This window comes from Pelmatolapia mariae, linkage group LG1 (assembly GCF_036321145.2).
Source record: "Pelmatolapia mariae isolate MD_Pm_ZW linkage group LG1, Pm_UMD_F_2, whole genome shotgun sequence".
NCBI lineage: Eukaryota > Metazoa > Chordata > Actinopteri > Cichliformes > Cichlidae > Pelmatolapia > Pelmatolapia mariae.
In genome coordinates this window covers 4014598-4158776 of record NC_086227.1, presented here as the reverse complement: position 1 = coordinate 4158776, position 144179 = coordinate 4014598, and the positions used below count along the sequence as shown (strand labels likewise).

The following is a 144179-nucleotide window of genomic DNA, read 5'->3' as shown; positions in this document are numbered from 1 at the left end:
TTATGTTATCCATATGCTAAAAAATATATAATTATACTGCCAATAATCAGGAAAACAGTCAGTATATATAAAAAGTCTCAGAGGTAAAAAAATAAAAATAAAAATGACAATGACAAAAAATGACTGCTACATAACCAGATATTTCAAAACATCAATAATTACTCAAATACAAACAAAGATGAAAAAGCATATTTACAAAAAGTTGAAATCATAATTGGATCACCCTTATGTTATGGTCTGGCCACGCCTAGACGGGCCATAACAGAGGAGAAAACCACGGGGATAAACCCTGCAGGCCTGACAACAGGAGGTGTATCACTCCTCTGGTTTTCCACCTGGAGACAGTGTTTACATTGCAATCTGCCTTTGTGACATTCATCAGTGCCCTCACTCACTCACAAAACACAACAACGACTGCACAACGCACTAGAGAGATGGTGGGGGTCTGCTAAGGAGGACATTCACACAGGAAGCCTGGCACCACAGGTAGTGGAGCCTTTTGTCTTTTCTCCACTGTAAGAGATAGCAAGGGAGTGTGAACTTTTCTTTGGGGGAAGACCAAAGGTGTGAAAACAGCTGCGTACTGCCTTTTGTTTCTGTAAAAGGTCTTTAAACCCAGGACTGTGCTGGGTTCAGGAAGAGACTCTGCCGGTCGTCTTGTCCCGCGATGATGGCTTCTCTCACCAAGCTCGACTTTTTGTTCTTTACTGCCTGGTCGCTTGGATCTCCAACTACCTCACTGACAGACCACAGTACGTCAGGCCGAAGGACATCACGTCTGACACTGTGGTCAGCAGCACAGGAGCACCACAGGGAACTGTACTGTCCCCTCTTCTCTTCACCCTGTACACCTTTGACTTCTGCTATAACTCTGAATCACGCCATATTCAGAAGTTTGCAGAAGACACGGCCATCATGGGGTGCATCTGGGATGATCGGAAAGAGGAGTACAGCAGTGTGGTGAGGAACTTTGTCACATGGAGTCACACAAACCACCTGCAACTCAACACCTCAAAGACCAAGGAACTGGTTGTGGACTTCGGGAGGTCCAGATCAGGTCCACTGCCAGTTCAGATAGACGGAGAGGAGGTGGAGGTGGTCACCACGTACAAGTACCTTGGGCTGTGGTTGGACAACCTTGGGCACCTTGGTGACAGTGGCAGAGAAAAGGACATTAAAGAAACTGCTGGACATTATGGACAATGCTGGGCATCCTCTGCACACGGTGGTAAATAATCAGAGGAGCCTGTTCAGCGACAGGTTGCTTCTCTCAAAGTCAAGAACCAACAGGCTTAAAAACTCCTTTGTCCCACACGCCATCAGACTGTTTAACTCCTCGTTGGAGGGGAGAGGGAGGGGAAACAGGAGGACAAAGGAGGGCGGAAACAACTGAGCTGTAGTGCTTTTTTTTCACTGTGCAATATTTGCAATATTTTTTTATATTCGACCTTTTTTGTGGGGCAAATAATATTGACACCAGTCATTTTGTGTTTTTCTGAAATTATTCTGGTATTGTGTACAAAATATTAAAAAGCAAATAAGCTATAGGGAAATCCTCTGGTTGAAAATCCTGTTTAAAAAAAGCACTTGGGACAATTGTGTTGGTGACAGCTTTTGTTATAATATCAATAATATTTATATGAATATGGGATACTGTTACATGTTTGCATAGACTTTTGTGGAATATGGAGACACTCCTGGCATTATATGAGCAAAGTCAGACTCATTTTTTAGGGTCGTGGAGATGAGTGTGAAGATCCAAACAATCCCTGTCAGTGATGGAGAAGCTTTGATGAAAAAAATTGGAACAAAGTTCACCAGCATGAAGGAAATGAAGTTCTCAAACTTTCCTTAGGAGGACCCCAGCACGCCTGCTTAAAGAAAAGTAAGTGTGCTGATGTGGATGCTTGCAGCGACTGCTGTATAGAGGCCATCCTGCTACACATGAAACACATCAGAGTCATAATTGTTATTTTAGTCACATGTTTGTTTATTATCCTTATTGTTTTATCTGGGACTGTTTGCAAACATCTCAGAGAGAGGAGACACCAGCATCTGAACAGAGACTCAAACCAGCAACCTGCAGGTCCCTGCTTGGCTGCTCCAGTTTTCTCCTCACTCATGTTGCCCACCAGTGATTTCTAGCTGCCCACCCACACAGCAGGCTAGAATATGCACTGAGCCTCAGCACCCAATACTTGGACATGTTTTCTTTATTAAATAATGAACCAGACCCCAAAAAGTAAACAGCTGTTATTGCTAGGCAACGGGAGCAGCATTTGGTGATGCAGCACCTGACATTCCTGACCATGTGGGCGGAGCATGCATGAAATGGAATGTTTAGTAGAACTGTGCAACACAAGCACTTAGTTCCAGCATTTTTCATTGTATCCAGACACAGCTAGAGACACATCTACAGCAGCATCTCTGTGCAGGACAAACAACAGTTGAGGAAAAAACCATCAAAAACTTCACTTCACTTCTCTACAATACATTGGTTCCTTTGTTTAAAAGGCCAAAATGAATCAAGGGAGATCGAGAAGAGGATCAGCGAGTGCTTCACCATACAGTACAGTACAGCTGATTAACCTGCAAGAAGAATGTCAAATGATACAGGCTGAAAATGTCAAATTAAAAGAAGAGGCAGAAAAATCAAGAGGAGAAGCTAAAAATTCAAAGTTTGAAACTGAAGTAGTATTGCAGGAATTACTGCATGTAGGTCTAAAACTTAAAGGAGAGAAAATGGGAAAACAACAGGCAGAAAATGAGAATGAAAACATCAAGAAAGAACTGTTGGAAGCTCAAAAAGCTTTGGAGGAAGAGAAAACCACAGCACAAGAAGCCAAAAATAAATATCAAACTGCAAAGAAGGAGGCCGAAAATGTGATGCAGGAATTACAGGAGGTGCAGGAAGCTTTTGAAGAGGAAAAAAGGAAAATGCAGTTGGCAACACAAGAAGCTGCAAATGTAATGGCTGAAGCTGAAATACTAAGGAAGGAATTACTGCACGTAAAGCAACAACTTGAAGAAGAGAAAAAACGTAAACATGAGGCAGAAAATGAGATTGAAAATATGAAGAAAGAATTGTTGGAAGCTCGAAAAGTGTTGGAGGAAGAGAAAATTAAAATACAGGAAGCAAAGAAAGAAATGGAAGATACAAAGAGTTACACCCAAAACATGAAGAAGGAACTGATGAAAGTGCAAGAAGAACTTGCAGCAGAGAAAATTGAGGTGCAGGTCTTCAAGAAAGAAATGACCGGCTCTGCGGTGACCAAGAAAGACTGCAAAGACGCACTTAAAGAAATACAAAAGCACAAAAAGGAAGCCAAAGAGCTCCTCAAACAGAAAGCGAAGCTGGCCAAACAGCAGCTGAAAGGAAAATTTAAAGACGCCGAGGAGCAGCTAAAGAAAACCTTAAAAGAACTGAAGGCAAAAGAAAAAGAAAAGAAAGCCGAGGACAGGAGGGGATTCTGGAGCAGACTGCTGAGAAAGAACTGACCCAGCAGCATCAAGTTTGAGGAGATCAATAGTTTCTTCCTCCTTCCCCCTCTCTCCACCTTTCTTTCACCCCATCCTTCTTCTTGGGACGTTTGTTTGTTTTTTAAAAACTCTAATCTAAATACATGTACTGAAATACACAAATAAAATTACCATAACTTGACCTCATGTTGCCTGCTTCTTTTCTTGTGTGTCTGTGGATGTAAAACAGTAACACACTTTCTGCTCTGTGTGTCTTGAATTGTAAATAAATGCCATATATCTTCATTTTAAAATGCAGTGCAAAAAACTTCTGCTCTAAATCTATTTTTAGTAAAATGCTTTTTTTGCCCCTTCCTGATTTCTTATGTTTTAACATGTTTGTTACACTTACATGTTTCCGATTTCAAATGTTAACACAGATGGTCAGAGTAAATACAGATTGTAGTTTTTTAAATGATGATTTCATTTAGTTTGGGGAAACAGCTCTCCAACTTTACCTCATGTGAAAAAGTAATTTCCTTCTAAACCTAATAAGTGGTTTTGTCATCTAGCAAGAACTGCAATCAAGCATTTGCAATAACTGGTGATGAGTGTTTTACAGCGCTGTGGAGGAAATTTGGTCCACTCTTCTTTGCAGAATTGTTTTCATTCGGCCACTTTGGAGGGTTTTCCAGCATAGGCTGAGTTTTTAAGGTCATGCTAAACCATCTCAATCTGATTCCAGTCTGCACTTTGACCAGGTCAAAACATCCATGTTGTTTTTTGAGCCATTCAGTTTCAGTTTTATTTGTCATATGCAAGTTAGCACAGGGTCAACATTGCAATGAAATGTGTTTGACGAGTAGAAGACAGTCACTCAACAGCATGGTACAGTAGAAGAAAAAACAAAATAAAATAAAATAAAAATAAATCCAAAAATAGTAAGAGCAAAATATTAGAGAGACGTAGTAAAAGACAAAAGATGACTAAATATATATGTATATATACATATATGTACACTAGTGATTAAATAAAGGAAATCTTGAGAAGGAATATGGGATATTGCACAGGAATGAGCAGCAGTACAAACTGACAGTACAAAGTTTTTTAGTGGTAGTAAATTATTACAGTATTGCACTTTTTAAATATAAATATCAATAAAGTGGAGTAACCAGTGCAGATTAAACAGAGTACTTGTGAAGCTGCAGGTAGCTTCTGAGTGCGTCCTGTGGACTGTGTTGTGTGTGTTTAAGTGTTGTGGTTGAGGTGTCGTATGGCTTGATGGTAAAAACTGTTTTTAAGTCTTGTAGTCCGAGCAGACAGACTCCTGTAACGTCTGCCAGATGGTAACAAGGAGAACAGCTGATGTGCTGGGTGGCTGTGGTCCTTGATGATGCTGTGTGCTTTACGGAGGCATCGCTGAAGATAAATGTCCTGAATGGCAGGAAGCCTCATGCCAGTGATGTGCTCTGCTGCCTTCACCACCCTCTGTAGTGATTTACGGCTGCTGGCAGAGCAGCTTCCGTACCAAACTGTAATGCAGCTCGTCAGCAAGCTCTCGATTGCACACCTGTAGAAGTTTGAGGTGATGTTGGCGTTCATGCCAAACTTTCTCAGCCTCCTCAGGAAATAAAGCCACTGGCGAGCTTTCCTGATAGCAGTGTCTGTGTGAAGGGTCCAGGAGAAGTCCTCGGTGATGTTGACTCCAAGGAATTTGAAGCTGCTGACCCTTTCGACCTTGACACCGTTGACGTTGATGGGCTGGTGTTCACTGACTGGTCGCTTCCGGTAGTCCACTATCATTTCTCTAGTTTTGCTGATGTTGAGAGTCAGGTTATTTTCCAGACACCACTCATACAGTGCCATCACCTCCTCTCTGTAGGCCGTCTCATCGTTGTCTGTGATGAGGCCTATGATGGTTGTGTCATCCGCAAACTTGATGATGATGTTGGACTCGTGTTTAGCAACACAGTCGTGTGTGAACAGGGAATAAAGGAGGGGGCTAAGCACACAACCCTGTGGCGTACCTGTGTTTAGGATGAGTGATGAGGAGGTGTGCTTACCAACTCTCACCACCTGGGGCCTGTTTGTGAGGAAGTTTAGAATCCATCTGCAGATTGGTGTTCCCAGCCCAAGGTCGAGGAGCTTCGTGGCAAGTTTTGAGGGGATGATGGTGTTAAATGCCGAGCTGTAGTCGATGAAGAGCATTCTTGCATATGTATTCCCTTTCTCCAGGTGAGTGAGGGTGGTGTGCGTTGCCAGGGCGATGGCATCCTCTGTGGCTCTGTTTGTCCGATAGGCAAACTGAAGAGGGTCCAGTGTGTCAGGGAGGGAGGAGCAGATGTGACCTTTGACCAGCCGCTCCAGGCACTTCATGATGACGGATGTCAGTGCAACAGGACAGTAGTCATTCAGACAGGAGACCACTGATTTTTTGGGAACAGGAATGATGGTGGATGCTTTGAGGGACGTGGGGACCACTGACTGCCTCAGGGAGAGGTTGAAGATGTTGGTGAACACCTCTGCCAGCTCGTCTGCACACACTCTGAGTAGCCGGCCTGGGATGCCGTCCGGTCCTGGAGCTTTGTGAGGATTGACCTTTTTGAAAGTCCAGAAGTCCAGAAGATTCAGAGATGATCTTGCTGCTGTGTTTTGCATTATTGACCTGGTGCACTTGAGCTTCAGGGCACATTAAATGAGACAAGTGAGGCCTTCAGGTTTTCCACATTTTCTGGATAATGGCCCTCATCGTGGTTCGATTCCCAAAGCGCTTGAAATGCCTTTGTAACCCTTTCCAGACTGATAGAGTTCAGTGTTTCTTAGCTGTTTCTTTAGATGTCCATGATGTTGCTTTCTGAGATCTGTTAGTCAACTTCACTTTGTCAGACACGTTCTAGTTAAGTGACTTCTTGACTAAAATATTCTGGCCATATTCCAGCCTGGGTGTTGCTCATGAAGTCATCTCTATAAAAACAATGTGATTAATCACTGTTGATTGTTGGTTTAACACATTGGTGTCATTACTTTTTACATAGAGACAGAGGTTTGGACAGCTCTTTCCCTTTATTTGTATTTTTTTTTGTATTTATTCAGGTTATCTTTGAAATATCTCAGTGTGACACTGATACTGTACATGAGTGTGGTAGGTTTTGAAAACAGCATCAGCACAGTACACAGCAAAGGGGAAAGGAACAATTGTTCCTTTTCAAATTTTATACAAAACATCCAATCAGCTCGTAGGTTTCACTCTGTACTCACCACACCGAGGACAGCATACAAGGTGAAGACGTTGGCTATGGTGGGATTGCTGAGGTTCACGGCTGGCCTGAAGGCGTGTAGGTCAAAGACAGCCTGCAAGGACTCGTGTGTCGGACCACTGTGGCCATTTTTAAAAGACAGTATACTGTAACATACAGACACTGACCACAGAGAAAATGTATTTAACATAAACAACAAAACACAAAAAGAAGAAAAACAAACTTTGCTTTTGAGTTTTTGCTTTTATGCGTTTTACAATAGCTGGACTGGCCAACGAGCATACCGGGCATATGCTGGTGGGACGATGGTGAATTTTTGTTTTTGCAGATGTTTTTTTTTTTCTTTCTTTCTTTTTTCTTTTCTTTGTAACGTATAAACAATGAAAGGCGGGGCGACTGGTCAATGTGTCATTATCAACTCTGGGCTGGACCAATTACAGCCGAGGAGGTCAGACTACGTTTGATTTTACATTTGTATTTAACCTTCAAATTGTTTTATTATTATTATTTATCTTTTTTTCTTTTTCTTTTTTTTTTTTTTACCTTGCCTTGCTTGGTATCATTCTTTTCAGCACAAGCTCACGTGTCTGAATTTACAGTTAATTTTTCATTGACATGAACACAACTGATCTGAAATCTATAGAAGCCCGTTCCCGCCACCAAAAAAAAAAAGGATCCATAACTCGAAATTTCGAGTTATTTTCTCAAAATTTTCACTTATTAACTTGAAATTTTGAGAAAAATAACTCGAAATTTCGAGTTAGCGCTGCCAATAAGAAATCTGCGTGACTGACGTCATTTCCTTGTTACCCGGAAGGATATGGCGCAAAGGGGTACGCACTCAAAACTGGATCATGTCGTGAACTACCGTATATAACAACAAATTGGTGCCAGGTTCTTCAGCTTTGAATGCCTTCCTACAAATGATAAGTGGATAAAAGGTATACAACAACGGTGTGACAGCGATTGTTACATACAAAGTTGAATAGAATGCAACGTGAGGGTTAACCAAAGGTACCTATAAGGTTTCTGTTACACGCTAATGACACCTGTTACGTCTGATGAAACTTATTTAAGACGACGTTTTGCTGAAAGCATGCGTAAATAATAAGTGTACAGCACTGTATAAAACAAAATCACAAATCACACAAAACAGGGAATATGACTGAAAACTACATAAATAAGGAACAAAACCAATAAAAATGTAACCAGACAACTGAGAAAATGTGGGATTGACTGTATTGTGATGCAGATTGTAGTTACAGTGAAAATGGACACTTAACAATGCAATTCCCACTTCTCCACCATAGTCAGAGCTCAAAATGTAGGCATAGATACTTTGATGATAATATGGTGGCTTTAATTTACATCCTTCCTTACAGCATGGGAGACTTGATTGAATTCTTGAAACAAAGAGAAATCTCTGAGGAAATTATACAGACCTTGGAGAATGAGAAGGTACTTAATTCCAACAATATTTTCACGGACCCGGCTCTGGAGGACTCGGGGGTGCGTGAGCAGTGTGGACTGTTGTTGTTGTTGTTATTATTATTATTATTATTTGGTGTCTGTGTCGTCTGCACTGCTACTGTTCTCTGTCCACATTTGTATGTAGGCCGGTACGCCGCTGCTGCCGGACCTGTGGCAGGCCGCCGGAGCTGCAGCGCTTCCACCAATGGACTAGAGGTTGGCCACCTGAACTGTTTTCTGCCTCTGCCTACCCACAGCAGGTCTCGCCTGTTTTGCCGTCCACCGGGTCGGCCGCTAGAACTATGTTTGCTGCCACTAGGGCGGGGGTTGGACTATTGAACTGAGTTTTTCCTTTTTGTTGTTTAGTGGTGTTGTCGGAGAGGTTTTGGGCTCGCGGCGACAGTCGACGTGGGATTATTACTCCTAACTGGTATTGTCTGTGCGAGAAGTGTGATCTTGGTAGTCGGCTAGCGAGTGGCTAATTGTGGATTTTCCTTCTTCCTCCAGGAGAGTCGAGCGGAGAAGCGAGTTGGGGAGCACACACACTAACGGAGTTACAGCACGGAACGCACTGGGAGCAAGGGACGAGCACTATTGGCAAATTGCACTTTTGAGTGAATTGTTGGACTTACCTGTCGGTTTCACTGTAAATAAAGTGCACTGTTTGCATCGCAGAGTCCTGCGTTTTGGGTCCTATTTTCTGCATCCCCACGGTCGGCCACGCGACCGTGACAAAAATACTGGTTGAAATGCAACTTTTCCTCATTGTTTTTAAGTTAAAAATAGGATTGTATTTTCAAGGCTGGTTGTTTTAATAAATGAAATTATTTTTCCATCTTTAGATTGATGCCAGTGTCATAAGTCTAATGACAGATGAGGAGCCCATGACGATGGGGGAGTTGTGAGGGATTGTCTTTCAGAATTCTGGAAAGAATTCTATGACCAGTGCACCACTGGAAATGTTTACAAAGTGCCCTTCTTAAGGCATGATTTTGGGCAACAGGAGTGGGAGAGTGTGGGCAGAGTCATTGCATTTGGATGGGAGAGAAAGAGAGAAATATCTGCCTGTGAAAATTGCACCTGCCATTCTGGAACAAGCTTCCATTGGATATGTGAGGAGTGATATTGTGGAGAATTTCCTTAAGTTCATGCCTGAATCTGAGCGTACAGTGTTAGATCAGACTTTAGCACCATGGACCAAGAAGAACTTATAGACATTCTTGATAAGCACAGCTGTAGAAAGATACCAACAGCCTACAATGCCACTGAAGTCCTATTGGAGCTTGCATACAAAACATTTGTCCAAGAGCCTGCCTGTTATTGAACATTTGGCAAGAACACTCAGCACTGCATGGGAAAGCCTTTGTGATCTATCTTCAGTTTATGAAACCCTCCAACCAAATGTGAGAAAAGTTCTCAAGTGTCTCACTTTCCCTGAAACAATGGCGGCTCACCAGAAGCTGATTCAGAAATATCTAACTACATATGTGAAGAATGCTGAGAAGGAACATTTGTGTTTGCTCCTCAGGTTTTGGTTCAGATTTACATCTTGGAAAGAACATCATCATCGGGTTTAACAAACTTAAAGGTTTCCGGAGACGACCTGTGGCACACACATGTGGATGTGTACTGGAGCTGTCGATAAATTATGACAGCTATCCTGACTTCAGATCGGAGATGAACAGTGTGTTGGAATCAAATATGTGGGTCATGGACATTATCTAAAGGTTTGATTCACAGACAATAGCTTAAAAGCCACGGGTGTTTTACAACAGATTATATTTGAGTTGTGAACTAAAACTAAAGTGTTCCCATGTGAATGTCACATCAAAGGTTTCAGGTGTTTAAAAACTGAGTTCCAAGAAAAAGTCTTTGGTGAAATACCACTGTAATCCAATTTGAGGTACTTCTTTGTGTTTGTGTGTTTTCTTATTACAACTGAGGCAATATTTTTCTAAACACTTGTGAAATGCATTTCTGCAGAGGTCTCAAAGTGGCAGTCTGGAGACCATTTATAAGCATTCCCATTTCCTCAGTCAGCATGTGTGCTGAGTCAAAGCAGTTTTCCCACCTTTTATTCAATTTTTCTATTATTTGAATCCAAAATCAACTTAAAAACTGCATTAGGTTAATTTTAATTTAATTTAGTTTTATTAATGTAATGTGACAAGATTTTATGTATTCTAGTGGCTCACCAGAAAATTAGAGATTGAGACCCCTGCAATATGTAGTATGTAGTACATGTAGGTGTCATGGGCCTGGGTCTGTGACCCGGGGATCATGTGTTATTTCTGGAGTTTAATGAATATTATGAGTTTTAATGGTCCTCCTTAATCAGTTATGGTTGTGGTGTGATCTGCTCCTCGTTCCTCGTTTCCCTGTGTGTTGTTGTGTCAGTTTTGCTGCCCCACCAGGTCTGGAGAGTCCCTGCCTTGGAGCCAGCCACACCTGTGATAATAACTCACCTGTTGCTGATCTGCCTAATCAAGGGGCTCTACTTAAGAGAGCAGTGGAACAGCAGTCGGCGCGGGATCGTTAAACTAGAAATACAGTTAGTGCGGCGCTCGTGTTTTCAATACTCTCTTGTTGGAATGGTTAACGTGTTTAGTCAGCCAGTGTATGGGACAGTACTCATTGTGGCATCTCTTGTTTCCAGGGTGATTACGGAGACGTGTGGAGGGAGCAGTACACAGTTGAACACAGGCACCAAGGAGGACGAAGCACAACCACGCATCACGGAGAGGAATCACGGCACGGGGAATTGGGAAAGCACACACTGTGGACTGTTGGCACTCTTTGTTTGTGTAAATAAACACACTTTCTCCATTCTAAAAGTCCAGCATTTGGGTTCTCCTTCAGCCAACCTTGACAGTAGGAGATATATGCAATAACTCCTACATGTTTTATCATTGTGCACACATTTTACAGTTTACAACTCAGGTTTTATTATATCATAGTATTTTAATAAAGTTATGGTCGTACAGTTCTGTTTAGTGTGAGATTATTATATTATCTTATGCCATGTTATACCCCTAATTAAAGAATGTGAAATTATTATGTAGTGTTAGTTCGCATTATTTTCCTGAAGAGGTGATAACTATTAGATTTATTAGACTGATTTGTATTACATTAGACTGCTGGTTTACTGTGAATGAATGATATTGTTTTATGATGCATGATACTGCTGAGTTATAAGAAATACTGTTTTCAGAGAATCATGGCCTTATTTTTCTGATTACAAAGAGAACAGAACATACCGTAGAGGTTTTCTGCCTCATCTCATCAGGAGGAGATAAAACAGGAAGCCAAGGCCGTCACTTAGGCGCCGTAAGAGAGAAAGAAAGTGAATGCTTAGTTTGGAGGGGGGCTGAAGCTATAAGAATGTGAGAAATGGTCAGACACGTTGAGATCAGGCGGGCACCCTCCCGCGCTCATCTCCCCTCTGGATGGTTAATGCTCAAAAGTATTTGTATGGAATAATAAGAACTGTATGAATTAAAGGGATTGTTGATTGAGCATTTATACACCGAGTGTTCCTTCAGCCCAAAGATCAAAGAATTAACTATATTTAACATTAGCCATCTGGGTTATGGTGACTTTTACTAAATTGAATGGCCATAAGGCACACCTATATGTTTTTGTTTTGGATTTCTGTGAAATCAGCGATTGCTCAGCTGATGGTTGATTTTTGGTTGCCTTTTCCTGATTTTTGTAATGGAAAAACATCTTGTCTATCATAGCCCCCTTATTTTAAACTGCATAGCAGATGGGGTAGTTATTTAAAATTTTCCCATTTTTCTGTTTTCTTTTTTTTTTTTATTACTTAGTTTTTAATAAAGGTTTTACATATTTTTTACAACAGAAAAGGAAAACAACAAACAACCAAAAACAACAATAACAAAACAAGCAGTCGACTGAAAAGCACAGCGTTTTCCCACAAAGCAATTCTGGCAGTGAGAACATGACTTTATATTCATGAATTGACAGCACATCTACAGATGTAAGAGCAGCCTAGGAGAGGCATACAGAAGTTTATATAGATGTGAGTAGGGACAAACAGGAGAAAGAAAAAATAAATAAATTAAAAAAAAAACAAAAAAAAACCCCATTCTAATTTCAGATATATTTCAACCACTTGTCCCATCTTGTGGTATAAATATTAGCTTGCAACCTTAACAAAAAGGTAAGTTTTTCCATTTTATGAATCTCCTCAACAACGCTCAACCAGTCGTCCAGAACAGGGGGGTCAGTACAGAGCCACTTACGAGTAATTGCTTTTTTTGCTGCAGCAGTAAGAATCTTCAGGAGATATTTGTCATTGCTTGTTAATTCTTCGGGTAGGTCTCCTAAATAAAATGTTATGACAGGCCGTTGTTTTGATTTAAAGCCTATAGTCTGTTCTATCTTTGATATAACATCTTCCCAAAATTTAGAAAGTTTTCAACACGACCAGAATATGTGGGTATGGTTTGCAACAGTTTCCCCACAGCTCCTCCAGCATGAAGAATTTCACCGTGTTTGTTGTTTCGGTGTTATGAAAAATCGTACCAAGTTTTTCCAACTAAATTCTCGCCAGTATGCAGAGGATGAGGTTGAAGTAGTTATAACTGAGGACAACTCTCTCTCCCATCTTTCCTTTATATAATCTGTTGAAGTTCCCCTACTTTTCAGTATGCCCTGGTAGAGTTTAGAGATAACTGACTTACATCCCTTAAAGTATGTTTGTGAAATCAGATTAATTATTTCATTGGGTTGTGTATTAATTTCTTTAGTCATTTCTGAGGACAAATATTGACGTAATTGTAGGCATCTGAAAAAATCACTTTTTCCTAGCTCATATTTTTCTTGTAATGTTTGAAAACTTTGCAGGCCGTTCTTATCCAGTATTTTACAGTATACATTAATGCCTTTATGTGACCAGTTCCTAAATTGTAAATCCAGTTGGTTTGGTTTAAACTCAGAATCATAAGCCACCCACTTAAGTATTTGAATGTGGTTCCTTAGATTTAGTTCATTCACTAACTCAAACCAGATAAGCAATGTAAAAGATGCAAAAGGGTTCAGTTCTTTCTGGTAGGCTGTTGCCAGCTTCTGATCTCCTATCAAGGCTTGTATTGGAATGACCCCACACATATTCTCAATGTCTTTCCATCGGGCCCCATAAGTGTCATCACACCATTGTATAATTATTTTGAGTTGGGCAGCAAGGTAGTAATCTCGGAGACTTGGGAGGGAGAAGCCGCCTTTTTCTTTATGGATTAATAATGTGCTATATTTAATTCTAGGTTTCCGCCCCCTCCAAATAAATCGAGATATTTGTTTGTCCCAGTCATGGAACTGAGATTTGGGGATTTTGATAGGTAGAGACATAAACAGATACAGTAGTCTGGGTAGGACTGACATTTTAAAGATCTCCATTCTCGCACTAAAATCAAAAACAAGTGTTGACCATTGAGTGAGGTCCTCTTTAATCTTTTGGTTCACGGGCTCAAAGTTTTTTTTATACAAGTCATCTAACGATTTAGTCAGCCATACTCCTAAATATCCAATTGCTTTCAGAGACCAATCAACAGAAATTTTATTTTTAACCTCACTCAACGGGCTATAGTTAAAACTTAAAATTTGTGTTTTTCCCATGTTGAGTTTGTAACCAGAATACATCCCAAACCTTCCCAGCAAATCTAAAAGGGTCCGGATGGACTGGTCTGGATGGACTGGTCTGGATTCGGCAAGTACAAAAGGACATCATCAGCATATAATGCTATTTTGTGTTCTCTTGAATTAACTACGACCCCATGAATACTATTATTTTCTCTTATTGCCTGTGCTAAAGGTTCAATGTAAAGAGCAAAAAGAGTCGGAGACAAGGGACAACCTTGACGAGTACATCTTTCCAACTTTATATGGTCCGTGACTCGTCCATTTATCTTGACTCTCGCGGTAGGCATTGAATATAATGTCTTAATACTGTTAATGGAGTTTTCAGCAAAACCAAATCTTTCTAGGACCAAAAACAAATACGTCCAGCTGACGCAATCAAAGGCCTTTTTGGCATCCAGACTAATTAGTACCGCTTTATCATTATTTTCTCTTATATTATTGATTATGTGGAGAGAGTGTCTTATGTTGTCTTGGGTTTGCCGGCCCCCAACAAATCCAGTTTGATCTTCATCAATCAAATCTGGGATGAACGAGTTTGGCCTATTAGATATAATTGAGGCGTAAAGCTTATAATCTTGGTTTAGGACTGATATCGGCCTATATGAGCTGCACAGCATTTTGTTCTTACCGTCTTTAGGTATAATTGTTATGATTGCCTCAGACCATGATGGGGGGGGGGGGGGGGGGGGGGGGGTGGACATATTCTCTAATGTCCAGTTCAATGACCTTAGCAAAACTGGAAGCACCTCCACCTCAAATGCCTTATACCACTCAGCCGGCAGGCCGTCTGAATGCCTTATACCACTCAGCCGGCAGGCCGTCTGTACCTGGTGTTTTGTTATTTTTTAGTTTCTTTAAGGCCATTTCCAATTCTTCTTTCTGAATCTGTTTGGTTAGGCATTCATTTTGATACTCACCAATTGATGGCAAATCTAATGAGTTAAGAAACATTTTTATATCTTCTGTATTGGCTTGTGCAGGTTGTGTGTATAATATTTTGTAATAGGTTTGGAATGCCAAGTCAATTCCCTCCAGGTCACTTTGTAATTTCCCAGTTTGGGGATCAAGGAATGAGCATATAGAATGCGTTATTTGCTTTTTACGAAGTTTTCTAGCAAGTAATTTTGTTGCCCTGTTGAGCTAGTTAATAGGTATGCCCTCATTGTCATCTGTTGTGATTTTATTTTGAAAGGATGCTTCCTGCTGCGGAGTAAACGGGAGAGTTCAATAAACAAAGTCACCTTTTGGTGTGAATGTTCCGGTAAAAGCCGATGCCCCACGTGTGATTATTCCTCCGTCTAGATATTAAGTATCTTCAATATTCATGCAGATTCTGCTAGAAGACCCGTCTCTGCTAACAGGTTATGGGCCCAGCAAAATATTGAAGCTACGCCAGGGGAAAGTTTACCACCAGAAAAGTTGCAAAGTACAGCGTGTTCGGTGAGGACTAGCATGCTAAGTTAGCACCATGAGTAAGCGTGCTGGCGAACCCAGTGGCCGATGGGCAAGGTTGGTTTTTGACGGAGATGAGAAGAATTATGAACTGTGGGAGACAAAATTTTTGGGACATCTTAGATTACAAGGTCTAAAAGACACAATATTGAAAAGTGATGACGAAGATGAGGACGACGAAGATAAGAATGCCCAGGCCTATGCAGAGTTAATACAGTTCCTGGATGATAAGAGTTTATCGCTCGTGATGAGCGAAGTTGCCGATGATGGACTCTAAGCACTGAAAATATTAAGAGACTATTATGCGGGAAAAGGTAAACCAAGAATTATCAGCCTGTAAAAACTGTGACTAGAGGTTACTTAAAAAAGTTATGGCAACAAAGTGACACTTAAAATAATTAAGAAGATTTTAATTTCAAAAGATTTATGTAAAATGTAGAGAAAATGTTAATTAAATTCAAATAGAAAACAAAAGTAGATATTAATTGAATTAAACTGTAAATATGTGTTGGATTTAGGGACAAAATCTCAAACTGAAGGTTAAAATTGCCCAACTTTAACAAAAAAAAATAATTGATATGAAATAAATCTCTGAGAAAAATTACTTTGAATTTACTAACTATCTGGCAAAGGTTTAGTAAAAGCTTCCTAAAATATCCATTACAAAGAAATGAACATTTTTGTTTTTTCAGTAAAACTCAAATTGGATTCAATAATTTTCCAAATAAACCTTATAAATAATGACTGAATAATAAGAGAAAATCAAAAGAATTTAACTTATTTTGTGAGTAAAATGAATCAATTTCACAAAGAAAACATCAAAGCAGTAATTTGTTTTATTGTGGAAAATAAAACACGGTAATTTATAATACAACATTTTTCTGCTTCTATACACTGAATTCTTATCAACAATCTCCTGATCTCCTAAATACATTCCCCTGCTGTAAATTTGTTTTAGTGTGATAAACAGTTTATCACACAGCTCTGTGTACAGAGCAACAGCAACATAAAGAAACTACATGAATGTTAACCAGTTTTGTAAAAAAGAAATGAATCGTTAGATTAGACTGTAATGTCAACATGAATCTGAAATATGAATATTCTTTACTCTGTTTCCTTTATCTCTGTTACTTATTTATGATTGACTAACAAAAACTTAAAAAAAAATTGAATCACTTAATATAACTGTAGAACAAAGGTTTATCACTCATGTACATGGTATATCAATAATGAAAATCAACCTTTTATCCCAATTTGGATGTTTAACCTGAGAAATTCTAAGACACATGTAAGAGGAAGTAGCATTTCTACAGTTACAGGACTGCAATTCTGTTAAATTTTAAAGTTGTTTTAAACTAATGTTTTATAGTAACATACACTATAAACAAAGAAAAGCTTCACTAGTGATTCCTCCAATTTGTTGCCTTTTAAACAGAACATTCCTAAGAAACTTGTAGTTAATAAAAAAACAAACATTAAAATAAAGAGCACAAATACAGCCTGACACATTGCAGGTCTGAAAAGATAGCTGCATCTAACAAAGACAAACCAAAAGTCTTCGGTGAGCTTACTTCCCTTTCATTCTTTCAGAGTCCTCGTTTAAGCCAATAACTTATTCTTGAGGCTGTTCACTTTTGGTGAGAGCCTAGCACAATCCAGTTCAAGGAAAAGTTTCTGGAATACTTCCAAGGTGTATTTTAGCTCTTTGGGATAGGCAAGATCGACTGCATATGTCAATCCAACCAGCATTGGAGCAATGTCATCCTCCTCAGATCCAACAGCCTTGATTTTGTAGATTTTCATACTCTGTTCAGAAAGATCTTGTGACACACCATCCTCATCAGCATCCTGAAACAACAAAAACATGGGTTTTTCTGACTGTAATTGCACACATGAAATATTTCCTGGACACATCCTGTAGCTGAATGACTAATAAAACATGATAATGCCTCAAATTATTTGAAACTTGACAAACACATATGAATAACGAAAACAGAATAATGTTTCTATTTCAACACTTACACTGTACTCTTTGATCAGTTGATCAATGGACTCCCCAAGGTACACCATCAAGCACTGAATAACCAGATTTCTGGTTATGTTATTGCTAGGATTGCTTGGTGACTGAAAATGAGCAAGAATTCCAAAAATTACCATCAGATAAGTGACCATTTATTAAGACAACCTGTGAGACTGTAGGACAAAACAAAAACCCAGCAATACCTGTACTTTTTTTGTTTTTGTTTTTTTTTTACTAAGAACAGACATGTATTTATAATACAATTAAAACATGAAACCCATAATTGTGTTGTTAATTATATCAGTGACGTCCTGATGTCCTCTTGCACTGACAAAAACATGCAAACAAGTTAGTGGAGCTATGCACCATGCAAATGACTCTTGAAATTTGACAAAAAAAAAATCTTTAAATAAAATTCCAAGCTGAAATGTCTGTGGAAAATACCTTGGCTATGATAGCCTGCAACTTCAATCCCATGGCTCCCCCCTTGGAATGGAAAAGGGCCAACAGTTTGGGAGTGTACTCATCCAGCATGGACATGAATTTGGGTTCAAGGTGTACCAGGGTGATCCTGTAGAACTCATCCTGCAGCTGAATGACAAATAAAACATGATAAAGCCTCAAATTATTTGAAACTTGAAAGATTACATTAAAAACAACACAAAAGCCTACCCAAAATGAATTTGGAACTCACATGAGATGCCTCAAACAAAGCTGGCCATCTGGCTTTGATGTCCTCAATGCTGGGGGACAGGTTGACAATTTCATGTCGTCTATGTGCAAATGTTTTAGCCATTTTTTCTTTTATCACTTTGTTGTTGTCTCTTTTCTTGACTTCAGTAAGCAACTGAATTCGCTCTTCTTCTTGACTGTCCTCATCTTCACCTGCTGGATATGGCGGAAGGTAATTTACCTCTGCTATCCGAGGCTTTTTCACTTTATTTGCAGACTTCTGGTCACCTGGACTCTTGTGTTTCATGGCATTGCATGTCAACTCAGGAACACCAAACCCTCTAAGTTTTGTACGATAATTGGCCATCTTGTATTTGATGCTTTGTTGCCAACCATAATAACCTGAGAAAGAGCCAGGTTCCTTGAGACAAGGGTATTTTGTCACAAGTGCCTCAGCAACATAACTAACCTGTGCACTTGAAGGATAGGCTGTAAATGTAAATATAGTTTCAGCCAACTTCTCAAGAATGTCAGTCTTTACTTTGGAGGTGGGCAGAAGATTTCCATTCTTTTTATACTCCTCAGTGGCTCTTTCCAGGTACATCTCAGTTTCATATGCAAACTGTGGAATGGGAAACTGCTTCGGCCAGGGCTCACAATGTTCTGTGGTCTTCTGCCTTTTGAGAATAACGGTGTCCTGAGAAGAAGTGGTTGCAGCAGAGTCTGCACTGGATACAACTGACTCAGCATATGAGGAGTCATAGTCAGACAGTTGGCCAGAGGGGCTGCGAAAACTGTCATCAACCGGAGTCAAGCTTAGGATGACCGGGGTGATGCCAACAACCTTCACAGTGTCTTTGTCTTTTATCTGGTCAGCTCTGTGAAGAGTGAAGTAGTCCTGAATACTGAAGACTGAAGTTGTTTGAAATCTCAAAGGTATCCTTCACAACACGCTGCAGCTCCTCCACTGTTGGTGGGATCCCTGATGGAAGAACCAACTTCTCAATTTGGTCATCAATAATTACAAGAAGCTTTGCCTCCATCTCGTTCAACCTAGAATAAAATGTAAATGGGCAGAGTTAAATTTCCCTTCAGTTAAATAAAATGAGTTATTACTTTTCATTTATACAATAGTTGAGATATAAAACTATAAAACAAAAAGCACACTTTAACACACCAAATGTTGCAAAAAACAAATACTTGAGAGATGTACATGTTATTGAGTTTTTGTTGTTGTCGTTTTGTTTTTTGTTTTTTTTACCTATTATTCACAGCAGATGTAACGTTTCAGGGTTACCAAGCGTTTTCTTCCCACATTGTATGAAGCCAAGGGCCACATGTCACCAAGTTTCTGCTGCTCCAAAAGACTGATCTTGCCAGTGTCCTCCAGTTGAAAAGATCTCAGATGTTCTACATACCATGCAGCAAGTAACTTCACAATGAAATATACACAATTGTCCAAAACGACTATCTGTATTATCACAGCAAAGTCTGGTAGTCCACATGTTGAACCATTAGACAGGATCATCCCAGCAGTGTATCTTGTTCCACTGTAGGTGACAGTGGTGGCAAGCTGCACACAAGTCAGAGATGGTGATCTTGCTCTTACATCTGCCTGTATGTCTGGATGCAGCACATCTACAGGCATTCTGGATATTTTTGTGACAAGCAGGGCAGGTTTCACCTCTTTTGATTGCATGTGGTATGCCATCATCATTTGATGTCTTGTAGAAAGGGTCAGCAACACATTTTTGAAATTGTTAGTGTGTCTCACAACTTGCTTAAAAAATCTGTGTTTCGCCTCAAAGCGCATTGTCCATACTCCAACCAATGGCCCATATTTTTCTATTAACGCAGGGTAGTGCTCCAAAAAATTATGTTTTGGTGTCAGCCTTTGATCAGGAAAAACTTCCAAATATCTGACACGATGTTCAGATATTTTAAATTCAAGGTAGGCAATACTTTGTGTTGTGTGAACAGGGGCAACCACTAACTCAACAATGTCCTTCAAAGTCAGAAGAAGTTGCCAAACAGGATCACCTTCAGGTACACATAAACCAACAAGGAGAGGCAACAAACGTATTAGGGCCCAGTTTTCATGAGCATTTCCTCCTATAGTTTTGCGACCAGCAAAATTTGGAGGGATTGTTTGTGGACTGTTCAATTTGTCTGAGCCCTTATATGGAAAACATGTGATTATATTATTCAGTTCAGTCAAACTGAAGTAGTGCTTCTTCAAAACTTGAAAACACAATGCTAACTCTCTTGGCACTATTCCCTCAAAAAGGTCATGAAGGACATCTGGTGGGTATCCAGACACAAAGTGAAAATGATTAAGCTGATCAGTAAATGGACATGACCCCTTTAAGCCAAAATGAGGCACTAAATTTGGATTTTCTTTGACAGCTTGTACGTGTAAAACATAGTCATCCCTTTTTTGAAGTGGGAAGACCCCAGACCGTACTTCATATGTCTGGTATTCTGAAGAATGTCCAAGGCAGAATCTACAAACATATGGCCCATTAAAACTTTCAACAAGTCCACTAATTGCATGAGCACCAAGGTTATCAGCTACAACACAGTGTAGGGTGCCTTTAATATTTCTCCCTAAACATAAAATAAAAAACCCCTCCTGTTCAATAGTAACAAGATCTTTCAAAAGTGGATCCAATACTACTTTGTATTCAAACTGTTTCACATCAACAGATTTGCAAAGTAAAGCTAGTTGTATTGATGTTAAGGCAGACTGTAATCTCAATGGCAAATTGGCCAAAACCCAATAAACTGCAGTTATTTTATGTTTTTTCCGAGAGGTTCCTAATGGGTTACACACCTCAAATTCATCAACATAAATTATTATAGAGAGTCTTGTTTCTTCTACAGCATAAAAGTCATTGTCCTTAAAACACGTACCATCAAAAATGGACTTAAAATGCCCAGTGCTACTTGAGCACCTCAAAAAGGCTTCCACTGCAATATCTTTGTTCTTTAGTACTACTTGCAAAGTCTTTAGAACTGGTACATATTGAAAGCTCTTTTTTTGTTCAGCATCAAGAATATATTCAATAGGATCCACAAACTGGAAATGCTCCTTAAAATACTTATTTCTCTTAAAAGCTGAACCAAGTGCACTGTAAAATCTAATTAGTTCCCAGAACTCAAAAAAATTGAGGAAACTCGTTGCCTCAAAAAAATTGAGTAAAGCTTAGCTAAAAATGACTAAGTTAGGACAACTTATTTATTTTGAGTACTCTGTACAAGCTCATTTGTTCCCAGAACTCAAAAAAATTGGATCAAGTTTACGTAAGATGACCAAGTTAGGGCAACTTACTCAACACAGCCGTGTTGAGTTTTTTGTTCCTCAAAAAAATTGAGGAAACTCGTTGCCTCAAAAAAACTAAGTAAAGCTTACTTAAGATGACTGTTAGGACACCTTATACATTGCAAGTCTGCAGTATTAAGGATAACATGATATTTCTGACTGTACAATACAAATTTTTTACCTACTGACAAACATTTCAAGTTCAACTAAATGAAAAAACAATTTGTGGTAACCTGATTATGATTAAAAATAATTAACAACACTTTTTGTAATGATGTTAAAATGAGCCCAACTTTTATTTTCAAACACAACAAAGTATAACAGCCAACATACTGGACACTGTTCTGCTGAACAACAAACAATTATATTGCCATCACTGTTATAATCTTACAATGAAACAAAGTCTCAGATGTAATTATTCTGAAAATAAGTTTAGGCCTACCACAAGTTTGTTTTGTACTTACATTACTTATATAATCAAAATAAAATATTTGTTGTTCTTTCACAAGTGCAGTCTCTGATTTAAACAACACATTTGTTTTTCATTCCAACACAGGAGCTGGAATGTTGTAATATTTTAAGGATGCTTGTTTCCAGTCCAGGCATTACTGCCTGAATGACTATCACGGATCGAGGTGATCCAAATGTAGGTGCAGAAGAAAGTCTTTAACTTCCCTTAAGTACAGTGGCAGTGGATGTGGGTTGGAGATGCAATGAGCTTGAACCTGCAGGCGACCATCTTCACTGATCACACCATCTGTGACGGAGGACTCATCTCTCCTGGTGTCCTGCAAGCAAACAATCATATTTTTGGAACATGAACTTAATTGCTTTCTTAAAACATTTTTTTCTGCTTTTGGTATAAAACAGACTCCAATTTAGACAATCTCAGGCTCCCTCCCCACCGGAGAGGTGACATTCAATGTCCCAATTGTCAGTCTGGATAGCCGTGACCACCACGCAACACACAATAATGTCATGAAAGCATCATTTTAAAAAGGGCTATGCAAACATGGCCAATAACTTTCATTCTAATGATGTGCAAAATGATTTGGGCACAAAACAAATTTTGCTGTTAGAAAACCTGCAGACTTCACTATATACAGTGTAGACCCTCTAAACTAAGTTTGGGGGATGTGATCTTTCAAGAAATGCAGACCAAACTGTTGTTGTTTGTTTACTTACACAGCATGTCTTGTAGAATTAACTGGAGTCACCAGCAACAGCATAGTGCAGTCATATCTCAAGTCTAATAACAGAAGACAGGAAAAGATCAGTAAAGAAACAACTTCTCCAAACCAAAGCACAAATAAAACAATAAGTAAAACAGGCTGATCTAAAGTATGATTAAAGTTCAGCCTGATTAATATAAATGTCACTGACAGTTGCTAATATATTGTCCAACAACAGGAGTGCTGGTCCCGAGCCTCAAAGACAGTAAGAAGCAAGCAGAGGGAGAAAAAACAGAACATTTTTCAGAAACTGATTTGATCCTTAATGGCTGTGCAATCATTGTAACATAGAGTTTGCTTATGTTGTTAAATAAAGGCTAGATTTGACATTAATAGATGCCACAGATGTTCTAAAGCTGCCACAAAGCATGAACAGCAAATGGACGTCTCCGAAAACGTCGGAGCATTTTTGCAAATATGTGATGTCTTGATAAACCGAGCAGATATTTGAACTTTACACAGCTACATTCTCACCTGAAAATATCTTAAAAGTTTATTTTGTGACCCAGAAAAAGTAATAAGTTTTTTAGCCGCGCTCCTCCGCCATTGCCGCGCTTACAAGTACGGACAGGCTCCGACAACCGTGGCCGACAAATGCGATCCTCCTTTTCCCCAGACTACCCTTTCTGGGTCACAAAATAACCTTTTAAGATATTTTCAGGCGAGAATGTAGCTGTGTAATGCTCAAATAGCTACTTAATTTATCAAAATATCACATATTTGCAGAAGTGCTTCCACGTTTTCGGAGAGCTCTGTTATCCACCAGCGCGATAGCTGACCGGGAGGTCAAGGCTTGATAGAGTCCGCGAGCACAGCTAACTCCTGGCATATTGTTTTCAACCCCCCTGCGGTCTTTTACTACTCAGGTTAAACATGATATATATAGTTAGTTAGTTAGTTATGGCTATGGATTGAAAATATCCCCCACACCCCACCCCACCCCTAACGGCTGCACCTCCAGAAGAATTTTGTCTGGGCTCTTATCTCACTTTTTTATTTCAAACAATCAACAGAAAATTTCACAGACATATTTTTATATAAGGTTTTTAAGGCTGTGGTGTTAATTTTTAAGTAACATGAGCCCAGCGGCAGCAGCAATGCTAGGCTAACACTAACTAGCTAGCAAGATTAGAAACCTGGTGCTAAACTAAGAGAAGCCACAAAATCAGTTTGAATAAGAGTAAACATTTACTCACCAAGTCAGTAAAGATCCACAGCAATGACAACAATAATATCTCCAGGTTTGCTCAACATATTCTATAACAAATGCTGGCGCCATGAACATGCGGACTGATCCGGGAGGGAGGAGGACGGTAGTCACGTGGCATTTTCAAAACACATCTTTCATCCTTCCGCACTGAGAAGCAAAACTTCCAGCTTACTTAGTTTTTCTAAGTTAAGACAACTCAAATAAATTGAGTTTATCAGCGTTTTTGCATAAAAAGTACTGGTAACGTATTTAAATCGAGTTCTGATAACAAATTGATAAAAATTGAGTTCAGCCTATTTAATATTTTTAATTAAACACAATATTACATTTTACAGTGTGGCCCGCCTGCTTCAAGAGCTCTGCTAATGGGATGAGAGCTGCACAACTGTTCAGCCAAGTCCTTTATGATAGTGTGGTCAACTGTGCATTTGTTAGATTTCAGTGCTGAATCAATTATATTTTTAACCGCCTCCACAGATGCTGAAGAAGAAATATAGAAAAGATCTTCAACCAAAGCATCAATGCACCTCACTGAAACATTATAAGTGCTTTCTAACTTGAGTAGAAGTAAGCCAAGTCCTTGAAGAACAGTACAAGTTCACTTTCTGGATCAACATCACTAGAGCATTCATCATTGTTGAGTTCAGGGACATCAGAATGGTCAGTGTTCTGACTAGGATGACTTTCCAAGACTTCTTTCTTAAAATCAGTTAAGGAACAAGATGTATGTCTCCTGCCTTTGTGCTTTAGAAATGTATTGTATATATTTGTGCGAAAGTCACATCCATTAAAAACACAAAATACAGTATCGTGTCTCTTCAACTGATTTCCTATATGCTGAAAATAGTCCTTCTGAGTAGAGCAAAAAGCAGTGCAAGCCAAACACTTAAATGCAGTGATCACTCCAGGCCTTGGACTCTCTTCAGCGGCATGGTATCTGGACAAATGTGTGCGAAGGGCTCCTTGCGTTTTAAATGTGCAAGGACAACTGCCATACAGACATGGCACGACCAAATGTTGCGTGTTGTAATCTGTAATGACGTAGTAGATTCCCCTTTGTAGTAGAAAAAGATTTGCATATCTTACACTGCCATCCCATTTACCAGGTCCTAAAGTGATGGGAAAATATATATCTAAGAACCTAAATAGTTTTTCATGACAAATGTAAGAGCATGGGTATCTATACACATTTGATGTTGAGATTATAGAGAAGAAGAAAAGAATCCTACAAATAATAAGCAATTATTTTCTACTTATTATTTTTACAAAAACAAATACGTTAGATTAAGTGGGGTCAACTTGGTAATTTTCTGCTGCTTCAATTTCAAAACCATTAGTTTAATTTAATACAACATGGTATCACAGCTTACTTTATAATGCACAGTCTACATACCGATCAGCTGAATTTAAGTTGAGGGATCTTCCAATACCTGAAAGGAAAGCAACATTATCATTAATAGCAGTCTCCAAAATAAAAAATTTACACAAACACACACAGATTGTTAAAGACATATTTAAATTAATGCTAAAATTTTAAAGGTGAGGTTCATATATAACACAAGGAAACTCTTTGTTAGATTAAAAAGGGGATAGGCCCTGGTTTCTGTAGCAATTTGATGACAGATCACATCATGAAATAACTCCCCCCCCCCATATATATATAAGTCTAGATATCACAGATTTGTTAAACAGTATTAGGTAAAGTAATAAAATCTCTGACTAAAGATGTTTAAAATAATTCTTCCACCTTTTTTCAAAATTGCAAATGTGAGCACTTGATATGCAGTCATTCCAATAGATTAACACATTTCAAAACATATAAGGATGTTTACTGTTATTTTCTAATAATGATTCTACAAATTTTCTGCTGAGATATTTACTCTTAACAGTAAATATAAACTCACTGACACTAGCTTAACGCCTCTAAACGAACACAAAACGTTCAGAGCACTTTTGCAAATATGTGATGTCTTGATAAATCGAGTAGATATTTGAAGTTGACACAGCACCATTCTCGCATGAAAATATCTTAAAAGTTTATTTTGTGACCCAGAAAGAGTAATATTTCAAACTCCGCCATTCTGTGTTCCTCCGCCACTGCCTCGTTTGAGTTTTGGACGAAATGGATTCTTGGATATTGCATTTCGTCATTTCGAGCTGATTGGAGACCAAAACAGTCAATCAGATTTTTTTGCATCCAAGTCTCTGATTGGCTGGTTTTGTGGCACAAATATAACGGTGTACAGAAAGAGTTGAGCGCGCACGGGCAGAAATGTTGAGAGCGCGAGCAACACATTGCGAGCAAGCGCAAATGCAAAAACTGAGCGAGAGGGGCTGCTATTGTGTGTGTGTATGGATAATAGCAAACACTGAAATACATTTTTTTGCATGCAGCAATGAATTTTGTTCACTCAAATTTAGCTTTTCTTCGCTCAAAATAAATTTCTCCTCAAAATGCAACACTTGCACCTGCATTTTTTTTTTTTACGTGCGTTCAGAATAGTGGCACAAAAATAACACCATAAAGTCACAGGGCTCCGACAGCATGATGCAAAAAAACAGTTATGTCGCTGGACTGAACCACTTTAGCTTCATTAACCACAACTGAAAACCACTGCGTCGAGACAAAAGCTTCGCAAAACTGACTGTGGCTGACAAAATCCGGCACAAATGATTTTAACTAAATCACTCACCACTGAGCGCAAAACTTTTTCATGAACTTTTAAAAGCTGATGAAAAACGTTAAAACTCATCGGAATATATCGTTGATATATTTTTTAATACAGTAAAACGTGGTTAGTTAAAGCTGTTCAGTAACACAGTCATGAAGGCTTGGAAAGTGACCTTGCGCTAGCAGTCCACTAACTGCCATTTGTGTAAAAATACGATACTATCATTACAGTGATCATTATTAATCTAATTTTGACGTATCATACTGTTTAAAACCTTTACTCAAAACCGATATACGTTATTGTTTAAACCGTGTCCTATATTCGAACAAATTAAGAAGTCTTACCTCTGACAAAATGGAGATCGTCCACTCATGAAGCGTGTATGTCCTGCACGTGGCACAAAGGATCATGGGCGGAAGTGTACAGTGATTAAAAGGAAAATGCTTTCATCAGTTAAATCTATTAGATTTCTTAATTTTTTCTAGGTACTCATACATTTTTTTTTAAAATCTACTCAACAAACCATTGCTTAATTTACCCCAAGCGAGAGTGTGTAAATTTAAATAACTGAACATCTCAAAAATGTTGAATTTTGCTTAGATTTAATTAAACGACACATACACATTTTTACTGGGTAATAATTACTATTACTTTCCTATTAAATACTAATTAACCCCAATCACAGTTTTTACAGTGCACACAGTTAAGCATTGTAGAGTAGTATTAGAAGTAGATTGCTATACTCAGATACTAACAGACATAAACAGAGAGGAGCCCCCCCTTTTCTAGGTTATGTTTCATCTATGTCTCCTTGGTTATGTGTCTTTTCTGTTCTCTGTGTAGTCTGTCTTGTCCTCTATTTTTTTACTGTTAGTTATGTCAATGCCCTCGTTCCCCTTATCCGTTTCCTTGAGTCTCTCCTTGTGTTCTGTGTCTCCCATGTATTTCATGTCTTCGTGCTCCATGTTCTGTTTCTCAAGCCCCTGTTGTCTTGTCTATGTCCATTTCTTGTTACTGTTTTATTGTGAAGAGTCTGTTGTTCCATGTTCAGTGTGTTTAGTTTTGCTTCCCCTGTGGCATCAGGTTCATTCGTGTCAGCTGTGTTTCCCCAGGTGTTTCTGCTTCCCTTATTACCCTTCTGTGTATTTGAGTCCTCCGTCTTCCTCTGTTCAGTGTTGGGTCGTCCGTTTGTCTTGTATCATGTCACTTCAGGTTTCAAATTGTGTTTTTTACACTATAGCTCCGCATACACCTTTTCAGATTCATGTTCATGCACTCCTGTCACAGTTTTCATAGATAATCCTAGTTTATCTATGTTTAGGTTTTAGTTTTGTTTTTTTTTCCCCAGCTCGCTTTGCCTTGTTTTATTTTCATGTTTTTTCAGCCAAATAAATGGCTCACCTTTTTGTTATACTGAGTTTACTGCTTTTGGGTCTGCTCCTCAAACACACCGGCCATCCCGGCCGTGACATGTAGGGTATTCCAAAGATAAAGCAGTAACAGTCCAGATAAGCGGTAACGTGCTTGAGATCTTGTCAGCAGTCAGGATGTTAAAATTCATTGGAACAAATATATTTTCTGGCTTTCAAGGTACCACTGTAACAATAGCTAATGTTATCTGCCAAAATTAGCCCCAGATGTCTAACCACCCACAGTCTAACCATGCAGCAATTATAAGCCAGTCACCAATAATAACTTTAATGTCAACTACACTGAAACGCAAATTTAAATACACACCAGGCATGCTCAGACCCAAGCAGCTACTCTTTGGCAGGTTAGCGCACTGCTTCTTCCTACTGGTGAAATAATGTCATTGTTTCCCTGTGCTATTGGTTTGTTTTGGAGTGATGTTAAAGCAGTGAGTATGCTGCCATTGCTTTTAACATGCAGTTAACGTTAACTAGTAAAAACTATACCTTATTTCTAGGGGTGCAACGATACACAAAATTCACGGTTCGGTTCGATACTTTGGTGTCACGGTTCGATATTTTTTCGATACAAAAAATGTTCATGCTTTTTTAATTTGTCATTTATTAAAATTATAAATATATATTTTAACTCAAAAGTACAGTTTTTAAATTTAATGTTGCTGAAACGACAAAGTAATAAAAACATAAATATCTCATGGAGAAATCCCTCATCTTTGGAAAAAAGAGTTTATTACAGAGAAATGGCTCTTTCCAAAATAAAAGCTATACTATACGCTTCTTCTGGGGTATATTCTCAGCAGCATATTAAACATATCAGGTCCCCATAAGGAGAATCATGTGCTAACGGCTGTCTAAATGACTCGGGTAAAGTTTGTAGCATGCGTGCTTGTTGTTTTTGTCTGCTTCCACTTGTCTTTGCACTAGGATGATGTCGGAGTAAATGTGCAGTCATATTCATTGTGTTCCCACTAGTGCTGTCAGCGTTAATCTGAAATGACATTAATGCCACAACACGGCAAATCTCCGTTAACGAGCTACCGCGGATCGCCCCGTGCGTGGGGCTGGACAGCGTCAACACGTTAACGAGCAAACTGCGCTAAGCACTAGTTCCCACCCATGTAATTGAGCATTGCGTGGCACATCCGACATACTGTTTTACTTTTGTCCATGATGCGCTTACCTTCAGGGTCATACGTCACATGAAAACCAAAATAGTTCCAAAGCCCAGATCTGAATGAGGGTGGGGGAGGTTCAATTTGCCATGTTGCAACGAGCTAAGCTTCTGTCTTGCTAGCTTGGATCTGCGCTCAGTGGATCTGCGCTCGACAGTGCAGCCTAGGCGGAGTAGTCGAACGCAGATCCACTGAGCTCTCAACACAGACAGCATCGTCAGAAGAAAAGTTGATAAAATAAATTAAAAATTTTGTATTGTTCGATACATATGCGTACCGAACCGAAAGCACTGTATCGAACGGTTCAATATCGATACGAGTATCGTTGCACCCCTACTTATTTCCAAGTTAAGTTAACTAATAATGTAAGTTAGTAAAGTTATTAAAATTTACAGCAAGGCATATCATCTCCACAATCTAATTTAAAATATCATTTTACCTTTCTGACTCCTTTTTAAAATTGTATTTATTTATTTATTTTTATTTAAAACCTTTTTTAAAACGGAGAATCTGGATCAGGTTGTGGTTGAGGTGGTAGTGGTAGTTATCAGAAGGTTTATGAATTGGCCCAGACTCCTCCAGTCAATGTATTAAAGCATCCTTGGGTAAGATGTGTGCGTGCGTGTCTGTGTGTGTGTGTGTGAGTAAGAGAGAGAAAGAGACTTGTAGTAGGAAGTGTTCTGAGTGCTGTGCAGAAAGGGGCTACACAAGTGCCAGTCCAAACAGACTGGTACTTGTGTAGCAGCTTTACAGTCTGTTGAGGAGCTGAGGAATGACCCATCAACCATTCAGTTAGTAGATGGCTCTGCATTCTGAGCCACAGCTGCTCACTAACAGTTAAGGACTTGTCTCCATGATGAGAATGTCTGTCACTTGCAGTTTTATGCTGTGTGTTTATATCTAAGGCCAAGCAACTGGAACTTTGTAGTCCACATAAAACAGGGTTTGGCCTGTGATGCTGGCAAGAGAAAGAGACCACAACTCGCTATGGTGCCTCTCAGGTACCCTCTAGTGGACAAACCACAATTGCGCATTTCTGGGTGTAGCAAAGTGTGTAAAAGGATAACCACATTGGCACAACACTGCTAGGTGCTCTATAAAGAAGCAGGTTTTTAAATAACAGCAGCAACAGGCTTAATGAGTTTACCTGAGGTGACCAAAATAAAGGAAAGTGGGAAAAGAGAGGAGCAGTAACTGATCGGTCAATCACTCACACACAGAAATAATATTACATCCTTCCACAGATGTCACAGACGTATCCTCAAGTAGAGTAACTGTATAAAGCGATTTTGAAAGCGTACTTTTGTTGAAGATGTATTCTCAGACTGATTCTTCATGTTGACACAGCTCAGACCAATTCAAGTCAGTTTTATTTATATAGTGCCAAATCAACACAGCCATCCAACCACTACCTCCTGGATTACTATCTTCATCAGGGGTGTCAAACCTTGACACAGTTATATCCGGCCCGCAAGATAATTTTATATGTCAGTTATTAATGGTGCATCTGTATGTGGGAGTCGAATCTTCAGCACTGCTGAGAATCCATCCAGGCAGAGGTGAGACATTATTTCGATCGGCACACCATGTGGTAAATCGCATGCAAGTAGACTTGGATCATACCATTACCATACCAGTAAAACAAGGAAGGGGGGCAGACGTTTGGAAGACAGCCAGTATAGCGGTACAGGTCAGGTACACTCTCTTTTTCTCCCACTTAATTAACCCTTTCATGCATAGTGGTTTCTACAGTGGACAGCTATTCAAAGGCTGTTTTCTTGTATTTGTGTCAGTGTTGATGGTACACTTGCACATAAACCACTATATTGGGCACTGATGTGTCACTCCATACCTGCCACCCATTAAAAACATGTTGTACACCCAAGTGGACATGCAAAAAACTCTTTGAAAAGTACATGTTTAAAAAAATGAAGTTCAAAAATCTTTTTTCATGCATAAATATGAATATTGAAAAAAAATCCTGATTGAGGTTGTCATAATTTATGCATGAAAGGGTTAAGAACAGCAAAAATGTTTATGTTTATAAATTAGCCAGATGCAAGTAGCATCTGTTTATGAAAAGATGATCATTTTAGAGGAATTTTGTTAATTTTGTAACTGCAGAGGAAAAGAAAATCAAGGCCGTCTACCTATAAAAATACATAACGTGGAATAAAATTCCACAAATATCCAGTTAATTTTGAAAGTATAATTTATTGTGGTAACATCAAGAAAATGTGGTCCAAAAATTTCATCATCAGTCATCATTCATCAAGATTGATTGTTTCAGAAAATGAGTCCAGGTCTTCCATACAAAATCTAGCAGAGCTTTAGCTGTAGTTTTACATATATGAGAGATTATGCGATGGATGCTAGTCTTAAGATTGCTTCAGCCTTTGATAGCAAAATCCTTCCTTTTAATTTCAAATCTCATAGAAGTCATGAGTTTAATCTTTGTTAGTTTTTTCTAATACGGGATTGAAGTTATTGAAACATTGCTGTGATTCATGATGTTCGATATTAATAGCTAGATAAGTAAGTGAGTTTTTCACAGGGATATTTGAGACAGAATCAGCATTACACTCTTTAACTGCTTATAATTCACGCTTTTTAAGATTAAGGCAAAGACCAGAAGCTTTAGAGAAGGATTCTAACAGATGAATTGCAGAAGAAATCTGTGAGTTATCTTTTAAAAACGATGTTGTGTCATCAGCAAGGTGACTAATAAGAATTGTCCTGTTAGTGATAGAAATGCTGCTTTATTTTACATGGGAGCAAAGCAGCTGAGCAACAAGAAGAAAAAGATGTGGTGCAATTGGACACCGTTCTCTGATGCCTCGTTGCACATCAAATCTGGCTGAATAGAGCAGTTGGCATTCTAACAGCACTGCAAAAAAAATCTCCCCAAAGTAATGTCTTTTAAGTAAATGGTGTAAAAACAAAGATAAGTGCCGAAATGGAATCATTGTTAAACAAACAAATGGGATGCCAGTTGTCAATTAAGAGCAAATCTATTTTAGGTTTGAGAATTAATTGTCAGTAATCAATCCTCGAGTCATACTCCAGGGTAATGCGCTAACTGATATGCATTCATTAAACAGTTGTAATAAAACAGGAGCTAAGTGAGGAGCTAATAATTTAAAGACTTCAGATGAGAAGCCATCTGTCCCTATTGATTTTTTTTATTTTTCAGCTGTTCTTTAGGGTAATAATGAAACATCACATAGATCCTCATCCTCATCTCAAGTTTGGGAGTGTTTTGTAAAGAGTTTAGAAAAGCCAGATGAGTAATTGTATTCAATTTTGTATAATACTTTTCTAACTTATCAAAGTAAGAGGAATTCTGCTCTGAATTGAACTCAGGGTTGCTCTAGTGAGACCAATATGGTCAGGACATACAGCAATATGAACAGACTGATGATCACTTAGGGCAAGGAAAATTTTTTTTTAACAGTATAATATATTTTAGAAAGCAAGTAATAGTCTAGTCTAGAAAGTCTTGTATTGTCCTTATTACTCCATATTTCTATTAAGTCAAATCTATCACTGTAAAGTAGTGCTGTCAGTTTTAATCTCATTAAAATGACTACTGAAAAGTTTAAGAATCTGAATCAGAATACTTTATTAATCCCCAAGGAAATTATTAGGCAAAGAAATAGAAAGAAAGCACTCCAATACAGTTGAAGCATGTTCAATCTCTACTTGGAACCTTGTTAAGATCCAACAATGCAAAATATGATTTTATTGCTCAAATAGCTCTATTATAAATTTCCAGAATATTACAGAAATGAAATATATATGATCGACATTTTACTCTAAACTGTAAAACTTGTTCTTTGTTATGTTCACTGTAGAACGTGTGCAAAAGGGTGTAACTGTTGCACTGTGTACTGTGCATTAGATGGCGGAGTTGTACAAGGAGCCACAGGCAGAAGTGATTTCCTGTGCTGCTCAGGGGTGCATTTGGGTAATCTCAGTCTCTCACTGTACGTGCTCCTGTGACTGGCCAGAATGTGATGGAGTGGGTGGGAGGTATTGTCCTAGCATTGTCCTTACCTTGGACAACATCTGCCTCTCCAACACCCAGTGTTAGGAAGGTTACTTTTAAAATGTATTCCATTACAGAATACTGAATACATGCCCCAAAATGTATTCTGTAACGTATTCCGTTACGTTACTCAATGAGAGTAACGTATTCTGAATACTTTGGATTACTTAATATATTATCATGTTGTTTACAACTACGTGAATGTACTATTGCTGTGATTTATTACTGTTACTGAAGGTCCGCGGCTCCGAACCGTAGTAAAGGGACCTCTGGCTAATACGGTGGGTTCCGTGTCGGGCTCGTAGCCGAAAAATAGCTTTCCTTTGTTGTCTGGGTCAACTTTGCTAGCGAGAGACAGAGAGAGGCGTTGAAAGGCTGCTCCAACGGAACTTATTTTTTCCGGAGGAAAACACGAACACAGTGTACAGTCGAGTCTTAATAGCTTACTTACAACTGGGCTCGTCAGGCACTCTTCTTGGCTGCAGTGGTTATTATTATATTTACATGCTTCCAGCTCCCGTTTCTGCTCCGTGACAGCTCGGACTTTTCCTTTCTCTCCCTCCCTCGCTCACAGACACATAACGTGTATGGTAGTCCATTCTCCCTGCAGCACGGACTACACTGCCCATGAGGCAACATTCTTTAGGGCTATGCCTGTAGCATTCTGCCTTTTAGCTTAGCACAACAACAACAAAAAAGTGCTCTCTCACCCAGGAAACACGCAGCGAGAGAGCTCGTCACCCTGTAACCATGGCAACCGTAACGCTGCCGCCTGGAACAACAAAACGTAGCTGTCAAACAAACCCAAACAGTCCTGACCCGCGACAATATGAAACAGGAAAGTACCGCCGTGTAATCCATTTATTTCAACAAAGTAACTGTATTCTGAATACCACCTTTTTAAACGGTAACTGTAACGGAATACAGTTACTCATATTTTGTATTCTAAATACGTAACGGCGGTACATGTATTCCGTTACTCCCCAACACTGCCAACACCACCTTCAGGGAGTCCAGCTCAATCCCCACAGTATTACGGGCCTTGCAGATCAGTTTGTTGAGTCTGTTGGTACCCTCAACATGCGGCCCTAGCATGCAATAGCACGGCACTGGCCACAACAGACTGAGTGTTGTCCAACAGATGTTAAAAGACCTCAGCCGCCTCAGAAAATCGAGACAACTCTGGCCCTTCCTGTGGAGTGCACTGGTGTTTTTGACCCAGTCCAGTTTGTTGTCTGTGTGTACTCTGAGGTATTTAAAGTCCTCCACAATGTCCACACTGACCCCCTGGATTGAAACAGGGGACACAGGTTTCCTGGTCCTCCTAAAGCCCACAGTCTTTTAGGTCTTTGTCAAGCTGAGCTGCAGATCCTGCTCACACCATGTGCCAAAGAATCAACCACAGCCCAGTACTCCCTCTCATCACCCTCACATGCATCCAACAACCATGGCAGCAGAGTTATCAGAAAACCTCTGAAGGTGGCAGGTCTCTGTGCAGTGGCTGAAGTCTGTGGTGTAGAGGGTGGAGAGGGAGGGGGAGAGGACAGTCCTTTGTGGTGCCCCTGTGTTGCTGATCACCTGTCAGGCAACTAGTGTTGAAGATGCACATATTGTGGTTTTTCTGTAAAGTAATCAACAATTCAGGACACAAGAAAGGCATCCACCTGCTTTGTTGTCAGCTTATCACCCAGGAGTGTCAGCGAGATGGTACTGAGTGCACTGGAAAAGTCGAAAAACATGACCCTCACAATGCTCACCAGCTGGTCCAGATGGGCGGAGAAAAGGAATGTGTTTCTACTATTGCAGATAGGTGGCAATCTATCCATCATAGCATTGAGGGTGATATTAAAGTCTCCTGGAACTATGACTTGAGGTTATCTCCAGTAAAGTTTGGGTAAAGCGCTATACAAATACAGGCCATTTACCATTTTACCAAGTTTATCAGCAAATAGCTGAACAATCATAAATGACCTTTAGGATTTGGATATGTGAGCAAAATGCCACCATTAAAAGCATTTTTTAACATTAAAACACCTGCTGAATGCTCTGAACCATGAGAATACCACAGATCATTACCCTAGTGAGTTCTCCAAAAGTTGGCATAGAATAAGATTCTTCACAAAAACAAGAATTGGTATTTAGCTGCTTTGAAACATAATTAAAGCTTTATGTTTACGTATGATATATATGATGTATTTGAATATTTCTTAAACCGCTGGCATTAAATGAAACAACAGACACATTAATAAATGGAACCTTTTCCAGCAAATTACAACAAATAACAAGAATATATTTTAAATAGGAAACTTAAATGTATAAGACAGTATGCTTTTACAGACATTTGAATCTGGGTCACCTGATTTAGCAGGTGAGTTCCTGTCCAGTGTAATATGCAGCCTCACCTTCAACCCATGCCTTCATGACCGCTGGCCACAGCTGCATCTGGGACTTTATCACCTGCTGTGACAGATCGTGAGCAAAGCGGAGTTTTTTTCTGCTTACAGTTGGATGGTTTCTTACAGCCTTCTTGTACGTCATGGTATCATGACAACACTTGGTTTAGAAGTTTGATTTTTTTCACCTGGTGGTGCAAATCTACTTTCAGTTCATCATCTTCACAGGGTCTTGTAATCTTTGTCTCATTTGGTTTCCCAAACCAAAACGGTTTGGGAAACCAAAACGGCATCCAGAGCTCAAACTCTAAAACATGTCTTTGAGTGGTTCTGTTTTTGCACTTCTGTTACTTGTCTGTACAGTTCAGGTTGTGTATGTGGATCAGGCAGCTGAACTGTGATGTATTTGTTTATAAAATCTAAAACAGTCTGATCATCATCCAAAAGAACACCTTAAGAGAAAGTGCATGTATATGAAATGATCTTGTGGGCTGGATATAATTGAATGTGACCCGCAAGATATGTTTGACAGCTCAGATTTTAAGGCTTTTGCAGCATTTAACAGCTGTGTTAAATTATGCTGGAATTAAATTGTGTTTTTATCGTATTCAAATTTGAATAATCTCTTGTATTGCTGTATTACTAATATTCCTACACTTACCAGCCAAAGCACCAAAGGGATCAGATTTCTGGGGAGATGGGGTTTCTGGGGAGATGACAAACCCATTACACCATTTTATAATTCAATCAAACTGACTGAGGAGGCTCCAGCAATGTTTAACTCTGAAATGGTATTTATGTCAGGTTGTGCAGCAGAAATCAGGACCCAATCACAGGACTTGCTGAATGGTAACAGTGAGTTTATTTACAGTGCAAAAAACAACAAGGTGGAAACAGTTCCAATAAATCTTGAATCCCTCTGTGATGACAATCCCAGCTCCAGGTGCAAACAATCCATCTCTCACACAGATTCTCCTTCATTCTCACAGAAATATTTACAATGTGCTCACAGCTCTCTCCGACACTCTCCACAGTTTCCTGGATACAACAAAGAACAACAATGAGTTTCCTCCAACTTGGCGAGATAGCAAACTGACTATTGCCACTTAATGATCCAGTGTTGACTGAAGCTCAGCCACTAATTTAAATAGTGCTCTTGTGATGGGTTCAACAACAAGGTGTGGCTTTAGCGCAGGATCCTTTTGGCACCTGACGCTACACAAAGAAGAGGATACAGGCACACACACACACAGATAGGGGAGGGAGACACAGTGAGCTCCAGGATGGAGGAAAAGAAAAACAGAAATGGCAGGTTCAGCCAGCGAGGACAGCGGAACCATTGACCATTGTCACAACCATTATTATTGCATAGCACTGCTAGGGGGTGTCCTCCCATTACAGTAGTAGTTGGAGAGTGTCCTAGAATGAGTGCGCCAGTAGCCATTACAATCAAGCATGCTGCTTTCTACACACGTGTTTTAGAGAGATCTTACCATTGTAACAGGCTGGTGCTACCTGGTAACTACCTGTACATGTATGTACAGATAGTGTAGAGCCATACAGACCTGGTTGTATGGTCTTGTTCTGCTATTGCCAAATAAAGGTCTGTTGTTCTATCTAACTGACTGGCCTACGAGTCGTCTGGCTAACCTCCACGCCGCATGCTTGCTGGACCTGCTAGCTGCTCCAGACTGCTGTTACACCATGACAGTTTATCCATCTATCAGAACATCCTGTTCATCAGTTAGTAATTATAATTATATTTAAAATATATACAGGTCAAAAATGAATATATGTAGTAATACATTTTTCTGTTACCACTGTAACTGCGTCAGCATGACTACAGTCGTGCCAGACTGGCGATGGTTGAAGTAAATGGTGAGAGCTCACTGAAGTCATTTTTATCAAGTTTCCCCACTGATGCATTCAAGTGATATGATTATTATCATTATGAGATTCCTAATAAATTTAATTGCCTTACTTGGCCTTCAAGCTGGCTGTAGTTAAACCTTTACTTAAAAAGCCATCTTCAGACCCAGCAGTCTTAGCTAATTATAGGCCAATCTCCAACCTTCCTTTCATATCATATCATCCTTGAAAGAGTAGTTGTCAAACAGCTAACAGATCATCTGCAGAGGAATGGCTTATTTGAAGAGTTTCAGTCAGGTTTCAGAGCTCATCACAGCACAGAAACAGCTTTAGTGAAGGTTACAAATGATCTTCTTATGGCCTCTGACAGTGGACTCATCTCTGTGCTTGTCCTGCTAGACGTCAGTGCAGCGTCCGATACTGTCGACCATAATATCCTATTAGAGCGATTAGAGCACGCTGTAGGTATTACAGGTACTGCGCTGCAGTGGTTTATCATATCTATCTAATAGACTCTAATTTGTTCATGTAAATGGAGAGTCCTCTTCACACACTCAGGTTAATTATGGAGTTCCACAGGGTTCAGTGCTAGGACCAATTATGTTTACATTATACATGCTGCCCTTAGGCAGTATCATCAGAAAGCATAGCATACATTTTCACTGCTATGCAGATGACACCCAGCTCTATCTATCCATGAAGTCAGATAACACACACCAATTAGTTAAACTGCAGGAATGTCTTAAAGACATAAAGACCTGGATGGCTGCTAACTTTCTGCTTCTTAATTCAGATCAAACTGAGGTTATTTTACTTGGCCCTGAAAATCTTAGAAATATGGTATCTAACCAGATTCTTACTCTGGATGGCATTACCTTGGCCTCCAGTAACACTGTGAGGAACCTTGGAGTCATTTTTGACCAGGACATGTCCTTCAATGCACATATTAAACAAATATGTAAGACTGCTTTCTCCCATTTGTGCAACATCTCTAAAATTAGAAATATTCATGCATTTATTACTTCTAGGCTGGACTACTGTAATTCATTATTATCAGGATGTCCTAAAAACTCCCTGAAAAGCCTTCAGTTAATCCAAAATGCTGCAGAAAGAGTCCTGACAGGGACTAGAAAGAGAGAGCAGATTTCTCCTGTATTGGCTTCCTGTTAAATCCAGAATTTAAAATCCTGCTCCTCACATACAAGGTCTTAAATAATCCGGCCCCATCTTATCTTAATGACCTTGTAGTACCATATCACCCTATTAGAGCACTTCGCTCTTGCACTGCAGGCTTACTTGTTGTTCCTAGAGTATTTAAAAGTAGAATGGGAGGCAGAGCCTTCAGTTTTCAGGCCCCTCTTCTGTGGAACCAGCTTCCAGTTTGGATTCAGGAGACAGACACTATCTCTACTTTTAAGATTAGGCTTCAAACTTTCCTTTTTGCCAAAGCATATAGTTAGGGCTGGATCAGGTGACCCTGAATCCTCCCTTAGTTATGCTGCAATAGACGTAGGCTGCCGGGGATTCCCAAGATGCTTTGAGTTTTTCCTTTCCAGTCACCTTTCTCACTCACTATGTGTTAACAGACCTCTCTGCATTGAATCATATCTGTTATTAATCTCTGTCTCTCTTCCACAGCATGTCTTTATCCTGTCTTCCTTCTCTCACCCCAACCAGTCGCAGCAGATGGCCCCGCCCCTCCCTGAGCCTGGTTCTGCCGGAGGTTTCTTCCTGTTAAAAGGGAGTTTTTCCTTCCCACTGTCGCCAAAGTGCTTGCTCATAGGGGGTCATATGATTGTTGGGTTTTCTCTGAATCTATTATTGTACGATCTGCTGTACAATATGAAGCGCCTTGATGCGACTGTTGTTGTGATTTGGCGCTATATAAATAAAATTGAATTGAATTGAATTACTAGAGTCCCATATCCAACTCCACATATAACCAACACAGATGTGTCTGCATGTGCACAGTTGAGGCAAAACAGATCCATCACAATCATGATCAAATGAGAGGAAACAGAATTAGGATATTTCTTACTGCTAGGCTCATTTTTACGTTTTTATGTAACTGTTCATTTGCAGAGACGCATGTTTATCTGGACAACACTATAGAAGTGTGGGTCTAAGTCAAACACCAGTAAATGTGATGATTTAGCATTCTAGCTGCTCAGCTGATATTTAGCCACTTATGTTCACTCATTAACGTTGGCTTACGTAATAACTCACACTGTATGTCAATATGCAAACTTTTCTTCATGCTGAAAGAGAGAAAAACTCATTGTGCCTTTGTTGTGCTTGTTTGGGCCACACAGGGTATGTTACAGAGGGTGGGTAGCATTACCAGAATGGAAAGTTCCTCTGCAGTTATGCTCTAAAACACTTTACATATTACACAGTCAAATTCTGAGAATCAGCACTTCCAAATCTGAGGCCATGGTCCTCAGCTGGAAAAGGGTGGAGTGCCCACTCCGGGTCAGGGATGAGACCCTGCCCCAAGTGGAGGAGTTTAAGTATCTCGGGGTCTTGTTCACGAGTGATGGGAGAAGGGAGCGGGAGATCGACAGACGGATTGGTGCTGCGGCTGCAGTGATGCGGACGCTATACTGGTCTGTTGTGGTGAAGAGAGAGCTGAGTGTAAAAGTGAAGCTCTCAATTTACTGGTCGATCTACCTCCCTACCCTCACCTATGGTCACAAGCAGTGGGTAGTGACCGAAAGAACGAGATCGCGAATACAAGCGGCGGAAATGGGCTTCCTTTGAAGGGTGGCTGGCCTCTCCCTTAGAGATAGGGTGAGAAGTTCGGCCATTCGGGAGGGGCTCAGAGTAGAGCCGCTGCTCCTCCATATCGAAAGGAGCCAGTTGAGGTGGTTTGGGCATCTCACAAGGATGCCTCCTGGGCGCCTCCTGGGCGAGGTTTTCCGGGCATGTCCCACTGGGAGGAGGCCCTAGGGCAGACCCAGGCCAGCCGAGAGATATAATCTCTCCAGGGTGTCCTGGGTCTGCCCCAGGGCCTCCTCCCAGTGGTGTTCCCCCGGATAAGCTGGAGGAGGTGGCTGGGGAGAGGGAGGTCTGGGCTTCTCTGCTTGGGCTGCTGCCCCCGCAACCCGGACCCGGATAAGTGGAAGAAAATGGATGGATGGATGGACAGTCAAATTATGCTTTACTAGTCTCCATTTTACAGGTTTCTCCAAGTCTAACAGAGGACAGAAATGTTAGTCTGTGCACTGTGGTTGTTCATATGGGCAGAAACACGGCACACAATAAACAAACGAGAATAGGTGGTCTATTATTATGGCTGCATAAATAGTGGATCCGTGACATTTAAATCAAGCTTTAATTCAAGCTTACACCCACAGACAGTCTGCTCCTATTTTTATTTTCTATCTGTGTGTATAGATTCATGTGTGTTACACTTTTGTTTTCCATGTTAATCAGAATAAGAAGCATAAACAAACATCTGTTACACCTTATCCAATATATAAATTGAGTTAGCGAACTTCACCTTTTGAGGACACACTACATCACGGATTTATTTGTAAATTTATATCTGGTTTCTGTGGCCTGCAGGCATTTAATTTAAAATGTATAATATAAATATAGTCTTATCGTCAAACATCATGTCGCTGATGCAGCCTATGATCAGGACATTATTTGCACATTTAGGCTTTATATTTGAAATGCCATGCACCACCTGGTCGAGGTTATGGACGGGGATAAGTACTTTTCACTGAACACGTAAGGATGTATCTCAAAAGTGTGTGGAGGATTTTTATGGCTTAAAATATGTAAAAATAATAAAACAAACATAAGGTTTCTTCTTCAACGTAACCCCCGCTTTAATCGCGGGAAAAGTGTATTACTCATTACTCATATCAACTCTTGATTACACAAAGAATAATTCAGTTCAGTTCATTTTTATTTACATGGTACCAAATCACAACAGTCACCTCACGGTCCTTTATATTTTAGGTTAAAGACCCCACAATAATATAAAAAGACCCTACAATAATGCAAGTTACAGCAGGGTTGCTAAAACCTTTATTAGATAGAAAGATAGTGTGGAGTAGACAGGAAAGTAGGGAAAAACACATGGACTGGACTCGAACCTGCTGAACTTTAGCCTTGTGTCATGATTCTTGTGTCATGATTCAGCAAAACAAATGCAGAACCAGTGAAACCAACTGCTGCAAAGGGTGAAGTCAATCTGGCAGCGAAGGAAACATCAGTCACATGGTAGGCCAGTTCTATAATTAAGAGCAAGTGTTCTCAAAATGCTCTTACTCATTTTTCATGTGTGTCATGCTGGCCAAACACCCTGCACTTAAATAATCTGTTGATTACAAATATTTATAGTTGTGTCCTGAAACAAAGAACACTTTTGATAACTAAAAAACACATTATAAGCCAACCTGTTGCTTTAATTAGCGTTTGGTCTATTTCTATCAGTGTTCATTGATGGTCTGTTCATTAATGGGGGATCTACTACCTCTTGCTTCAAAATAATGACTGCCAGCTTTAAGAAGAAATTAGCTGCAGCGATACAAAAACATTAAAGTATTCAGAATAATCAGTGATGTGTAATTGAACTGACCAAAGATGAAGTCACTTACTTTACACATGATTAGATCAAACGAGGTTACATCTTCTTGATGTAGATGACACAAGGTGGCACATGACCAGCGTGACAATTTGGCACCTCGGTTTCTCAGGAAAGCCCTGTTTAATACAGAGCTTGTGGTTCTTTAAACATATCCATCTCCCTCCAACACACACAAAGACTGTGTCCAAATTCAGGGGCTGCATCTTTCAAAGGACCCAGCCTACGCAGTCTATGTAGCCTCGGTCCTTCATAGGCTGAGTTCCTCGTAGACCGTGAAGGCTGGAATTGAGAGTGAAATTGGATGCTCTAGCCTTCGATCTATTCCCACCCTTACCTGGGTTTATCTCATGTCGCCAAGCAACCGTTACAGTGTGAAGCACAGGCTTGTAAAAATGGAGCTCGAAATCTTGCTCTGTTTTTGTTAATCTTCATGGAGCTACAGCAGTTGCACTGTTGTCACCAGCATGTTTTGTATCTCAGCTACTAGATAATCCTATCCAGTTAAAATAACTTTGTTTAATCTACAAGCTTTTAGGAATTACATGTTAACTTTAGTTAGTTTCATGGATAATTTTCGGGACTGAATTTGTATACATTTACTACAGTATATAAACTAGTATGTAATATATATAAAATGGATCCCAGGATCCCAGGCCTGATTTTCAACTAAGCAGGGAGACTCTGGCAGTGTTGTCTCCTGAACCAAGATCGGAAACATGGTTGGGGTGCCACAAATTAGACCTGTTGGGATTTATTTTTATCTGTAAGACTAATATCTCATAATTAGCACAACATATTTGTGTTTTGTACTTTGTTGCACACAGTGTAGTTTTGGAAGCAGTTACTCTGATACAGCAGACACAAGACTAAGACCCTTTACAGGAATGTGGAATGCACTCTACAGGCCTGACAGAGCCATGAGGTGGCTGTCCTGGTGATGGGTGAAGTGGCGTCTCGACATAAGTGTCAGGGCTCTGTGTGCGGGCAGGTGGAGAGGAGGATCCAAGCACAGGACTCGAACACTGAATTGTAACTCAAAAACCTCAGCTTTATTGCTGGCATGAAAAAACAAAACATAAACTGAGCAATGGTACTGAACACTGAAACACACAGACATAATCTGAGGGTGAACAGACGTTAATGACGCGACACTGACACAAAGACACACTGGGCTTAAATACACTGAGGCAGTAATCAAGGGATGAGAGACAGGAGGGAAACACACCTGGGGGAAATCACAACTGACGAGGCAGGGGAAACGTAAACTGAACACACTCACATAAGACAAGGACCTTCAGAATAAAACAGGAAACATGAATCACTACTCAAAGACACGGACTCAACACACAGAGGCGGACAGAAAATAATACATGAAATTCAAACAATACATGAGACCACAATTCCAAAAACATGGATAAACAGAAACATGAAACTCTAATAATAAACATCATCATAATCATCATCACCAGCACAACAAGAGAACAAGAAAACAATCCAAGAAGCAGAATTAAACCAAAACATAATAAACTCAAAATACTGGGTCCAAAGGACCCAGAACCGTGACAATAAGGGGATGCCTAGGAAGCTGCAGAAGAAGAAACCTGAGCCGAAGTGGTGGATTTCACCCAAATAAGGAGAAATGGGGCTTTCCTCCAACTTTTGACCAATACCCTGTTTATCAAACATAAGAAAAAGCATTACCTGTTTTTTTTTCAGGAGTTACAAGTATTATACTATAGTAGTAATACTTTATTCACCATCTCCTGTTTGCATATTTCTGAATACATCTTAGTGGTGTGGCAGGCATCTATTGAGCCAGCCCTGCAAACCCTGTTAATGGACGATGCTGTAGACAGTTGCAGGAAGGTTCCTAAAGCACTCTTTGCAGACCGCCCTGTGTAATGCTCCACTCGTCAAACAGAAAAGATATGCAAAAGGTCTCAGTTGCAGCATCCCATCCATGGGTCTGATCTTGCTTCAGCAGATCCAGCAACACTGCCAGAGACTTGCTGTTTCTTCAAGTTATTTAAGTTATTATAAAAAAAGAAAAGGTCCAGGAACAGGTCACTCAGGTTAATCCTGCGTCTTATAAATGTCTTGATGTCTTATAAATATTCTTGTTCTATTGTTATCTATCTTTTCATTTTCTTGTCATTTATTAAATAACCATTTAAAAATGTTGCAATATAGCTTTTTGTTCATACGTGTTAAAAAATGTAAATAATAAAGGTGTGAATTAAATGAGTTAATGAAATTAGCGTTTGCTTTAATCAGTTAATTGATAAAACAAATTGTCATGTAGAGCACTGTGTCAGGCAGGAGTTGGACCCAAATGCAGGACTCAAGAAAAACAAAGGAGTGAACTCAGCAAGGCAGCTTCAATGCTGCAGCAAAACTCAAATAACACAAAAAGGGAAAAGGAAAACAAAACATAAAATACTAGAAAATAGGATACTGAAACCAGGCACTGACAAGACACAACATGGGAAACCAGGAGCACAAAGAAACACAATGTGGGACAACACAACAACAAGCAGAGGAAGACAAAGTACACAGAGGATAACGAGGGAATGAGACTTTTGCAAACAAAAGGAAATGACAATTTTGCTAAAGCTGAGTTTCAGCATTGTGTGATTTTTAAAAAATTATCTGTAACTTTATTATTTTCAATTGTCAATGAATTTTTTTCTGCTTACTCAGTATACGCATCTTCAGTATTATTCTGCTATTCTATAATTCTTTTAGTTTTTAGCCTCTATGTATGGAAGGTTTCTATCATTATTCTTATTCTTATCTGCCTTACCCTTAGTTACTTTTATTCACAACTTATGCATGTCTATATTTTAGGCTGCTTTCTGCTATACAGACATCCTCCTCCTCTGTATTGGACAGGAGTCTCACCGACAGGGTCAGACTCACCGACAAAGGTATCAGGCTGCTGGGAATGCGATTCGCAGCCGGTTACCATGCTGTCATTGGAAAACTGACGAAGACCCTGATGTGGTCCCCCAGTCACCAAGGTTTATCCCTAAAATAACTTTGGTGTATATTTTGGAAAGCCATCAGCAGGTGAAATATTTTCTCATTTTTTTGATGCTGACGTCCTTAAAATGTTGTGTGCAAACACAAACAAAAATGTTTACAGAGGAAAGACGTTTGAATGGAAGAACCTAACACCAGTAGAGATGCAAACATACCTTGGACTACTACTGTACATGGCTGTGATGCACTTCCAAAAGGCTTCAGACTTTTGGAGAACAAAAACAATTTTTCAAGTTCCATTTCCTGCCACTATCAAGAACCAGTTTTTTTGTCATTTCAGCCAATATTCACATGAGAGATTCAGCTGAAGATGTCACAAATACTTAAGGCAGCAGATTAGTACTTCTTGTCGCTGAATAGTTATACTGCTCTCATCAGTTTAGCCCCAGCTCATTCCTGTTTATCATGTTTTTCTCGTCTTTAACCGCTTCGTGGATACTAATCATGTTTGTCTCTGTACATAGACCTTCCTGGACCTATTCCGGTTCCCTCCCCTGGATCTCTGAGTGTGAGTGTAAAGGATCGTGAGTGTTTGGCTGAGTAGCATGTGTGACCGAGGAGGAGAGGGTTGTGTGTGACCAAAGAGGAGTGTGGTGTGACCCTTCCTTCCCCTGGAGCTCCCAGAGACCTTTTCCCTCACTTTGTAAATAGCACTTGGTGATGTGTAAATAAACTGTCTTGTACTTTAAGTGGTACAGAATCCTGCGTTTGAGTCTGTTCGTTCACTGTGACACATCCAAGGCAGAATATTTCTGTAGATGAGAGGATGGTTGCTACAAAGGACACATTTGCTTTGTGGACTTGGAGATGGCATTCTGCCTTGTCCCTCTGAGTGTTTTGTGGGAGGTGCTTTGGGAGTATGAGGTGTCTTGCTCATTGCTACGAACAATTCAGGCCTTATACAGCTGTTGCAAGAGTTTGGGCCACATAGCCGGCAATAAGTCAGACTTGTTCCCGGTGGGTGATGGACTCTATCAGGGCTGCCCTTTGTCATAGATTCTGTTCATAACTTTCATAACTTGGACAGAATTTCTAGGCATACCCAAGTGGTGGAAAGCTGAGCAGTCTCAGAATCACGTCTTGGGTTTTCACAGATGATGTGATTCTGTTCATGGAGTGCCTACTTCAGGTCAGGGACAAGTTACCGCCCAAAATGGACCCACATAGCAAAATTGATCTGGCCCACACAATGTGCTTCCACATGGCTCACATACCGCAAAGAATGACGGCCCTTTGGTGGTCCAGATCAGGTTTGCCAGAGGAGGCCCACACATGGGCCAGCACAAGGCCAGTTGCAGACACACTGCTGGCTCTGTGCTGGCCCCAGATGTCAGCCTAATTTGTACCTTAATCAAGCCATGTAATAAAAACGTGCTGGAACATAATAGTGCAAAAGTAACATGACAGAACTGTGTTCAGAAAGTGAACAGACTGATTCTTATATTATACTTTGTTACTCTTGCAGATTACTTAAAGTGCTCTATACAACATGCCACATTCACACACTCTCTGTAAACTGAGTGCTAACTAACTACATTCACACTCCATGCAGACTGGAGGAGTCAGGGATTGAACCACTAACCTGCTGATCAGTAGGTGACCTGCTCTACCACCTGAGCTACAGCCACCCGGTGGTAAATAAGAATAAACCCTCACTAGGTTTTGGATAAAGTGTACACTCACAAACCTGTCAAACCTGCATTTGAAACGCTGGCTATCATAGCACTATAGTGTTGCAACATGCCATTTGGTTTTTCTAACTAAAATAAAAAAATAGGAAAATAAATAGCACCATCATTGCCAGACCTGGCCCACATCTGGTTGACATACACCCTGCCATGACACCGGTCAGTCAAAAGTGCCAGCTTGATGCCGGATCCGGGCCAGACCTGTTTTCTATGGGCCTGGGCCACATAAACCAAACCACAATCGGGCCAGATATGGCATGCCATCACATAGACATTGCCATCATTGCCAGGCCTGGCCCATACCTGGATGACGTACCACTTACCATGCCAGAAGTCAGTCAGAAGTGCCAGCTTGACACCGGATCCGGGCCAGACCTGTCTGCTATGTGGGGAGAAGTTTAAGTATCTCGGGGTCTTGTTCATGAGGGAGGTGGAGATCAACAATTGTGCAATTGTGTCTGCGCCTATGTGTGAATGCGGGAACCGCGAGGAGTTTCGTGCTCTTGAGCCAGCCACACCTTCTGCTGATGGATCATTACCTGGGCACTATTTAACAGTGTAGCTTCAGTCGATGCTGGATCGTTGTGTGACAACAGTCAGTGAACCCCAGCTTGTGCTTTGGTGAACAGTGTTGGGAAGGTTACTTTTAAAATGTATTCCACTACAGATTACAGATTACATGCCCCAAAATGTATTTTGTAACATATTCCGTTACATTACTCAATGAGAGTAACGTATTCTGAATACTTTGGATTACTTAACATATTATCATGCTTTTTTAAAACTACATGAATGTACTATTGCTGTGTGATTTATTACTATTACTGAAGGTTACTTGCCATACCAACTAGATTTTTAGATCTTAATATAAAATGAGTAACAGTAGGTGGACATTAGGTAAAGCTGCACTTTTTGCAGCAATCTCGTATAGAAAACTATTCCGCGCGTATATAAAACGGGTCCGGGGCTCCGAACTGTAAATGTGTAAAACTGTAAAGGGACCTCTGGCTAATACGTCGGGCTCGTGTCGGGCTCGTAGCCGAAAACTAGCTTTACTTTGTTGTCTGGGTCAACTTTGCTAGCGAGAGACAGAGAGAGGCGTTGAAAGGCTGCTCCAACAGAACTTATTGTTTCGGAGGAAAACACGAACACGGTGTACAGTCGAGTCTTAATAGCTTACTTACAACTGGGCTCATCAGGCACTCTTTTTGGCTGCAGTGGTTATTATTATATTTACATGCTTCCAGCTCCCATTTCTGCTCGGTGACAGCTCGTACTTTTCCTTTTTCTCCCTCCCTCGCTCACAGACACATAACGGGTATGGCAGTCCATTCTCCCTGCAGCACGGACTACAGTGCCCATCAGGCTCCATTCTTTAGGACGATGCCTGTAACACTCTCTTATTGCCTTCATATTAAATCATTTTTTAAAACATTTCTTCACGTCATTATGATTTGAGCCTCTTGATGCGTGTTTTGCTTGGGTTTCCACCGGCATGGAATTACCAAAAATAGAGAGGGCATAGCCGAACATATCAAACAAGAAAAGACCGCCGTGTAATCCCTTTATTTCAACAAAGTAACTGTATTCTGAATACCACCTTTTTAAACAGTAACTGTAACGAAATACAGTTACTCATGTTTTGTATTTTAAATACGTAACGGCGGTACATGTACTCTGTTACTCCCCAACACTGTTGGTGAATCATCATTTCATCATGGTGAAAATAGCATTTTTGGCAAGTAGTGAAACTAATGACCGTGTCTTGTGTCCTATGTTCAGGAAACCGTGGGGACAGCATGTGAGGAGAGTCAAGTGGTGTTTTGTAAATATTGGTGTGGGAAATGAGGAATTTGGAATTCACTACACTGGGAGTCACTGGGTGTCACAAAGATCACGTTTTTGGAACTGTTTTTCACTGTGCATCGATTCACTATAAATAAATCCCATGTGCCTTAACAGTACCACTGTCACCATCGTGGTGAACCGAGAGCTGAGCATAAAAGTGAAGCTTTTGATTTACCGGTCGATCTACATCCCTACCCTCACCTATGGTCACGAGCTTTGGGTAGTGACCGAAAGAGCATAATCCCGGCTACAAGCAGCAAAAATGACCAGAAATGCTTCTCTGCTTAGGCTGCTGCCGCTGCGACCTGGCCCTGGATAAGTGGAAGAAAATGGATGGATGGATGGATGGATGGATGGATGGATGGATGGCGTGGATAGGTTATTGGACTTCATGGTAGGTCCATGTTTTGGCCGACTGCTTCTCCTCTGCTTGAGTCAGCTTGAGATGAGAGCGGGGGGAACACTCATTCACCAGTGTCACCATCGGTCTGCTCTTTGCTACTGCAACCCTGCACTGCCATGCCTGCTACCAACTCACCAGCCTCCACACGTGCCAGCTCTTCTCCATTGCTGCAGCCTACATCCCACGCCGCTCAGCTCTTGACTTTTGATATCCCCAGTGAACCCTTAGTTCCCTGTATTCCCAGCGAACCCAGAGCCTTCAGTGACTTCAGTGCCAACAAACCCAGAACATGTAAGGCCTCTTGTACTTGCAAGATCCAAAGCTCTGGGTTCCTCACTGTCTAAGGGGCAGAGCGAATAGGTCCCAGAGCCTGTGGGTCATACTCCAGCTGAACCTGAGCCAGAGTGGTCCTGCCACCTACAGCACCAGACTCCAGAGGGGTCCCTGTGTCACTGGCCTCCAGTGGCTCTCCAGTGCCATCCCTGTCAGCATTAGTAGGTCCCCGCTGGCACTGAGTGCCTCCTCAGTCACAGGAGGGTCTAACCTCCTTGCTGGTCCTCTAAAAAGCTTTGTTGCTGGCTTCCTCTCTTGTCTCCTGGGGAGTTCCATCTCCTCAGGGATCAACAGCATTCAGCAAAGCGATGGGAGCTTGTTTTTTCTGCCTCTGGCCTCCCGGGTCAGCACCCAGAGTTGCTCTGTCTCCACTGCTGGCCTCTCAGCTGGACTTGTGCTAAATTTGCTGTTAGTCTAAAAGCTAGCCCCCACAAGGCCCCCAATTAGGTTGGAAGCCTAATCTTAAAAGTAGAGAGGGTGTCTGTCTCCCAAATCCATTCTGGGTGCTAGTTCCACCAAAGCTGAAGCCTCTGCCTCCCATTCTACTTTTAAATATCATAGAAACCACAAGTAAACTATAAGTCTGAGAGCGAAGTGCTCTTTTGGAGTGATATTGTACTATGAGGTTAAGATAAGATTAGCCCTGATCATGAAACACCTTGTATGGGAGGAGAAGGGTTTTAAATTGGGAAGCCAGAAGAGAAATATGCTCTTTATTTCTAGTCCCTGTCGGTACTCTTTCTGCAGCATTTTGTATCAGCTAAAGGCTTTTCAGGGAGTTTTAGGACATCCTGATAATAATGAATTACAGCAGTTCAGCCTGGAAGTAATAAATACATTATCAAGTTTTTCAACTTCATTTTAAGACAGGATTTTTTTTGTAATTTTAGAGATGTTGTATAAATGGAAATAAGAAGTCCTACATATTTGTTTAATATGCACATTGAAGGACATATCCTGGTCAAAAACAAAACCAAGGTTCCTCACAGTGTTACTGGAGGCCGAGGTAATTCCATCCATTATAAGCATCTGGTTAGATACCATATTTCTAAACATTTTAGGGCTGAGCACAATAACCTCAGTTTTATCTAGATTTAGAAGCAGGACATTAGAGGTCATCCAGGTCTTTATGCCTTTGAGATTCCCTGCAGTTAACTAAATGGTGTGATTTCTGGCTTCATGGATAGATAAAGCTTGGTATCATCTGCATAACAGTGAAAATATATGCTATGCCTTCTAATAATACTGCCTAAGGGAAACATTTATAATGTAAACAGAATTAGTCTTAGCGTGAAACTCTGTGGGTTCTATAATTAAATTTAGTATGTAAAGTGGGCTCTCCACTTAAAAACATTTATGTGAACAAATTGGAGACTATTAGAAAGATATGATTTAATCTACTGCTGATCAATACCTTTAATACCTACAGCATGATCTAATCTCTGTAATAAAATATTATTGATCAAAATCAAATGCACACTGAGGTCTAGCAGGACAAGCACAGAGATGAGTCCACTGTCAGAGGCCATAAGAAGATCATTTGTAACCTTCACTAAAGCTGTTTCTGTGCTGTGATGAGTTCTGAAACCTTCAAGCTTAAATTGGGTGCTTTTTGTGTTTAAGAAGCAATTTGAATGATAAAAGCTGAGAGAGATACATTCATACAAAGCGTACAATGAGGTGAAAACCAGTTTCTTTTTTTTTCTTGTTGTTTTCTTGTTTTCTTGTTTTGCTATATTGGCCTTCTGCTTTGAGACATCCTTGTCTCATCGTTCATGTTTGTTTAGCAAACAGTGTCTAAGCTTAGTGCCCATATAAGGAAGTTGAAAACATGCATGCGAGATGAAACTGACAGATCACAATCGTTTCACTTCCACTCTAAGTTCCTACCCTGAAATGTATCAGCAGAAACGGCTGCCATCTTACTGTGCTGCCTTTTCTCAGTACGCTAAGCCTCTGTAAGTAATCATGTTTCTCTCAGTGCATTAATGATCCTACAGATGCAACAAGTGACCTACCATGTAACTCACTCCACTCCTCACGCCTCCTGCAGCTCTTTATCAGTATATAAAAACCCTGCAAACATTCTGGGATTACTCTTAAGAAATGTATGTAAAGAAATGTGACTTTCATTATTTTGCTACTGAAAGCATGCTGTGTGGTTTGGCTTTTAGAAATTTGAGGAAACCTAACCCTGTCATTTAACTTTATTACTGTGATTAATATCATTTGGCAGTAAAGTGCTTAATATCTACACTTTTACATCTGCTTTCTAATAAAGCAGCCTTTATTTGGTTTGTTAGTTGGAACTCATTGGATTATTAAGCGAATGGGGTGACTCTTGTTTAGAAGCTAGAGAAGGTCATCCACTAATGGTGGTTTGATCCGTGGCTGCTCCAGACTGTATGCCAAAGTATCCCTGGGCAAGATATCAAACCCTCAGTTCAGTTTATTGCCCACTCTGACAAACCTAGTGTGTTACTCAAGAGTGTGAAAGGTAAATATAATGGTTGTTGCTTTTCTACTCTACTTGAGTACTGTGCATAACAACTACAGTACAGTTATAGTTAAACAGCATTGTATTTTCCTTTTATTAATTCATTTAGTTTTTGTATTGATATCGCCATGTCTGTGCATACATATGTGTGTGAAGGTATTGATTCGAAAAGTCAAGTAACAGTTGCTCAGCTGAATGTCTGAACGGAAGTATGGTACGTTATTGCACCTCTCTGTGGTTGCTGCTAGAGAAGTTCTTGTGATACAATGCTTCCTGTTTGTGAAGCAGGAAGAAGAACGTGAACACTCGAAGACGAGCAAGGGTTTCGCTCATGCAGACATTGTGCTGTGCAGTGACAACAGTCGAGATACAGGACGGAGACAAGGTACTGTTACCTATTATTTATCCACATAAATGCAACTATAGAACAAGCTGACGATGCAATTGTTCCAAAAATGTTACAGCAAACTCAGCCTGGTACTGCGGTGATTAGCATTTAATCAGAAAGTAAAAGACTGTTCATTTCCTTTTCAAAACAGGATTTGTCTTTCTCTGTATAGTTTGTCATACAGGATAAATACATCACAAAACACACAAAACATCCACACACCCATAAGCACCAAACAAAAAGAAAAAGGTGTGACTTTATCCAGGGCAGCAGCAGTGCTCCTAATAACAGGTTCGAGCTGTACTAAAATTGTCAGTGATTGTCAGCTCCTTTCATTCTTCAAGGAAGAATATCAAATGAAAGGAAAAAGCTGAATCCTTGGACCCTGTAGTGAGGGGATCTGATGTTATGCTGTTATTATTATGGTCACAAGGTCATAATCATAAATTCTGTTATGTCTAGAAATAACATAAGGTGTGATTGCTGACACTAACCACTGCGTTGCCTGGCCAAGAAAAGGCCAGGCAACGCCTGCGTTGCCTGAAGATACTACACAACAGTTTATTTGCTTCAGAGCAGTGACAAAACATGCAAAAAATATGCAGCTTTTGTTATTCATTACTATTTAAAAAAAATTGTGTCTAGCAACAAAGATACAAGGAATACAAATTAGCTCACAATACTCACGAATGGACTCCAGTAAAATGTAACTCACGATAATAGATGATAACAACTTGTAAGACTCATGATACTATCCCACTGACACTACAGTCTGACAGTGAAGGTTTCAGCTGGAGATGCAAATAATGATCCTATTACAATGTATGTGATAGTTAACAAAAATAGATACTCTGTCTTTGATATTTCATTTTCAAAAAATGATGAAGACAAGCATTAGAATTTTAAGATTTTTTGACCAGTTTAAACATGTTGTCCTTTTCTGATAACTGCTTAGCTGTCAAAAACTATAATAATAACAAAGCAAAAGAGGAATGATGATACATGCGTATACAGCTTGGAAAAAATTAGTCTTGACAGCACCATACATACTTTCGTGATGACATCACACAATGTCAAAGATGTCAAGTAAGGATGGTTGTAAACACTTATGTACTCTATCAGTTCTGCCTGACACAAATCATGAGAATTTGTGAGAATCATTAGAATCACCTAATAATCACACAGCGATCATCATATTAGACAAAGCATTTCAGTAGAGCTGGGCAATATGGACAAAAATATTACCACAACATTGTTTTTCTGCATTGTATAAATTCATATTAGTATTCTAAGCTAGCATCTCTCTGGGTTGATACAAACTGAAAGAACATGTTAAGTTAACATAAACATTTTTAATAACTAATAAGATTTATTTTCAGCAACTGACACAAACCAAATACACAATTCTCTTAAATATTGTTATTTGTATACATGTTTTAAAAAATACACTCAAATTAACTGGCAATCAAACAATGTGCAGCACTGTTTAACAGTGCAAATTGTTTTGCATTGTTAAACAGTGCTGCACTGTACTGAGTACTGATTTGCATTGTTTTATCAAGTCAAGTCAGGTCAAGTGGCTTTATTGTCATTTCAACCATGTGCAGTGGTACAATACAGAGTGAATCGAGACAACCATGGTGATAAAATGTGTAGGACCAGCATTGTTTTGTGCTTGTGCAAGCATAAAACAACGCAAATCAAGAAATGGCTGATTACTAGCTGCAATTTCTTTTCTATCTCGTATATTTCCTCAAATAAAAATATGAGGCAGGGAGTTGTCCAATCTAACAAATACCTTTTCTCAATAATGACGCCTGTACGTCAAATGTGGAAAAACAAAAAACAGTGCAAAGTGTGCGTTACTAGCTGTGTTAATTATCTACCTTTAACTCCCCAAAATCTTCAAGCAAATGTAAATTTTAAATAAAAGTAAAAAAAAATCTGAAAGTTTCCTTTAAATTCAGGAAGTAGTTTTGAGAATGTTTGAGTATTTGTAGTACCAATAACAGGGAAATGTAGATATGTTTTGAAAAAAACAAAACAAAAAAACAGTGAAAATATGTCATAATATTAACAAAAATGTGTAATGATGTGTGCTTATTTTATCCCTGAGATAATGAAGAGAGAGAACGTGTTGCCTGGTCAGTTTGAGATGCCATATTTGTTTTCATTTATATGCTGAAATACAGAACTAAACTCTGCTGTCTTAGCTTATATAGTCTGTGTGTACCGTGTGTGTGTGTGTTTCTGTGAGTGTGAGTATATTTCACTGCGTGTGTGGATAGGTGGGTAAGAAAACCGCCTTAGTATTTTTGAAGGTGGTGAAAGTGGTTTGTCATGTTAGCGGACTTTATAAGGACCTGTCAGTGTAGATTTCCCTGCAAACTGGCTTTATCTGGTGGCTGTAGCTCAGTAGGTCAGTGGTTTGATCCCGGCTGCATGCCAAATAACCTTGGCCAAGATACTAACCCCAAGTTGCTCTCTGATACATCTTCTGGAGTATGTGTGTAAATGTTACATAGAAATCACCTACATAGAAAAAAGACTTTGTGAGAATGAGGTGAGTTGAATAAAGTGGGATTTATGATCCTGCAAATGTGTCCGTCCGTATATACTTTTTGATTGGACAGAGGGGGAGAGAGGTTTTCACCCACGCGAGACACATGGTGGGACTGAGGACAGAGTCCGTCTGATAGGGGCCACTGTATGGGGGGCCAGTTTTTTGGAAAAATATCTAAAGTGTCTTTAAAGTGTCTTTAACAGATAACCACACTCTCTAACTCTGAGTATAATGTGAAGCTAGGGAGCTTTTGTAATGTCTGTGAAAGTTCTCAGAGCAATTGGTGGACAGTCCCAGATTTTAAGACCTATTGAAGAAGCTTCCCGGATGAGAGGTGAAATGTTTTTAGATGCTTCCAAAGCATTTGACAGAGTTAATCAACTGAAGATGTTTGTTAAATTGCAAAGCAGAGGGGTCCCTGCATATCAAATGGATAAAGGATTTTACACTTTGGTATTTACATCAAACTATGCAAGTTAATTTGGGTACAGAGGTATCTGAACCTTTTTCTGTATCTACGGAAGTCAGACAAGGATTATTATTGTATTTGTATGTTGGTGATCTTGATGACCTTTCTGTCAAGTTAAATGACTGTAAGACTGATTGTATGGTGGGCAACCTTCTTATTAATCATGTACGTTGATGATCTGGTCATTTTGTCTTACTACAGTGCTGATTACTTAAGAGTTTGTGCTAGTTATGGTGCCCAGTATGATATTGTGTTTAACCCTAAAAAAAGAGTGTTATTGTGATTGCTACAACTAAGGAGCATCAGAAGCTACAGTGCAAAAGTATTCGACCCCCTTGAACTTTTCCACATTTTGTCACATTACAGCCACAAACATGAATCAATGTTATTGGAATTCCACGTGAAAGACCAATACAAAGTGGTGTACACGTGAGAAGTGGAACGAAAATCATACATGATTCCAAACATTTTTTACAAATAAATAACTGCAAAGTGGGGTGTGCGTAATTATTCAGCCGCCTGAGTCAATACTTTGTAGAACCACCTTTTGCTGCAATTCCAGCTGCCAGTCTTTTAGGGTATGTCTCTACCAGCTTTGCCCATTCTTCTTTGCAAAACAGCTCCAGCTCAGTCAGATTAGATGGACAGTGTTTGTGAACAGCAGTTTTCAGATCTTGCCACAGATTCTGGATTGGATTTAGATCTGGACTTTGACTGGGCCATTCTAACACATGGATATGTTTTGTTTTAAACCATTCCATTGTTGCCCTGGCTTTATGTTTAGGGTCGTTGTCCTGCTGGAAGGTGAACCTCCGCCCCAGTCTCAAGTCTTTTGCAGACTCCAAGAGGTTTTCTTCCAAGATTGCCCTGTATTTGGCTCCATCCATCTTCCCATCAACTCTGACCAGCTTCCCTGTCCCTGCTGAAGAGAAGCACCCCCAGAGCATGATGCTGCCACCACCATATTTGACAGTGGGGATGTTGTGTTCAGAGTGATGTGCAGTGTTAGTTTTCCGCCACACATAGCGTTTTGCATTTTGGACAAAAAGTTCCATTTTGGTCTCATCTGACCAGAGCACCTTCTTCCACATGTTTGCTGTGTCCCCCACATGGCTTGTGGCAAACTGCAAACGGGACCTCTTATGGTTTTCTGTTAACAATGGCTTTCTTCTTGCCACTCTTCCATAAAGGCCAACTTTGTGCAGTGCACGACTAATAGTTGTCCTATGGACAGATTCCCCCACCTGAGCTGTAGATCTCTGCAGCTCGTCCAGAGTCACCATGGGCCTCTTGGCTGCATTTCTGATCAGCGCTCTCCTTGTTCGGCCTGTGAGTTTAGGTGGACGGCCTTGTCTTGGTAGGTTTACAGTTGTGCCATACTCCTTCCATTTCTGAATGATGGCTTGAACAGTGCTCCGTGGGATGTTCAAGGCTTGGGAAATCTTTTTGTAGCCTAAGCCTGCTTTAAATTTCTCAATAACTTTATCCCTGACCTGTCTGGTGTGTTCTTTGGACTTCATGGTGTTGTTGCTCCCAATATTCTCTTAGACAACCTCTGAGGCCTTCTTCTTCTTCTTCTTCTTTGTGTTTAACGGCGGTTGGCAACCAACGTAAAGGAGCATTACCGCCTCCTACTGTTCCGGAGTATGGGTCAGACAGTGAGCTTACAATCTGGCCGTTTATCAATGCCCAAGTACGCGAGTACGTACTCGCGTTCTCGGTAATGGTAAATGGACTGGTTCTTATATAGCGCTTTTCTACTCTTTCTGAGCACTCAAAGCGCTTTACACAACTAATTCATTCACCCAATCACACCCATTCACACAGGCACTTCTAAGTTCTTAAGTGCTTAGTATCTAACATTCACACACATTCACACTCCGATGGATGCATCGGAGAGCAACATGGGGTTAGCATCTTGCCCAAGGATATTTGGCATGCAGCCTGGGATCGAACCACCGACCTTCTGGTTAGTGGCTGATCTGCTCTGCCACCTGAGCTACAGTGAGTATGTACCCGCCGAGAACGCACGGGAGTACGTACCTGCCGAGAACGCGAGCACGGACTCGTGGGCCGTTTCTCAATTCTCAAGTACGCGAGCACGGACTCGTGATTTGTACAGTCGGAACACCAGCGTACGTGATGATGTCACAGGTCCGGAGTTTTTACTGCCGTCCCCTCTTAATGTAACTGTGAGTAACATGTTATGAAGCTTAACTTTAATCACAGCCAAACCGGTTTACTCAGGAACAAATAAAACACTGAAATAAACCAAACATTAACATTTAGAAGTGATCTAAGTGACTTATATATCATTGTTAACCTCAGTAGTGAAACCTCTATTAATAAAAATAGTGTACATGTACATACGTGTACATACCTTAATAAAAACAAGCAGGTGAGATGTTAGAACGCTTTTATTTCTATTCTAGTGGACACTCAATACTATAGACAGCTGCTGGGGTTTCTTTAACCTGAGTAGTGAGACGTCCGCGAGCGGTTTGGGGGGGGGGGTTGGAAACGATGTGCCGGGAGTCTGCTGTTGAGTTTTGGACGAAATGCATTCTGGGATATTTAGCTGTCCCAAGTCTACACCGATGCATGCTCGATAAAACGGGCGGATCGAGAACACATCCGGGACTTTTTCGCGTTCTCGGCGTGATGCGTACTTCGAATTGGAACAGTACTTGGTCTCCGACTGATGACGTATCACGAGTACACGAGAACGCAAGTACGCACAAGTACGCATATTGATAAATGCCCTCTGTATCCAAATCAAACAAACAAAAACAAACAAAAAAACAACAACAACAACAACAACAACAAAAAACACCTTACACTCTTTCATAAACACCTATAGCCTTCAAAAACCCCACCAATTCCCTCACCTGTGCCCTACTACCCTCCAACACACTCTTCAGATTAAATTCCCCAATTCCCCGCTCCTTCAATCTATTCTGCAGAACTTTCCTCTCCACATCATAACCCTTGCACCGCAGTATTACATGCTCTACCGTCTCCTCCTCCTCCTGGCACACTCCACAAAGCCCCGTCTCATGTTCTCCTATCATCTGTAGTGTTTTATTCAATGCACAATGTCCCAGTCTAAGCCTGGTAATGACCACCTCTTCTCTCCTATTACCCCTATACAACCTACACCCTGCCACCTCCTTCTTAAAATGATACGAGTGCCTGCCCTTACTCCCTGAATCCCACCGCTTCTGCCACTCCTGAACAACCTGCCTCCAAACAATACCTTTTGCTTCAGATCCGCTGCTTTTAATTTCCATCTCAGTCCTATGTTTAGCCAACGCTCCTTTTGCCAACCTATCACCTTTTCATTTCCACTGATTCCTACATGAGCTGGCACCCAAAGAAAGTGAATATTGCCACCACAACACCTTATTCTGCTTATAGTTTCCAGAATAGTATACAGCATACCCTGCCTTGTCTTCGAACAAAATGATTGTAGACTTGAAAGAACAGCTGCTGAGTCAGAACATACTACCACCTGCCTGAGTTTTGAACACTCTATCCATTTCAATGCTACCAAAATTGCTACCATTTCAACCGTGTACACTGCCAGTCCATCCGAAGTGCGTCTGTTTATTTCAATATTTTTTGACGGAACTGCTATTCCAAACCCTGTAATTCCAGTATCTGGACTTTTAGCACCATCCGTGAACACATGAATACACCCAGGGTATTCATTCGAGCTGTGAAAATGAAATGCTGAAACAAGATCGACTCCTCCTTTCAATTTCCTCTTCAGATCCAGCAAGTACCAGTCCACAGGAGGGGTCTCCAAAACCTCTGAGGCCGTCACAGAGCAGCTGTATTTGTACTGACATTAGATTACACACAGGTGCACTCTATTTAGTCATTAGCACTCATCAGGCAATGTCTATGTGCAACTGACTGCACTCAGACCAAAGGGGGCTGAATAATTACGCACACCCCACTTTGCAGTTATTCATTTGTAAAAAATGTTTGGAATCATGTCTGATTTTCGTTCCACTTCTCACGTGTACACCACTTTGTATTGGTCTTTCACGTGGAATCCCAATAAAACTGATTCATGTTTGTGGCTGTAATGTGACAAAATGTGGGAAAGTTCAAGGGGGCCGAATACTTTTGCAAGCCACTGTAAATGTTCCATGATTTTATTCAGCAGACCAAGCATTGGATGTGGTGAGTGTAATAATGTGAATTGTTGTCTACAGGATGAGATGTGTTCCACAGTAGGTTGTGTTGCTACACGGACGTTTAACACAAGTAAGTGAGTGTTGGGCCAGAACGTTAGGCTGTATGTTGTTGTTGTACATGACAGAGAGTCAATCTGAGTCACATGACTTGTTAATAAATCTTACTACTCTGTTGGGCAGGAAATCGATATTCTGGAGTCTGTTGTGAATGAGACCAGAATATAACAGTGAGCAAAATGAAATACTTTTTTCATATCTTCAGAAGTGATCTTTCTGAGGATGATGTTGTGAAGTGACAGTGCTGGAAGTAGTACATGCAAGCTAATAGGTTGGCAGGTGAATTTTACATGTGCACAGATGATGTTAATTGTTGCCTATTGTACCTCTTTTTATACTATTTTTTTGTGGCGTAATTACAGTCGAGCCATAATGAAAAAACTACAGGTTTCTACAGAGATGGACATCCGCAAGTCAAATGTTTATCAACTTTTCATGCCTTACTGAAGAACTTTATGTACATACTTATGTGCCATTTTAATGAGTCAATTAATTCAGTGGGAAGAGCTTTGACAGTTAAAACATGTGGTGACACAAGGTATATGTCAAGCTTTCATAAACACTGGGCTAAGTGTCTGTATATTTTGAGATAGTTTTTTTTTTTTTTTATTTAAATGAAAAGGACCAGTCTTGTCTAAAATACAAGAAGGACTTTTGTGTCCTTCCTTCCTTATTATTTTACACAGGTGTACCAAATTTCATTCTTGTAGCTCATACCGTGTTTCCTTAGGACTTTCTAAATGCACAAGTTGCCATTTTGAAACTCTTATGTATGAAACCAATTAAATACGTAATATATGGCATATCTGTCCGGATTCTCATCATGTCTGTTAGAGTTTGCAGAATCTGTCACTGAGTTACAGCAGTCTCATGCTTCGTTTTAAGTGATCGAAATTTGGTGTGCTGCTATGACAATGTCCTTTCACAAAAACCTCAAAAGCTTTGCATTCCAGCCATTCCATTCACTGAAGATCATGTTGATCTGATGAAATCCCTACAATGAGTTTGTTAAAGTACGAGGCCCAGAAATGGCGAGATTTGTAGCCAAAATTAGTCAGTAGACTCAAAATGGCTGACTTCCTGTTGGGTTCTAAGACTCTAAGAGACTGTTTTGATTGTGTTGATAATCAATCAGTTGAGACTGTCAAATTTCAGATTTATAGATTAAACATAGCGCAGGGGCTGCTTTTTTTTTAATGTTGTAATTGTTTGTAATTTTGCAGTTACAAAACTGCAGGTTTTGTCACTTCCCAACCAAAATTCACTGAACCAGCAGCAAAAGAAGACCAAGACTGCACTTCATGTCTGATAAACATTGTTATGAATTCTCTCTTACTTTGCAGTTTTGCTTCCACCAGAATAAAATCCCATTTCCTGCACAGCTCTATCTCTCAGTGTACTTTGAGGCCAGTTTCCCATGCTTATTACGCACTGGTCTGCTGTTGTGTACAGTGTTGTCGGCTGCTGTTTTTGTTTTGTTTGTTTGTTTTTTCCCTAAAAACGACCTCTGACAAGAAAACCTAATTCCTGCTGTTCAATATGGGAGAAATTTGTACTTTCACAAATTATGCCAAACTGCAAATCCTTAGCTATGTCTCCAATAAAACCTCTGTAACTTTGTGAAAAACAGAAAAGTTTCTGTTTTTACTTTCTACTATGGAAATTTCATGTTTCTTACAACAGTTAAAAAACAGAAAAAGAAGAAGTTCAAAGATTCGTGCTGACAGATTTCTTTATTTACCACAGCAGCTTTTTCTTTATTATGTAGAAAAACAGTTAAATATGTAACTTCTTTAGATTGAGTTTCACTGGTCAGGCCCACTTGAGATCAAAGTGTGGTGTATGTAGCACATGTAAAATTAGTTTGACACCCCTGAACTAGATTCAAATTAAGTCTTATACAATTTGACATTACAGTGTCTACAGAAAAATTCCTTACAAAGAAGTTGACATACCCTAACTCTGATTCTAACCCAAGAGGTCTTTCTTAAGATGGTGGATTTTAAGATGCATCCACCTTTAAGTGAAAACTATTTAGATTTTGAGTTTGTGACATGAAATGTTTCAAATGCACAATAAATTATTTTGTTTTTGTCTGTGTCTTTTGTACAGGTAGTTCATCAGCTGTTCACTGCTCACAGCCAAAGAGAAAAACTCTAAAGAGACAGACCTGTGTTGACCACCCTATCCAAGAACAGCTTTGGGATCCCTGGGTTCGCGAGAAAAGCTGCCCGAGAATCACTACCCACACGTTACAGACAGTAGAGCTACTGTTAATGTACACAGCCTTTCTGCTACAATGAATGACGAAGAGAATGTCCTTGAGGTCAATGACACAGTCACAAATGTGACTTTACCTTCCACAATGACTCCTGAAAATAAATCTGAAACTCCTTCAGAACTTAAAAAGGCGCCTCCAGTGGCACCCAAACCTGCCTGGTTTCGCCAGAGTCTGAGGAAAATTAAGGATGATCAGGACCAGAAGACGCAAGCAAAACCATCAGAGCAAACATCTGCTGCAAGCTTCAGCAGAAACTTTGGTATCAGATCTGCATCATCTGCAACCAACCAATCGATCAAGCAAAGGATTCACTCTTTTGAGACTTTTTCCAGTCCAGAAGCTCCAGAAAAGGGGAGCAACAGAAGACCATTGGCTCCTTCAACAACCCTCTCTCCAGTGGAGAAGGGATCCCGAGCCCCTTGCTCTTCCTATTCTGCCTCAAATGGAGATAATGTGAAGAACAAACCTGAATTTTCCAGAGAGATCCAGTCCAGAGATCCAGCACCTAGTAAGGAGGAAGACAACATACCTGCCTCTGTTGCGCCCTGTGCCATTGCCTCAGCCAGCAATGAAGCTTGTCAACAAACAACAGAAAAGTCCTCTGAAGATGAAACTCATTTTAATCAGTCTACCACTGATTCCATGTATTCTCAGACTATCAACACTGATGTAGAGTCAGGGATAAATGATTATCAGTCTGCTCCAGTGCATGACAGCAGTGAAGCCTTACCCACCAAACTGGAGTCTGAGCTTGAAAGAGTAGATTCTGAGTGTTCTGAAACATCTATGAGATCCAATCAAACTGAAGGTCAAAATACCTCTGACTGGACAGAGGAGGAAGGAAAGCTGTCAAGGACTACTCGGAATGCTGCTCCAACCACAGAGAGTAACACCGTGAGCAACCCAGAGAGTGAAAGCTTGGGGAAAATAATTACCTTCAGTAATCAGGTAATCTCACACATGGGGGAAACTATATATTGTGTTTATTTTATATAGTCAAGGCTGAATATTCCCAAACTTGGGAATATTCAGCCTTAACATTTATCAGTACAATATTATTTTGTTCCTATACCAGCTTCGCTTACATGTGAAAATGGACAGATACACAAATCAACAATCTTTTTGTGGTGTTTGAGAGTAGGAGTGAGTGTCTTTGTATTTTTGTTTGTTACGAAATGTACTTGATAATGAGGGGTGGGAAGTCATTATAGCACTCCCCAGGAGCCAGAGGCAGACAGAGAAAGATCCAGGCCATCCATAGCCCCAGGAGTACAGAAGACATAAGGCCACACATATTGGCTGTGTGTCCATCCCAGCAGGAAAAGGAGGGAGGCCCCAGTTGGGGTACCCACGGCCTAAGAGTGAGAGTCTCAATGAACCACAGGCGACAGGCAGTTGACCCCATCAGAGGCCCAACACCCTGGCACGAACCACCTGGCACTTTCTACAGGACTGGATATAAAACTATTATGTAAAAGTCCAGAGCCTCTGCGCTTTATCTGAGGATGTTGGGAAGTGACTCTACTATCACACAAAGCAAACATCAGTATAACAGTGTTCCTAAAGTGCTGGGTTTGTTCATCTACAGTAGAGAAGGAGATTTCTCTCTGAGGGAGCCCCTGGTGAAGATTATGAATCCTAGTTGATCCCTGGGATGAGCTCCAGTTTTCCTGATGTTTCTGAAGTGATTTCTCTCAGTGGGTCAATGGAACATCTGACACAGGGCAGGTGTGATTAAGGAAAGGGAGGAAGTTTCTTCAACCTCTGCACCCAACAAACCCAGCTTGGTTGTAATGGTCTCCTTCACTCGTTTTCCTGCAGGGTGAATGTATGTTGTGTATCTGTTGTGTATGCTGTTACACCCCAGCCTAGAGGAAACCAGAGAGCAACACAAAAAGACATTGCACCTGCTTCCTGGTCCCAAGGAAAGACCAAGGCTGCCACAGAGTTTGCAGTTTTACAACAACCAAATATTTTATTAGTCTGGTGGGCATCACCAAAACAACAAACAAAAAGCTCTAGAAATGAAACAAAACTAACTTACCTATCATGAGGAATCCAAAAGAAAATACAGGCCTCTTACCTGTCCCCCTAACCTAAACAGAAGAATGGGTTTTGAAAGAAAAAGGCTTCCCACCCCCATAGCTTCTACATAAATCAGAAAAGGTCGATTTACAATATACAGATTCAAAATATTTGTTGGACTTTCCAGTGTATTTGTCTTTGTATGTTTACAGTTTCACCACAAAAATAACATGATTTTAAATTTGTGTCAGTCTGATTTAGTGTGTTTTTGTTACAGGTGTCACAGGCATTGATGTGCTCTTTGACCATCTCTGGAGGTAATCCTTCCTCCACAAACCTGCAGGACACTTCTTCACTGGACTCCATTAACCAGCAGGAGTCTGATCTAGCCTTGGACACAGGCAGAGGATTCTCTTTCAGGTATCACTTCAGTTGAGACATGTGGACATGCAAAATGCACTGCTTTGTTATTTAACTTTTGTTCTCAAGGAATTTGGCTTAAGTTAACAAATACTCCCAGTTTAATCAAAGAAGCAGTAGTTAATTTTTAAAAACATGTTAAATAGAGCACAGTTCTATGCTTGTGCTCACCTGACACTCCTCAGATCTAATGCCTTTCTGTCTCCATAAATACAGCCTGTTCACTTTGAGGGAGTGCATCACTGATCGAGGGGAGGGTGGAGTTCACAACGAGACTGCTTCTGTTTCTGCTTCTGCGCACTCTGTCATCTCAGCTATCAATTCACAGGAAATGATTCAGGAAGTTGAGGCTTTAGATGAAGAAACATTGAAGGTAAAATAAATAAATAAACATGTCGTATATCACAGTTCCATTAATTCACAACATCTTTAGAGACAAGTTGTAAAAATTGTAAGAGATTAACATTTTCAATTATACATCATGAAGTAACAAAATGTAACTTTAGTAATGGAGACAAAAAAAGACTGAAATAAAGTATCTTCCTCCCAATTTTCTGTAATTAAATCCAACCCACCACGGCTTCCTGCTAAACAACAACCGAAAGGAACAAAATCCTGTGGAGACCGGGGACATCTCCTGCACTGCAAACAACAGAGGGTCTAACCAATGATCCCATTTGCATACATCCTTGTGAATGAACTTAGGAAAAATTAACTTTAAAGTCTTATTCAGTTCCTTCACCACCCTGTCAGTCTGCGGGTGGTAGATGCTGACCAGAACAGATTTAATGCCCAGTAATTCATACAGTTCCTTGAGAGGCGGAAATGGTGCGCTCAAGTGCTTGCTCCAAGGGGGTCATTTGATTGATGTTGGGGTTTTCTCTGTATTGTTATAGGGTCTTTATCTTACAATATAAAGCATCTTGAGGCAACTACTGTTGTGATTTGGCAGAATATAAATGAAATTGGATCAAATTGAAACAGATATATAAGTGAATGCCTGCAAAATAAATTTCATGGCAAATGGTAGAAATCTGCCATGACGCCACGGATACGCCTTTCAACAAAAGCTCAAAAGCATCATAATTTAACATTACCCAAGTATGGGGCCAAATATTAGGCTGGTCTGATATTATCCCTAGGAGGAGTTTGAAAATGTGTGACCACAGGAAATGATAAAATTGGTACTAAAATGTTATCTTTAATTCAAAATGGTGGACTTTATGTTAGGTTTGGGTCATGAGGCCATTGGGTCATTTCATCCAACCTGGCATATTACACATGTGTACAAAAATTCATTAACATTTACATAACATTAACATTTGTTGCCATGATGCCAGGTCTCTCTTGGAAATGAGATTTTTAATCTCAATGAGATTTTACCTGGATAAATAAAGGACTAATAAACATTGCTCAAACTGTGTGCTACATGTCTGTAGTACTTTGATAAAGATGTTGTAAGTGGCACTATTGAGCAATTTTGAAATGCCCTTGTCCAAGACCAATAAAGTACACATATTTTCACCAGGCATGTTGAAAGATAGGTTGAGGATTTAACATTTCTCTTGAACAATATGTTTGTCACTTGTGTGTATAAATAAAAAAATATTTTATTTACATAGCACCAAATCACAACAACAGTCGCCTCAAGGTGCTTTATATTGTAAGACAGACCCCACAATAACACATGCAGAGAAAAACCCACCAATCATATAACCGCCTATGAGCAAGCACTTTGGCGACAGTGGGAAGGAAAAACTCCCTTTTAACAGGAAGAAACCTCCGGCAGAACCAGGCTCAGGGAGGGGCGGGGCCATCTGCTGCGACCGGTTGGTGTGAGAGAAGGAAGACAAGATGAAGACCTGCTGTGGAAGAGAGACAGAGATTAATAATAATTATGATTCGATGCAGAGTGGTGTGGGATGAGGGATACTGAAAAATGTTAACAGATTATTCATGATTGATTTTGTTGAAGCACGCTGTGCAATTTGCCTTCTGGTGATGAATTTTCCTACATAATAAAATGCTGCTAGATTTTCTTTACCACACAGTATCATACATGCTCTAAATATGTTTGCAGTGTCATAGTTTTCTGGATTCTGCTATATCGTGTAGGATATTGTAGTTGGTGTGTGGAACAAAATGACAAGGATGGTTGTATTTCAAACCTGTTTTGAACCTTTTAAATTGGCCTCTGACAATGTATTATATTATACATATTTTAATATTAAATTATACCCTACAGTGAATCTTAAAAACTTTCCTGAAACTAAATATTTAAAAAAAAAACCTCAAAATTCAAATAAGCAAGTGCAACATTTCATATGCATAAATATTACATAAATATTTATTACATAAATATTACATATACACGTCCCTACACACTGCTCCCCGGGCGCCCAATGGCTGCCCACTGCTTCACTGAGTGAATGGGTTAAATGCAGAGAGGAATTTCCCCACGGGGATCAATAAAGTATACATTATTATTATTATTATTATTATTATTATTGTTATTATTATTATTATTACATGTAAAAATATTACATTTGAAAAACATGGTCCAGAAAATAGAAAAATGTGTGGATTACTGTTGAAAAAATGCCTTAAGTAAACCTACATCTTTCCACAGCAACTAGTGGACATCCATGTTGTGATTCTTCATAAAGACGAGGGAGCTGGGCTTGGCTTTACCATTGCTGGAGGGTCTGACCTGGAGAACAAAGCTGTTACTGTAAGATACACACTACACATTTATATTACTGAATTGTAATCTATTTTTTTTTTTACAAAATGTTATTTTGTCTAATGTGAAATAAAAAGCATTGCAACTGTATTCACTGAAAAGTTGGCATTAGTTTAAAATGCAGTACAAATAACGTGCAATCGAACCCTGTGAATATCCACTGAAAATAATGTTTAAAAGAAAAAATGAAACAGTGATTGACAGCAATCACAGCAAATCAGGTCATCGAATTGCAAGCCCACATCAACTGATTACTCAGCTGATATTCTGTGACATATTCAGTTGGCTTCACCAACAGATATTTCTGTCACATCTGTTGGTGATAATGAGCCATACCATCCATCCATTTTCTTCTGTTTATCTGGGCCTGGATCGCGTGGGCAGCAGCCTAAGCAGAGAAGCCCAGACCTCCCTCTCCCTAGCCACCTCCTCTAGCTTGTCCAGGGGAACACCAAGGCATTCCCAGGCCAGCCAAAACATATAATCTCTCCAGTGTCCTGGGTCTGTCCCTGGCCTCCTCCCAGTGGGACATGCCGGACCACTGTACCCAGGAGGCGCCCAGCAGGTATCCTTGCCAGAAGACTGAACCACCTCCACTGCCTCCTTTCAGTGTGGAAAAGTAGCAGCTCTACTCCCATAGATGCCCCCCTGGCAATCTCCTGCTCCCCTCACCCCTCACTCGTAAACAAGACCCCGAGATACTTAACCTCCTTCACTTGGGCAGCAACTCGTCACTGACCCAAAGTGGGAACTCCACTCTTATCCAATCCATGGCCTCAGACTTGGAGGTGGTGATTCTCTTTCTTGCCGCATCACACTCTACTGCGAGCCACTCACTCCAGTGTAAACTGGAGGGAAGCACCTGATGAAGCCAACAGAACCACATCATCTGCAAAAAGCAGAGACGAGACTCTGAGGCCACCCAAGTGGAAGCCTTCCATCACGTGGCTATGCCTAGAAATTCTGCCTGTAAAAATTATAAACAGATTTGGCGACAAAGTGCAACCCTGGCAGAGTCCAACACCCACTAGGAATGAGTTTGAGTGATTACCAGCAGTTGTATAAGAACTGAAAATGCTCATTTAAATTTTGAGTCTAATAAAAACTTTAATGAGGTAGTGAAGCTGTCATTTCAGGCTCTACTTTCTCTGATCCTTAGTGAAGGTAATAAGTGGAGTTGGGACTTCTCCTTACCTTGTAATTCAGCATTAGAAGGTCTTTACTAATAGATTCATTTATTCATATTCATATTCAAGTAATCGAGTAAACAAAATCTGTTCATCTGTTTACCAGTACTCCGATACTTACTCCAATCTAGTCAGGATTTGTGTTATCCACAGTGTGTTGGTCAAATCTGGCTTTATTCATTTTTATACCAATCTAACAAAACAACAATAAAACAAATATGAAATCAACTTCTCCCATACTGTGTTAAGGCTAGTTCTACCTGATCTATGAATTTGCCACTGTTTCCTGCTTGTGTCTATGTGTCTCACTGATTATCTTGTGTTTAGGTCCACAAAGTGTTTCTCAGTGGCCTGGCAGCTCAGGAGGGCACAATTCAGAAAGGCGATGAGATATTGTCTATAAATGGACAAACGCTGTGGGGTGTCACGCACACTGATGCCACCACTGCTCTGCGTCAGGCCCGGAATCTGAAGCTGGCTGTTGTTGTCATCTGCAAGAGAGTCGTGGAGGAGGGAAGAGAGGAAGGAAGCTGTAGGAGTGAAGAGCCAAATCCTGCTGGTCAGTCAGACAACTGGGAATCAATTTATTATCCCCAATTTATTTTAGCAGAAATCACACAACCATCAAGCAAAATGCAATACTTCCAAAAAATTGGGAATCTGTGCAAAATAAATAAAAACAGAATGCAAAGACTGCAAATATCATACACATATGTTTTATTCAAATATTCACAACAGAACACAGAAAACATCAAATGTTTAAACTGAGAAACATTCACAAAATGTATGCAGACATAGCTCTGCAGGTTTATCCAGGTCAGAATAGACATTTTTATTATCAAATACTATGCAGGCTACATATACTCTGTGTCTTTGCTGTGTGGCAGTGGAGGAATGGGGTGCTCCAATGAGTGTGGAGCTGGAGAAATGTGCTGGTGGTGTTGGCTTTACTCTGGAGGGAGGAAAAGGCTCAATCCATGGAGACAGACCTTTAGTCATCAACAGGATCTTTACAGGTGCACTCACGAAGCTGGCAGTATTTACAAAAACTTTATCATAAGTGTTTCTTTCGTAGTTTATTTTGGGAAAAAAACTGAGTTTGATTCCAAAAAATAAGAGCAGTAATTGTAATATTTGGACAGTTATTAAAAAAATGTCTTTTGGATATTTCAGGGGGAGCGGCAGAGCAGAGAGGTCTGCAGAGTGGAGATGAAGTGTTGCAGGTCCAGGGAATAAGTCTGCAAGACATGACTCGATTTGAGGCATGGAACATGATCAAGGCTTTGCCTGAAGGACCCATCACAGTGGTCCTCAAGAGGAGGCTGGGGGGTGCAGAATGACCGGCACAGCTTATGGGTGCTGATTGAAGTAAAAAACAAAAAAACAAAAACAAATACCCCAGGACAAAAAAAACAAAAACAACAAACAACAACAACAAAAAAAACAGCAGCATACAGCAGCCTCAGTAGCAAACAAGGACGCAGATGTTGGACTTTTTCTCTTTTTTGTTTTTTAAAAAATCTCATCAGGTTAATAATTCTTTTAGTTTTATACCAAAGACATTGTAAAATCTTTCATTTTTATGCAGTAATTTTGCATCTACTTACTTTGAATTTCAGAAGAAAATAGTGAAATTTCACAAGTTGTTGCTTTTCAATCTTGTGGCGAGAAAAAGGAAACGTCCCACATATGCAAACAAGACTCTAAAACTGTCAAATTGGTTAAAGAAACACACAAAACAAACACAAACGATTACTATTCCAAAAAACAATATTTCTCAGAATTAAAGGACAACTGCACATCTCGAGAAATAATACAAAACCCAGTTAATTGGCAAGGGTTTGAACACTGCAAGGTTCATTTTGCTTTAACTTGCTTGCTTAATGATATTTGTACAGATAAAAGCTTGTAATGTGGCGACAAACAAAATCAATTTGGAATCTGGAGGCAGCTCAACACCCAAATAGCTGCAGGTACCTGAACCTTCCTACTGCTGCAGTAGCTTGACACTGAATCTTATTAAGAGATTAAATTAATTACAGAAATTGATATACTAGATTGAATTTTATTAATTAATATTATTAAAAAAAAGTTTCTGTGCTCACAGTCTAAGTCATGTGCCTGAAATAACAATATTAATGGTAATTTCATAGAGATGATGAAGATGATTACTAGTGTCTTTGCAAATTTGTGAAGACATTTTTTTGCTCCATGACACCTACAAAGTTGTATTTAGCCTGTGTTTGTTACATCTAGAATGACAAGTGTCACCATTGTCCAATCATATATGCAGTACATGAAAACCTGAAATTAGACACTGGACTACATTTGAAGTATAGTATGTGATAACAAGCAGTTTTACTCCCTCTGCCACCAATCAGGTCATATGAACAACTTCCTGTATCTTCAATAAATGGCTTTAGTCACTGGGATTCAGGTGATGTCCGATTGTTTTCACTCCTCCTTGCTACCACAGCTGCCTTTGAAATTGACAATCATTTGAGATTTTTGATGAAATTTGAAAGAGATTGAAAAAACTACAGAAAACCACAATAACAGAAACACCGTTAACAATGAAACTGAATACAGCAGTCCTGTGCTGGGCTGTTATAGTGCTCTCGTGAAATTTGTCATGTTTTAAGTAAAGGTGTTTTTAATGTCTGAAAAACAATTATGCAGTCATAAGTAAAAAATGACAGGAACACCTTTTTAATGAAAGTATAGCACGAAGTCACTTAAGCTTCTTGGATTTTGATCTTGTCAGGGGGTTTTCAGCTGCTTTGGTGTTAATGAAATGAACATCAGGTGCACTGGAGGGGCAACAATTAGACGACCCCCAAAATAGGAACGGTTTTACAGGTGGAGGCCACTGACATTTTGTCTTCTCATAGTTTCTGTTTTGTTTTTTACCAGTTTTGCATTTTGCTAGGGTCAGTGACACTATAGTAAGTGTGAAGTGAAATTTGGACCCTACAGATTTTGCACAGGTAGTCCAAATCCTCCAAGCGCATCAATACGTGCCATAGCTAGAAGGTTTGCTCAAGATTATGAAGGAAATTCCAGGAGACAGCCAGAGAACTGGACAGGTCCTAACGCATCAACAGGACCATTATCTGCTTCTTTATTCAAGGAGAAACAGGATGAGCACTGGAAGAGCCCTACACAAAAATTTCTTGGGTACTGACATTCACACCAGCAGGCCAATGGTGTGAATGTCTTTGACGAGGGTGGCCTCGAGGCCCTTTGTCCTCTATTCACCGTCTGGCACCACAGAGCCTGAAGGTAAATGTGTTGGAAAATGTGAGAGCTTGAAGAATAAAAAGTGAGAATGTGTAGAAAAAAATGTGATCTTGTATTCTGACATTTTCACTTGAAAAAAAACTTCATAAATTTTATAATATACAGTTACAGAAAAAATATTCACAAATGTGTTGATTGACGTTTTCACAAATATGGGCTGCATTCAAAGTTTACTCATATTTATTTATTTATTTTTACTAATTACAACCACAACTCTGTGATTACAACCTCTCAAATCAGTGAATACAGTGGGGATTATTATACAAGTGTTGGTTTGAACTTGGTATGGGTTCATTAAAGCATGATAATTGTAGGTAATTGATCAGAATTGGATTTTATTTGTCTATGCTGTCAGTTATAGTTCTTAGAAAGAAAATCCAAATTGGCAAAAATTGGCATAATGCTGAAGAAATAGAAATTCCTAATCCATGCATTCCATCAATAGAATTTGAAGAAACAAAATACTATAAATTAATGTGAAGCTCCAGTAGCACTTTATAGTGTCACACTATTAAGCATTAACTTATTAGCAAGTACTTATTTTTTATATGTAATTAATCCTCCCTAGTATGTTGTTTTGTATACTGACACCATGTACAGCAATCACTGATACTACATCACTGCTAGCAATAATCATAATCATAGTCATGATCATATTCATAATAATTTAGCTGTATTTATAAATGGCATAATACAGTGTAATGTAATGTAAAAGGTGAATTAAGCTCTTGCTAATACCTTGATAATGCTTAGTCTGACACTATTATGCATTAAGTGCTAGCAAAGTCCCCCACTCTGTCTTGAAAATTAAATTAGATTAAATTAAGATTAAAATCAGTGCATTTCCATTCAGTTAGAAACTTACTTTTGTCTTTAGGATTTATAAACTGTAACCCCTCCCCATAAAAAAACCCAAAGCACTGCAAATAGACTACTGTAGTTTCCATAGATTAAACGGAATGTTTGCTTACTTGTTAAAACAGAAAAAGATGAAATAAGCTATTACCCATATTCATCTTCGTACAGTACAGATATCCTCCTTAATGGATCAGCCAATCAGAACAAAACTTTGTCCAAACATTACTACGCATACAGCGTTTATTAACATCTGTGTTTTTTATCTTTTATATTCATCTTATAAATACCACTTTTTATTTTTCTATGTATCACTTTCATTTCATCATTATGATTGTTTCACGTGTGACGTTTACCGTACATTGCCTATACTTCACCCTCACTGAAAATTTCCTTTTTCTTTTGAATTGGTTGTGACAGCTTGATATCTTGAGCCAGTTATACAGCAGTTATTCTCATCATTCTATCTTACACATGCAATTACCTCAAGCAATTTTTCAAATTTTTTTTACATCAAATCTGTCAGTCGTAGTTTTATAAATTGATATGAAAATGACAAAAAAAAAAAAAAGAAAAAACTTTTTATGTTTTCCTAAATGAAATATAATTGATTTGGTCATTACTGAACCAGTCTACCAAAGTTCCACTGTTGTTTCAGGTACAGTTTACCAAGAAACAGAATGGAAACTGTGCTTCAGAAAACACTGCCATGAAAGTCACAGGAAGACACTTCTGCTCAGGTGAACAGCATTAAAAATATCCAATTTAAAGGCATTTTAGGTACGTCAGAAGGATAAAAAAAAAAAAAATTTGCTTACAAGGGCTCCCCACGAATTCCAATGTATACTTTATCGTTTTAGTATAGCTGATAAAAGAGGTAGATATTCATTGTTTGCAGGTGAACAAAACCACAGGAATTCAAGTACAACACGAACAAGCGGGTAAAATAAGTATAGAAAATGTCACTCACTTTTTTAAGTAAATATTTGTAACAGTGCTACTGTCATGAAATTCTAACAGATGTCAGTAACAACCCATCCAATCCACACATGCAAAGAAATCAAACCATAGATGTCCATAAATTATGTGTAAGTATTGAACATGGTTACTGAAATTTATCCAAAAGCCTTTGTTGGTGATGACAGCTTCAAGATGAAAAACTATGCATTGCTCAGGTGGGAGTTTGGGCCTACTCTTCCCCATAAACAGTCTTCGAGCAGCAGATTCTTATCAAGAATGTCTCTGTACATTTGCCCCACACATCCTTCATTTAATTATATGAAGCATGCCAGTACCCTAAGCTGAAAAAATAGCCCCACAGCTTGATGTTCCTGTCGCCAAACTTCACCGTTGGTATAGCGTTTCTTGGATAATAATAATAATATGATGATGATCTCTATTATGGCATCAAAACAGTTCAGTTTTGGTCTCATCTGAACAGACTTTATTCTCCCAGCATTTCACAGCATTTCTTTAAAAGTTCAGCAAACTTTAAACGTATTTCAACATGCTTTTTATTCAGCAATGAAGTTACGCATGGTGAACATGGATACAGGCCATGGGGGTGGAGTGCATTACTTAATTTTTTCTTTGAAATAACAGTACCTGCTGATTCCAGGTGTTTCTGTAGCTTTCTACAAGTGGTCCTTCACTGCTGGAAAACTCTTCTGATTATTCTTTTCACTCCTCTGTCTGAAATGTTGCGGGAAGCACCTGGTTGTGGCTGGTTTTTGGTCAGATTATGGTCCCAACCGTGCTCACTGGAACTTTCAGTATTTTAAAATTCTTCTGTAACCAGTGCCATCAGTATCTTTTGCAACAATAAAGTTGCAAAGGTCTTGCAGAGCATCATGAGATTCTTGTGTGACACCTTGGTAATGTTACTTTTTATCAGCCATCAGGTGGGACTGAACAAGCTAATATTAATTTGCACTGAGTGGCAGGATTGCATTCTAATTAATGATAGATTTCGGTTGCTGTCATGACTTTCTTCATGTGTTTAACCTGTGTCCCTTTTTGTTATTATAAATAACTTTATGGACATCTATGGTTTGATTTCTTTGCATGTGTGGATTAACTGGGTTGTTACACACATAGTAAAAATTTGAGGTCAATAGGAACTTTAGAAATATATTTACTTGAAACATTGGTGATGTGTTTCGTACTTCTTTTAACAGCTGTAAATGTGAGGTATGAAGTTAAAACCAATAAACGATATCAGCATAAGTTGACTAAGAGCCGTGCAATGTGCATGTTTACTATACACGTAAGTAAGAAGAGAAAATGTCTAATGCCACACTATTCTCATAAAAAAGGAATGTTTTTCATGCTTTTAACACGTGTACAAATACGTCTATGTTCAAGTGATCATCTGATAATCTGAGCTTGTTCATTACTGTTGACTTAGACTGTTAAAAATGGCATGAACATCTGAACTACTCGTGAGCAGCCCTCGGGCAGGAATTGAACTCTTTGTGTCAAAAGTCCTTGAGTGATTTAACAGACTTGGCCAGGTTGCTGTAGAACTCAGCCATGCTGGAGGGGAAGAATGAGTCAACCACAGAACGAGGGAGGTAGCCTCCTAGGTCTGTTTGGAAAAAAGTCAGCACCTGGGTTTTGTTGGGCTCTCTGGAAAAAACCAAGGGGGAAAAAAAGAGAGAAACTTTTAACACACACACACACACAAATGAAATAGAATATATTGTTTAGTTACTCACCCTGAGACGGGGACACAGATGCAACCACAGGGATGGTTGAATCCTCTCACATAGCCAGACTGGGGAGGGCAGCTCGGGTGAATTGTATTGGTAGCTTTTTGATGTCACACAAAAGATACAAGGACATAACCATATGAGTCTATTTATACCGGTCCATGGGAGAATAAATCAAAGATTCATAACATTTTTGAGAATATTAGATTGTAACAATGTAAACGTGTAGTTTAACCTCATCACAATAAAAATGCTATTGGTAAACATGTCTCAAAGTACAAAACAAAGTAACCAGCATATTTTGCATCAGTTCATTGCATTGTAGTTCCTGGAGCTCCACTGATCTAAAACTGATGGCATCTTCAGAACAGGCTGATTAATGGCAGTGCTGCTTTGCAGTGCAAATGCTTCTGATAATATAGTGATTTTACCTCAGTTATTTTCTTCTTTTTCTATATATTTCTCTGATGAATGTCCTATTCATTTATTTATTATGTCTGTTTTTGACCAGGATATGTCCTTCAATGCACACATTAAACAAATATGTAAGACTGCTTTCTTCCATTTGCGCAACATCTCTAAAATTAGAAATATCCTGTCTCAGAGTGAAGCTGAAAAACTAGTTCATGCATTTATTACTTCCAGGCTGGACTACTGTAATTCATTATTATCAGGATGTCATAAAAACTCTCTGAAAAGCCTTCAGCTAATCCAAAATGCTGCAGCAAGAGTCCTGACAGGGACTCGAAAGAGAGAGCAGATTTCTCCTGTATTGGCTTCCCTTCATTGGCTTCCTGTTAAATCCAGAATTGAATTAAAAATTCTGCTCCTCACATACAAGGTCTTTAATAATCAGGCCCCATCTTATCTTAATGACCTTGTAGTACCATATCACCCCATACCTGTCCCTGTCATGTGCTTCCTGTTTTATTTTTGATAGTCCTGTTCTGTGCTCAGCTTCTGTCCCCCGTCTCGTCTGCCTAATTAGTTCCAGCTGTGTTTCCCTCCAGTCTCCCATTCCCTGATTTCTCCGTTGTGTATTTTAGTCCTCTGTCTTCCCCTGCTTGTTGTCGCGTCGTACCTCCAATATGTTGTTTTTCCTTCTGTGCTCCTTTCCTAGCTCTGTTTCCCAGTGTCTTAGTGTTTACATTAACGTTCGTATTTCTAGTTCCTCGTTTTCGGTTTTGTTTTCTGTATAAAGAGTTTTACAGCCAAAATAAAGCTGCCTTCTTTAGTTCTCTCCTTCGTTGTCCGTGAGTCCTGCATTTGGTCCAATCTCCTGCCTGCCACACAGCGATTCATGGCAAAAACTGAACTGACTTTAGGGCCAGGGAGTAGGTCAGCTCCTTTAATCAGCCAGTTAAAGCCAGTATTTTCAACTTTACTGTTATCACGTCTTTTAAAATAAAGTAGACTTCTACATTTGTGATATCACTGAAAGGGAGAAAGTGTCTGAGACTGTTCATGCACTGCATCGTGCAGATAAAAGTCAACTGTGCATTGCACATGGACAGCACTGCTTAAAATAATAAAAAATGATTCATAAAGTTAGTTGCCTTTGCGTATACCACTCTGCTTCTTTGTCAAACATCGAGTTGCCAAAATATCTTTACATTACCAAGTTGGCTCTTGTAAGTGTCGTCGTCTTTAGAACTTTGGGCTGTGTCTGTCAGAGTACTGTTGTTGGCTGAGTGTTCATTACATTTTTCTGTCATTTCTCTTTTACTGCTCTCACTTTACGAGCGTACTGGTGTATATGGCTGCAGCAGCCCAAACAGCACACACACTGCTCCTGGCTGCTCCTCCTGAGGCTGTTTTTATCACCGTGTCGCTTGTGTCACATGGCGATTTTCACATCACATTCTGCGTTGCAAGACATCATTTTTGTGGCACGTCGGCCGGTCGTGCACCATTTTTTTTTTTGTAACCTGGTGCGTTGAAGAGAAGTGTACGATCGTGCTGTTTTTTTAACCACCATTTTAACGAGAATCCTGCACAGAAGCTCAGAGATACACTGACACACAGAGGGAGAAGTTGCAACCATTTAAAATTTTGAGTTTGTGGAAGGAACTTTGCAAAAAACAATCACTTGACAAAGTCCCGGCTTCTGGTTTTGACTTCTTCTCGACTTTATCAGCAAGTATGATGCAATATTATCTGAGTGGCGACACTTATCATTTAGGAGAAAACTGCAGTGTCTTCTTGTGCCGTAACGGCGGGTATAAATGACTGCATCTGTGTGATGACTGTGGGGCGGCGAGTGAAGCAACCACTGCAGAGGGTATATTGGCACCTTAAAGGCCACAGTATACCCACTGTAATGGTCGCTTTGCCCTCTGTCGAAACCTCATTTCACAGACACTTGTATTTATACCCACCATTACGGCGCAGAAAGCTGCTGTGGTATATAACAATAACCATAAGTGTCGCTACTCAGACAGTATCACCACATAAGCTTTGATATAGGAGATGTTGTTGTCAAAACTGGAGGCCAAGGCTTGGACCTCCATCTGTGTATCTGTACGTCTCTGAGCTTCTTTGCTAAAATGTAACTAAAATGGTGCAAAAAACCCTTCAAGATCATACACTTGTTTCTTCAACCCAGCTTACAAAAACTGAGAGGTGGATGACAAGTTGAGTATAGTGGCACCGTAAACTGTGTGCCTCAAACTAACCTGACTTGGCTCTAACTCTAATCTAACCACATGATTGGGTCGGCACAGTGCTGAAGCAGTCAATGCTGTTCATTTCTGTGCAAGTGAGCAAATTTACAGGCAATCAGACAATTATTTCTCCCACGATTTATCCTAATCATAATAACATCTCGAAGAGCCATGCACTCACTTCTGGAAGTAAAAACGGTGCTTAAGTGCGCATCACAATCAACCTTAGAAAGTAAAAAAAGACAGAAGTACACGAAGAGTAAGAGACAAAAATTGAGTCATTACGCACCATTTGAAGAAATGCTGCCATCTTCGTATTGCTTAATTAAAATAACATCTACAAAGTCTCGTGGTGCTATGATGCCCATAGCTGCAGAGGGCGTGACTGTTCGGCAGATCGAGATGTCCTGCACAAGAGTGGACGACAAGGGGATGTACTCAAAAAAGCTTAACAAAAAACAAATATGATACACATTTTGATATCAGTTCATCCAGAAAGTATTCGCAGTGCTTTACTTGATTATCATGGTACAACCTTATTCCAAAATGAATTAAAGTATTTTTTACCCCTAACCTCTACACACAACACCCTATAATGACAAAGTCAAAAAGTTTGCTTGAAATTATTGCAAATTTACTCAACCCTCTGTTTGTCAATCCTGCTCCATCTGAACACTTGCCAGTGTTCCTATGCTCAAGCATTCCCCTCAGTCATACCAGTTATCCTCTAAATCCGTGCACCTGGTAACTAACTGGATTAGAATATAGTGGTCTGGAAAAGTAGGCCCCAAGGACCTGAATAGAGCAACCTGTAAGAACTGAGCGATGCTTTAAAATTCAGAATTTCGGTGAGAGGTCTGCTATCACAATCATTTCATAGACTGCTTTCTCATTTGTTACATTGGTTAAAATGACACCTGATTATATTCTGATCAGTATTAAGCAGTTAACTATCAGTAAAATCACATAAAAGTTATGATTCTGTGTTTTAACAATTACAACATGCCATTTCTATAATTCAGAATCATATATAATGATGGATAGGAGACATTTCTTATCTTTCACATTCCTGCAGCCAGCCTCACACTCCCTAAGACACTAATCTGCCAAGGTCAAAGCTGATTCATGTCTACTGAATTTCTCATTCATCATATTAGACTTTGTGGCGTGAATGAGACACGGCGAGTCCACAGGTCACTTTTTGAGTCATTTTATTGAATGCGGCGGCAGCTCACAGACTGCCAGCCAGATGGTGTGCAGGTGCGTCCGCACAGCACCACAGACTTATACTTTACAAACTCTGTATCACCTGTAGACATTAAGCGCTTTTACCCTCTCTCAGATGTAATGAGAGGTAAACCAGGAGGACTTCAATATCTTTCAGTTCCACCTGTCTCTTGACAGTTGACCAGGTGATGAGCGTGCCATGTTTCCTCCAGATATGACATTTAGCATTCAGACCAAAGAGTTAAATCTTTGTTTCATCATATCAGAGAATTTCGTTTCTCTAATCTGAGTCTTTCAGTTGCCTTTTGGCAAACTCCAGCTGTCATATGCCTTTTACAAACAAGTGGCTTTCATTCTCTCTCCACATAGCAATGCTGGAGAGTGAGTGGACTGGTCACCTCCTTGACTAAGGCCCTTCTAACCCAATCACTCAGATCAGATTGCTCTAGGAAGATAACTGGTGGTTCCAAAGTTCTTCCATGTACAGATGATGAAGATCACTGTGCTCACTGGGACTTTCAATGCTGCAGATTTTTTCCTGTACCCTTCTCCAGATCTGTGCCTTCATACAATCCTGTCTTGAAGGTCTACAGACAATTCCTTGGATTTTATGGCTTGGTTTGTGCTCTGACATAGACTGTCAGAGGATCTTAGAGAGATGTGTTCCTTTCCAAATCATGTCCAATTAACTGAATATGTCACAGGTGGACTCTGTTCAAGCTGTAGAAACATCTGAAAAAATGATCAGTGGAAACAGGATTCACCTGAGCTCAGTTGTAACTGTCACAGCAAAGACTGTTAAGTTACTTTTGTTTTTCTATTTTTAATAAACTTGCAAGAATTTCAAGCAAACATTGTTATTTTTTTTTTACATTTCATCATTATGGGGTATCGTGTGTAGAACTTTGAGGTGAAAAATAAATTTAAGCCACTGTGGAGTACGGCTGTAATATGACCAAATGTGGAACAAGTGAAGCGCATATGCATTTAAAACTGCACCAGGCAAGAATTTCACTTTAAAATAAAGTAAGTGACTTTTCCAATTTATCAGTTTTCATTAACAGACAAACACGTAACCATGACAAGAGATGTGAGAAGCGCTTTCATTCATACTACGTATTAATAGATGCTGGTTAATATAAGATTTCCAAATAGTTTTGAGGAAAGCAAAAACAAAACAAAACACAAAAAACTGATGCAGCTTTAAATAAAATTAAAAATTGAATGACTTGATGGAACTTTAAAGAATGTAAGGGAAAAACTACAGTGGGGCAAATAATTATTTGATCCCAACTGAATTTATAAGTTTATTCACAAAGAAAAGAACAGTTTCTAATTTTTCTGGTGGTACATTTAAAGAAGAGAGAGACATAATAGTTACTCAAAAATACAGAAAAAACACATTACATAAAAGTTGTAAATTGATCTGCTTGTTATTGAGGGAAAAAAGTATTTGATCCAAGCAAACATGACTTGGTAATGAAACTCTTCCTGGTTGCCAGGTTTGCATGCATCTCAGGACGGGCACTCCTCTAGAAACTCTCTAAAGTAATTTGAAGTTTCAACTCCTTCCATAGACTTTCTATATGAAAATGGGTCTGGAGACTGGCTAAGCCAATCTATGACCAAATGTGTTTTATCTTAAGTCGCTCCTTCATTGCCATTGCAGTATGTTTTGGATCACTGTCATTCTGGATGACCCATCCATGACCCATTGCTCACTGGGTTTTATGGTACACAGACCGGTCCACTGGCCCCTCAATACAGTCAAATTGTTCTGTACCCTCAGCAGAGAAACAGTCCCAAAGCATAATGCTAACAATGCTGTTCTTGATGTAATGGTCCCAACTGCCTTAATCAACAAGATCATTAACAAGTTTCTCCCATGTAGTTGTGAATAGGGGTGGGTTTTTATAATCGATTTATCGATTAAAATCGATTCTGGCTTGGATAACGTGAAATCGATTCATTAAAATCCTGAATCGATTTTTTTATATAAATTTATTTTGCCCGAAATGCCAGAATCTCAGGTGAAACCTCACAAAATTTCAATAACCACCAAACAGCTAAGACAGTAAATGAGAGCAGGTACACGGATTCTGCACAAAGACGTAAACACACAGCGCGGACCCGCAGATCAGAATCAGTGAGATGTCGCCTTTTTCACCTGATGGCACGGACACGGTCGGGGCTGAAAGCCGACAGCTCGCTGATTCCGATCTGTCGGCGGGTCCGCGCTTTGTGTTCACGCCCTTTTTGCGCTGATTCTAAAGCTGTTAGTTTTATCTCTCTCCAAACAATATTGACCGAACCAGCAGCAAAAGAAGATCCAAACTACGCTTCACATAAACATCGTTATGAATTCACTCTGACTTTTGCTGTTTTGCTTCCACCACGATAAAATCTCTCTCTCTCTCTCTCTCTCTCTCTCTCTGTACTTCAAGAACAGTTTCCCGTCTAAAAATCTGTTTCTGCATTATTCGCTTGCTTGTTACGCACAAGTCTACCGTTGTTTACAGCGCTGTCGGCCGCTGTTTTTTTTTTTTCCTTTTACATACTTCCGAAAAGAAAACCTAATTTCTGCCGTTCAATACTGAACAAATTTAAACTTTTTAAAATTATGCAAAATGCTAAAACGCTTAGCCGTGTCTCTAATAAAACCGCTGTAACGTCAGAGGTAATGTTCATATGTTGATTAATGGTTTTCTTTCCTTTTTGATGTACTGCAGAATATTTTTATAAAATCCCAGGCCAGGAAAATCACCTTCATGTTTTTCTGTGTTTTATCTTCAGCTACTTTGACACAAAGGCATCTGCTGTGACGCTCACACCTTTGATAAAGTCTTGCGTGTCAGCTTCCTTTTTATAGATACAAAAATATGTAAATGTACTGATCTGAATTATAATATTTATGACTGTCAAAATTTCCCAGATTCAAATAGAATTGAATTGAATTGAATTGAATTGAATCCAATTGAATCCAATTGAATCGAATCGTGGATCAAATCGATTCGAGACCTTGTGAATCGGAAACGAATCGATTCTAGAAATCAGTGACGATACCCAGCCCTAGTTGTGAACTGATCCAGCACCTTTCTCATGACTTACCTTATCCCATGAGGCAAGATCTTGCATGGAACTCCAGACTAAGAGAGACTGGTTGTCATTTTATATTTCTTCCATTTCCAAATATTTGCACCAACAGGTGTAATTTTCATCGATCTCATTTCATCAACACGTTGAAATCAGTAGTATATGTAATTTGTTGAATGACTGTAATCTGTGGGAGACTGAATTCTGATTGAGTTGTATGGGATCAAATACTTATCTCAATGAAATTCAATGGCATGCGAATCAATTTATAACCTTTATGTAATGTGTTTTTCTGGATTTTTGGTTGATATTCAGTCTCTCGTTATTAAAGAAAACTACTGTAAAATTAAAAAAAACAAAACATTTGTTTTTGTGCAAACTTCAGCTTGGGATCAAATAAGTATTTCCCCCATAAAAACTCTATGGTTAAATAAATAATGATAATAATAATAATAATGATCACAAAACATTATTTGAACAGAAAGGAGACAAAAAAAATAACACACCTCTGTAATTTGTTCCAGAACCTCAAACCTTTTGACATTGTTGTCCCATTTGACTCTGAGCCCATTGGGTACCGGTTTAAGACATTCCCACACTTTTTCAGGAGTGCCGTTGACAATCCCGTCACCCTTATAACTACCAGTGTAATCAGATAATGGCACATAGTCAGGAGAGAAGATTATGAAGGAATGACTACCACATTCTTGTATAAGAAAACAATTTGACCTACGCACACAGATAACAGAAGCAAAACATTCTGTTATAAATGTGACTTGCAAAAACATTCACATGCAGGTGATGCACTGAGAATTATTAAAGATCTACATTTAAGTATGTAAAGTAGACTCACTAGCTTTTCTGAAAACTGCAATGGCTCCAAACTGATTCCTTTAAATAGAAGCTATGAAATTATCAATAAAAAAAAGATATCTAATTTGAGAGCAGCCCATTTTTACCCTTACACCCGACCAGTGTCTTTCCTGAGTGCAGTTTTGCTGTTAAAAGGGAGTTTTTCCTCCCATCTGTAACCAATTTCTGGCTTAAAGAGGATTATTGGATCATTTTGTAGGGTCTTTATGTTGTAAAGAACATTGAAACAACTGTTGTTGTACACTTGTGCTATACGAATAAAAGTGTACTGAACTCAGCATAATAATACACTCTGATTTATGCAATGCAGTTTAGCTATATGCCAATTTTTAGAGAAATTCTGAGGTCCACCAAACATTAGGATAAGTAATAATGATCTGCTGTAACTTTACAAGCTTTCATTATGAGGCCAGTGTAATGAAATAATTTACCTAGCTACCTTTTCACTCATATTTAACCTCCTAAGACCCAAACTCTTTCATTTCATTGTTAATTTCTCTTTGGGACCTGATGAATGTTAAAACAAAGAATTAGATGTTTTGGGGTTTTTTTTACCTAATATTTGTTTCTGAGAAAGATGAGATTCACATATGAGTACATTCGCTTTAAATTTCAATAGAACAGTGGTAGTATAATGTCCTCGTGAGAGGATATCAGGCCCTTGCAGAGCAAAACTTTGTATTTTGGTCTAGACAATCCAAAATGTGATGTCCACATATGTGGACGCCAGGTCCTAGGAGGTTAAAGTGGACATGAAACACTTCATATATAAAGGCTAATTTACACCATGGAGCTCTGCTCTCAAAAACAGACACAGATGCAACACTGTCTATGTAGCTGGACTTAAGAAATAAACGTGTTTTAAAAACTTGAATCACTTAATGCCATCTTGTGGCAGAACAGAATGTGACATCATTGGGTTTGTTGGCTGGTTGCAGTCAATAGACTTGCATTGGTTTCTGTTAGCTAACTAGTAACATAACCGATAACTTGGTGGAAAATAAGAACACTAAAACTAAAAATCAGTCCCAGAGGGTCACTTTTGTGCTGCCCCTGGCAGTAACAATGAGTTAGTTTTATCTTAAAAAAACTGAGTATATGCTGTCTACTGTCAGTCTGTGTCTCTTAACCAGTAAGTGGGTTCCTTATTGTTTGGCCAGCTGCACTGAAAAGGGAATTTCCACCATGAACTGGTAGTTTCCCCTTGATACCTGAACTTTAAAGTCAAGAACACACAGTGCTCTATTTTTATTTTTAATCTGAGTTAAACTAGAAGTTGAATAAAATCATCCACAGATAAATGTATGATTACAATTACTGATGAAAAGAAGTGTATTCCAAAAAAAAAAAAAAAAAAAAAAACAATATTCCAGGAGCCCCAACAAGCACAAAAGTTTTTCTGAGGCATTTCTGGTTTGGTTTGGTTTTAATTCCATCATCCTAAAAAGTCACCATTATCCTTATTCCTGTTTTTATTCTTACACCTGCACAACAATGTTTTCTCCAGAAAAGCACTAATCTGTATATTTGATGTGTGCTTAATACTTGAGGAAAGCAATAGTGCAAAAGAAGTGAAAAAAAGACAGATTTCTCACAGATTCCCCGGGAACTCAGATGAGGGTCGCCACGACACAATGACATCATTCTGCCAAAGAAAACGGAACATTAACTGTGAACAGCATTTGGCTATAATGGACCGTGTCGGGTTTGTTGAAAATCTATGGAGAGAAATTCGCATGAAAAGAGTTACAAATGTATATGATACACAAGCGTGTAAGATTTACAAATGTGCGGAGTGATTTGTGTGTAACCTTTGGGTACACACAAATGTGTGCTTCAATTCACATACAAAAAAATCGGACCACATTAAACAATTTTACAAACGTGTCCATCCAAACTTGATGCACACATTTAAAATAAATAGTGATCATTTGCGTGCAACTTTTTTAATTGCAGCTGCACAAATCGAATCATTTTTCTTTTTAAAAAGCTTCTTGTGCATACAAAAGTTTAAAATACATGAGATCCACAAATGTACATTATGTTCAAGTCCCATAGGAAAACTGTGACATCTGGGCTTCCACTCTGTTCCTGTTTCTTTCTCTAAATAAAACAGACCAGTTCATCAACCCTCTATTAGAAAACATAGATTTACAAGTTACAAACCCCACACAGTAACCTATAAAGGTTAATGTGTGGTTTAAATAAGCTGCTCTTCCACGCTGGACATTCTTCAGTCAGTGCGTAGCTGCAGATTTGGGAACACTACGGTTGAATATCCCTGTGGATCATCCTCTGAACTAGGTATATGCTAATGAATCTCTGTATATTTGAATATGGATAAACCAGGTAGTGTGGAACACTTTGATGTTGATCCTACTCTTCTTGGATAACAGCAGGCTATCATTGATATTAGCTTAATAACTAATGATGAAGTTTGTCATCTGAGTTCATCACTAAGTTAAACGTTTTCTGCTCTCAGCTAGCATCAGCTTAAATAAACCCTGTAGATGATGATGAATTTCTACCAGTAGACTTACCCACAAGAGACTGCTAGCAATCTGCCAGGTCTCTCCTAGCAGAGAGATTTACCTCAAAGTGTTACAAATGCATACATGATCTACAGACGTAAACTAAGATTTACACATGATAAATGGACTGGTTCTTATATAACATTTTTTCTCTTTTTTCTATATTTAACAACTTTCTATCTAACATTCACGCACATTCACACATTGATGTGTGACTGTGATGCATCAGAGAGCAATTTGAGGTTAGTATCTTGTCCAAGGATGTTTGGCATGCACCTTGGAGCAGCCAGGTATCGAACTGCCAAGCTTTCGATAACAGATGACCTGCTCCTGACCTACAGTCATGTACTGTACAGTGTACAGTGATTTCTGTCTAACTTTTGAGGACTCACAAATTCCAATCCACATACAAATACAAAGCAATTTGACAGATGTGTAAATCCAAACCTGAATTGTGATCATTTAAGCTCAATTTTTAACTTTTATACAAATGTCTAAAAATAGAAGTAACAACTCACTTACAAAACCTTAAATGGATGTGCATGAATCGCCTGCTACTAGGAAACCATGACATCTAGACTTCCTCTGTATTCCTGTTTTTTTCTTTTGAATTTTTGTTAAATAAAGTAGAATGTCACCGTCTACCAGAAAACAGAAACAAAATCCATTTTGATTCGGCAGGCTCCTAACTGAGAGACGTGACCTGGAAGTACCTGTGTGGCAAGAGCTGTTCCAATTCTCCAAATAATAAGGAAAGGAGCTTCAATGCTTCCATTAGCATAGGATACACTGGACCATCCTTTATGAAAAGGTGGGAGAGAACAGTGTCCCATAATTCATTGCAACAGACATAATAAACAATTGCGCAGATCACGGGAATCATAGCATAAATTCTTGATATATTTAGAGTTTTTAACAACAGTTTGTTAAAGTCACAGCTGAACTCTGAACATCACACTGCTGGAATAAAAACCCCTTGTTGAATTGTTTCTCCATGAGCTCAAGATTATGATCTACATTCACTGATAAAAATGTGCTTAACGTTCTGTATAATCAGTGTTCATTGGTAACGTCCTTTCCTGTATTTCAGTCTTTAGGATTTATTTTTTACTTCAGTACAAGTCAGATTTACTATGTGAGGCAAATTACTGTCATGTCGCAATTGCAGGATGATCTAACAATGCACTGTAATTTATATACAAAGATGCAGGTAGTTCACTTCAGTGAAAACCAGCATTCTGCCGAGAGAATGTGAATTAGAGACTCAAAAATTCAATGCAAACTGAATTGCGTCTCTGAAAACAGCGAGGCAACTCAGATAAATGAGGAGGCTGAAGGAGAATCAATATGCTTTTGATATAAGAAATAACTCTGATAAAATTCAAAGAGTTCGGAGGATTAGGACTCAGTACAGATTTATCCAAATGAGAGCTGCAGTAGAAACTGTTCCATATTATAAACCTACCTGTGTAAACAGCTGATCTGTACGAGTACGGAAAGTCCGGACTCCGGACTTTCCGAGCACGAACTTGCGTACTTTGGTACTGAGAAACGACCAATATGTATTCTATGTCTACTATTTAGCTGTAGTCAGTACAGTCAGTAGTAAAACACACGTTTTACTCCTCTGTGGTGAATGAATGGGATGCAAAATGTTATTAGCTAAGCTTTCAAGTTAGAAAGCCCAAACTAACGTTTGTGAACTTTGAACTACCGACGCGGGCCACGTCAGTTAACCCACTAGACCAGAGAACAGCATGTATCTCGAAAATGTAGGGAAATAGTGTTGAGCTCATATGAGGATGTAAGAAACATTTACCGATTTCTTGCAGACTTTCCATCCAGACTCATCCTTCCTGTAGCTCATCAAGCAGTCGGCCACTGCTTTCGCTTTATGTTCATAATCCATTTTAGGGAATAACAATTAATCTTGCTCACCTAATTCAAAGGAGACTGATTAAATAGCTGACGGGAAACAGAAAACTGAAGTCACGCTGGATCTTAACAATACAAGTCAGGTCCAGCGGCTAAAAGTACCTTAACGAAGGCTAGAAACGCAAACCCTGGTCAGGTTAGTGTGGACCACCGCTACAAAGCTAGCGTTAGCCAGAATGAATGAGACGAGCTACGCAGCGGCCGCACCGCTGAAGAAAAATGTTCCATTGGCTTAGGGTAGTGTGACTTTTTGTCCCTGCCTGATTTAAAGCATTAAAATTCTAATTTTGTACAATTAATTTCCCCAAAGTACAAACAAAACACCGGAATCAGTTATACTGAGATATCGCGTCATCAAAAACAATGAACTTCCGGGAGCTTTCAAAACAAAACACCTTTAAACCTTATTGAACTACTTTTCATTCATTCATTAAACGTTAACAAATAGATTTCAGTGAACTTTTTAAAAACTTGATTCCAGTATTCCCATGATAAAAAGCTCAGTGGCTTTTAATAAAGTGATATACTTTTGATTTAGGGAGAGCAAGCTCACATCTATCATATTTTGAAGTCCCTCAGTCCTCATAGAAATTTCTCCAGCTTCACACACACCCGTGAACGTCCTCTTCCGTGATTACAGCAAATTAAGATGGGTATTTTAGTCAGCTCGGATACAATTTTATCTATCTATCTATCTTTCTATCTATAATAAAAGGCAACCAAATGTAATTATTTAAGTTGTTTATGTTTTTATTGCTGATGTTACACAAGTAGACACATTCTTCTATTGTTCTATGCACTTCCACAATAGCTAGTGCAATTATTTAACAGCATCAAAAGGATATGGAATCACAAACACAGAAAGGAAATTACATTTTTTGCGTGCTTTCAGTGCAGAGTGTCAGTTAATACCTGATGCTACATATATTATTTAACAGAAAAAATTCCAACATTTCAAACATTGGAGCAGACCAGATCATTTGATTCAGTGATTTTTAGATCAAAGCTCGTTTTGGATTTCTTTTTGGCCATTTGTCCTTGCCTGGCTCCAGACTTCAAATAGCGCTCCTTGTTGTGGATAACCTGAATATACTGGTCATTGCTGCTATTCTGCTGGTCACTGCTAGAGGCCAGGGAAGCTGAGTCTGACTCAGTCTGCACATTCTCCAGCTTTTGCTTCGTCTTGGACTTCACATGAGGCTCAACATGCCTGGCCCGAGTTTGAGACAGACACTGTCTTCTCGGGGAATGAATGTGACATCTGGTTTGCAGAAGAAGAGGGTCAGCTACTCTCACATTGGCCTGTGACTCAGAATGTGACTCTTCATCTCCACAGGCTATTTCTCCTACTCCATTCTCCTCTTCATCTACGTCTTGAGCCCCATATCTTCCTTGAGCTGTGTGGTTTTCTTTAGATATAGTTATGTAGGTTTCTAGACGGTCACCAATGTAGAAATGTGCTGGCTGTTGGAGGTTAGACGGTGAGCGAGGCCGATGAGTTTTCCCTAGTGACATCTTTCTCCTGCCTTTCCCTTGGTCTTCCTCCTCATCCTCTTCACTTGGATGTTGCTGTGATGCGTGGGACTGGTAAGGACGTGGTTTACTGTGAGCATTGCGTGGTGTGTAGCGTCTGACATTACGTGGGTACAGTTCCATGATCTCTGTGGGTTCCTCCATGAAATAATGGCGTGGGATCCGTGTGGCTGAGCGCAGCAACTTTTTCCTGGGTTCATGCTCATTGACAATCACATAGCGGGTGGTGTGACCACGGCGTCCTCTATAACTCTGTGCAGTAATGATCCCAGCAGCTTCAACTGGATGAACAGAATGTATAGTCTTCCTGCACAAGGGGTCAGAGTGAATGCTGTCAGAACAGTGAGGTGGAGAATTGTATACCATGTGATGGTAGGACTTGGATCTGCAGGTACCACTAGGACCACCAAGAAAAGGTGGAGGCCTATAATGAAAAAGGACAACAATAACAATCAGCTTTTGTGTTACAGCAGATTACATTTCTTTGTTTTCCATGGATTACAAATGTCAGTGCTCTCCATAGAACACTAGTGTTGTCGAACAGGGGAAAATGATACCGTCTTTACATATCTCTGCCCTCTGATAAAATGCTGATTAAGGATTATTTAGCTACAAATTAGGGCTGAATATGTTTATATTGTCTATTCTGTAGAATAGTCAGATGTCTATTCTTATTAATGTACAGAATTCACCTGCTTGCTGCTACTACTGCACATTCACCCAGTGTATATACTATATATATATATATAATGTTCTTCCTCTACCCCCCCCCCCCCCCCCCCCCCGTTTTTTTTTTGTACATGTCGAGGAGCGTGTCAGGATACATTTCACTGTGTGTTATACTTGTATAACTATGCATGTGACAAATAAAGAACCTTGAACCTTGATAGTTTAATCCTTGTTATATTAAAATCAAGAGGCACTTGATTGACTGGCATTTGTAGTCAATGACTGACTAAAGTCTGGAGCCCATGGACCGATCAGTTTGGCAGCATTTCGTTGAATCTGCGTAGTATAACTCGGTTCCCTTTGCCACAATACAAACTTTGTCTCTACCATGTTTGACAGATAATTTAGCATGTTTTGGATCATGAGCTGCTCCTTTTCTCTGCCACACATTTCTCTTCTCGTCATTTTGGTACTAGTTAATCTTGTTCATCTGTCAAAAAGATATTTTTTCAGAAATATGTACACTCTGTTAGATGTTTTCTGGAGAAGTCTAATCTGGCCCTCTTGTTCTTGAGTGTAACCAGTGGCTTGCACCTTGTTGTAAACCCTCTTTAATTTAGGTGTCTCTTGCCTATAGGTCCTTGAGAGTGTTCTTGACTTAGCTAGATGCTTTTGTTTTTCTAAACCATGGAAATCATTTTGTCATTGTTCACTTTCATTATCTTCCTGTGGTCTTTCAAGTTTCTTGGTGTTGCTGTGGCGAGTGCTTTCATTCTTATTTAGAATGTACCAAAGTGTTGATTTGACCACCCCTAAATATTTGGAGTTCTTTCTAATATTTGTATTTTGTTTTATCGGCCCAGTGATAGCCTCCCTCACCTGCGCTGACATGTCTTTGGCCCTCATATTTAAAATACAGTTAAAAGCTTTGAAATAATTTGAAATTCACTACTATGGTGTACAGAGGCAAAACTATAAAAATTGTGTCAATGTCTAAATACTTTGGGGCCTGATATATACATATTATTAATAATATCTCTATATACATGTTAATAAGCTGATTTTAGGGGATGTGGAAGAGGCAGAGACACATACTAGCAGGATGTCATAGTCATGACTTAATGTTTTATGTCTTTGCATGAAAAATTATAGACCTATTTTTTTAGATTATAGTGAAATCTATATAGATTACAGATTTACATAACAGGCAGCATGAGAGAAGTTTACTTCTGAAATGTCATAGGTTAGAAATAACAGTTAATCTTTTAAATATGTATAAAAAGCAACTATTTGAATTGCTTGATCATTTTTAATTTACGTTTTCATCACTATCAATATTTTAAAGTGGACATTAAAAAGAAACTTTCTCAATAGGCTGTATATGTTTTACCAGGTTTGACCAAATCTGAGTTCTTCCATTGGCAAACTAGACTGAGACTTTATCAACACATATCATTAGGCATCGCTCCTGGGTATAATTTCACAGTGAATATATGATATAGGAAATTTATAATACAGTTTCACTATATTCAGCCTTTAAGAGGTCCCCTAAAGTTGTGTAAACCTGACTGGTTAAAGCAATATGTCAGTGTGTGAGACCTGTTAGGAATGTGTTCCAGCCAATGTTTGGGCAGTACGGTTACTGCTGGACTTCTGATAGATCCGGCCACACCTCCTCTCTTCAAGTCTCCTCTAGATACTGATTTCGTGATGGTGCGGATGCAATTCCCACGATGAACAGGGGAATCAAAGTTTGTGGTGCTGCTATTCTGACAGGGAGATGGGGTGTGGTTAGAGGACTCTTGGCTGGCGATGTTGCTTTCCTCATGATCTGACTTTTTGTCTGCAGCAGCCTCTGGAATCTGTAGTCTCGCTGTAGAAGGGTGATACAGTGGTGTGAAAAAGTGTCTGCCCCTTGCTGATTTCCCTTTTTTTGTATGTTTGTCACATTAAAATGTTTCAGATCATCAAACAAATTTAAATATTAGACAAACATAACGCAAGTAAACACAAAATGCAGCTTCTAAATGAAGGTGTTTATTATTAAGGGTAAAAAAAAATCCATACCTGTATGGCCCTGTGTGAAAAAGTTAAGCCCTTAACCTAATAATGGGTTGGGCCAGCAGTCAGTTGGGCCTTTTTGGCTGCCTCAGGACTTGTAATACTTGCTGTGATAAATGGAACCATGATTTCTGCTGTCTACCAAAACATCCTGAAGGAGAATGTCCAACCATCTGATTGTGACCTCAACCTGAACTGCACTCCTGCAGTGATGATCCAAAACAAATTTTGAAAAGTCCAGCAGCAAGTCCACCTCTGAATGGCGTAGAACAGCGGTGTCCAACTCCAGACCTCAAGGGCCGGTGTCCTACAGGTTTTAGATGTGTCCTTGATCCAACGCAGCTGATTTGAATGGCTAAATTACCTCCTCAACATGTCTTTAAGTTCTCCAGAGGTAATGAACTAATCCTTTGATTCAGGTGTGTTGACCCAGGATGAGATCTAAACCTGCAGGACACGGGCCCTTGAGGTCTGGAGTTGGACACCCCTGGCTTAGAAAAAAACAAAATGAAGACTTTGGACAGGCCTAGTCAAAGTCCTGACCTGAACATGACTGAGTCCTTAAAAAGCCGGTTCATGCTCGAAAACTCTCCAAAGTGTCTTTGGGATTATGCAAAGATGAGTGGGCCCATATTCCTCCACAGTGCTGTAAAAGACTCATTGTCAGTTATGGCAAACGTGTGTTGCTGCTAAGGGTGGCCCAACTCATTATTAGGTTTAGGGGGTAATCACTTTTTCACACATTGGATTTTTTCCCCTTAAAAATAAACAGCTTTAGAAACTGCATTTTGTGTTTACGTATATTTTATTTTTAATATTTTTATTTGTTTTATGATCTGAAACATTTAAGGGTGACAAACATACAAAAAAAGGTCATCAATAAGGGGGCAAACATAGAAGACGAGAGATACCTGCAGCCATCTGGAAGACTTTCTTCTTGTCTTCAGTGCGCTCCTGAGAAGGTTTGAAAAACAAACCTGACTTCAGATGCACACTATTATACTATCATTATAGAATGGCCAGTTGAAGGCTCCACTATATATACGCAGTGACATGACAAAGTATTTGCTCCCTCGCTTCCTTTGCATATGTGTGAGACTTAAATGTTTTAGGTCAAACAAATTGTAATACTGACAACCTGAGTAAATACAAAACACAAATGAGTACAGACAGTATTTATGTTTATAAAATTAAAAATGATAAAAATTTCCACTCCCCCTGTGTGTGGTCTTCATCCTTCTAGCTAAGGCCCTCTAACAGAGACCTGGGAGCTTGAGGGTCCTTCACAATATCTTTGTTCCTTCCCAATTGAGGGTACTGCTCCTTGTGGCTGTTTATCTTGTAGTCAAATATCTCAAGAATGTTATGTTTACTGCCTGAATTGACACCAAAAAAGCCTGAATGCTCCACACATCAGAATCAGAATCAGAAAGACTTTATTTATTTCCAAGGGGCAATTAAGAGGATATGGATACTAGGGTGCTTGGCACTGTACAAGGCTAACAGTGTACTTAATGGGAGTTTGGAAGACAAAGTCAAAGACAATCACAGAGGTTGCCATCAAGTGTGGGCATACCAAGGTGATGCCCACTTCTGGATAGGCCTTAATCCTCTAAAGCAGCTTATCAGTAAGACTGGATAGGAATATATATTTAGGTCTGGAGCGACCATCAGCCATCTCCTGTACAAAGAAATTATGATGTACACCAGGAGATCCACTTCAGCATCTACTGTGAGGACATCGTGATCTTATTCGAACTGGATAAGTTTGGTTGAAAACAGAGGAAAGGTGATGCAGACTATTAAGCCAGAAGGGAGAATAGCAGATATGCAGGATGGCTACAAGTTCCTGGGTATCCCACAGGCCAGTGGGAACCATGATAAAGATGCAAAAAGGTCAGCCACAGCCAAATACCTCCAGAAGGTAAGATAGGTACTGAGAAGGCAGCTAAACAGTAAGAATAGGATCCATGCCATCAGTAGAGATTTGCTACCAGTTATCTGAATAAAAAGCTAGCCAAAAGAGGAGACGGATGCCGCTGATGTGAAGATACAAACATTCCTCATAATGTCCATCCAATCCACATGAAGTCCAGGATCTTGAGGCTCTATGAGCAATAAAAAGAGGGAGTGAGGATTAGTGACTATCAAAGTCACCATCCAGGATATAGCATAGAACATATGCAAATAGATCAGGCCCATCAAGATGCTCCAAGAATGTCTTAGGCAACTGAAGACAGACAGTGATGCAGAACAGGGCCAGGAACCATTATAGATGACCAAGCCTGTGCATGGGATGTGCCATTGAAAGGCAGAGGAAGTGGCTGACATGAACAAATCCTACCAGTTGCTGGGAAAAGCTGGCTTAAAGGACAGCACAGAGGGATGATGGTGGCCCTAACGATCCACAGATCATTAGTAGTAGATCCACAGGAAGAATCTACTACAGACAACAGGACCCAAGTTAGGGTCTGCAAATGTACTTGAGAGACAATCCAGCAGATAGTAGCTTCCAGTAGCTTCCAGCAGATCCCAGGCACAACATCAGATGTCTATGTCCAGAAGGACCCAGTCCCAGGAAAGATACTATATGTTTAAAATGCTATCTGGAAAATCATTTGCTCTGTTAAATAGCACTTGGGATATTTTTGACAAAAACTTTCATAGAGGGGCTAATAAGTTTGTCCTCATCTGTAAATGCCTTTCCCTCTCTTATTTTTATGTGAAAAATTGCTGAAAGTGATTCAACTTACAGTCTGGAGCTGCATCCTTAGCTGGTTGTTGGTGAATTTGAGGGATCTGGCAATAGACTGGAGATAGTATATCAGCATGCTGAAACACAGTTGAACAATTCACAAGTCATGTAGGATACAGATGTTTGCGTATTTGCATATTGTGAGTGTATGTGTATATGTGTGTGTGAGAGAGAATTAGAGCGAAATTGTGAGTGAGAGAGCGCATGTATATGTGACAGATATATGCAATATGTGTCGTGTGCAGCCTCACAACAGCAGCAGCAGTGCTGGCAGTACGACGACAGGACTGGTGATATAACTTATTACTTTACTGAACCACACCGGGAAGTCAGTGGCCACTGTCTCAGAGATGATGTCGTAAATCTTCTCTTGACCACTGAAACACAAATTTAAGCATTTTTCTTTGTCTGAACACTGAAACACAACCACAAGAAGGGGAAAACAAAAGAGCTATTCATGCACCACATTTCAAAAACCAGTGTCAGTAATAATACTGGGAAGAGTTAGGGTATATAGTATATCACTGGTAACTTCCACATCAATGAAAGCAAAAATAATGCTGAATAAAATATATACAGCTGCATGACAACATATATTGCCATCCAGTTGACAACTTCAGGGAAGGCTTTGCTTATTTCAGCAAGACAGTCCCGAACATTCTGCATCCATTTCAATAATATAGCTCCAAAAGGGGACAACAGTGGGCATCGCTTTCAAACTGCAGCAACTCGTTCCAACAAGGAGATGCAACACAGAAGGAAATGAAGATGTTTCCTACTGTTTTAATGTGTATCTGGCAATGGAGTTTAATCAACATTTCATATAAATTGAATAATATTTTTCAATTTCAGTTATTTAATATATTATTTCTGAAGTATTTAAATATAGTCTTTAAATGGTATGAAAATTATTACATTTAGATTTTATTTAAATACCCTACCAGCTTTTTTGGAAACAGGATTTGACTTTGTATACTATGCAAAGAAAGCTCTTTTCCAAACTATGATGCACCCTCATGAATGAAGATATGTCCCATTTCAAAACACATATAAATATTTATTCTGCAGGCTGAGGATATAAGACACTAAAATGAGTCCCTCATTGGTACATGTGGTAAAACGTCCACTTCTGTCTTACATTCTCAGCACAGTAAATAAAAAAGGGAATATGTTAGATGAAACTGTTTCATTAAAAACAAGAAACAGTCAGAGTGCAAACCTCTGCCAAAGCAGCTTGCTTCCCTGAGCAGTATTTATTTTAGGGGAATAGTAATGTATTTTGCCTGCATTATCACTTTGACCTTCAGGTCAATTTATTGACCTTTGGGAGAGGTCAGAGGTGAAACGTGACACGATATTCAAAATCTTTATACAGTGCGTTCTACTGTATATGTTGACAATACACACCAAAATTCCAAGAGTCATAGTTTCCATAAAGTCTTTTGTCAGTTTCTCACCAATAAATTGTTAAGTTGACCTTGAAGGTCTCGATGGATGTAAGATAAATTTTAATTCCTTACCTGAAAGGTCCGCAGTGTTGTGATGGTCTGTATCTCACTATAGCAAAGATGGTGGGCAGCATACACAAAAACAGCATGAAAAGCAGCATAGCCAGGTAGAAATTGTTTGACCTAAAAAAGCAAAGCAACGTGAGAACATGGATGTGTTGATATGATTCATTTTTACATTACTGTATTTCCTTCATGCTCCTGAGCAGTTCAGTAGAAAATTACAATTCATGTGAATCAACTTAGCAGAAGTATCCCAGAGTATATCTGCAAAATATGCTCTAAACAGTTTGTCATCTTTAAAAGGTAAACATTTTTTTCTTTGTTTTTTCTGTGTATCTGACCACATCTAACTGAAAATCGACATGCTCAAAGTAACTAGATTAAGTGTTGTGACTATTCTACTTGCCAAAATACACTGCTCAATAAATAAATAAACTAAGAAAGATTTTTCATCAAAGTATAGCATCAAGTCAATTTAACTTCTGGGATCTTAATCTGATCAATTAAGTAGCAGTGGGGGTTATTACAGGAGAGCTGGACAGGGCTGTAAAAGGTCCCAACCCATCAGCAGAGCTAGAATCTGTTCCTTTGTGCAACGAGTAACAGGATAAGCACTGTTCCCTTTTTGAGCAATAAAGATCATAGAAAAAAATATTCTGACAAATCTTGAATGAGTGGTGAATCATGAGTGGCTGCTAAGTCCAAATAATACTCAGGCAGTTTACTCATGACAAGATCCTTTCTTGAAATACACCAAATAGTTTGTGGTGCTTAAATCTAACTAGCAAGTGAGACTGTCTAAATTTTCTCATGTCTTGACTTGGCCTCTCTAAAGTCTTCTTTTTTTATAGTCATTCAGAGGTGGACTTGCTGGTGTATTTCGGATCATTGTCCTACTGCAGAACTCAAGTGTGCTTCAGCTTGCGGTCACAAAGAGATGGCCAGATATTCTCCTTCAGGAAGTTTTGGTAGACAGCAGAATTCATGTCTCCATTTACCACAGCGAGGCCATGTAGGTTTGGATTTGTTCCCCCTTAATAATAAACACCTTCATTTAGAAGCTGCATTTTGTGTTTACTTGTGTTATCTTTGTCTAATATTTAAATTTATTTGATGATCTGAAAAATTTAAATGTGACAGACATACAAAATATAGGAAATCAGCAAGTGGACAAAAACTTTTTCACACCACTGTATTTTCATTTGCACAGTGAACTGTCTATGCTATCAATATGCACATGTGTCTTGTGTGATTTTCCACCACATCTGGGAGTGGCTGATAAGGACTGAAAGAGGCAATCACAGCTTTTTTTTAAAAAAAAAAACATAAATCAGAGTGGCCTGACTGAGTATATGTGTGTATACGTAAGTTGCTGCACAGGCTGATAAGTGAACAGGCTTAAGAAAAATACCCCCTTTGCTGACAATATACAAGCCTTTGGTGGCAATTTTAAATCTTTGTCAAACTGCGAAGAGCCAAGGATGTAATATAAGAGAATGTCTGGACACAGGCATTCTTGGTGTTTTGATGGTGGTTATGAAAAGTGCTGGGCTGCACCTCTCACTGACCTTGATTTCTCCATAGTGTTTGCACCATTTATGCCTTTTTGCAGCATTTTTAATGGATTTTGTTTTAACAAATTAAGTGATGTGCTGTAAGGAAAAGACAGTCCAAAAGGTTTGTGCTTCAGTTTTGATGAGTGAAAATTTAATATGTAATTAGTCCATTATTCAGCAGCATCACAGCATTAAACCTGTGCAGATACAGCTAGTTAACCAAGCTTGCTAAGATTACCTGAATTTACCTTTACTTTCATCCAAATGTGGGAAATTCTGTGTTCAAAATGCCAACATGGTGGTAGACAAAACACTAATATTTAGGCCAAATAATATGGAGCCCCGCAAGGGACATGGGAGAAAAAAAAATTACGATGAACAAACTCGGGATCTCGCAAAACCAAACTCGGGATCTCGCAAAACTTTTTTTTTTTTTTTTTTTTTTTTTTCCCTGAATACGCTTTATTGACAAAGCACAGAATACAAATACAAAAAAATAACAAGCACAATGTCAGGGGGTTTCTATGGGAAAACAAAACAGTCTAACAAAGAATCACACGATATTAAACAGGGAACATAAGTTTATGGTTTTGACAGCTTTTAAATTTTGAGAATGTTGTATGGTTTTTACATATTGTTTGGTTTCATTTAAAAAGCACTGAAAGGATGGTTTTGCATTAGAAAATTTCGACTTATGTATATGAAATTTAGCTAATAATATCAATAAATTAATCAAATAAAATTCGTTTGCCCTGTGCATGGGGTACTTAAAGAAACCAAACAATATTTTCTCATAACAAAGAGAGAACTCAGAAAAGATTAAGGAAACAACAAAAACACAAAATTCTTGCCAGAAAAGATTAGTGTATAAGCATGACCAAAATAAATGAGAAATATCTTCCTTCACACAATATCTCGCAAAACTTTTGCGAGATCTCGCAAACCAAACTCGGGATCTCGCAAAAGATCCCGCTCCTTTTTGATAGCGGTTCAGTTGAAGGGTGCGGTATGGTAGGGAGCAGACATGGAGGAGGATTTAGAACATTTCTTGCGGTCAAGAGAGGTCCCACACGAGGACATCATGCACATGCAACAAGACAAAGTATGTATAAACAACAAAGCATTAAACACCGCGGTTCAAAAGGCGAGTAACTTGTTGAAAAACCTAAGTTGTATATGCAGGCCTTTAATGTTAACTCTTGTAAATATGTTCAGGTTCATTAAACATAACTCGTGAAGTGCACATATGTTTTGAAATTTCAAATCGTGTCCAAATTCATGGGCTGCATCCTCCTGAGGACCCGGGCTTCGTGGTCTACGTGGGCCGGATCCTCAGAAGGTCGGGTAGGCCGGAAGTAAACGGCTGGGGAAATTGGACGGTCTAGCCTTCTGATTAGCGTCATCGCTGTCTCGGTGGAGTTTAATAAACTCGGCCGTCTGCTCCTTGCTATCTAAAATATAACAGGACACTGGAGTAAATTCTCGACCGTCTCACACTTCTGTTTGATCAGTTTTCTGTTTGACGTTTATTCAGCGGTGTAAAAACCAAGGAGGAACCCACCCGGGGGATTAATAAAGTTTTATTTTATCAAATTTAATCTAATAACTTTAATCTCAGCCAAACCGGTTTACTCACGAACAAATAAAACACTGAAAAAAGCCAAACAATAACATTTTTAGGTTGTCTAAGTGTTTTATATATTACGTTTAACCTGAGTAGCAAAAGTCCGCGGTGATCTGAAAATGATGTGCCGGGAGTTGTGCCGTTCTCGGTGGCTTCAGTGACCCTCGAGCTCTCGGCTAGCTATCGAGCTGGTGGGTAACAGACGTCTCCGAAAACGTCGAAGCACTTGCAAATATGTGATATCTTGATAAACCAAGCAGATATTTCAAGTTTACACACCCACGTTCTCGCCTGAAAATATGTTAAAAGTTTATTTTGTGACCCAGAAAGAGTAGTAAGAGTAATTTTAAAACCACCATTGCCGGAAACTGGAGTTTGGCTGGGCCGCGCTATGAATTCTGGGATATGGTGGGCCACGAAGCACACGCCCGACCCATCCTTCAAATTCGGTGAAAAGGAGGACGCATTTGTCGGCTGCATTCGGAGGAGTCTACGAATTTGGACAGCCATCGGCGCATCGCTGTGACGTAATCGGTCTACAAAAGCGTCCTCAGGAGGATGCAGCCCATGAATTTGGACACAGCTTGTATGTCTAAAATGTGATAAATAAAGTTTTGTTTTTTTGTTTGTTTTTTTAAAAAGAGGTTGCAGCCCATGAATTTGGATGTTGTTATCTGGCTGTGCCATTACCATGGTAACATGGACACCATGGCACAAAATACTTGGTGGAACTTACCTTATTTATACCTTACTAGCAAAATAGTTTTTAGTAACGTAGTATATAAATATCTACTACTATTACTATACTAATACTAACACAGCAACAGTAAAGTAATAAGACACAAATTGACAAAGTAACTTTTGATAATGATCATGAACAGTGATTAAGAACTCTATTTCTAATACAGTTAGTATTCCATGTGTGCTAGTGTGGCTTCCTAGAATAAAAGTATAAACTCGATGTCATTAATAGCATTTCTCTAATGTTTTATGTCTGCAGGTGGATAAGGCAGTGCTGTCCGTCATGACTGATGGACAAATGGCACAACACATAAGTACATATGGTGACAGAGTAGCTGTCCAGTCCTTCTGTCAACAAACTAAGTACAGCACAGATAAAGAGACTCTTCTGCAGAACCTAAGAGATAAAATTGTGTGGCTCATCAGGTGTGTTCTACAAGCAAGGTGAAGGGATGGCAAGACAGAGAAATACTGCAGGAGAGAAGACCTGCAGAAAAATTGAAATCGGATGGCTTCATTTAAGCAGTAATGAATACCGTCAAGTGAGAACCAGAAATGGTGGAGGAACAAGACATGCAACTGTGGAAAAAACTACAACTGTAGCTATGATTTTGGAAATGGGAAAGGACCTGTTTTTTCCAGATGGGAACTCGCCAAAAGGGAGAGTTGAAGACTTTGTCATTGATGTCTGTGATTTTAAAAGAAATCCGATTCCTTTAGATGACACTGTTGGCAAACTTTATGAACAAACCAAATTGAAGCTCCTGAGATTTTACATTTGCACGAAAGATGAAACACCGTCAACAGTTCAGTCCTCATCTGAAGAGGATTTTTCTGTCAGCATAACTGAAGAAGATTCACCGGTGACATTACTTGGATCTGACAGTGAGACAGATGATTTTGTCCCAGATCTACTTGACCATGGAGATTCATCTGACAGTGACACTGGCAAACAGGTTTGTTAAAATAACAAAGATATTATTACAAATAATGATCACTTTAAAGTTACTGTATTTTGTTGTGTTGTTTTTTGTTGTTTAGTAGTGCTTGGTGGTAACCTGGGACATTTTCTAATTTCGTTGTACTATTGTACTAGGTATGACTGTGCAACGGCAATAAAGAGTTGTCTTATTCAAGTGCTTTATGTACATCTACGAATACTTGCACTTCTTTAGGATGAAATTATTCCAGGAATTTGTTGTTGACTTGTGTGGTAAGGTACATTGAATACATCTGTGAAAGACTTACAGCTTTGTATTCATTAACATGTAGTAAATGATTGGCTGCTGAAAAAAGAATTGAATTATGTTCGTTTGTTTCTTGTGTTTGTTTTCTGGTTCACAGATTCACAATTTCCAGATGGAACACAATCCAAAAAAACTGAAATCACTCTGTGAGGCAGTGACAACACAAAGTCTAGGAAAATCACATCATATGCATTCAACCCCAACAGACATTAAAAACACTGTCGTGGGACAGCGGCAGCAGACTGACTCAAGTGATCATGATTTCCCTGACCACTGCTCTGAAATTATTGATCTGACCAGTATAGTTCCTAACAAATCCTTCAAACTAGAGTCCCGGCACAAACTTCCAGAAGATTTGGAATTTCGTCTTCCAGACATAGACGAAGCGGATACGGTTCTATGGAATCCTGAAGAGGATCTTGTCAGAGCAGATGGTGATGACACAGTCGTGATAACCCTGAATTATGTCAACAGTGAGGATCTCAGACAGGTAAGACCACGGACAGTTGTGGTTGATGTGGTTTATGTAAGCGTTACAAAATATGGAAATTTATTTATACTCAAATTCAATAACTTGCATAGTTCTGACTTTAAAAAAGCTGATCATGCATTCTTGCTTTGACAAAATTTAAGCATGTATGTTATTTTCTGTAATATTATTCTTTTGGATCTTAAAAGAAATAACCTACAGTACTGTGAAACACTTGCTCGATTTCTATTAATCAGAATTCATCTCTTGTTTGTTTAAAACTTGATTTTGTTGCAGCAATAATAAAACATTTTAAGTAGTAAGAAGTACATCAAGATATGATAAAAACCTGTGGAATTCCACTGTAATATGTCTTTTTACTCTTGTAAGTGAGACATGTAGGCTGAAAATAAAGAGGTGTATCTTTTTTCTATTTCTTAAGATCTATTGACATATTTTGCAGACTTTTTAAGAACATTCATGATTTAGAATAGGCCAAGGTAGAAGATTGAAGAAGAGTCTTATAATCTTGAAGGGTTAAGGTGTCTGTTGTCAATTAATGCAGTACTTCCTTCTCAGAATGCCGACCCAAATGGATTACCTATGGATGGTTTCCTGCTCCCATTGTCTTCAGCTAATGGCTTGCCAACACCCCATATGCAGTCAATACAGGAGGAAGCACCCCAGATTGCACAGGTAAGATGGATCAATTCAGGCAACCATAAACACCTATCTTTACATACTGTAGAGATGCCAAAATTGCATGCTATTTTCTGAGGATATGGCAGTTTGTGGGTCCATTTGAATTAAAAGGATATTGTCAGTTGAGAGACAATTCCAGTGTTTAACATTAAGATAAGATGAAACAGGAAATTTAGTCTTGAAATCAAATTATTTACATAACACAGCAGTGACACATTGTTTTGGTGTCACTATTGTGTTCTCTACTTTTTTTGCACAGAAGTGAGTCTTCTCATACATGTATGAGCATGTAAAGAACACTTGTATAATTTTCTGTGAGGCATACGAGGAGATCCATCGGGCCAAAATGTTAATGTTATATATAAATTGTCAGTAAGATGGCGGCGCGCACGGACGCAGCGGCCCGGAGCTCCTACCTTTTTGCACTTTTGGTGGTACTGGGTATTATCTCACACAGTCTAGAGTTACTTCAATACAACAGAGACGATCTACTACAATTAAGCCGTGGAGATCTTCAATTAACATCCGAGTATCTCATCCCTCCGGAGATCGTTAAGCAACCTACGGGGCTACCCGTAACAGCAAACCGTAGGAGGAGACGCTGCGAGCGGAGGCAGAAGAGAGGCAGGCGGGGAGGTCTGCGGGCACGGCTGAGGACTAGTCCGTTTAAACCACCACTCCCGACCATATTCCTCTCCAATGCCCGTTCAATCCGTTACAAACTGGATGAAATACGACTGCAGATCGCCACTCGACAGACTTTTAATAATTGTTCGTGTATGATCTTCACGGAAACCTGGCTGGACAGCGCCATTCCCAATGCGGCTATTGATCTAACAGGCCGCACCGCCTATCGAGCCGATAGGTCTGCGGACTCGGGTAAGAAGATCGGCGGAGGGCTGTGCATCTACATTAACAACTTTTGGTGCACGAATGTCACGGTATTGGAAAAACTGTGCAGTACAGAGGTGGAATTGTTGGTGTTAAAGTGCCGTCCATTCTATCTCCCTCGGGAATTTTCTGCCGTTTACATCTGTGCTGTTTATATTCCACCAGACGCTAATGCTAAGCTAGCGTTAGCACAGTTGAGCTGCAGCATCAATAACAGCCTGGTAGCACATCCGGACAGCGTTTTTATTGCGGCCGGGGATTTTAACCATGCGGACTTGAAATCTGTACTTCATAATTTCCACCGAAATATGAAGTGTGCTACCAGAGGAGATAGAACGCTAGACCAGGTGTACACCAACATGGCGAATGCATACAGAGCCCAGGTTTATCCCCACCTGGGTCTGTCAGACCATCTCTCCCTTCTGCTACACCCAATATACACACAAAAAATCAAGAGTACTGGGATTACAATTAAAACTGTGAGAACATGGCCGCAGGATGCTACCCCGATGCTTCAGGATTGTTTCCATCGCACAGACTGGGATGTATTCAAGGTGAAGGACACTGACAATCGTACTGCACTGGACAGTTACACCTCCACTGTCTTGGACTACATCTGTTTCTGTGTGGATAATGTAACAACTTGGAAACGACTCCGTGTGTTCCCTAATAATCCACCCTGGATGACACACGGAGTCCAACAACTCATTCGAACGAGGAACAACGCTTTTAAATCTGGAGACCAGGAGGCATATAGTGCTGCCAGGGCCAACTTGAGAAGAGGCATTAAGACCGCCAAACAACAGCATAGGAGGCGTATCGAGGCCAGGTTTGAGAACAACACAAACCCAAGGCAGGTTTGGGAGGGCATCAGGGCTATCACGGACTACAAAAAGAGAACACCATCATCCTCAGCCGATAGTCCTACTCTGGCTGAGGATTTAAATTTCTTTTATGCCCGTTTTGATAGGGAGAACACCGACCCTGTCCTGTCCCCTCTCCCCTCAACTGACCCTGCTCCAGTCCTGAGCACTCACGAGCTGAGGCGTGTGTTCCGGAGCATTAACACCAGGAAGGCGGCCGGGCCAGATGGAGTATTGGGCCGGGTGTTAAAAGACTGTGCTGCGGACCTGGCAGACGTCTTCATCTCTATATATAACACCTCGTTGTCCTGTTCACTGGTACCATCCTGTTTTAAAGCGGCAATCATTGTTCCCATCCCAAAGCAGTTAAATGTCTCATGTCTGAACGATTTCAGACCTGTGGCACTCACTCCCATTCCCGCTAAGTGTCTGGAGAGACTGGTTATTAAACATATTAAAGCTGCTTGTCCACCACCTCTGGACTCGCACCAGTTTGCATACAGGAAGAATCGGTCAACCGAGTATGCGATCGCCATAGTGCTGCACACACTATTGGAGCACTTGGAAAACAGGAACACCTATGCACGGCTCCTCTTTGTGGATTACAGCTCGGCTTTTAATACCATCCGGCCATACAGACTCCGTCCCAAACTTCACCAACTGGGTCTTAATTCCTCTCTGTGCAACTGGATTACAGACTTCCTTACTAACCGTAGACAGAGTGTCAGAGTGGGTAAGAACACCTCTTCTACCCTTGTGGTCAACACCGGTGCCCCTCAGGGGTGTGTCCTGAGCCCTCTGTTATACACTCTCTTTACTTATGACTGCATTTCCTCCTGTGCGTCCAATCTCATAGTTAAGTTTGCCGATGACACTACAGTGCTCGGACTTATATCTGACAATGATGAGACAAATTACAGGACAGAGGTGCAACAACTAGAGTCATGGTGCCACGAAAATAACTTGGTCTTGAATGCCAAAAAGACCAAGGAGATCATTGTGGACTTCCGGAGGAAGGGTCACAGCAACCATCTGCCTCTCTTTATTGGCGGTGGGGAGGTGGAGAGGGTGAGCAGTTTTAAATTCTTGGGGGTAACGGTGACCGAGGACCTGTCCTGGGGCAACCATACTACCTTAGCTGCACGGAAGGCCCAACAGCGCCTCTACTACCTGAGGAGACTGCGGAGTGCACACATTCCCAGACCTCTGATGCTGAACTTTTATAATTGTGCCATTAGCAGCGTTCTGATGTATGGATTGCTAGTGTGGTTCCCCAGCTGCACCAAGGCCGATCAGCAAGCACTACAGCGGGTGGTGAAAGAAGCTGGCAGAATTATTGGAACAACTCTGCCAGAGATTAGTAATATCTTCCGCACTCGCTGTTTGAGGAGGGTGCACAGTATCCTGCGGGACCAATATCATCCTGCGCGCCACTTTTTCCATCTGCTGCCCTTAGGGAGAAGGTACAGGTCCATACAGGCCAGAACATCCAGATTGGCCAACAGCCTGTATCCACAGGCTGTGAGGCTTCTGAACTCTTTGTCCCCTCTCTCTCACGGACAATAACCATATCCAACTTCTAAATATTACTTGTCATGTTGTATGTTGTTGCTAAGGACTGTTTTATTGCACTGGAGTCATATTTTACACTTATTATTATTTTATTCACGGGTGTATGGAAGCTCCAAATGCAATTTCATTGTTTTCTGACAATGACAATAAATATTTGAATTGAATTGAAGTGCAACCATGGTTTGGGAATGTACAGCCCACTAAAATTAGACAAATAAATTTCAAACTTTTTCAGAACATTGATATTGTGTAATCTGTACTATTCATTTACATTTCTTATGGAATGTGCATGTTTTGTCTTTTACTCAGGACCATGGACTGAATTTCATCGCACAAGATTTGCCTTTAGATTCAAGCAACCAACTTTCCCCATCAAATTCAGGAGACCCACAGAGCCCCCTACATGTATCAATTTGCAGGATAAAAGTTGTTGATGATCTTTTGGCTGTATTTATGGACAGTAGCATAATGAATGAGACTTTAAAGATGAACTTTGTAAATGAAAATGCTGTTGATGATGCTGGGGTGTCAAGGGAGGTTTACACTGCATTTTGGGAGCAATTTTTGGAACAGTGTGAAGGTGAAAATGAACGAGTTCCAAGGCTGAGGCCAGACTTTAGTGAGGCTGAATGGCAAGCAGTTGGGCAGATATGGGTGAAAGGCTTACTAGACCACGGTGTCTTTCCAGTGAGGCTGTCAAAGGCTTTCATTTTAGCCTGCATCCACGGAATGGACTCAGTTGATGTAGACATTCTGATTAAATCATTTCTCAACTATCTCCCTCCTGTTGAGAGATCAGCTGTTGAGAAGGCTCTCCAAGGCACAATGGATGAAAATGATGAAGAGGACCTGCTTGACCTTTTTACAAGGATGGGTTCCCACTTCCTACCACCTAAGAACAACATGCAGCCTGCCATTGAAACAATGGCTCATAAGGCCATTCTCCAAGAGCCAAAGTATATAATGGATTGCTTCTCCACACCCATGGCACGTCTGCAGCTGAAACTGTCAGACAAGGAAAGTGTGTTGTCTCTGTATGAGAAAAAGAAGGCCACAGGCAAAAGACTAGTGCAGCTATTTGAAACAACAAAATTGATGCTGTCTCACGGAGAACAGACAACCTTTAACCATCTTCAGCGTTATGTTAAAAACGCTGATGAAACCAAAGCTGAAAAAGCTGCACAGGATCTTCTGTGATATGTGTTGAAAAAATTTTGGTGTGCTTTAATGCTGAAACTGGGCTCAACAGAAGGCCTGTTGCTCATACCTGTGGAGCTACCCTTGAAGTGCCATGCACTTACAGTTCTTATCCTGAATTTCGCACCGAGTTCGACAATGTCCTTTCCAGCAATTACTTTGAAATGGACATCATTTGAACTTGATGAGTGTACTAATGGTCACAGCTGTAACTCTTTCCTCACGCGTAGTCCATGTTCCCTGCATTTAGCGTACATCCATCGGTATCTGTGCAAAGCACAGTTTTAATGTCTTTATAGTTTAGTCCAAGCTCAAAGTAAAAATCTATGAATCGCTCAAATGGGTGTGTGTCCTCCATCGCTGTGGTTGTTTCTAAGGTTTCAGTGCTGATTTGGAGGTGTATGGTACGGACTTTTGCGAGATCTCGCAAAACTTTTGCGAGATCCCGAGTTTCTTTTGCGAAATCTCACAAAAGTTTTGCGAGATCCCGAGTTACTTTTCCGAGATCTCGCAAAAGGTCCGTCTTAATTTTTTTTTCTCCCATGTCCCCTGCGGGGCTCCGTAAAATAAAAAGTCATCAAATGATTTTTTTTTAACTATACTGGAAATTTGGGTATGTTTCATCTGGGTGTGTGTGTGTGTGTGTGTGTGTGTGTGTGTGTGTGTGTGTGTGTGTGTGTGTGCGTGTGTGTGGACGGGTATTAACATCTTCATGGGGACCAAAAATTGGTAGTTTACTATACTTGTGGGGACAAACAGCCCTTGTGGGGACCAAAATCCCGGTCCCCACGAGTTTGAAGGCATTTTTGAGCCTCAAAATGTGGTTTTAGTGTCAGGGTTACAATTAGGTTATGGTTAGGTTTAGGGTAAGGGTCAGGGTTAGGCATTCATTTTTGATGGTTAGGGTTAGGGTAAGGGGCTAGGGAAAGCATTGTGTCAATGAAATGTCCCCACAAGGATATAAATACACACACGTGTGTGTGTGTGTGTGTGTGTGTGTGTGTGTGTGTGTGTGTGTGTGTGTGTGTGTGTGTGTGTGTGTGTGTGTACGGGTTCGTACTATCCTGGTGGGGACCAAAATCTGACTTTTACTATCCTGGTGGGGACTTTCTGCACCGTGGGGACCAAATGTGTGTGTGTGTGTGTGTGTGTCAAACCTGGATGCTCGAAAGACCTGCTGATGGGGAACATTACAGGTAAGTACAGCCCAGCTCCTCAGATACATCAGACCAATCAGCTTCAGCACATTAAAGGCAGGAAGACAGGGAGAAAAAAATGCCCCCATCCTGAAGGAAAGAAAGAGATAGATCAGTAACACACACACACACACACACACACACACACACACACACACACACACATAGGCAATAAGGTCACACTTCATATAAAAGATATTACATTCAGTGGCTCATGATTTCACTTCATTACATTTATTGCTGCAAGGAGACGTTTCTGAAATTAGATGAGAAAATACAATCAAGAGGTGTAGTGGAAAGATTACAGAGAGCTACAGTCCGTTAAACAGGGTAATGGAGACCTGTCAGCACTAGTCAGGCCATTAGCTCTGAAATAGGTCCTGTGGTTTTGGAATTGTAAAATGTTTTTCAGACTTACCAGATCATTCCTTGGTTATAAATTAGATGCAAGACATTCTCGGCTATTTTGAATTCTCCATATTCAGGCTGAGAAAAGACAAAACAAAAGTAATCACTGCAACAATCCTGTGTCAGACAAGAGTCTCTCTGGGTCTTTATTGTCTTTTCATGACATGCCAAATGTTTTCAGTTACTGCAAAGGTCTGGTTTGCAGGGATGCCCGGTCATTACCAGGACTCCTGTGCTATGAAGACATACTCTTGTAAAAGATACAGCATTAGCATTGTCTTGCTGAAATATGCAAGGTCTTCCCTGAAAACGACATCTGGATCAAATTATATATTGCTCTAAAATATGCATATAGACCTTTGAGCTTTCATGGTGGTTTTGTAAGCACCAACACAGTATGACAAATCCAGCTTTTGAACCTGAACCAGCTTCCCATCCCTACTGGGTAGTGCCCAAAGGAATAATACTGCAGATATAAGCGGCAGAAATGAGCTTTCTCTGAAGGGTGATTGGCCTCTCTCTTTGAGATAGGGTGAAGAGGTCGGCCATTCGGGAAGGGTTTAGAGTAGAACCACTGCTCCTCCACATTGAAAGGAGCTGGTTCAGGTGGTTCAGGCATCTGACCAGGATGCTTCCTGGGTGAAGTGTTCCAGGCATGTCCCACTGAGAGGAGGCCCCAGGACACCCTGGAGAGATCATATCTCTCACTCGGTCTGGGAATGCCTTGCTGTTCCTCCATACATGCTAGAGGAGGTGACTGGGGACAGGGAATTCTCGGCTTCTCTATTGAGGCTTAAGAAAACGTGGGATAGATTTAATGATAGTTTTTGCCTCTCAAACCACTTTTATTTTGAACATTTTTATCATATTTTATCATAGCAATCATATTCAGCATTTCCATTAGATTTCCCCCAATAACAAAAATATTTGTGTTATCAGCAAAAATGTGTATTTTTAATATATCACATACCCTTCAAATGTCATTTATTTAAATAGTGAATAGTTTTGGACCCAGGACAGAACTCTGGGTAATGCAAGAAGCAACATCCAAACATGAGGAGTATTACTTTCCCATCTCACAAATTGTTTCCTGCTGGTCAAATAATTTTTCACCCAATGTAGTACAACCCCTCTGATTAAATATCGTTCCAGTTTATTAATTAATATTTCATAATCACTTTCATCAAATATTTTAAGATTTAGGAATACTCCAGCTGCATGTCGTTTCTGCTCTGTAGCATTTATAATCTGCTCGACTGATCCAATTAATGCCCTCCAGTTGAATGGTTCAGTCTGAATCCATACTGACTGTCAGAGAGTAATTTATGTTTATCTGTCCCACAAAGTCTAGAGTCTGTTTTTTCCCCTGGTTGTGGTCTCTTGTGATTACTGTCAAACTGCAAAAACTGGAAAAAAAATTATTGAAACTATTATCAATTAGGGTGGCACACCGAAGTGTAATTCTGTTTGGCCTAGTGATTTTCGGATAGCCCAACTGTTGTGTTAACTCATTAGTTTTTTTATGATTTTTTTTAATTCAACAGGACAATGTTAAAGTCACCACAGATAAATATATCTGATTTGATATAATTTGATTTGCTTTTGAGCTGAACGCTAGAGCCTGGTGCTTTATATATACAGCAAATATTATAAAAAAAAATTTATATTCCTTGCAAATTTCAATTGTTATACATTGACTAATAAGTTATCAAACACAGCTTAGCTGCTTCCACCACCTCTTGATCCACCCTTTTCCTGGGTTGAAAGGTCCAGTTGAAAGTCCATCCCTGTTTCTGCATTAATCCATATTTCAGATACTGATTTAAATATTCTTTAACGTTATTGATAATTTATCATTTATCATTATCATTTAATGGTGTGATTAAACTGTTTATCACTGTGGCAGCAACAGCTGATGTCTCCAATATTGGAGAAGAAATCATTCTCTGGGTTTATTTCCTTTTTCAAGTCTGAAACATTGTGACCTGTGTATTGTGTATGTATCCAGAATTCCATTCAATAGAATAAGAATAAATACCTTAATTCTCATGTTTAGCATTTACTTGCTAAGTTTTTTAAAAGCAAAAGCTTGCAACCAACTTACAAATTTGCTCTCTAAATCCCAGCAGCAGCAGTCACTGAGGTAGCGAACCACTAGACCTCTGATGAAGTCAATGAGCAGGATGCTCGCCACTGTGAAGATCATGTCAATGATGGACAGCTTCAACATCTCCTAAAGACACAATATACACATATTCATCAGGGAAATTTACAAATACTATATACAAGTATTTTATTTTACATACACACACACACACACACACATATATATATATATATATCATGTATACCAGGCATAACATTATGACCACTGACAGGTTAAGTGAATAATACTGATTATCTCTCCTGCTACTGGGTGGAATATATTAGTGAGCAAGTTAACATTTTGCCCTCAAAGTTTGGCAAGCGTAAGGATTTGAGCAACCTGGAGGACTGGTTCAGAGGAGCTCCAAAACTTTTGGGGTGTTCCCACTTTCACAGTTGGGAGCCAGCGACAGGGCCATGGGCTCGTGCGGCTCATTGATGCACATGGCTAGGAGAGCTTGCCTACGTGTTCCGATCTAACAGACGAGCTACTGTAGCTCAAACAATTCTGAAAAAGTGGTTCTGATAGAAAGGTGTTAGAATACACAATGCATCACTATCATTTGATGTTTTGGCAACAGGCAGGTGGTCATAATGTTTATATATATTTTTATCATGTCCACAAATATACACCGTTATCCAATCAGAAAGCAAAACCTGTCCAACATAGGTTTCCCAGCACTGATCCTGTTGTCGGGTGTTCTTTCCAAACACAGCTGTCTGGTTGTAGACGTCCCCTGAGCTGCTCCTGCTGGTTACAGCCAGCACTGTGGCGATGGTTGCTGTGGTGCTGTTGTGATTCTTAGAGAGGGAGATATCTGACACTAGGGTGGAGAGGCTGTTTCCCTCAGGATGAGATATTGTGGCCAGAAAGGAGCTGGACTCATTCCAGTTACTGTTACTCACTTGGACCTTGAAGACAGATCACAATCCATACAGCTGTGTGCTATGCTTTAATTATATGAGTGACTTCAAAGGTATTTCTTAATTCAAGGGCTGCATCCTTAGAAACTCCATGATGACCGAGAAGGAGCTTCTTCTCGAGTGGCTCGAGTGAGTGGCTGTTAACGGTCTAGTCCAACTGTGACAGTAGCAACTAGATATATGTTGGACAACATTGTTTGAAAGAAACAGTAACAAATCTTTATTTTATCCAAATTGCTTTACTGTTACTTGAAAAAACTAAGATATTTAAATCAGTGTGTGATGTATCTGAGGCTAAGAGAACACCGTGGGAATATAAAGACAAGAGTCCCTTTAGACCAGAGTGTTAACTTTAGCCAATAAACAAATTTGTACAGCAGCACAAAAGTAGCAATTATATTAGATCCTATAGGTTCGTTTTATTATAACATATATATTTATGCACATTTTGAAAAATGATCCAGGGAGGTATTTAACTCAAATACTGCAGTCCAGTTCAAATTCATGAAACACTTAATGATTTAAATTTACTTTATAGATCTATGACTGACTGTTTCAGGTAAAATGAAGGGTAAACTCTTTTTTCCATCTGTATTCTCTTTATCACAGCGTATTTGTGAAAAAGAATGCACAAACTATAGTTCCTAGTAAGTCACGTAAGTCTAGGAAAAGATACACAAATTATAATATAGACAACTATTTTAATTGTCAGTGATGTAGTGTATTGATTTGTTAGATAACATTTACTTGTGATTAATGGCAGTTTCCACCAATTAATGGTTTGTGTTAATAAATGAGAATAACCTAAGTTATAACCTCATCTGGGACTCTCCTCAGCTCTTTCTGGGACAGTGGCGCGGCTGCCCCTCTGTTGGTCTTCCTTGGTCTCTTGTGTTCTGGGGGCCTCTGGATGTCTGGAGTTTTGATCTCCTCCATACCTGCTTCATGCCCTGGAGGATGGGACTGTGGCCCCCCACACCCTCTAGCAGATCATTACATTAAGGAACCTTTTAAATACAAGCGCGCTCATGCTCACAGGTGTACACACAGGTGATCACACACACAAACTACACCCTTTTTGGCTCCTACCTCAAAGCACACTGTGCGCTGTCGATCTTACGTGCTGCACAATAATGTTTAATATTAAGTATTTAGTGTTATATTCCCATATATCATTGTGATGTTGTTTATTCTATTACTCTCGTTTTCTTCTGCTTGTTTTCTTTTTTCTTTCTCAACAGGTGATCCAGGTGATCGATATATGTATTTTTTGTCTGCTTATTTTGTTGGTTTTTGTTTTTTGCCCTTTATCCCCGTCCCTCTTCTCCGCTGTTTTTTTTTTTGTTTTGTTTTGTTTTGCTTTTTTCCCCCCTCTTTCTTTCTCCCTTTTCTTTTCCCCTGTCCCGTATCTAGCAAGTAAAAAAAAAAATAATAATAATAAAATAAAATAAAATAAACAATAAAAGGTAAATCAAATGGACCATTACGGCAAGGCTGGGATGGTCCATTTGGTAAAGTAAATCCGTTGGGCATCTTTCTTCGCCTTTAGACAACAATTCTGATGGCAAAAGAACCAAACGGGACAGGTTTAAAAAAAAAAAAAAAAAAAAAAAAAAAAAAAAAAAAGAGAATAACCTAAGTTATGTGTGAACTTAGGTCAAGAAAAGATGTTTAAAATGCTAAAGATGCTAAATTCAATTTATATATAAAAAGAACACCCATCTCGCCCCTGCGGGCGGTTTTATCCTTCAAGCCCGGGTCCTCTACCAGAGGCCTGGGAGCTTGAGGGTCCTGCGCAGTATCTTAGCTGTTCCCAGGACTGCGCTCTTCTGGACAGAGATCTCCGATGTTGTTCCCGGGATCTGCTGGAGCCACTCGCCTAGCTTGGGAGTCACCGCACCTAGTGCTCCGATTACCACGGGGACCACCGTTACCTTCACCCTCCACATCCTCTCGAGCGCTTCTCTGAGCCCTTGGTATTTCTCCAGCTTCTCGTGTTCCTTCTTTCTGATGTTGATGTCATTCGGAACCGCTACATCAATCACTACGGCTGTCTTCTTCTGTTTGTCTACCACCACTATGTCCGGTTGGTTAGCCACCACCATTTTGTCCGTCTGTATCTGGAAGTCCCACAGGATCTTAGCTCGGTCATTCTCCATCACCCTTGGGGGCATCTCCCATTTTGACCTCGGGACTTCCAGGTTATACTCGGCACAGATGTTCCTGTACACTATGCCGGCCACTTGGTTATGGCGTTCCATGTATGCCTTGCCTGCTAGCATCTTGCACCCTGCTGTTATGTGCTGGATTGTCTCAGGGGCATCTTTACACAGCCTGCACCTGGGGTCTTGCCTGGTGTGATAGACCCCAGCCTCTATGGATCTTGTACTCAGAGCTTGTTCTTGTGCTGCCATGATTAGTGCCTCTGTGCTGTCTTTCAGTCCAGCTTTGTCCAGCCACTGGTAGGATTTCTGGATATCAGCCACCTCCTCTATCTGCCGGTGGTACATACCGTGCAGGGGCCTGTCCTTCCATGATGGTTCCTCGCCTTCCTCCTCTTTCTTGGGTTTCTGCTGCCTGAGGTACTCACTGAGCACGCGGTCGGTTGGGGCCATCTTCCCAATGTATTCTTGGATGTTCGTTGTCTCATCCTGGACTCATCAGTCCCCGGCCCCCTTCCTTCTGCTTAGCGTACAGCCTCAGGGTGCTGGACTTGGGGTGAAACCCTCCATGCATGGTAAGGAGCTTTCTTGTCTTTATGTCAGTGGCTTCTATCTCCTCCTTTGGCCAACTTATTATACCAGCTGGGTACCTGATCACGGGCAGGGCGTAGGTGTTGATAGCCCGGATCTTGTTCTTACCATTCAGCTGACTCCTCAGGACTTGCCTGACCCTCTGCAGGTACTTGGTGGTTGCAGCTTTCCTAGCTGCCTCTTCATGGTTCCCATTCGCCTGCGGGATCCCCAGGTACTTGTAACTGTCCTCTATGTCTGCAATGTTGCCTTCTGGTAGCTCGATCCCCTCAGTTCTGACTACCTTCCCTCTCTTTGTTATCATCCGACTACACTTCTCCAGCCCGAATGACATCCCGATGTCATTGCTGTATATCCTGGTAGTGTGGATCAGTGAATCGATGTCTCATTCACTCTTGGCATACAGCTTGATGTCATCCATGTACAGGAGGTGCCTGACAACTGCTCCGTTCCGTAGTCAGTATCCGTAGCCAGTCTTGTTAATGATCTCACTGAGGGGGTTCAGGCCTATGCAGAACAGCAGTGGGGACAGAGCATCTCCTTGGTAGATCCCGCACTTGATGGTGACTTGTGCTATGGGCTTGGAGTTGGCCTCTAGTGTTGTACGCCACATCCCCATTCAGTTCCTGATGAAGGCTCTTAGGGTCCTGTTGATCTTGTACAAATTTTTTATTACTTTGCTTGGCAGTTTCCAAGGCCTCAGGTATGGACAGCTTGCTGTATTTTTTATGCACCTTCTTTGTCGCACCTTTCTGCAACTCCGTTAGTTGGCTAACCTCCCTCCGTGCTACTTTGATCTTGCCCTCTAGCCTCCTTCTCCATGGAGGGTACTGCCCCTTGTGGCTGTTCAACTTGTAGCCAAGCATCTCACTGATCACTGCTGCCGTATTGTAGATTAGCTTGTTAGTCTCGGTAAGCGTGGCTGTAGGTATCATCCGTAGTGCTGCATTAACATCATCGAGCAGACCTTCTGAGGGTACTTCATGTAATTTTGGTAACCGGCTACGGAGGATCCAGGTTTCAATGTATAATCTCAAATAATCAGGAGAAAAGTTCTTATCACTATCATTTTTATATTTAATATAAAAGAACAGATGACTAGTGGAACATCCATTACACACAGAATTACTTAGGCAGTTTGTAAAATTATTTACGGTTTACTTAAATTATTTACATTATAATGAATGTCTACTTTACTGTAAAAAAAACGTAGCAAAAAACAAAACATAATTTGAAATAAAGTACCTCGAAATAACATCTAATTATGTAATCACACTGTTGGTCACTGTTGGCTTTTTTCTCCCTAAAACAATGAAGCATATTAAGCTTCACACCACTAAACAGACCCAGCTTTGGTATCAAAACTGAATTGTATGTGCAGGGGATTTTAAAAGTTATACACAACTGAAGGGAAATCTGGATATATTTAGTATCAATTTTCCATAGCATCTACACAAACTCTGAAACATGTAAGTTGGTTTTTTGACTGCTTATGTTTTAATGTAAAAGCTTTAAAAGCATCACTAACTCGTTACACATCTGAAACTTTGTAGAATTTTGACATTTTAGACTCTTGTTAATATTTTTGCTACAGGATATTTGAGTGAGATAAAAACAAGTAATTACATTTGAGTTTATTCCTTGACTGCATTCCTTGGACCATCCTTTTCAAAAAATATTCTAGAACCACCAATGCGCAACGAATCTTGGGATAGGGTGGGCCACCAAGGTTCCACCTCATGGATCCTTCAGATCCCAGGAAAACAGTCTTCTTCGCATTGCTGTGACATAATCAGCCTTCAAATGTGGCCTTTGAAGGATGCAACCCCTGAATTTAGACGTCTAAAATGTAGGACTGAGCATTTTAGCATATTAGCTTATTTAGCCTACACAATTAGCATTACCATTAGTATAAAGATAATAGAAAATAATTCCAAACTAGTTAGTTTATGTGCATAAAAAGTAAACAGAATACCTGGACACATTTTAAAGACACTGAAGATAGAATGAACTGTGTTTACCTTCTTAAAGTCTCAACTTTGGCTCTAATAAGTAGTAAAGTAATACCACTGGAATAGTGCTAGTTGTTAGCATAACCCTAAGTTTACCAGTTATTTTCTGTCCAATGTGTTGCTCATGTCAACATCAAAATAACCTATATACTGAATTTTCACTTGAATGATATGAATCTCAGTTTAACTGTTTAAAGCCATATGTATTGTATTTGATGAGATTTTGTGAGTTAGGTACTTTTTCATCAGTGATATTTCTCCCCTTAACAATCAATTCCACATTGTATTTTTAAATAATAAATTGCAACAAAAAATAAATAAAATGCCTGAGTCACAATACAGATTTAAACTCATATTAATATTCATTTACTTTTTTAATTTTGTCAGAAGGTCCACTAAATACTGAATTTTCAAAACATGAATTTTGTAGCAATTCTTCCATGGTTAAATATTTGGTAATTTGTTTGTGCTATTTTCTAGTAACTGTGGCAAAATGAATGACCAGCAAATTAAATTATTAATCTTATATTATTGTCTAAATAGTGTTCAAATTTAAAACAAGAGAACTAATTCTTAACTGGGGCTAGTTAACATACTCACAGCAGAGCTCATACTGTTGACTTTATCAAGGAGAGCAATGATGAGACTGTAGAGATTCCCAAGGTATAAGACAAGGACCCTGTAAATTGATGAGCATTGTAAGACCTTTCAGTTATTATATAAATACTGCTCCAATGAGGGCTCTCATCAGATCTTGATGAATGAAATAGTCAAAGTAAAAATTTTTACTGACAAACATTGTATAATTTGTTGAGAACAAAACAACCTAATCCACAAACCAACCTAACTTTGGTTAGTAGAAACTATATTATTAATATCAGTTACCCATAAAATCACCACAAACTTTAAAAAACCATAAAACCAGTTTTTGTACTACTTGGGTTTTAAATTAAAGACTTTAAAAACGTGCAGGGCCTGAGTAAGTTGCAACTCATATCACTATTGTCACATAACTAACCAAAGTTAAGGGAAAATTTTAACTTAGATTTTTGGCATAAAAGTGTAAGGGTTCCATTCATTTTCTGAATAGGATAGTATGCCATTATTGTGTCATTATAGGCTGCGGTTAGACAATGGTACCTGGCCAACTGGAATCGCAGTGAGGTTCGTGGGTGGTACATCTCCAGTTGAGCCACCAGTTCAAAAGCAGATGGAGCAATCATGGTGATGAGAGAAACCACTACACTCACCTGGAAAGAAGATGGATACATAAGTAACTGATGGGTAGTTGGTAGTTGGAGAAAAGTTTGTTATTTTAACTGAAATACATGTAACAAATATAAGTCTCATTGTTTCTAACAATTTCAGTGATTTCCAAGGGTCCTAATTAATTGATTCATTGATTAATTCATTCATTGAATGTTTATAATAACTGAACATGCTCATTAGGTGCAGTTTTCAGTTATGTGTGTGTGGCAAGAAGTTCGGCTATAACTACCCAAGTGGCAGTGGCAGTGTACTTTTCACCACTACATCAGACACTTTGGTGACGTAATGCTTGGATACAGCTGCTTGCCCATGGAAACCTATGAAGCTCTATGCAATGTTCTTGAGCTCTGATGGCCACAGGAATGTTGGAGGTCTGTACAGATTGACTCTGCAGCAAGTTGGTGACCTCTGGGCACTACATCCCACAGTATCCGCTGACCCCGCTTTGAAATTTTCCGTGGCCTCAGCCTCATCGTGGCTGAGTTGCTGCCTTTTTCAGTCACTTCCAGTGTGGCATAATGCCACTATCGGTTGACTGCGGAGTATTTGATGGCAAGAAAAATTCCAGACTGGACTTGTTGCACGGTACCGCAATGCCCTCTCACTGAGCTCCTGAGAAAGAACGATTATTTCACAAATGTTTGCAGAAGCAGTCTGCGTGCCTATTCAACTGTGACCATGAAAGTGATTGGAACACCTGAATTCAATAATTTGGATGAATGAGTAAGTCCTTTGGGCAACAATGTGTGTTACAAAAAACAGGTCAAAAGATGTAGGCATGTAGCAGTTTTACAGCTACTGTTGAGAAAAAAAAATTCTGTATGTGTGTATGCACACAGAGTACACATGTGCGTGTGTTGCACAGTTGATCAGCATCGCTTACACATTTTGTTGTGAGAGTGAGCTGGTTGCTGTAAGGTGACTAAAGCTCTCTAAAATTGGCAGATGGATATATACATTTAGTAGTTGCCTTCCACTGGGTCCATGTCAAGTCTCCACTTTCAGTGGTTCCTTAGAACTGTATTGTATATTGGATTATCCAATTAAAATAACTGATGATAAGGATGGTGACGTCCAGTCTGTTCCTGTACCTCATTCTTCTCCCATAGCGTCAGCTCCGGCTTCTCCTGCTCCAGTTTCTGAGAACGATCCACCACAAAGTAAATGATGTATATGCTCCCTGCTAAAGAAAGGAGCACCAGGATGTTGGCCAAGATCCGTAGACTGATCAGAACTGCACTGAGGGAAAACACAGTGTCATTGGCAATGATTAGTTAGAAAAGTGGATGTAATTGTGATGCACTATTCTTAGTAGACATCTGAAGTGTATGCTGGATGTTCTGAACAACATACACTTCAGATAAGGTGTCACTCCAGCCTCTTTTTGTTATTGCTGACTCTTTCATTATTTACATAGACTTTCAAAAGGACCACCTTCAGCCATGAGTCTGTCTGTAGGATTTTAGCCTCCCTATACCAACACTGAACCTAGAATATAAAATGTCAAGGATTTGGAAATGTATAGATTTTAAACATTAGAAAATCTTTGGGTTTAATCAACTTAGACTTCTGCCTAAAGTAAAGTATTGTAGCTCAGTGTCACCAATGATTTACATGTCACTGCCATTTTCAGTTTCAGGAGATGCACTTGTTTTTCAAGGAATGGTGGCTACTTAAAGATCTGTATCCATCCATCTCCTGCCATTTATCCAAGCACAGCAGTCTAAGCAGAATTTACCTCCCCTTCCCCAACCACCTCATCGTTATCTTCTGAGATAATCTAAGAGACAAAATCTCTTCAGTATGCCTTGAGCCTAGCCAATGTCCAAAACACCAAACCTGGGAGGCATTCAGAAGGTTTCCATCTCAATCCAGTTACCCAATTCAACTTGATAATGAGGAGTAATGGTTCTCCTGTGAACCCCTCCTGAATGGCTAATTGACGCATGCTCAATCATCCAGGTAAGGAAATCCCAAAAATTGATTCTGTTCTCTGTGAAGAGAGATGTAACACCATACTTTTAAGTGCCATTATTTATACATCAGGGAAAGCAAACAAACTCTGGCCAAGTGGATGGAGCAACTCAGAACAGCTCTGAAATGAGGAGGGGGCCTAGGGGTACATCTTTCACCATCTTACAATGCTGTGATTGCAGCCATTCACCAAATCAATGGTTTTTGATAAATGATCATGAATATTTGCATATTAATGATCATGAAACTGACCTCACAGCCCATTGTTCACCAGTGGGCTGGTTTCAGTCATTATGCAAATGTACTGTTTATAAGCTTGGGGAAACCTGCAGTCAGCTGAGACTGAAAAAGTCACTTGGGTGAGTTACGAAACGCTTCTGCATTGAACGCTACGTCGAGATGAACAGAATCAACTTTTTGGGGTAGTAAATAAACAGTCACTCACCTATAGCTTCAATAGACTGAGCTGGAGGAAGCTGGACAAACAGAAAACATACAAAACAATGCTCACAAATAAGCACTTACAGACTGGTATCCTTCTTCTTTTCTTGCTCCTCGACAATGGCTTCCTGTGCAGAAAATTATTGCTAGTCACTTGTGCTTGGGTCATAATTTAAATATCTTGTTCTTAAAAAAATTATTAATTGCACAGTTCAAGCTACATTCTTCTCTGACCCTGATGTTGTTAACAATGGCAGCTCCTTTGCTCTCTGCAGCCTCTGGGTTTCCTATCAGGTAATCCCAGGCACAGAACACTCTCCAGCAGAAAGTGAAGCTTTCATCAGAAGCACTAGCCAGGCTCAGGCGTGAATTCTTTGCCATTCTGCAGAAATATTATTTTTCGGGGCATGTTATCAGACGATATATTTTGCACATCATGTGTTTTATTTTAATAATAATAGCCCTTCCAGCAACAGGGAGAAGATAACAATGTGATCCCTTGTGCGATGTTATGCTGGGAAACATTGGGTCCTGACATTTTTATTTTATATTAAGTTGCTGATTATTAAATGTTGCGAATGATGGAAATTATGCTAAACATTACTCTGACCATGTTATTGTGAAATGTTATAGATTCTGTAGGGATAAGTAAAGATTAGATTAACTTTTAACTCTTTTTTCCCAGTTTTTCCCCAAGTTTTAACAAACTTGAAATCATTCTAAGACATCACATTGCTAACCCATCAGATAATTATAGCATAGCATAATCAGAGCATAATGATTACTTTCGCAACAGAATGATGAAACTGTAGGCAAAGACAGCCATTCCAACCAGGAAGTAGGCAAGGGGTAATCGGTACCCTGCACTGCCGATTTTCCTCACCCTGCCATAGTAACCATAGAATAACACAGAGTACTGGAGGTAGCCCTGTGAAGAATCAAAGACAACACATTTTCACAAACACACATGGCAATACACACAAAGAGATAAAAGTGGTGAAAATGAAAACAGTAAAGGAAATCAGTTGAAGCATGATCATTAGTATCCATTATATGAAATGTTTATATAGGGATGAAAGAATTATGTCTTTACTTGCTCAGTCCTATATTATAACTCTAATGCAACTTTTGAACTGGAAGAGGTTTCGATCGGTTTTATCTTAATTGGTCAGAAAAGGAGTAAAATAATGTTTAAATAATGTTCTAGTCTATCTGTAAGTAATGTGCTATTGATAGAACAGTAAAAAGAAAGAAGCTTGCCCCAAGAGACCAGATGGTGTCCAGGTCCTGGGCTGAAGCCAGGTGTTCCTTGGGAATAGTTTTACTTCTTGTTGTTCCAAATGGTGCTCCAGCCAGCAGCTAATGCACACAAACATAGTTCAGTGCACTGTAATTGTAATAAATAAAATGCATTTCAGTCATGTTATCTACAGGCAAAAGAAGACTGATATGTTTATCTGTAAGATAGGTGACCATATCTATTTGGTGGTATGACACTTCTGGGACTTCCCCATCCTTCATCCAGAGCCAGAGAGCAATAGCAAGACTTGACGATTTGTACAAGGCCATCATTTTAGTTGACAGCTGAGCTGAGCTGATATTAAGATCGCCTACTGATCTGCAGCTGGACTTTGTAACATTATGCTTGATTTTTTTTAGTCCATGCCTCCTGGTTACGGTTTTGCTAGGTTTAGGCACAAACATGGCAGCGTTAGTGTTAGGTAAAGATCAGTGCAAGGTTACAGAAACTTTGTTGTAATTTTTAAAATAACATAAAAAACTTGGTGTTACTGTTGGATTTTTGATAACCCTTTCATCCCCCCATCCATCTACCTGCATAACAAGATAATTTAATACAATATAATAGCCCTTTATTGCCATTGTACATGTACAACCTAACTGTGGGTGCTCCACAACAACTGTGCAGGTATGAAACATAAATAGTAAGACAGCAGGGATAAATAGACATGAGAAATATATACAAACCAAGAGGAAGGCACACAATAGAAGAACGGGTTGCAAAGGACTTGGTCTGAGTAGCCTCTGTGTGTGAGTGGCCCGAGTGATGAGGTTTACTTAGACAGTTGTTCATGTTGGGGTGTGGGTGTTAACAATACAAATGGCCTAGCAATGTCAAAGCATGTCAGGGGCAGGATTGTAGACCTGCCTTTTGGAATGAGCTTAAAGATCATCACCCAGAAGCTTTGTGAGTATTATTATTTTCAAATAATCAACCAACTGTTGGTGTGATTATTATAAAACAACAACCAGGAGGAGCATGTTAATGATTTAAAGGTAGTTGGAACAGTAGAAACAAAGAACACAATTTGAAGCACAGTACGCCATATTAGATTGAAATCTTGCAGTGTCCCCACAGTCAAATACGGAGGTAGAAACATTGTTACCAACAAGGGTTTCTCCACCATGTTTTCCCTGGGGATCAAATACTTATTTCAGTTGGCCATGCAAGTCAATTTCTAACTTTTAGCCAATATGTTTTTTACTGGGGGTTTTTGATTAAAATTAAATGCTTGTTTTTTGGAGGATGTTAATTTCTTTATAAGTGAGCAAACCTACAGCTTCAGCATAGGCTCAAACAAGCCTGTGTTCCACTGTGTGCAGTACATTGAACAAATACAATTGAGGAGCATTGTAAATGTTTTTGAGAGTGTGTTATTAAAAAAAGACAGTGATAACTCAGGTGGACTGACCCTACATTCAAACTCTGTTGAATAATTGGTAAATGGACTGGTTCTTTAATACTCTATGTTAAACTTGCCTCATTCACACAAACACTTTTTTTCTGTACTCTTTCCATGCTAGTGATTTCTATCTAACATTAACATGCATTCATGCTCCAATGGATGCATCAGGGAGCAACATGGATTTAGTGTCTTGCCCAAGGACATTTGGCAAGAAGAGCTCAAACTACCAAGCTTCCGATTAGTAAGTGGCCTGCTCTGCTACCTGAGCTACGGCCACCCACTCAATTCGCAGTACAATACAGAAACACGAAAATGAGAACTTATAATGTTTGATAGCGAATAATATTATTCACTAAGCAAGGTGAGATAAAGGTGAGACGTGCAAATAGGAACAACAGAATGGTAATTCCAACAAACCATGAAGTGAGAAAGAAGAAAAATGGAGGATCAAGATATGCAGCGGGAATGACATTGTAAGTTATGTCTGAGAAAATTGCTTGTGTCTGCATGTCAGTGTTAGATATATATCCAGGTGCACCCCTATCCCACTATTACTGTCCGTGCCTTGCCTTGCAAATATTCTATAATCTGTACTAAAGGACAAATCAACAATATATTTACTGGGGAAAAATTAAATACAAAACTCATCATTGACCATTTGTGTAGGCTTTATTATTTAAGATATTTAACATTTAAATTTAAAAGAAAAGGGCAGGAGATGTGCTGAAAGAGTCCTGCAAGAAAATATTGTCAAACAGTACAGTACAACAAATACCTAAGGAAAACTAAGCGCTTAAATACACTCAAGTTAATTAGGGAGAGGGGAGGAAGCTGGGGAAGCAAAACTAAAGACAATGCACACAACATTAGCATGGTAACAAATTAAAACAGGACGTAACTAAACACAGGACACAAGAATGCAAACTTGATATGGAGAACACAGATGGGCAGAAAACATCCAACTATGAAGACAAAATACAACCTGAAAATATAAAAAAAAACACAGAAATGAAGGCTAGAATATGAAAATCCAAACAAGAATAAAGAAGGATATGCAGAGGGTATAATAATAAGTGCAGGGTCAAAGACCCCAGATCATCTGACAGATGACAGTCAATCCAGCCCTAACTATATGCTTTATCAAAAATGGATCTTTTAAGCCAAATCTTTCCTTATTGTGACTGGGCCACAAAAAAAAGTCAAGGTTTTGGTGCAGACTCGTCAAACTCTGGACTTAAATGTAACTGATATCTGTAAAGAAGAGTGGAGCAAATTCCACCGGGATGTGAAAGACTCATTGCCAGTTAAACTCAACATTTTCACTGCACCGTATGAGAAATAGAAGTTAACATGCATTTATGAATAGAAAATTGCTATCATAGATATCTCTAAGAGTTGTATGCTGCACACCTAGACATGTGATTCTACAGACTAGTTTCCAGGAAACAATGTGTATGATTTGAATATATGATATGAATGATTTGACTGCATTATTATATTTACACAGATTGTGGGTGAAACTTAAAATTTATTTAACAAATTTGTGTTCATTACAAAATTTTAAATCTTGCAATGAGTCTGAATCAGTTGGCGCCAATGAGTGCAATTCATCTATGACATCTCTCTGTCCAACAGGGGACTTAACTTAGCTGCTGCTAAGTGGTTGTATTAGGATTATATTCCTGTATAAAAGCAAGGTTGTCAAGCGCCTGTGTAGTTTTGCAGCTGGATTACCATTCTAAAGAAACTAGAAATTTCTAGTCCATCCATCCATCCATTCCATATATGGTATGAGAGATTTTCTGACCTCTGGTAGGACAATGAAGGCTCCAGTCATGATGGTGAGAACAATGTTGATCCCAAACAACCAGCGGAGGAAGATAAAGTAGGAGGCCACGCCTGACCCAAAGTGACCTCAGCAAGTCAGAGGAAACATCAAAATAAGATTGACTAATATGTTGCACATAGTTCACACACAAACACTGCTGTAGGTGTACACCACTGACAGTAATGCATTTTAATGGTGCTGTTTGATCAAAAAGCTTGGTGGTTTCTTTCAAAGCTTAATGTAACTTAATAATAAACACAGCTCACTGAATAAACTTTTCACATTCATGGTGCCTGGAAGCAAACACTATTTGGTACATTAATGACAAAGAAATAAAAATTTATTTTTGAGAAAAATATGTCAAATTGGGCAGTTGTACTGGGCCAGCTTACTATGGTGGCCTAATACGCCATAACACAACTCCTCTCTGGACAACCATCCAAGCATATAACGCTTTGGATATAACAGTCACCAACAACCCTTGGGTTGTTATTTATGTCGATGCCTTCATCCATACAATAAAATGACTGAGCTCATCAATGCATCCATAAGGCTTCAATTTATCATAAGAGTGCATGTGCCAAATAGCATTTGTTCCTTTAGTGCTGTACTGCTGTCACCAAAATGCTGCTCTCTTTGAAGCTCCACACCATAAGAATTGATTACTTTAATAATCTGCTGGATTGTGTTCTGCTGTACCACAAATTTGAATAGCTTAAACACGTAACCAGCAGTATCCTTGGATCTGTTGTGCCGTTGTTCTTGATATGCATCTAAATCAGTGTGTTATTTTCTCTTGAATGGCCCCAGTTCACAACAACGTCTCTTCAAAGTCCATATACTTATGGTAATGTGTTGATTCTGAGCTAAAATCACAAATATTTCTTTGTTGTTAAATCCAGTTGAAAAGTATAATTTAATAAGGCCATCTAATGTTTGAATATATCACAGCAAAGCCGATGTGGAAAGCAATGACTTTCCTTGATGAAAACATGCTATTTTCAAAGTTATTTCCCATTTTCTGTCCTGTTGAACATCATGAGTGATTTCTTATCCCTCCACCCCCCCCCACCCCCCCCCCACCCCCACACACACACACACACACACACACACACACACACACACACACCCGGCTCCTTTGTTTTTTTCTTTTTAGCCAGCAGATGTAGGAAACACGTTTTCATGAACAAAGAAAACAGATAACTCACTTTCTATTTTCTTGATCCTGACTTCCCAAGGAATGAACAGCACCACAATGTTGTAAAGCAAACGGGAAAGTTTCTTCAGCAGCTGCAGGTGAGAATCAAGCTGAGAAACACTGACAGAGGTTTAACAAAAAACTACTTCTACCATTGTTCCTGTGATGAGAAGCTCTCAGTAAAGTCTAAAATTATAACAGCAATTACATTTTTTATTTATTGTGTGTTGATGAACTGTCTAATTTTCAATTTTCAGCATATAATAAAGTAGCAGCTGAGATCTGAAACAGTGTGGCTGTATCGTTTTTAGAGTGCTGAAAGATAAGAAACACAACTAAGCTGTTAATTGTTAATCAAGAGAAGGTCAGCTGGGCCATTGATTCTGATTTTCAATTAACCGTGAGCCAAACTGTAGAACTGATACCTGATCATCAGACTGCTCACTGAAAGTCAATTTATTCTAATGGGTGGGAAGCAGCCCAAACATTGAATTAACTGCGCCGTAACATGGGCTATAAATTCACTTGTACTGCTCCATGGATTATTGCAGCACAACTATCTTTCTCACTGTCTGACTTAATCTTTTTGCAAATGCGAATAAAGAGTTATACAAATGTGTGTTCAGCCCACAGAGGAGAAGAGCCTTGAAAGATCAAAACTCAGCAGCCTTTATATATGAAATCCAACAAAATTTACTGTTTTGGCTGTAATCATCAGGCCACTGCAGTGCAGAGAAATAAAACTGCCCTGAAATAGCACTTTATCCTGTTGTGGACAAGATCTATAATGCACTATAAATACATTAAGCAATCTGTTTCTCCAATCTCTAGTCCAGCAGGATTAGATTGTTAGTGCAAAAAAAAAAAAAGTCAGTGGATGAAAGGCTGGTGGACGTACATCAGCTCCTGCAGTCTGGTAACCTCTGGTTCTGGTTAGTTGGCCCTCATATCTCAGAACAATCTCTCTGGCCTGCCTGGGAATCACACAGATAAAGTCCACCAAGTACATTTATTTATTTAAACAGAAAAAGATCTTTCCATTCGCTTACTTGCATTTTTACAAATGAAAATTTTGTGAATACTTACGCAGTACACATAATCAAGTGTATTCAAGTAATCAATAATCAAGTGAGCATAACTCAAAATCAAATTAAATCTTAATTAAATGTTCTTGAAGTAGCCCCAACATTTTTATATCACAAAGATTTTAAATATATAAATATTATTTCTCTGATTCAAGTAATCAAACAACTAGGAAGGAACAACTAGGAAGCCACTGAGTACTGAGTGTGTGAATTGTATAATAATTTACAGACTTTCAAGGCTCAAAAAAGAAACTCCGGCTTTACAATAAATACATGTTCATTTACAGGGCTGAGAGTCCAAATCTGAAGACTAACTCGTGTCTGGAAATGTGGGTAAAAATCACAAATTTGTGGTGTGAAATAAATTGTTCTTGCAGTGGAAATAATTACACTCACCCTGAGATTAAAGGGGGTTTAAAACTGCACACTAGCATCCCACCGCTGATGATGGTAATAAAACCTCTGCTGTAATAGCAAACTGCCCATATAAAACCTGTTATTCATGGCACACACTCAGCACATCTCAGGAGCTCTCTATCTACTCCCTCTGTCTCTCTGTGGCTCAGCTTGTTCTCTGACTAGTAGTCTCCTTGGACTCAGTCAGTCTGTACTATTTGTTGGTACTATCAAAAAAATTCTATTTCCTTATGCAAAAAGATATAATTGGTGAAGGTAAAATTAAATGTGTCCCTCATATATGCTCTTCGTGTACAGTGATGTGAAAACCCTCCTACCTTCCTTTAATTCCAAGGTTTTATGTACAAGGAAATAATTAAAAATAATCTGGTATTTACCACATTCTAAAATTACAGTGTAACGTGCCATGTAATTGCATGACATATCACACTGTGTGCTTGTATATGCTTAACTTGTTTCAGCCAGCTTAAAACAGGCTTATCTGTTTCCTGTCACTGGCAGTACTTTCCTCTCCATTTGTCACCACATTGTTGCCCTACTGTGTCAAAACCTAGCTGCTGTGTCGTTTGAGTACTTACCTGTCTGGCCCAGTCTCTCACACACTCTCAGTTGCAAACTGTTCTAGAGGCTTTGACATTGCAAAGCTGGCCCTGTGGAAAAAGTGATATCCTGACTCGTGAAAGAATTGTAGTAAACATTTTTGCTGGACTCATTCCTGATATTGTTCATTAAGCCCTGTAGAACCTTTCTCAGCTGCATCTGAGTCCTCTGAAACTTTAACAGTTCTGTAGTAGATTTGCTGGTGTGCTTGGGATCATTGTCCCAAGTGCACCATTACACAATTTTGGCCTAGCTTTGCTGTTCAACAGATGCCCTTATATTTGACTCTAGAATGCTTTTGTATAATTTGCTCGCTTTAATATGCACTATATTGCCAAAAGTATTCACTGACACATCAAAGTGACTTTAAGTGTTCCAATCCATCTTCCATTTCAATTCAATTTTATTTATATAGCACCAAATCACAACAGCGCCTCAAGGCACTTTATACTGTAAGGTAGACCCTACAAAAATACATACAGAGAAAAACCCAACAATCATATGACCCCCTATGAGCAAGCACTTTGGCGACAGTGGGAAGGAAAAACTCCCTTTTAACAGGAAGAAACCTCCAGCAGAACCAGGCTCAGGGAGGGGCGGGGCCATCTGTTGTGACCAGTTGGGAGAGATAAGGAAGACAGGATGAAAGACATGCTGTGGAAGAGAGACAGAGATTAATAACAAGTGTGATTCAGTGCAGAGAGGTCTATTAACACATACCCACATAGCATAATTGGTATGGTCCAGATCAGGTTGGCCAGAGGTAATCCACACATGGGCCAGCACAAGGCCAGTTGCAGATACACTGGTGGTCCTGTGCTGGCCCATGTGTGGATTACCTCTGGCCAACCTGATCTGGGCCACCAAAGGGCCGTCATTCTTTGCGGTATGTGGGCCATGTGTAAGTTGTGTGCAGCCATGGGCCAGTTGCAGACACACTGCTGGCCCAGATGTCAGCCTAATGTGTACCTTAATCAAGCCATGTAATAACAACATGTGCCGGAACATAATAGTGCAAAAGTAACATGACGAAACTCTGTTCAGACAGTGAATGGACTGATTCTTATATAGCGCTTTTCTACTCTCCCGGATTACTCAAAGTGCTCTATACAACATGCCACATTCACCCAATCACACACTTTCTAGACTGAGTGCTTCCTAACTATTTTCATACACAGACTTGTAGATTGGAGGAGCCAGGGATCGAACCACTAACCTTCCGATCAGTTGGTAACCTGCTCTACCTCCTGAGTTACAGCCAGCCACTGGCAAAGATGAGCAAACCGTCACTAGGTTTTGGATGAAGTGTACACTCACAAACCTGTCAAAGCTGCATTTGAAACGTTGGTGACCATAGCAGTATCGTACTGCAACATGGCATTTGGGTCTTCTGACTGAAACAGGAAAATAGGAAGATAAATAGTGCCATCATTACCAGACCTGGCCCACATCTAGTTGGCATACACCCTGCCATGACACTAGTCAGTCAGAAGTGCCAGTTTGATGCTGGATCCAGGGAAGACCTGTTTTCTATGGGCCTGGGCCACATAAACCAAGAAGTGAGAAAGGTGACTGAAAAGGAAATACTCAATGCATCATGGGAATTCCCCAGCAGCCTACGCCTATTGCAGCATGACTAAGCGAGGATTCAGGGTCACCTGGTCCAGCCCTAACTATATGCTTTAGTAAAAAGGAAAGTTTTAAGCCTAATCTTAAAAGTAGACAAAGTGTCTCCCGAATCAGAACTGGAAGCTGGTTCCACAGAAGAGGGGCCTGAAAACTGAAGGCTCTGCCTCCCATTCTACTTTTAAATACTCTAGCAACAACAAGTAAGCCTGCATTGAGAGAGCAAAGTGCTCTATTGGGGTGATATGGTACTAGATAAGATGGGGCCTGATTATTTAAGACCTTGTATGTGAGGAGCAGGATTTTGAATTCAATTCTGGATTTAACAGGAAGCCAATGAAGCCAAAACAGGAGAAATATGCTCTCTCTTTCTAGTCCCTGCCAGGACTCTTGCTGCAGCATTTTGGATTAGCTGAAGGCTTTTCAGGGAGTTTTTGTGACATCCTGATAATAAAGAATTACAGTAGTCCAGCCTGGAAGTAATAAATGCATGAACTAGTTTTTCAGCGTCACTCTGAGACATGTCTTGGTCAAAAATGACTCCAAGGTTCCTCACAGTGTTACTGGAGGCCAAGGTAATGCCATCCAGAGTAAGAATCTGGTTAGATACCATATTTCTAAGATTTTCAGGGCTGAATACACTGACCTGAGTTTTATCTGAATTAAGAAGCAGAAAGTTAGCGGCCATCTGGGTCTTTATGTCTTTAAGACATTCCTACAGTTTAACTGGTGTGTGCTATCTGGCTTCATGGATAGATAGAGTTGGGTGTCATCTGCATAGCAGTGAAAATGTGTGCTATGGATGCATTGGACTATCTTACGGTCATACCATCCTGAGCATGCCCGATCTCATCTGATCTCGGCATCTTCCATGGCTACAGCTGTTTAAAATCAAGCACCTAGGCTGCTTCTAATGCTTCTGTGAAAGAATGATTCACTCTCATGAGCTCACTGAATTCCAATGTGGTACTATGATAGGATGCCACCTGTGCAACAAGTCCACTTGTGAAATGTCCTTGCTGGGTATTAAAACAAAGTGGGAATGATTGGGAACGATAGCAACTCAGTCACAAAGTGGTGGGGTATATAAATTACAGAGTGTGGTCAACAGATGCTGAGATGCATAGTGCACAGAGGTTGCCAGGTTTCTGCAGAGTCAAACGCTACAGACATCCAAACTTCATGGCCTTCAGATTAGCTCAAGAATAGTTTGCAGAGAGCTTCATGGAATGGGTTTCCATGCCCGCTACATCCAAGCCTTACATCACCAAGTGGAGTGCAAAGCATTGGATGCATTGGACTCCAGAACAATGGAGATGTGTTCTCTGGAGTAAAGAATCATGCTTCTCCATCTTCATCTGTTTGGACTTGGCATTTGCAAGGAGAACAGTACTTGTTTGACTGCATTATGCCAAGTGTAAAGTTTGGTTGAGCAGGGATTACGGTGTGAGCTTGTTTTTCAGAAAGTAACTCTTAATGCTTTAGCATACCAAGACATTTTGGACAATTTCATGCTCTCAACTTTGTGGGAAAAGCTTGGGGATGGCCCCTCCAGTTCCAAAATGACTGCACACCAGTGCACAAAGTAAGGTCCAGAGACTGGACCCTGCTGTGAGCCAAGCCTTGTGGTCCAACACTGGTGTCTCACCTCACTAACATGCTTCTGAAAGAATGGTCCGAATTCACACAAACACACTCCTGAACCTTGTGGAAAGCCTTCCCAGAAGAGTTCAAGTTGTTATAGCTATAAAGGCAACATCATATTAAACCCTATGGCTTAAGAATAGGATGTCACTCAAGTTCATATGCATGTGAAGATAGATGAGTGAATATTTTTGACAATAAAGTGTAGTGCTTTTCTAGTCCTACTAACCAAACAAAAAGTGCTATACAACAAATCAGATTTGATCTCCAAAAGCTGGTTCTGTTCATCTGGATGTAGCGTTTTCAGTGGGAGAATCGTTTCGTGCAAATGTACTGTTTATAAGATTGGGGAAATCTGCAGTCAGCTGAGACTGAAGAAGTCACTTGGATGAGTGATGAAACGTTTCTCCCACTGAAAACGCTACGTCCTGATGAACAGAATCAACTTTTGGAGATTTACTTACCTGGATGATTGAGAATGCATCAAGATGAAATCAGATTTGAATTATACATCCATTGATATTGACTGATTTTATACACTTCAAGCACTTCAAGTTAATGGCCAATTTAAAATTACAAATAACAATTATACTGCAAAGCTAGAGTACCCAGAGTTAAATGAAATGATTCTTATATAGCACTTTTCCACTCTCCCGGAGCACTCAAGCCGTTTTATATATGCCTCATTCACCTATTCATACAAGCGTTTTCTTCTAGGATTAAGGGCTTTTTATCTACCAATTACACACATTCATACTCCAATGGATGCATCAGAGAGAGCTTGGAGTTAGCCCAAGGATATTTGGAATGGAGACTGGATCAGCCAGGGATCCAGCCACCAAGCTTCCGATCAGTAGATGACCTGCTCTACCTCTAGATTGTTGGAGCAGCCAGGTGACGTGCTTGGCCTCAGTTCGTTCTGTCTTGCCTGTTCATCTTACCCTGGAATAATCATTGTTTCTGTGTAGAGCTCTGCCTGTGTCTGGAACCAGTAAACACTAAGGCTACATTCACACTGCAGGCGAAAGCGCATCAAATCCGATTTTTTTGACCCTATGCGACCCATATCCGATCATGGTATGACAGTGTGAACGGCACAAATCCGATATTTTCAAATCTGATCTGGGTCACTTTCGTATGTGGTACTGAATCCGATACATATCCAATGTTTTAGAAAGCGACTGCTGTTTGAACGGTCATGTCGCATTAAATCCGTCTTTTACGTCACTGACACAAGTCAGACGCCAATTATCAGCGCCGGAGAAGCGCCCGAGAAGACATTGTGAACGCTTCCTGGCCATCCAGTGTAGATGTTAGTGAAACTGTTGGGAAGACAACGTTGGAGAAACGTGAACATTTTATTTGGGCTGTATTATCTGCAGATTCTGACAGAAATCTGCAACTATCCTTTGAAGCACCGCTCCTCTAAAACAGCAATAAGGATAATTATTAGGTTATCTACATTATTATGTAAATAACAAAGTAACTTAAAGCAAAAATTGGAAAACGTAAAGTCCAAAGTCTTTATATTAAGGGCCATCAGTCAAACAATATTGTTTGCTCTGGGTCTAAACAGAGCACGTTGTGTGTGACGTCTTCTTTTGCGCATCCGGGCCGCTTTGAGCATTCACACTAGAGAGCGTTTGCTGTCGCATTTTATTTGTAGTGTGAACAAGCAGACAAAAAAAATCGGATTTGATCAAAAAATCGGAATTGAGCATTAAGACCTGCAGTGTGAACGTAGCCTATGAGACTGTGAGTGTGCGCCTAAGGACCGCCTGCAAAACCTCAGCATATCAGTAACAGTGCCATTTATTTTCAACTTGTAAATAAACCTGTGTGGGTCTATCCTCCTCCCAGCTTATGACAGAAATCTCCATATAGAAAGGTGCATTTTAGGTTTTTATATTTTATGCACAGTTTTCCAATAATACAGTTTTATTTGTGGTGAGGTGTTTTAATGACGTTTTATTGCTTCTTTTTGTTAAGAAATGGTTTGAAAAATTCCTCCACAGCTTGTCATTGTCTGCTAATAATAAAAAAAAATTGCAATATAGCAAATATCAATTTAACTACAGAAGAAATAATATTTTACAATTCTTCTGCCAGGAAGGAGGCCAGAAATATGAAGATGTCCATGTAGTGTGCAGATAGGCAGCATAAATGTTGTGTTTTAATCTGATCCAATTTATCTTAATTACTAAACAGTGCTAGTTATCCTATGGAAGCTGTAAGGGTGTACTTAGTTTTTCGCACACTGCTTCTGAATTTTGGCTGAATTTTTCTTAAATAAGTGGTGTTGTTTGTGTGCATATGATAATGCAAGGTGGTCATCTATGTTCGCCATTCTGTAAAAGCATGCCACTCTTGTATGTAATATCAGAAACACTTTTAAATGTAATGCAATCCTCTTCAAACCATACATATGTATGTATGTTAGTGACAGATAAAAGAATATTTCATTATTGATATGTCTGCAGTATGAGCAGACATATCAGGAACCTACAGCTGTAAGACCATATACACAGTACACAGAGAATAAGAAAAGCAACAGAGTAACAGTCTACACAGAGATCACAATCAAAAAGATGGTTACTTTAGGACTTTGAGTTTGCGCCTCATTGGCCAGGGCCTAGTCCGAATATTGGCGATGATCTCCTTCTGGTACTGAATGTTCTGGAACATCTCCTCTGGATCATTGCTGTCCACCCTCTCATCTACTTTGTCTTCTTCATCTGAGGAGCTACAGAATAGGACACACGGGCAGAGGGAAATATGGTTCTGTGTTACTCTGTTACAAAGAATGGATCTAAATGGTTTCAGTGTGAAAAAAAAACATGACTGCAATGTCTCTACTTTGAGATAATATTTTTCATTTGATGTGTCATATTAACCTATATTTCCAGTCAGGCTCACTTTATACAACCCCAGTTCCAAAAATGTTGGGAGGCTGTGTAAAATGTGAATAAAAGCAAATAATTTGAAAATGTCATAAACTGAGAACATTTTTAAATGGAGAAAATGTAACATATAAAGGAAAGTGGTGACAGGGACACATCTACAGTTGTGTAGTATTTGCAATTTTTTAACGACATTCAACTTATGAGACCACTTGCTGGACTTTTGGGACAGGAATGTTGTCCCATTCTTGTTTCAAAAAGAATTCTAGCTGCTGAACAAAAGTTATAGCTAAGTTGTTTAGGAAACTCCCCAGACCACTTAGAACTTGTGGTCAATCCTCAAGAAGCAAGCAGACAGAGAAAATCCCACTAATTCTGACAAACTCCACGCATTAATTTTTCAAGAATGGGTTGCTATCGGACAGGATGTGGCTTAGAAGTTGATTGGCAGCATGTCAGGGTGAATTGCAGATGTGAAGCAGCAAATTTTATAAAACCCAATACTTGTGTCACACTCAAATTTCCCATGCTCAACAAACATGTCCCATAGGGGCCAAGCCTCTGGCCAGACATACTGGCCACAGACAGAGACAAATACACATAATGACATAATGCACAAAGACACACCAACCCACTATTGGATGTGCATGAGAACTGATATTTTGATCTGAGCGATGGAAAGATCACAATCCTGTTTTTCAATTATGAATCATTCTTTTGCCCATGTAGGTATTTCTAAGTTCAGTTGATTGGGTTACAATCTTGCCTCTATGATGGACTGCTGATATTCAAGAAATTGCTGATTTCAAATTTTGAAATAAGATCTTGGAATTAATTTTTTTAGCTATTGCTCCCATCTCTTTTTGTTTCTGCCTGTCCTTTGTGAGAAACCATATTCCATTTATTAAAGCTTGATGAACAGCAGCAGCCTCATGGCATTTCATATGTTTGGTTCCTTTGAGCCATACGCAGCCAAGTTAGAAGCACCGGGAATGAGATTTAGCAGCTCTAAGTCTTGGTTGTCACTGGTATTCTTGTATTTATGTTTATGCTTTCTGTATGTTGGGATATCTAAACTTATTTTAATGTGATTATTGAATTAAACTGAAAGTGTGAAGTAGGTTGCAAATAAATTATTCAGTTGCTGTTATTTCTATTTATTCATTTTTATTTTATTGAATTTTTTTCCTAAACAAAAAAAACACCCTTGTCGATGGTGAATGCAGAAGCAGTGTTTTGATTTTCCACAAAGGAGAGATTTCATATGCAGAAAACTATCTGACAAAAACTATGACCAATATGATTGTCAGATGCAGTACTTACAGCATACAAATAGTGTACCTCCAGTGGTTTTCTACCATTAGATAGCCCATTATTACAAATGCATTTGCAATGTTGTTAATTGTTGTAGTAAATTTGTAGTTCACTTTTAATAAGAAAGCACTGAAGAAGACAGCTGTTTGCTGTATCTCTAAAAAGAGTGAATCTAATTGTTCTGTGTGTAAACACTTATGGTAATAAATGAGTAACATAAATTATTTTAGCTGAAATATGGAATGCAAAAGTCATAACTGAATATATCCCCATTACAGAAGAACAGCTCGATGCAAGCATTTCTATACACAAACAATATTCACTGTCACAAAGCTATTATGCAAATATGCATTACAATCAATAAGGGACGTCAAATAATGGTATTTTTTCCATATATCATTCATGCAGTACATTTCAAACATCAAACAAAAACTCATCCGTATGCTCTATGTATCTCTTTGTGTTTGCTTTCCAGGAGTCAGACTCTTTAATAATATTAATTAATGAGCCAAGCAAAACAAATGTATTTGTAGAGGAATGTAGCAACACAGCACACATAAAAATCTTTGCAATTTTCCCTTATTGACTTCATTTAAAAACGAGAAATTTTGTAACCAACTGGAAATTTGAAGCTCTGAAAGAGCAGCTATAAACAGACAGACAGAGAGATCCGAGCAGCGAGGAGTTCCACAAGTGCTGATAGTAGTAAGAGTGAAGAAAGAACAGAGAGTAGACTCACCCCTCCTGGTGGTCCTGGTAGGCAGAATAAATCCTCCTGGAGGTTTTCCTGATACTCTTGTGTCTCCTGGCTGCAGACAGAGACCTGCTGCTCCCATCTAGAGACTCAGACACTGTACTCATGCTGTCTCTACTCAGAGAATGTGCACGATTGTGTGTGAATAATCTGTGTTTGTGTGTGTATCAGGGTGAGAGCTCTACTTGAGCACCTGTGCTAGAGCTATCTGCTGCTCTGGCTCAACACTACAGCAGTACAGGCTGAAACTCACTCACTCAGCTGGCCAGTCACAGTCTACACTGACTGCTTAAAGGGACAGTAACAGAGAGATTTGAATACTCTCACCAAACATATACCAGCTTTCTGCTGATCAATAATTTCTGAAATGGTTCTTAATTTGATATATGTTCAAAATTCTAATTCATTTGTTTTATTACTACTATATAATATAATAACAAACATATAGTTATAATCAATCTATGTCTGTGAATTGCTGTAACTTCTTAGTTGATTGCTGATCAACTATAAAGTTAATTGCTCATTATTTTTATTCTTGGAAAGAAAAGAACGTTGTTTTAACTCCTCCCCTTTAAGGCAACTTTCTTCTGATTGGTTGCCCGTCAGAATCTAAATGCTTGAACAGTAACCAGGTGTTTGCTGCTGTGTTCGTAGCAGGACATCCTGTTCCATGGCAAAAATGAGAAATGCAGACCTGTAAGTGGTTTAAAAAATCTGTGTATCACAGGCCTTGAAGCTAACTGGAGTTTTGCATTACTGTAAGGTGCCAGCACAGTCTCAGGAGCACAGAGGAGATTCCAGGAGACAGGCATACTCTTGGAGAACCAGACAGGTCTGTAGATGGTTGTTAAGCCATCATCAATAAAGGTATCTGCTCCATTGTGCAAGAAGAAACAGGATGAGGACTGCTAGAGCCCTACAAATGACTTTGAACAGGCCTCTGGTATTAATGCCTCTGACCAAGCAGAGAAACAGAAAAAACTGTGGGTGAGCCAAGCAAGAGGGTAGCCTGAGGGTCTGACATCCTATGTGTATCATTATACCAAATCCAGACCCACACCAGACTGTTGGTATTTGACATGTGTTTATAAGGATGCACTCCAACCATGATTTTGATGCATCACAGTAAGTCTTCTTTTCTGTTCTCAGTTGTGTGAAAAAAAAACATACCATCTTTAAATTCCAGGTTATTATACAAATCAGGACATCATAAAAATAATCAGATCTTTAGCATGTCCTAAAATTTTGCCAGCTAGATGAACAGTAACACATGACATATTAAACTAAGTACACCCATACTGTTACCTTAGGAATTAAGAGGGTATGCAGCAGCCAGGTGCTGGTTTTTAAACATACTTGATTAATTGATCATCACCAAGTGGCACTCTTCTTCTCTATACAACATGCCCCATTCACCTATTCACATCCATTCATACAAGCAGTTTTTTCAATGCTTTCCATCTAACATTCACACACATTCACATTTTGGATGCATCAGAGATCAACTTGACGTTAGTATTTTCCCCAAGGATATTTGGCATGCAGATGGGAGGAGCCAAGGATTGAACCCTACCCTTCCGATTAGTAGATGACCTTTTCCAACTTGTGAGCTACAGAACTCCCTTTGAGACTTCTTCTTAAAGGGAGGCCCAGTCAAAGAGCAGACCTAAGCCTAACTGAACTGCACTCATCAGACCTTAGGAGAGCTGAGCATAAATGAACTTAAGTAAAGCTGTAAAGAACAGTGGCCCTAAGTTCATCCACAATGATGTAAAAAACTGATCAAATCATACATGACTACTTAAAGTCACTTCAAGTTATTTCTACTAAACATAGTAGTAGAAAGAATATAAAATGTTACAATAAGTTAGTCCACTTTTTTTCTTTTTATCATGAGTTAGTTCTTATCTATCACTTTTTCACTTAGGTACTCAAAGCACTTCACAACATGCCTCATTGAAACAAGCACTTTTTAAAGGAGTTTTCTGTCCAACTTGGGGTCCTATATCTTGCCCAAGGACACTTTGGCATGCAAACTGGGCAGCTAGGGATCGAATCACAGGTGAAAGAAGAAAATTTAACTTAAGCATTTCTCTTGGCTTTAATTGACCCGAGCAGTGGATTAACTTTTACACTCGTATCCAATTTTTTTGAACAGCAGTAATAAAGTAATTTGCTTCATTTTCAGTTGGCTCCTCGTTCTAGCAGATGTCTTGTTTAATTAATGAAACTCTAACTAGACACTGTGGAGTATTTTAGAACAGTGTGAAACTCTCACTGAGGACAAATTGCAGTTTCTAAGCACAGAAAAAAAACTTGCATATACAACTTAATCAGATTTTGTGAAAGCAGTGAGAATGTACTATTGCACCAGCCTTTCTGCCTGTCTTACAAAAAAATGTAGTGTTTTATTACAGTGTGCAGATGTCACCATGAAGGTTTGTTCATATGTACATACACTACCAGTCAAAAGAACACCCCTATTTGTCCAGTTATTTATTGCAATTCAAGTCATTCAAGTACATTCAAGGTAGGTGAACAGCTAGAGGCTAAAAAAAAGGTAAGGTTAACCAAAACTGAAACATAATGTATATTTCAGAATTATACAAAAAGGCCTTTTTCAGGGAACAAAACCTGGGTTAACAATTTAAAGCTCTTCTGCAGCAATGGCGGTTCATCAAGCCTTGAAAGCTGGTGTGAGTAATTCCTACAGGTGTTCCAACTTTTCTGGATTAATTACAACCCCCTCTGTCTGCATAAAAGCAGTGTTGGAATACACTGTGGTACCATACCCTCGTCAGCATCAACCGAACTGTATTGTAGTGGAGAAAGTAGTGTGTTGCTACAAAAATGGCGAGAAAAAGGCAATTAACAATGGAATTGCTTGATAACAGACGATCATAACACCTAAAAATGTAGATCTTTCCTACAGAGAAATTTCAAAGAAAGTCAAGGTGTCAGTGAGTACAGTTTCCTTCACCATCAAAAGGCACTCAGAAACAAAGCCACAACTGAATCAGAGGACAAGTTTCTGAGAGTTAACAGCTTGTGTGATCGGCGGCTCACAAGGACAACAGCAACAAGCACAGCTTAATAGTGGTCGTAGTAAGAAAGTCTCAGTTTCAACTGTAAAGAGAAGACTTCAAGCTGCAGGTTTGACAGGACAAGTTGCAGCAAGAAAGTGTCAGGTCCGGAAAGATGCCCTGTTTCGGTTGTATACGGCAGGCTTCAGGCCCCCAGAGAGGTGTGAAGTCATCTTGGGTGCAGACAGGTCATGACTTTTGTAGTAGGTTAGAAGTTGAGATGTGTTTTGCTGCACTTGCAAAATGTGCCTAGGCTGTCTGTTGAAACAGGAAGACGCTAGATAGGTCATCAAGATAAGAAGCGAGCTTGTGGGGACAACGGCCTGCATGGGGACTAGACAATGTTCTTTTAAAACTGTGTTAAAAGTCATTGTGGTTTTGAGTTGACGTATACTGTATTATTTGCCTGGCAACAGGAAGGAGGTGGGCTGTACTATTTCCTCCTATAAAGCCTTTGCTTTCTCGCTGTAAGGCAGTTCAATGCTGAAATCTGCTCAGTGTTGGACTCCACATGTGTATTCATTAAAATGCCGTCTAATTGCACCCGGCCGGATCAGTGGTGGTTATTTTGGTCTTCCTCCTCAATTCCTGAACCTAACAAAAGCCATCGCTAAGACTTCAGAATAAGACAAAGAGGCTTGCCTGGGCCGTGAAACACCACCATTGGACTACTTAAGACTGGAAGAAGGTATTATGGGCTCATCAATCAAAATTTGAAATCTTCGGTTCATCATGTAGGATCTTTGTACGCCATCAAGTAGATAAAAGGATGGTTCCACAGTGTGTGGCATCAACTGTCAAATGTGGAGGAGGATGTGTGATGGACTGGGGCTGTTTTGCTAGATCCAGGGTCGGTGACTTGTACAGAGTGAGAGGCACCCTGAACCAAAACGGCTACGACAGCATTCTGCAGCACCATGCAGTACCCTCTGGTGTGCGCCTACAGCAAGACGACCCAAAACATAAGTCCAAGCTATGCCAGAACTACCTCAGGAAAAAAGAACAAGATGGTGAGCTTGAAAACATGACCTACAAGGTCCACACATTTGTGGGAGCCTCTGCAACAGATATGAGAAGAACTTTCTGAAGAATATTTGATTTCTATTTTAGAAAGAATGCCACAGGTGTGTTCATCTGTTATATCTGCCAAAAGTGGCTACACTGATGAGTCAAAAGTTTATAATAGATTCTGGTCTTTAAGTCGATTCCATGATTTCTTTTTTAACTCCCATTGCTTATTTGGACTATGCTTTCATTTCAGAGTGCAATGAGATGTTAAACTGCATAATGTTCAACAAAAATTAGAAAAATTGGGGTGTTCTAAAACTTTTGACTGGTTTTCCAACAGTCTTGAAGATGTTCACAGAGATGCTGAGCACTTGTTGGCCCTTTCACCTTCACTCTGTCGTCTATCTCATCCTTAACCATCCAGACTTGGTTTAGGTCAGGTGACTGTGCCAGGGCATCTGGCACAGCACTCCATCACTCTCCTTCTTGGTCAAATAGCCCTTACACACCCGGGACAGGGAGCAGCTGCTACATGTGTAGAAAGAGACTGAAGAGCCTCTCGGCCAGATCCAGCAGACCGAAAGACAGTTTTGTCCATCGGGCATTTTATTTTATTTTATTTTATTTTATTTTATTCCTTTTTTTATCATTATATTTTTAGTGTACACTGAGGGCCATGGGAGCATTGCAATTTCAAATTCCTGTGTATGACTGTACATATGGTCTTTGACAATAAAGCTGACTTTGACTTGACTTTGATTCCAGTGGGAAGAGTTGAGCAGCATCAGGCCCTGACATGATTCACTCCTACTGGCTAAAGAAGATGACTCCACTCCATTTGTGCATGGCAGCACACATGAACCAGCTGCTAGTGGACAAGACCCACCCAGAATGGCTAACTGAAGACCAGACAGTCCTAATCCCCAATGATCCCCAGGAAGGACCGGTCCCATCCAACTACCGACCAATAACCTGCCTTAGTATGACATGGAAGTTCTCTGTCAGCCATCATAGCAGCAAGGATGAACAGGCACATGGTTCAATACATGAGCAAAGCCCAGAAAGGAATTGGCAGAAACATCAGAAGGGCAAAACACGAGCTCTTCATAGACAGAGCAGTGGCCCGAGACCTTAAGACCAGCCTGACAACCTGTGCACCACCTGGATTGACTACAAGAAGGCCTAAGAAAATATCTCAAACATGGATCGTGGAATGTCTAGAAATGTACATGACCAAAAGGATGATAAGAGCCATCCATCCATCCATCTTCTTCGGTTCATCCGGGGTCAGGTTGCAGAGGCGGTAGCCTAAGCAGAGAAGCCCAGACCTCCCTCTCCCCGGCCACTTCCTCTACCTTGGGAAGATGAATGCTTTCCCAGGCCAGCCATTTCCGCCGCTTGTATTCGCAATATTGTTCTTTCGGTCACTACCCACAGCTTATGACCATAGTAGGGATGTAGATCAAATGGTAAATTGAGAGCTTCATTTTTACACTCAGCTCTCTCTTCAGGATGACCGACCCAAATTGGAGGTGCTGATTCTCATTCCCACCGCTTCACACTTAGTGGTGAAGTAGTATGCTTCGAAGCATTATCTCATGCTTTTCTTCTTACTACTTTTCTCTTCCCATCAGTCTGGTACTAATTCATCATGGTTTCATTTATCCAAAGACTTGTTTCTAGAACTGTGCAGGCTCTTTTAGATGTTCTATGGAAAGGTTTAATCTTGCTAGTTCTTGATTGTAACCAATGACTTGCACCTTGTTGTAAACCCTGTTTACAACCCTGTATACAACAAGGCCTTTATTTAAATTCATAGAATAGAATAGAATAGAATAGAATAGAATAGAATAGCTTTTTATTGTCACTGTTACAAGAACAATGAAAGGCAGTTTGGCATTTCTCCATGTGTGTGAAGTACACAATAGCGTAAGTATTTACACAATAACAGACAAATTTACATTTACACAAGAAAGATATGTACAAGTTATACATACACCTGCAAACATACACACACACACATACATACATATATGTATATATACATGTATGCATCCGTACATACATACACACATATTTCCACATACACGCTTACATCTATATACATACACATACATGCCATCTGACTAGCAGGTGCATTGAGAGGTGCAGTGTGATCAGTGATATTGCACATTAAGTGTGTGTGGGGGGTGATATTGCATATTGAGTGGGGGGGTGCTGTTTCAACTATACTAAATAAGGTTATAATAAATACAGTTTAAAGAGGTAGGGGTGTTAGTTGCATTGAAGTATAAATAGAAATACAATTTATAAATAAGGTGCAATGTCCATGAGTGTTGGCAGTGCAGGGTGAGTGCATGAGGGTATCTGATGATTATAGACTTCGATAATGATACATATACCTCTTTGAAAGTGTTCCTAATTTTCCCGGAGTTTTCCCTGTCTGTTTTAAATCAGCAGTGGTAGTACTGATCTTGAAAAAGTCTGGACTGGACGTTGACACAGTTGTAATCTATAGACCCATCTCACAATCTTTTTTTCTAAGGTCTTTGAAAAAGTTGTTTTTAAGCAGCTCATCGACCATCTGTCAACAAACAATCTGTTTGAGCCATTTCAGTCTGCTTTTAGATCAAATCACTCCATAGAAACAGCTTTAATCAAAGTGGTAAACTGATCTGTTGGTAAATGCCCACAATGATCGCACATTGGTTTTATTACAGGCCACTGTATTTTATTGAATAGGCTTGAACATTTTATTAGTGTTACAGAAAATGTATTATCATGGATGAGATCCTATCTGTCTTGGAGATCTGTTAGATTTAAAAATGATTTCTCTGAGACCTGTGCTGTGAGGCATGGGGTCTGTTCTTGGCCTATTGCTCCTGTTGCTCTATCCGCAGCCACTTGGTCTCCTTCTACGTTCTTTTAACGTAACCTTTCACTGTTAGGCTGATGATTCTCAGAGTGAAGCTGAAAAACTAGTTCATGCATTTATTACTTCCAGGCTGGACTACTGTAATTCATTATTATCAGGAAGTCATAAAAACTCCCTGAAAAGCCTTCAGTTAATCCAAAATGCTGCAGCAAGAGTCCTGACAGGGACTAGAAAGAGAGAGTAGATTTTTCCTATATTGGCTTCCCTTCATTGGCTCCCTGTTAAATACAGAATTGAATTCATAATCCTGCTTCTCACATACAAGGTCTTAAATAATCAGGCCCCATCTTATCTTAATGACCTTATAGTACCGTATCACCCCATTAGAGCACTTCGCTCTCAAACTGCAGGCTTACTTGTTGTTCTAGAGTATTTAAAAGTAGAATGGGAGGCAGAGCCTTCAGTTTTCAAGCCCCTCTTCTGTGGAGCCAACTTCCAGTTCTGATTCGGGAGACACTATCTCTACTTTTAAGATTAGACTTAAAACTTTCCTTTTTGCTAAAGTATATAGTTAGGGCTGGATCAGGTGACCCTGTATCCTCCCTTAGTTATGCTGAAATAGGTGTAGACTGCTGGGGGATTCCCATGAAGCATTGAGTATTTCTTCTTCAGGCACCTTTCTCACTCAACATGTGTTAATAGACCTCTCTGAACTGAATCATACTTGTTATTAATCTCTGGCTCTCTTCCACAGCATGTCTTTTGTCCTTTCTTCCTTCTCTCCCACCCCAATCGGTCGTGGCAGATGGCCACCCCTCCCTGAGTCTGGTTCTGTTGGAGGTTTCTTGTTGTTAAAGCGCAGTTTTTCCTTCCCACTGTCACCAAAATGCTTGCTCATAGGGGGCCATATGATTGTTGGGTTTTTCTCTGTATGTATTTGTGGTGGGGTGTGGTCTGCGGTGCCACACAGGGAGGGCCCACACACCTGCGTGGCATCCGCAGTTACGCTCACCGACCTACATAAGGAGAGGTGGGTTGTTGTGTGTTGGTTTTTGTGGTGTGATGTGCGGCTGACAGCCGAGAGCTGCAGCCAGAATAAATAAAATGGCTCTAACACCGAATCTGTGGTCCTGCTGTGTCTCAGTCACTCCACAGTATTATTTTAGGGTCTACCTGACAATATAAAGCGCCTTGAGGTTACTCTACTTGGCTGTAGATATGAATGGTTGTCTGTATCTCTGTTTTAGCTCTGTGTTTTATTTTTCAAAGAAATAACACATACAGTATGAGCACAATACATGAGTCTGTTAGCTTGTGAAAAAAGGATTAACTAGGTAAGGTGCAGCCATATTA

At 39.8% G+C, this 144179-nt stretch overlaps 3 protein-coding genes across 3 annotated transcripts; 1 reads left to right on the top strand and 2 right to left on the bottom strand.

The window, feature by feature from the left end:
- Positions 1–52055: 52055 nt before the first annotated feature.
- il16 (interleukin 16) lies at positions 52056–69506 on the top strand. Its single transcript, XM_063470421.1, has 8 exons — positions 52056–52135; positions 61545–62661; positions 64016–64158; positions 64375–64531; positions 66788–66889; positions 68416–68647; positions 68976–69104; positions 69262–69506. The coding sequence occupies exons 2-8, from the start codon at positions 61732–61734 to the stop codon at positions 69426–69428; spliced, it is 1860 nt and encodes a 619-aa protein (XP_063326491.1). The 5' UTR covers positions 52056–52135; positions 61545–61731; the 3' UTR covers positions 69429–69506.
- Positions 69507–71550: 2044 nt separating this feature from the next.
- stard5 (StAR related lipid transfer domain containing 5) lies at positions 71551–87620 on the bottom strand. Its single transcript, XM_063470422.1, has 6 exons — positions 87161–87620; positions 84406–84455; positions 82444–82576; positions 77907–78024; positions 74961–75054; positions 71551–74871 (listed from the first exon to the last, which is right to left on the bottom strand). Exons 1-6 carry the CDS (start codon positions 87248–87250, stop codon positions 74721–74723), a joined length of 636 nt encoding a protein of 211 aa, XP_063326492.1. The 5' UTR covers positions 87251–87620; the 3' UTR covers positions 71551–74720.
- A 458-nt stretch (positions 87621–88078) lies between these two features.
- LOC134629520 (transmembrane channel-like protein 3) lies at positions 88079–135967 on the bottom strand. The gene is made up of 22 exons (XM_063476948.1): positions 135846–135967; positions 133489–133635; positions 126419–126494; positions 125531–125612; positions 124302–124408; positions 121050–121148; positions 120575–120717; positions 120024–120171; positions 119874–119917; positions 118466–118613; positions 117246–117355; positions 116706–116784; positions 111074–111328; positions 110376–110504; positions 108282–108349; positions 107825–107953; positions 95815–95925; positions 94546–94671; positions 94293–94371; positions 92451–92493; positions 91078–91351; positions 88079–89233 (listed from the first exon to the last, which is right to left on the bottom strand). The coding sequence occupies exons 1-22, from the start codon at positions 135965–135967 to the stop codon at positions 88231–88233; spliced, it is 3522 nt and encodes a 1173-aa protein (XP_063333018.1). The 3' UTR covers positions 88079–88230.
- Between the last annotated feature and the right edge of the window lie 8212 nt (positions 135968–144179).

Bases quoted from the DNA above. Each gene is read 5' to 3' on its own strand.
- il16 (XM_063470421.1), top strand. From the start codon at position 61,732: ATGAATGACGAAGAGAATGTCCTTGAGGTCAATGACACAGTCACAAAT. The intron at 62,662-64,015 runs GTAATCTCACAC...TTTTTGTTACAG, and splicing joins TAATTACCTTCAGTAATCAG to GTGTCACAGGCATTGATGTG. The intron at 64,532-66,787 runs GTAAAATAAATA...ATCTTTCCACAG, and splicing joins TAGATGAAGAAACATTGAAG to CAACTAGTGGACATCCATGT.
- stard5 (XM_063470422.1), bottom strand. From the start codon at position 87,250: ATGGATTATGAACATAAAGCGAAAGCAGTGGCCGACTGCTTGATGAGC. The intron at 84,456-87,160 runs GTAAATGTTTCT...TTTCTTTGGCAG, and splicing joins GGAAAGTCTGCAAGAAATCG to AATGATGTCATTGTGTCGTG. The intron at 75,055-77,906 runs GTGCGTAATGAC...GACATCAAAAAG, and splicing joins TGGCAGCATTTCTTCAAATG to CTACCAATACAATTCACCCG.
- LOC134629520 (XM_063476948.1), bottom strand. From the start codon at position 135,967: ATGAGTACAGTGTCTGAGTCTCTAGATGGGAGCAGCAGGTCTCTGTCT. The intron at 121,149-124,301 runs GTCAGAAAATCT...TGTGTGCATTAG, and splicing joins CCTTCATTGTCCTACCAGAG to CTGCTGGCTGGAGCACCATT. The intron at 94,372-94,545 runs GTGAGGCTGCAC...ACTGTGTTTCAG, and splicing joins CCAGCACTGCTGCTGCTGTT to CATGCTGATATACTATCTCC.